This window comes from Cavia porcellus, unplaced genomic scaffold (assembly GCF_034190915.1).
Source record: "Cavia porcellus strain 051 isolate PalLab524CR breed Dunkin Hartley unplaced genomic scaffold, mCavPor4.1 scaffold_23, whole genome shotgun sequence".
NCBI lineage: Eukaryota > Metazoa > Chordata > Mammalia > Rodentia > Caviidae > Cavia > Cavia porcellus.
The window spans coordinates 41,420,009-41,538,542 of record NW_026947506.1 but is presented as its reverse complement, the minus strand read 5'-3'; the positions used below and the strand labels follow the sequence as shown (position 1 = coordinate 41,538,542).

The following is a 118,534-nucleotide window of genomic DNA, read 5'->3' as shown; positions in this document are numbered from 1 at the left end:
GCTGGGTGCTAGTGAACCCGAAGAGGACTGCGAACTGTCCCCAGGGAAAAGGGCACTTCGGCCACATCTCCAACCCACTCTGCACCTCATGTGTCAGCTGACCCTTGAATCCAGGCCAGAGGTGCCCGAGTCTCATTCCGTGATGGGCAGCAGTACCTCCTGTGGTCTGAAGGCCAACCCGGGCTTCTCCACCAGGATGAGGACTTTGATGAGGTGAGGCTCCTGGGTCTTGAAATGGTGCCAACCCTCGGACAGTGCTCAGGGCTGTGGTCTGATTGTTGTGTCTCCCTGAGTTTTGTAGGTTAAAACCTAATCCCTGACTCAAGAGGCTGAGGCAAGAGGATCCCTGCAAGTGTGAGGTCAGCCTGGACCAGCCTGAACTCCATAATGACTCAAAAAAAAAAAAAAAAGAGGGGGGCCGGGGATTTAGCTCAGCAGCATAAGCACCTGCCTTGGAAGCAGGCAGTCGTGAGTTCGATCCCTGGTACCGATAAAAAGGAAAAAGACAAAAAAAAAAAAAAAAAAAAAAGAGTTCTAATCCCCAGATGTGATGCTATTTAAATATCCACCAGAATGCAGCGTTTCTGAATGGGACTAGCACCCTGATAAAGAATGGCGGTGCATGCCTATGATCCAGCACTCTGGAAGGCTGAGGCAGAAGGATCACAAGTTCCAGCCTGGTCTGAGTAATTTAACAACTTAATGAAAGCCTGTCTCAAAATTAAAAAATAAAAGGTTTGGAGATGTAGCTCAGTGCAAAGGCCCAGGCTTCAATCCTCAGTACCGGGGTGAGGAACTCCTGGGCAGCTCCCTGTCCCTTCCTGAGCATGGGGGACACAGTTAGACATCGCCATCTGGAAGCTAGGAAGGGGGCTGCTGCTGCCAGGCACAGAATCTGCCGATGTTCTGGTCTTGGACTTTCAGCATCCAGAGCTACCAGAAACGAACTTCTGGTTTTATAAGCCTCTCTGCCTATGGTCATTTTGTTATAGCCACCCCAGCACCTCAGTGCAGCAGGAACAGTCTCCGCTGGAGTGCAGGCTGAGCCCCGAGGAAGGTAGGTGGTGCATGGCTGATTGGTCACTGGACTGCAGGAAATTATCCTGCGTGGCACAACGAAGCAACGCTGAGAAAGGAGCTACCATGTTGGAGCATCAGGGAAACAGGCTGGGAAGAGTGGAAAAGACTTTACAGAGGAGGTGATGTGTAAACTGGGTTTTGAAGAAGGTGTAGGAGTTTGCTCATTGGGGAGGAAATGATTCCAGGCAGGGGAAGCACATACTTGCAGGTCCAAGAAGGAAGCAGCGAGGAGAGACAGGGGGAGCCATGAATTTGACCTTCAAGTACCTGATGGCCGGAGATTCGCAACCATGAGTTTAGGGTTCTGGCCCATCCTGCTCGTAAAAGAAGTTCTATCTAGAAGTTTTCCTTGTGTTGGGTTGAATCTTGCCAGGGAACTGAGGCATGTTCCCTTCAAGGGGCGCCCCCTTCACACCCAGGAATGGAGGCCACAGATGATGGCTACCTGTTGGATTTCCTAGAAAGATCTCACAAGCTTGATTGGATCTTTTGTTTGTTTGTTCGAGCCTATAGCTCAGGCTGGTCTTGAATTCACTATGTAGTCCAGGCTGGCCTCGAACTCGTGGTGACCCTCTTGCCTCAGCCTTCCAAAGCATAATTTGAGTTTGGGGACAGAGGCTGTGTCCAGGTGTTGAGGTTGTGCCAAGAGTGGCTGGTGCTCCAGGCCCTGTGAGCTGTCCTCCCTGACTCAGGAGGGCCTGCCTGCCCGGCAGGGCTGGCTGGGGGCTGGAGAGATCACAGGTCATCTGGCTGTTGTGCCGTTGGCTTGGACCTCAGCCTGGCTCTGCAGGCTTCCACCCTGCACCGGCCTGAGTCACAGGCTGCTGTCCCCCCAGGCAGGGCAGGTGTGGCCGGGCCCTCACTGGTCGGCCAGGACCCAGGGCCACTTCCTCCTCCCGGCCCCTCCTGGAGTGAGGTGGGGGTGTCTGGGCTTGTCTCCGACAGAACCAACTGTTCTCATCAGACCCCTCCCTGATGAAGCCAAATCCTGGGGCCCCCAAACCTGTCCAACCAGTCGTAAGGAAGAAGGGGGTACTGGGCAGGGCCGGAGGCGGTGCCCCCAGCCGAGCACAGGCTGAGCTGCTGAGGCCACAGACACTGTAGAGACATCTGAGGACAGATGCGGACAGGTACTTGGATGCTCCGCCCGGCCATGGGGCTCAGTGGACGGTCGCTGCTTCTGTCCCCACTGTGGCTGCTGTTGACCTGGGTCCAGCCTGGGGCCAGTGTGGGTGAGTGAAGCTGGGGGTTTGGGAGAGGGTCCCCCCAAAGTTGCAGACATCAGGATAGACACATCCCTACCCCTGTTGCCTCCTGAGCCCCTGTTGGCTGGGGACTGGGTCCTGGGTCCTGTGTAGGTGAGGGGACAGAACTTGCTGACGTCAGTCACAGGTCTGGCCGGCCCCTGTCCCTTCTCTCTCTTTCTGGGGTCCTCCTGCCGGAGGCTGCCCTCCTCCCTCCCCTGGTCCTGAGCAGAGGTTTAAGGAAGTCTGTAAGGACCAGTTCGCTCAGGAGGCCCAAGGAAATCTTGAGGGGAGGCAGCAGCAGCCCCTTCCCTCCTCCAGCTCCCAAAGTAGGTGGGCTGAGGGAGAACAGCACCTCGACCCCTGCTGCTCCCGTCCGCTCCCCTGGTTTAAGCAAACATGAGGTACCTGCAGAATGTAGTATGCCCTGGCTCTGAGATAGGATGAAGAGCTTTGAGGAAGGAAGGATCAGTCCCCGTTTCTCAAAGGTTCTCGAAGGTTCTATCTTGATCTTCAGAGTTAACTCAATGGGAGTGAAGTGTACAGAGCTGAACTGAGTGTGGGGGTTGCTGAACTTCATAAAAGCCCACTTTTCTGCTTCCCCCATGTTTGTGGCTGGAGAGAGGAGGGGACACTATGGGTTTCTGCGTTCAGGAGTGAGGCTGGACATGGGCTGTGTTGCCCATCCTGAGTCCCCTCAGAGGTATGAGACTGAGAGGAATGGGGGTGTCCTGAAGAGAGGTGACTTGGGCCTCATGGGTGGTGACACGAGCTGGCAGAGAACTTCCAGGGAAGAGAAGAATGCCCCAGACTGAGCCAGTCTCTGCCCCACAGCGACTGGTCCTCTCTGATTCATCCATGCTGGGCCTGGAGGAACAGCCAGGGGACCTTTGGGTAACCCCCTTCCAAGCCAGTCAAGTCCTTCATCCAGCAAACCATGGGAGGAGCTCTTAAGGCTCCTGGGCATATGAGAAGCAGAGTCCAGGATGATAGGGTCCCCCAAATCCAAGTCTCACCCCAGCTCAGAAGCATCAAGACTGTAGGTGGGGGAGGAATCTCTGCTACCTTTGTACCTGGGAAACCTCAAGGACCCAGGAGGGACAGGGTAGGGCCTCCCCTCCCCTCCTACTCCTAGGAGACTCCCCAAGGAAAGGTCCAGTAGCTGAAACTTGACCCAGGAGTAGATCTGTGTCTCCCCTCTCTGAGCAGCCTCTTCCCTCCCACCCTCTGCAGAGCGCATCAGCTATGTGCCCCGGCTCTCAGGTGCCAACCTGGCGGGGAAAGTCACCCAGTCCACCTTCACATTGGAGCAGCCGCTGGGCCAGTTCGACCGTACCAGGATCTCTGACTTTGACCCCATCTGGCTGGTGGTGGCCTACAGTAATGGTGGGTGTGACGCATCTGGCCTCAGTTTCCCCTCTGTGACATGGGTGGGCAGGCTTGAGGGGGTTGGGGGCAGGTGCTGGAGGAATGTGGCTGGTGGAGGACAGTCTGGCCTGATGGAGGAGGCCGGAGCCCCACCTGGGCTGCCCCACCATCTGACCCACTGTGCCTCCCTCAGCCACCCAGGACTTCACTGCCCCACAGAAGACAAAGGACATTCCGGTCCCTGCCACCTTTACCCAGAAAGGCTACTACCTTACACTGCCAGCCCAGCGGCTGCATTACCAGAGCAGCCCAGCCAGCAGCCAGCTCCGTGTCCTCCGTGTTGGCAATGACACTCACTGTTCCCCCTTGAAAGAGGGCTGCAACCCTCCCCTGCCAGACTCGGGACCATACAGGTGCGAGGCTGAGATGCCCTGTCTCCCATCTCTCTTGAGTGATGAGCCCCGACCCAAGCCCCAGTTCCCATCCAGACACACAGATGGAGCGTCCTACAGACAGGGCAGCCCATGGCAGGGCTCCGGCCCTGGCCCCTGCCCCTACCAAGCGCTTGATCCACAACATTTCCCAAAGGCAGGCACAGAGGCCCTGAGAGGCCAACGGAGGCACCCCCGTCACACAGCTGAAGGACGCTCCAGCCAGGATCCAAGCCCTTCTTTTGGGCTGTGAGGCTATGCTATTTAGCTCCAACTCTACCCCATCTCAGGCTGCTCTCCTCAAGGCCTGGGAGTTGAGGGGTCAGGACCTTGGGACCCCCACTTCCAATGCTGGGTCTCCCGATAGGGTGAAGTTTCTGGTGATGAATGACCAGGGACCTGTGGCTGAAACCGAGTGGTCCGATGAGACCCGCCTGCAGCAAGGTACGGGGAGCCCAAAGCAGGGATGGGAGCTGAGGGCCTGGAGGGTGGGCAGAGGGGCCCTGGGGGACTAGGGCAGCTCTGGCTGTCAGAAGCACATTGCCACCACGGTCTGCAGGGGCCCCTTCCCTGCCTGCCTCTTGTCCCTGTCCCAGACTTGGGTGCAGGGTGGTTGCTCTGGAGGCTGCCCAAAGATGCTCTTTTGGGTCAGATGAGATTTATTTTTTTTCCTGCTACACTGAGGATTAAACTCAGGACCTGTGCACTGAGTTGCATCCCCAGCCCATTTTTGAGACAGTCTCAGTAAGTCACTAAGTTGCCCAGCCTGGGATCCAACTTTTGATCCTCCTGCCTCAGCCTCCCAGAATGGAATGAAAGGTGTGAACCACCACAATAGAATTTCTTCTTTTTGCCTACCATGACTCCAGCCAAGATATTCGAGGCTGTCCCAGGGTCCCAGAGTGAGGGCACCGTGGTCATCATTGCCATCCTGTCCATCCTGCTGGCCATCTTCCTGGTGGTCCTCCTGGTCTTGCTCGTGTACACCTGGTGAGTGGCGGGGCTGGGACTCTGAGGCCTCCCAGCAGCAGCCCCTGGCCCAGCGCCTCCCTGCTGTACCTGCTGGAGCAGTTTTCCTGGAAGCAAAAGATTCTCCAGGTTCCAGAGCTTTCCAGGTCTCAGCTAGCGACCCTCCAGCCCGCTGTGAAGTCACCAGGAGCTGGTGGGAGCGCAGGCGCAGTGCCTACCCCTCAGTTTGACCCTCTGCCCATCCCCCGCCACTTTCCCAGCGGGCCCCTCCCGCCTCCTGGTGGCAACCTCTGGAATTGCAAGCGAGGTGGACCAGAGCCAACTAGACTCCCCAAAAGTGTGGGGGCCAGAAAACTTGCTGGAGGAAAGGAGATGCCTAGCTACTGCTGGGATTTGAAGCAGAGCGCCAGAGCTCCAAGGGGATGGTAGGGAAGTGGAGAGATGTGGGGGCCAGTGGGACAGGAGAGTGGCTGGCAGCCAGAAAAGTTCAGGGGCCTGCATCTCCCAAACCTGTATGAACCTGTGGTAGGCTTGATCGGGGGAAATGGATTTTTAAAAAATTTTTTCAGTATTGGGATTGAAACCAATGCCTTCGCACTGAGCTCATCCCTGGTCTCCAGTCCCTGTTTATTTTAAAACAGGTCTTTAAATTGCTAAGTTGCAAGGCTGGTCTAGAACTTGAGATCCACCTGCTTCAGCCTCCCAGAGTACTCTGATTATAGACATGCACCACACACCTGGCTAGGAGTTAGAATTTTGAGATTTAGAGAAACAGCCTGGTTCCTTTTTTGTGAATGCTGCCTGTCCAGGGAAGCCTCAGTTTCCAGGGGGCCCTCGGCTCACCGTTCTCTTCTTCTACCCCCACCCCCACTAAGCTTTGACAGCTGCAGGAGCACTCGCATTTCCAGCCCCCACGAGCAGGAGAGCATGAGGAGATACAACACCCACCACATGTGCAGCTCTGCAGCTGAGAGGGGCTCCTGAGTGGCTCTGGGGCCCCCAGCTGCCTACTGGTGACCTCTCTTTCTGGGATGTAAAGTCCCAGCCAAGCTAAGCCCTGCAAGGTCCGGAGCCCTGAGAGAGTTCCACTAGTGACCAGAGAGCGCACCCTTTCCTCCATGTGAGGGCCAGTGCTATGGGAAATAAATGTCCCCTGCTTGTCTGTGACACGGTACAGCTGGTTGGTCTCTCAGAGGGATGCATCCTGAGGGGAAGCTGCGGGGTCCAAGGCCAGCTGAGTCACCCCAACCAACTGCAGTCTCTCTTTGGGCCACAGCATTCCTATCTGTAAAACAGTGGTCCCCAGTGGTCCCCAGGGTGACTGTGAAGTTCAACCAAGGGGAACATGTGACCCAGGAGAGAAGGTCACCCTACCAAAGGCCATGCATTCAAATCCCAGTGCCAGAGAGAGAGAGAGAGAGAGGCCTCAACTCAACCCGGAGCAGAACCCCGTCCCAAACCTAGTCCAGGGCACCCATGGGGCTCAAGTTGGCCCAGGCAGATTCTGTCCTCAGGCTCCCCCTACTGTTGGGGGACGACAGTGACACCAGGTGGCAGAGAGGCTGGGAGGCTTCAGAGGCTTCTTGAGAAGGCAGAGAAGGACTGGAGAGGGTGTCGCCCTCCGGGAGAGAGGCTGGCTGGGTTCCTGGGCACCTGCAGTTTATTAGCTGCATCTGAGCATCCAGCTTGTGCCGCGGAGGAAATAAATGCTCAGCCTGGCTGGGAGAGGGAGGGAGGAGACAGGAACAAAGACTTCCAGCTGCTGTGGGAGTTAAACCTTCCCCTCCCATAGCTCTGTGTGTGTGTGTGTGTGTGTGTGTGTGTGTGTGTGTGTCTTTTTAAGATAGGATTTTACTACGCACTTCAGGCTGGCCTTGAACTCACTTTGCGGCCCAGGCTGGCCTTGAACTTGCAGCCATCGTCCTGCCTCAGCCTCCTGAGTGCTGGGATTACAGGCATGCACCTGTATGGACAACCGGCTTCCATAGCCTTTCTGGGGCAGTGATGCAGCCAGACTCTGGGGCTGGGTGATCCCGAACAGGTCACTCACCTGAAGCTGGGAGTTGAGCCCAGCTCTTATTTGTTTATTTATAATTTTGAGACAGGGTCTCATTAAATTATCAAGGCTGAGCTTGAATTTATGATCTTCCTGCCCCAGCTCCCAGGGAAAAAACTACATCGTTTCCCTTTATGTAAAAAGCGAAGGCTGCTGAGGCAGGAGGATCTGAAAGTGCCAGCCCAGCTGGGCAACTTAGCCAGAGCCTGCCTCCGGACAAAATATAAAAAAGGCTAGGGATGTAGCCCAGTGCATACCCTGTACCACTAAAGAAAAAAAGCCAAAGCTTGAATGCAGTGCCCTGTACCCTACAGAGCTTTCCGCCCATCCTGTACGCCGGGCTCTTACAGGAAACAGATGGCAAGCTGTCCCACAGGGCAACTGGGAGCCTTTACAAAGGTGTGGGCAGCCTGGGGGGGTGCAGCAAGTGCGGCCCAGGACTGACACACACTCCTGCACTGCCCGAGTGCCAATGGGAGGATGGTTCCGGTGTTTCTGGAACCGTGGAACCAGAGCCACGGGCCAAGGTCACCTGCTTCCTGCGGCCCTCACTGCAGTCTTAGAAGGCAGAGCTGGGGTCCTCCCCGCTCCTGCACTTCCTGTTTGGAGTCACCACACCCACAGCTCCTTCCTATATCCAGGCCTTCACTCATTCTCATTGGGCCTCAACTTGCTCTGTGGGGGTCACAGGTCCCCCAGGAACTTCCGCTCCCTGGCCCTTGTCCCTTTAGGGTCTTGGCCAGCTGCCATGGGTGAAAAGACCCTCCTCCCCATGCCCCTCAGTCGTCTCTGCCTGTCCTCAAGCCCCCTCAGCTCAAGTACCAAGCTTGGCCCTGCCCCTCCAGCCCTCAGGCTGGACCCTGAGCAGACCCAGGCCAGCCTCTGTCCCTGGCCACATGTGCCACCTCCTATCACAGTCACAGCCTGGCCCCCATCATGCGGGCCATCTGCTGGGTCCCTGTCTGGGGTCAGCCCAGACCCAGTGAAGCCGATGCAAAGCGGGGGCCCATGGTAGGATTTGCCTGGGGTCTTATGGGTCCAGGGGTCCAGGACTCTCTTGAGGGAAGGGGTCAGCAAAGCCCCTGCCTGTTAATCTGAGCCAGCCCATCCCATGGAGCTGCCAGGGGCACAAGGGGCACAAGGTGTGGCCTTGGAGGACAAGTGACAGGTAGGGACATAAGGGACAGGCCAAGGCAGCCACAGAGCCAGTGGCTCTGCCAGGGCAGCGGAGACAGGGAGACACTGCCTCCCTCCCCCTGGCCACAGGGCGTGGCTGCAGCAGCCCATCCAGCACTCCAGCTCCCATGGGACAAAGTTGGGGACAGAGACTCAGGACAATGGTGCTGAGCTGTGAAATGACCTCCAGGAACCACGAGTCTCTGACATCAGCCTGATAACCAGATGTGAGGGGTCGGGGACCTGGCATCTCTCCTGCTGCTTCTTTCTGTCCCTCTGTGGGTGCGTTTGCTGTGTGTCTACCTCTGTGTTTCTGTGTCTTGTCCCTATTTTTAACCCTGACCAGCCACAGGGGAACTTGCTGCTAGGCGGACCCAGACACAGGCATGACCACTTCCGCACAAACACACGACCACAGCAGTGTTGGCCTCAGTTCCAGGATTGGACCTTGTAGGGATAAAGGGCAAAATGGAGTGAAAAGGCTGGGTGTGATTGTGATTGTGCACCCCTGTAATCCGAGCACACTGGGAGGCTGAGGCAGGAGGATCACAAATTCAAGCTCAGCCTTGATAATTTAATGAGATCTTGTCTCAAAATGATAAATAAACAAATAAGTAAATAGGGGCTGGGGATTTAGCTTAGCGGCATAATGCCTTCCTTACAAGCGCATGGTCATGAATTCGATCCCCAGTACCAAAATAAAAATAAAAATAAATGAGTAAATAAGAGCAGGGAAGTAGCTCAATACAAAGACCCTCAGTAAAACTCCTAGTACAGCGCACACACACACACAGACTGCAGAAAGAAGGCTAGCAAAAGAGGACTCAGGGTGGAAACTTGTTGCAATCCAGTCCCCCACACCATAAGTACAGAGAGGGTCATGCCTGGAGCCCCCTCCCCTGCTGGCTTTGCCCCCACATTGTCCCCACTCTCTTGTCTTCCTGCGGACATCCACTGTCCCCTGAAGCAGGGGCCAGGTCTCTGGTGCACTGTGCTGGGAAGCCCGCCTCTGCCACCCAGGTGTGTGTTTGGTCCCTTCTCTGTGAGGGGGCCCTCCTGGGGATGCCGGCTCACATGGTGGGGTCTGAAGGGATTGGGCCTAAAGTCCCGGGGTCACCAGGACCATGGCCAAGGATTCATAGGACCCCAAATCTGCCCTCTACCTTCCCCGCCAAGTGAGTGTGGCCTTCTCTACTGACCACCTATGCCCCTTCCTCCTGGCCATTTGAGTCTCAAGGGCTATGATTTCAGGTCGATCTCCTGGTAGCATGCTCTCTACCCATCCCTGGGGGCAGGCACTGGGATCAAGCGTGCCAGCCAGTCCTGGTGACTCCAGCCTAAGTAGGAGGTGACTCGGAGAGGCCGACCTTAGCACTGGACCTATGTGCACCTGGAATAGGACCCAGCAACTCACACGCAGGAGCCCTGACCTCTGGGCATGGGGTGGAATGAGAAAAGAGGTGTGGTCGGCACAGTGGATGTGGGGGTGTGGAGAGGGCTCAGACCCTGCAAGTGGAGAGAAGGGGAGGGAGATGAGGAATCTACCTGTGAGACCCAGAAATGTGACTGCTGTTCAGGAGCAAGTGGCTGGGTCCTGAGGCCTCAGTGAGGGGAAGAGAGGTGGCTGGGGCAGTTGGGGTCGTCAGAGCAGGGCAGGACTGCAGTTGGAGCACTTGAGGGACTTAGGGCAGGGCAGCCTAAGAGTCAGCCTGCCTGCCTTCTTTTTTGTTTTTTTTTCTTGTAGTTCAATACTGTGGATTGATGCAGCTGGGGATTTAGCTCAGTGGCATAAGTGCCTGCCTTACAAGCAGGCAGTCGTGAGTTCGATCCCTGGTACTGATAAAAAGTAAAAAGACAAAAAAAAAATACTGCGGATTGAACCCAGGACCTTCATACTGAGTTACATTCCCAGCCCTAACCCCTCCTTTCTTTTTTGAGACAGTCTCACTCAATTGCCCAGGTGAGGCTTCAACTCAAAGATCCTCCTGCCTCAGCCTCCCTAGTGCTGGATCAGAGGTGCGAACCACCACACCCAGCTTTCCCCTGCATTTCCAAAACCAAGTGTAGAACTGCTGCAGGAGGGGCAGAGAGGGGCCGCTGGCTGTGGAGGGCAGGGCTGGGGGTCCTTCCAGGAGGTGCAGATGCTAAACTGTCCGTCCCCTGCTTCTGGATCTGTGGGGTGACCCTGGGAACCAAGCTGCTGGCGACCCTTCCTTCTCATGACTGACCAGCCCCATTTCTGGTGGCCAGCAGCAGCCCTGGGCAGGCTCACTTTCCCCACTCCACCCCCAACTTCCTCCTGGGAGGAGGAGGCAGGGCGTTTCCCTCTTTCCAGGTCAGCTAGAGGTTAATGAGGCCAAGCATGCAGCCCCGTTGGGGATGAGCTTCTGGGAACAGAGGAACCTGTGCCCTGGCGCAGGGCCAAGGGCAAGGTGGGTCACATTCGTTGCCCCGGCCTGGACCCGGCCTGGTGCCTCCAGCCTGGCTCTCAGCTCTCCTATCTTGGGCTCAGGCCCATGGCTGAGGTGGACGGACACAGGTCCTGAACCCTCCCTGGACCTTTCAGGGAGGTCAGGCTGGTGGTGAGGTTGAAAGAGGTTAAAAGGTGACTCTGCTCAGGAACAGAGGACTCTGCATGTGGCTCAGATTCTGAGGCAGGGACTTTTGTCTCTAAGCCCATCTTTCCCACCACTCTCGTGGGCCTGTGGTCCTAGAGGTGGAACCCAGGGCCTTTGCATCAAGCTGCAACCCAAGCAGTTCTTTCTTTTGAAGCAGGGTCTCACCAAGTTGGCCCCGCTTGGCTCAAATTTGTGATTCTCCTGCCTCAGCCTCCTGAGCTGCTAGGAGTGCACCACGCCTAGCTCGGACTACCTTTTACAGCTGAAGGACCCGCAGGGTTGGCAACAAGGAAAATAGGAATCCCAAAATAAAAATGAAAAAGGCTGGGAGGGTAGCTCAGTGGGAGAGTGCTTGTCTAGCAAGTGTGAGGCCCTGGGTTGCAAAAACAAACGAAAAACAAAGGTCTGTCTACAGGCAAATGGGAAGCAAACAGCAGGGTCCACCCAAGCCAGAACACAGCTCAGTGACAGAGAGGAAGGGGCCGTTGGATCATTGATTCATGGGCCCAAGGTACAGCTCCCTGGCCTGCTGTTGGGTAAAAGAAGCCAGGCACAGTGCCACACACCTGCAATCTCAGCACTCTGGGAGGCTGAGGCAGGAGGATCGCAAGTTTGAGCCCAGCCTGGGTAATTCAGCAATTTAATGAGAACCAAAATAAAAATTATAGCTGGACACGATGGCACTCACCTGTAATCCTAGCACTGGGAGGCTGAGGCAGAAAGATGGCCTGAATTCAAGGCCAGCTACACTACATGGTAAGGCCTTGCCTCAAAAAAATAAAAGGAAAAAGAGGAAAAAGAAAAAGAAAAGAAGAGAAAAAGCCAGACACAAAGAAATACAATAGTCCCTCTATTTGCAGGGGTCCACCTCCACATCCCCATCATCCTGGCACCTTGAACAGTACCAGGCCCTGTAGTTGACATGGTGACACCATCGTGCTGCCTGCCCGCACTGTGATCTGGTCACAGAGACGCTGTTAAGTGACTAACAGCTAGACACCGTATCCATATCCAGGGCGGTTACTGTCGCACAAAGGGATGATTCGCACCTCAGGTAGGACGGATGGAGGGGGATGGACCAGAGAGGTTTCCTTGTGTTATCTGAGCAGCAGCATATTTAAAACATGTATTATTTATTTCTGGACTTTTCCATTTAATGTTTTTGGACCATGGTCAAGCTTGGGGAACTGAAACCGGGGAAAGCAAAAGCATGTCTAAGGAGGGTGACTGTAGAGATGTATGACTCTGTTCCTAGGAAGATCAAACGTGAGTGCAGATGCGCACGATGGTGCGTGTCTGTAAGCCCAGTTACTCAGGAGGCTGGAGCAAGAGGGTCTCAAGTTCAACACTGCCCTGGGTAATTTAACAAGGTCCTGTCTCAAAACAAAGTGTAAAAAGGGCGTGGATATAGCTCAGTGGTTATGTGCTCATGTGTCATGCACGGGTCGTGAGGCTCCATTCCTGTTATGGGGAGGGGATCGAGAAGGTGAGAGTCCTCCATGATGGCTACTTTGGGACAGAGGACATCCTTGGTGAGTAGTGATGGAATGGGCCCAAGGAAGTGCTCTGGGCCAGAAATTTCCTGGATCTTGACCTTGGGAAGTAGAGATCAAGGTGTGGTTCAAAACTAATGTCACCCAGCTCCTCACATAGATTCTGTATACTTTTCTGTGTGCAAAGGAGCTTGCATGTATATGTGTTGCATATATGTGTGGGATTTTTTTTATTTTGGTTTTTTTGTTTGTTTGTTTGTTTTTTGAGATAGGGTCTCACTTTAACAGTCCAGGCTGGCTTTAGACTCACTATGTAGCTCAGGGTATCCTCAAACTCCAGGCAATCCTCCGGCCTCACCTCCTAAGTGCTGGATTACAGTGAGCCAGCATGCCTGTTTTAGGAGTGTGTTTCCCCAGCATCTCCTGTGGAAACCCCCAGTGAGCCCTGGGTCAGGAAGACCTGGGGGGAGGGTCCAAGCATTCGTAAGTCTGGGGCAGGGCAGAGAGGGCTTTCAGGGCATGCTAGAGTCCTGCTGGGGGCATGGTGAGGTCCAGTAAGCCCAGGGCTGCTGTAGGGAGCTGGGGAGCAGAGGATGGGGTGGCAGGAGGGAGCCCAGGCCCAGTGTGGCTGTCACATCTGGGGTGTGAAGGGTCCCCAGGCTGGGCCAGGCCAGGATGAAGACAAAGAGCCACCGCCTGTTTCCTGTGCTCCCGGCTTGACTGTGTCCTCCTCCCAGGGCTCCTGGCTCCTGTCAGCCCAGCCAGGGCCTGGTCCCAGGCTGTGGAGAGGCTGTGGCGCCAGCAGCTACGACAGGTTTATGTCTCCGCTGTAGCTGCCCTGGCTGGGTCCCAGGTTCCCTTGTTTGCACGCGTCATTCTCCCAGAAGAGCCAGGAGAAGCCAGGCCAGGACTGCCTTTACCCACCTTCCCCCTCTCCCCATCTGCTGCCCACCCGGATGGCAGAAGGGTCAGGCCCTGCAGCTTAGCCGAGACCCTTTGAAAGGGATTGTGGGGCCTAAGGCTACATGGACCAGCTGTCTTTTTTAAAAAATTTATTTGCAGTACAGGGGATTTAAACCCAGGGCCTCCTCACTGAGCTACATCCCCAGAACTCCCTTCTACCCCGCTTTTTATCTGTTTGAGACAGGTTCTTGCTATGTAGTTCAGGCTGGCCTTGAACTTACTATGTAGCCCAGGCTGGCCTCAAACTTGAATGATCCTCCTGCCTCAGCCTCCCGAGTGAAAGGTTTTTGGCCCAGACAGGACACTGTAGCCAGGAAAGCCACAACCGGAAGCAGGAAGCCCCATCTCCCCTGCCCCTAGGAAGTTACCTGTGACGCCATCTTCCCGCCCCTGGGAATTTACATATGGCGCCAAACCTAGGACTAATGGGCTACCTGTGTATCCCTAATGCCCGCCTTAGGTTCCACCCCAAACCGAGGCTATTTACAGGCCCCCACGCCGCGTGTCCGCCGGAGAGATCGCCAGACGCCAGCGGTGGGGGTGCCGGTCATCTCTCTCCGTGTTCTCAGAATAAAGGCCGCTTTTTATTTTATATTTCTCATCTTTTGTTAATATTTTTCATCTTTTGGAAATAACTCTATCACCGAGTGCTAGGATTATGGTGTGCACCACCATACCCAGCCCCTAGCCCTTTTTCAATTTTTATTTTGAGACGTGGTTTCCCTAAGTTGCTAACTTTCCTGGACTGGACTCCAGCCTCTAGTCCTCCAGTGGCCCCCCTGGGGATCCCCCCTGAGAAATGGGGGCAGATCCCCTTCCTGCTGCTTCAACCTCTCTGCTCCTGTGTTTTCTCTCTGATCTCTTCCCCGCCCTCTCCTTGACTGTCTTTCTCCCTGTTTCTCTCTGTGTCTTTGTCTCCCAGCAGGGCCTTCTCCATCTTCCCCAGGAGGCTGGGGGACCACGTGAAGAGTGGGTGTCTGTCAATGTGTGTGAAGAACACAGAGCACCAGCACTGAGTTCCAGAGTCTGGGTTCAAACCCAAGATATCAAGACAGGGCCTGTGCAGGGGAGGCCTCAGCCACCGTCTCCCTGCCTGCGGAAGTAGGATCATGAAAACGGCCCCTGCTCCTGCAGACTAACCAGAGTTGGCCCTGAATCGCTTGCATTGTCTCACTCTACAGATGAGGTTCAGAGAGATTGAATAAAATGCCCAGAGTCACACAGCAGCCAGGCATGGTGGATCACACCTGTAATCCCAGCACTAGGGAGGCTGAGGCAGGAGGATTGTTGTGAGTTCGAGACCAGCCTGAGTTACAAAGTGAGCTCAAGGGCAGTTTAAACTGCATAGCGAGACCCTGTCTCAGAAAGACAAAAAAAAAAAAAAAAAAAGTCACACAGCAATCATGGTAGTGGTAGAGCCAGGATTTGAACACTGTTTATCTCCAGACTCCGTTACTGTAGCCCTGTTTTTGTTTTGTTGCTGTTGTTTTTCTTGGGCCAGGGATTAAAGGCTCCCAGGGCCTTTGCACTGAGCTATATCATCAGTTGTTTTAGAGTTGAGACAGGATCTCGCTAAATTGCTGAGCTGTCCAAGCCGGGCTTGAATTGTGATCCTGCTGCCTCAGCCTCTCAGGGGGGTTACAAGTGTGTGCCACCACATCCAGCTTGTAGGCCTGGTTTAAAAATGCTACCTGTGCCGGGATTTAGCTCAGTGGCATAAGCGCCTGCCTGACAAGCACAAGGTTGTGAGTTTGATCCCTGATACCACAAAAAAAAAAAAAAAAAAAAAAAAAAAGCTACCTGTGTGTGTGTTTATCGGGGTCAGGATCGGTAGGGCAGCAGAAAGCTGGGGCAGAGTTCTGTCCAGCCTACAGGTGCTCTGTCGCCTGGTCCCCTTGGCTCCTCACAGCTGACCAGGCCTGGCTTCTGGGCACACTGTGGTCACGTGGCCCACAGCTGGCCAGGGCTCCCTGTGTCCCAGGGGCCATCCAGACCCCTGCAGCCAGGCTGCTCCGAGCACCCACTTCCCCCTCCCCACCGTCCTCCTTTGGCAATGCCTTCTCCCCTCCTTCTAGGCTTCCACCCAGCAGCCCCTCTGGGCCACGGCTGGGCACTGCAGGACAGGCAGCGGGAGCGCCTGTCTGAAGAAGTCACTAGGGAGAGCCAAGGAGCCTCCTCTGCACAGTGGTGGGTTCTGTGGGAGTATAAAAATCCTTGCAATCTGAAGAGGAGAAGGGTGTTGGCTTCAAAATATTAAAACTGCAAAACAAAATTGAAAAATGTTTACTTAAATGAGGTCCAAATGTAACATTGTGTCACCTTCATCCGCTGTTAAATGTAGCTCTTCAGAACACATTGCTGCTCACGGAAACACTTGGCAGCTTGCACCACTCTTTGAAAGGACCCCAAGGTCCCCAGGAACAGTTATGCGTGTGGAGAAACGGAGTCCAGCAGCAAATCAAAGGAGTCCCTTGTACCTAAATGGCTTTGAATGCTAAGGTACCAGATTCTTTTGCATAAAGTCAGGGTACAAGTACATTGTTTTGTGGTTAAAAAAAAAATACATGGCTTAAAATTTACTATCTTTTTTCTTTTGTTTTCCGGCCCTGGGCACAGAGCCCAGAGACTCATGCATGCTAGGCAAGCCCTTGCCTGCTGAGCTGCACGGCAGCCTGGGCTTTGGGCTTGAAAAGCATCGGAGCTAAGAGCAGTGCCATCAGGTTCTTGGGGAACTGAGCCGGTGGAAATTCTACCTTTCTAGATGCCTTGTAAAACTGGAATGGCGCAGTGTCTGTCTTTTTTGGTGATTGGTTTAGCTCACCAAGCATCATGCGCTCAAGTTTATCCTTCTGGGTCAGAATTATCTTCCTTTCAAAGCCAGAACAGGATTCCGCTATGTGCATTGCTGAGTTCTGCTTATCCGGAATTCATTTGGCACTGGCGACTTCCCCCTCTTGTCCCCTGACACAAGTTCAAAAGGCCTGGGGCTGGGGATACAACCCCCCCCTGCCTGGCAAGTGCAAGGTTATGAGTTCAATTCCTGGTACAAAAAAAAAAAGCTTGTGGAAACCCTGTTTTCTGCTCTGGGATACAGACCTAGGAGTGGTGTGGCTGAGCTGTATGGCAATTCCATTTTATTATTTATTTATTGCAGGCCTGGGAATTGAAGCTAGGATCTTTGCACTGAGCTACATCCCTAGCAAATGGCTCCTGGTTTTTTGTTTGTTTCTGTTTTTTTTTTAAATCAGTACCAGGGATCACCTGTGATACCCCTGCCTCAGCCTCCCAGAGGGCTGGGATTACAGGGAAGTGCCGGGAGCATTTTAAAATGTTTACTGGAGTGGAGTGTGGAGCCCTGCCCTATGCTGAACCAAAAATAGCGCTGTGTGATGGGCAAGGAGCTCGTATACACGCTCAGCTTTATTTTCCCAAAGTAAGAAGTGTATTTTTGTCTCATTCAGTTTAATTGTGATCAAACCCTCACGTTATTCCCTCCCAGTTCAGCATCCCATCCTCTTTGTGGGGTAACACTGAGAAGCTTGCCCTCTTTGGTCCAAGGCAATTAATTCCCCATCCCTAGCAGGGCTGGGCTGGTGCAGCTGCTCCTGGAGGCATCTGATGAAGAAGTGGGATTCCTGAAGCCAAACCCTTTTTCTCAGTGTAATGATCTTTCATGAACTTCAAAACCATGCAATGAGGCTTTTCAAGACATGTGTCCTAAAAAAAGACGGCCAGGCATGGTGGCACAAGCCTGTAATCCCAGCATTCAGGAGGCTGAGGCAGGAAGATTGTTGAAAGTTCAAGACCTGGTATCCGAAATCAAGTCCCTACAGCGGCGGCGCACACTAACCACACTATCCTAGTGAAGCCTCAGAAGTTTGATTGATCTGGAGGAGAGGCAGCGCAAAGTAATACAGTGCAGGCCACAGCAGCTTGACTAATCCGGAGGGGAGGGGCCAGCATACGCTGTCCTGTCTGCAACTCACTAGCACATGGCAGTGGGAAGCCAGCATGCTTCAGAAGAATTGTAACCAACAAAGAAAGAAACTGGGCCTCCTGGAAGAAGCAAAAAAGATGGAAAGAGGAAGCAACAACAAAAAGTCCCCAGGTCCCAACCCTGAGGACATTGACCCAGGACAGGTAAATACAAAGGAGAATGAGAACAGCAAACATGCAATATCAGACACAGCGCCAGTGGACATAAAGAGATATATTCGGGACCTTATAGACGAGTTCAAAAGTGAAATATTTAGCCAAATAAAGCAAGATATAAGAAGATTAATAAAAGAGATACTAAGCACCCCTCAAGCAGACACAGATGGAAGAAGGGAGGAACTCAAATAAAGGAGAGAACCATTTGATGAAGAATATAAAAAAAATATAGAATACATAAAGCAGATTCAAAAAGATTACCAGAAAATTAAAAACTCTATGGAAAGATGGCAAATCAGCTTGAAAGAAACTAAGGATAGATTATCCAAACTGGAGGACAGTTTTGCAATGTGGGGTTATGAAGGGGAAAACTTTTTAAAAAATAACAAGGAAACAAGCAGTAACAATACAAAGGCAAGAAGATGACAAAAGGATCTATAACTTGAGAATAATGTTAATGAAGCAAGGGTACAAACAAAGGAACTACAAAGGTTATTCACAGAAATAATTAAGGAAAACTTCCCAAACATAGAAAAAGGAAACGATATTCTGATATATGAGGCATACAGAACTCCAGCCACCTACAACCAAAACAGAGCTACACTCAGGCATATAATAATCAAGATCCCAGAAATTCAATATAAGAACAGAATATTAAATCTGTTAGAGACAAGAAACAGACCACCTATAAAGGAAGGCCCATCAGAATAATGGCAGACTTCTTGACACAAACCATCAAGTCAAGAAGAGCCTGGAGTGAAATATTCTAAGCCCTGAAAGAAAATAACCTCCATCCCAGATTGATATACTTGTCTCTAGAAATTAATGGAGAAACGAGATGCTCCCAAGACAAAAAGGAACTTAGGAAATTCGCAACCACCAATCCAACTCTACAGAGAATACTTCAGGGCATTCTAGAGAGAGAGAAAGGTACTAGGATTCCAGGAACAGTGGCAGAGAGGCCTCAATGAATGGAGCAGAAAACAGAATGAAGAAGATAGGCAGACAACTGATGGCAAAAAAAGAGCATAACAGAAATGAGGCAGAGATTTTATTCAAAACTCATATGATTGATAGTATCAAGTCTGAGAATATATGCAATTACACTGAAGATGACAAGACTCTACCATATACATTCCGGTTTGATAACTGCTGGTTTTGGAAGTTCTATACTATATGCAAAGTTGTGTTTTTATTAATACTGTTATGTAGTGATATATTCAATTATACTATGTCTGATGATATAGCCAATTCTATTGGAGATACAAGATACAACACAGGAACCATGGTAGAACTCTTTGTACAACGGTCTTCTATGTTTATTTTGTTTCATGTGTTTATAGGAATATGTTTTGTTTTGTCTTGCTTTGTTTTGTTTCTCCCTCTAATATAGAAAGGATAGAAATACATGTTAAGACTCATGCATGTGTAGAACCTATAAACAGTTTATGAGAACTGGCCTTATGACACATGATGAAATGAACAGATATTTTGAAGAAAAAGAGATACTGAAGTACCCAGTGCTGATCCTGGAGTGTCATAATGTGAAACCCAGCAATGGTATTATTCTTAGTTCAGAGTGATATTAGCCTGCTTGGGTTTATTCAATCTCAACATAATTGAAGATACATGTAACTGCATGTATGTTTAAGTATATGGGATTGATAACCATATTTCTAAGTTTTTGTTAGATAGCTGAACAGAACTGGTTGCAATGTCACTGTTTGAATCCCCACTTTATATGCTCCACTTTACTATCTTGAATTTGTAAGATGACAATCTTTTATCATCAACTAGTGATTTCTGTTTTTCTTTGAAATTGCGTATTATTTCTACCCGTTTTCTGTTTTGTTTAGTCTTTCTTTAAATTAAAACACTATAGTACACAGTGCTGATCATGCAGTGTCATGATGTGAAATCCAGCAATACTATTATTCTTGGTGTTTTTTTTTTTTTTTTTTATCGGTACCGGGGATCAAACTCATGGCTGCCTGCTTGCAAGGCAGGCGCTTATGCCGCTGAGCTAAATCCCCAGCCCCAATACTATTATTCTTTGTTCAGAATTATTTTAACCTGCTTTAGTTTGTTTAATCTAAACACAAATGAAGATATGGATAGTTAACTGCATGTATGTATAAGTGTATAGGATTGACAACCATGTTACTAAGTTTTTGTTGGACAGTTGAACAGAACTGTTTGCAGTCTCACTGTTTGAATTCCCACTTTACATGTTCCATTTTTGTATCTTGAACAACTGTTTGTAAAACGACAATATGTAAACATCAACTAGTGATTTCTTAGTTTATTTTTTTCTCTGAACGTATGTATTATTTTTACCTATTTTGTTTTGTTTAATCTTTCTTTAAATAAAATTTAAAAAAATAAATAAAGAAATAAAGTTAGAAATTAAAAAAAAAAAAGAAAGTTCAGACCTGGGGCTGGGGATCTAGCTCAGCAGATAAACACCTGCCTTGCAGGTGCACAGTCGTGAATTCGATCCCTGGTATAAAAAAAAAAAAAAGAAAGAAAGAAAGAAAGTAAGTTAGTTCAAGACCAGCCTGGGCTACAAAGTGAGGTCGAGGCCAGTCTGAACTATACAGCAAGACCCTGTCTCAAAAAGACCAAAAAAAAAGGAAGTTCTAGGTTCAATTCCCAGTACTGCTGAAAGGGAGAAGGGGTTAACAATTGTTTACAACTGCTTTGAGACAAAGATGAATCCAGGATCGGCCAGGGGTGGTGGTACACACCCGTAACTCCAGCATTTGGGAGGCTGAGGCGGGAGGACTGCCATGAGTTTGAAGCTAGACTGGGCAACATAGTGAGTTCAAGGTCTGCCTGAACTACATGCTGAGACCCTGTCTCAGAAAACTGGAGAAAGGGTTGGGGATTTGGCTCGGTGGTAGATTTTGCATGGATAGGGTTCTGGGTTCCATCTCCAGCACAAAACAAAAAACAAAAAAACTGAAGAAAAAAGTATCACTGTGTATTTGTTACCATTCTATTCTTCTTTTCCTTCTGACTCTAAAAGAAATGGAAACATTTCTGTGGGTCCCTAAAACATATCTGCAGGGACACTATTGAACTGTCTGAGTGGGTGAGGGGTACAGGCGGCAGGAAGGAGAAAGAGGTTCGGGTTTCAAAAGGTGCCACACACTGTGTTTCTAAGACCTGAGACCCCTCCACTGGCTGGTTCCTGTCCACAATCACAGGTGGCATGGGCGTCCTGCGCTTGCCTCTTGGAGTTTTTTAGAATACCCAGTCTTTATCTTGCTTGCATGCCTCCTCCTGCTTCTGCTTCATATTCCATCCTGTCTTAGCCAGTTTGCTGTTGCTGTATCAAACACCAGGGCTTGGACACTTTATAAAAAAAGCAGGCTTGGCTAGCTCACCATTCTGGAAGCCTAAGATTGCGAGGCCACATTTGTGAGCACCTGGAGACTGACCAAACTGAGCTAGAGACCCCTTACTTTACAGCCAAGCTCCTTCCCCAGGGTCCATTTACCATAACCCAGGAGTCCACTCATGTGGACAGAGCCATCCTGACTTGATAGCCCCTCATAGGTCTCACCTCTCGAACGCCATTAGCACCCGACTTTGAGATTCATGGTGGGGTGCAGCGGTGAAACCCTGTAACCCAGCACTCAGGAGGCTGAGGCAGGAGGACCATGAGTTCAAGTTTAGAGTGAGCTACATAGAGAAGCCCTGATATTGAGAAGCCTTGACTCAAAACAAAACAAAAAAATGAAATCACATTCAAACCACAGCATTCCCTATCACTTAGACTTCCTTGTTGATAATTCCAGAGCTGGTCTTTTTGTTTGTTTGGTTGGTTTTTGTTTTTGAGACAGGATCTCAAAACCCGGCTGGGTTCAAATTTGCAGTGATGCTTCTGCCTCAGCCTGCAGAGTGCTGGGATTACAGGTGTGTGCCACCACGCCTGGCTCAGAGCTGGTTTCAGAAGACCCAGGAGCTCCTCCCTCCTCTGTCCTTCATTTCTCTTGCCTCTCCCTCTTCTTTGGGGTTCCGGTAGTTGAACCCAGTATCTTCGCACTGAGTTACATCTCCAGCCCTTTTTAAAAACTGAGGTGCTAAGTTATCCAGGCTGGACTGGAACTTGTGATTCTCCTGCCTCAGCCTCCCAGAGGGAGATAACAGGTCTGTGCCTCCCTGTACCTAATTCTTTTACAACCATTCTTCTGTTCGGTCTCTCGAGCTCAAAGATGCTGGCTTTTCTCTGGCTCCCCAGTTCCCAGGATAGGGTCTGCCATACAACAGGTATTCAACAAATGCTTAATAAATTGCTGGGTGACTTTATGGGTAAAGGAGGGCACGAATGAATGGCAGAGGGGACAGGAAACAAGGGCAGCAGGCTGTGCAAAGTGGTCCCCTCTGTAGCTCACTCCAAGGAGGCTGGGCATTGCTGGAGCCAGGGCTGTGGTCTGGTTCCTGCACAGCCCGCTGACTCAGCCTCCCCAGAGACTCGTTTCTGAGAACCGGTCGCATGCTTGGCTCAGCCCTGGCTGGTTCAGTGTTGACAAAGTTCTTCCCCAGGAGTCCCCAGGTTCATAGTAACACAGACGGAAGGGCATTGTGTTGCTGGGGGCCGGCAGGATGGCAGGCGACACAGGCAGAGTTTGGAAAAGCCTCCCCACTGCCACTGAAGTGGACCCCGCTGCAGGATGCCTGTGTTCATAGACACAGGTTATTATAAGACTCAAAGCAGGGGACTACAAGGGGGCGCCCAGAGTCCAGGTGACATCCAGTGGGTGGGAACAGCTGCCATCTAGATCCCACAGTGACTACTGTCACTCTTCCCAGTGCTCAGTATGGGAGCCCCATCCTCCCCAGCGGCCCCTCTCCACCGCCTAGCAGACCCCTGAGGCTGGCTTTTGGCCCCAAGATGCTGAGGAGTGGGCAGCATGGGTTCCCTGCCTAGTGTCTCTGAGAGACAAGAGGCCTGGTGCCAGGACTTGTTCTCTAGGATGTGATTTGAGGCATGGTTCCCGGCTATCTGCAGCCTTTGGGCCTGGCTCCCTGGGTCTCTCCATGACTCTGAGAGCTAGCCAGCGACTGAACACTTTCTGGGGGAACATGGGTGACACGACTCAGGGACTGTGAGTGACACCACCAAGGACCCGAGGGGAGACGTGGTCTGTGTTTGTCCACTCTGGGCAGCCTCGCCCTGGGAGCCGCACTCCAGAAAGGCTGGTGACACATTGGACGGGAAGAGTGACCAGGTCAGTGTGGGCCTAGGCCTCATTCTGAGGTTGCAGTAGAGGAGTCCACAGGGTCTTGCTTGTTGGTGGCCTGGTCCATGGGAACAACCACTGATGTTGGATGTCTGGCAAATCCTCTAGAAGCCCTGGATGAAAGAATCTTTCAGGTGGGAATGAATGTATCTTCAGTAACATCTGTTCATATGGAATGCCTGGGACCCTCTCACCTCAGCCTCCCAAGCTCTAGGGGAACAGACATGCACCACCACACCGGGCTCAAGCATGGTTTTTTGTACCAGGAATCAAACTCAGGTCCTTGTTCTTGTCTGGCAGGTGCTTGTGCCACTGAGCTATATCCCTGGCCCCCTAAAGCATGTTTTATGTAAGGCTATACAGAGCTCTCTGAGATAAGAATGGAAACCGTTAGTGTAAACAGTAAGCAACTGTTTGTGTACCAAAGAAAAAACATGACTGCCGAGATTGTGTCTGGAAAGACGGACAAAGGACTGGATCCAGTAAACACCTCGGAGAAGGGGATGTGTGTATCTTCCAGAGAAGAGGCATCTACCTATGTCTATGTGTCCTTCTCCCTACACTTCTGTGGTACTGGAGATTGAACCAAGGGCCTCATGCATGCTAGGCAACTGTCCTACCACTGAGCAACATCCTCAGACACCTCCCTCTACCTTAAAAAAAGGTAGCTCAGCATAGCCTCACATTTGTGATCCTCCTGCCTCAGCCTCCCCATTAGCTGGAATCACAGGTGTGCACCACCATGCCAGGCTGAGCCTCATGTTTTTAAATTAATCATCAATATGTCTGGGTCTGGGTGTGTAGGGTGCAAATAACAGGAAAGGAAAACAGACTATGACGGAAACAGAATCCCATCTCCACCCCACCCCTTTTTCAGGTGTTACTGCTCTTGCAGGTCCCAGATGCACCGGAAGTGCCCAGGGCCAGGGAGGCAAGGAAGTGGCTATCCGGTACCCCAGTCTGCCGGACACCGGAGGCCTGGAGCTCCCCAGGCCACTTGCTATTGGGATTTAAAGCTGAGGCCTCCAGACCAGGCAGGCAACCCAGAAGGTAGAGAACCGCAGGCCCCCAGCTCCGATACTGAGTCTGGAGGAAGCTGCTGCCCCAGGAGAAACCCCCACGGTCCCAGTGTCCAAGGCCGAACTGGTCTTGCCTGGGCCAGCTGTGTGACCTCCGGACCCTAGGAGTTCATCTGCTGAGGCCCTCAACCAGGTTCCCACTGCGCAGGATGCAGAAAGTGAAAATGCAGAAAACGTGCAGAAAATGAAAAAGAGAAAACTCTCGCAACAGGTGTTTAAAAAAAATCCAGGTTTTTCAGACTCAGGGTTCCAGACCCTCTGGGCCTGAGCAGGCTCTCGCTGCCTCCTTCCGGATCTAACACAATCTCTAAAAATTGTTTGCTAATTTCACTCATCTCCTATTCGCTCCATTCAAGCCTACTAAGGGCTGCCCATGCAGATTGGGGTGACCTGAGCTGTCTTGGCGCCGCGTGTGCGTGCTTTTTTTCTTTCCGTTACTGGGCACCGAACCCAGAGCCTTCGAATTGAGCCACGTCCTCAGCCTCTTTTCTTGAGACAGGGTCATGCTAAGTCACAAAACTGCGCAGGCTGGGCTCGAATTTGGGAGCTTCTCGCCTCAGGCCACAGAGTGCCTGGATTACAGGTGTGCACCTACCCGCCTCCTTCTGCACGCCCCCTGCCCGTGTGTGCTGGAGCACCCCGTCAGGCCGACCCGAGGCCGCCCGGAACTGCGATCACGCGTGGCGCTCCCAGGCTCCGCGGGTTCCCCGGTCCCACCGCCCCGGCTGGCGCGCCTAGAGCCCTCAGGGGCAGGCGCCTCCGTGCAGCCCCCACCCCGCCTCGGCCAGGCAGCCAATGAGCGCTGCAGTAAGGCCAGCCCCGCCCCACGCGGGGAACCCCTGCCGCTGATTGGCGCTTCCCCACGCAGTGTCCCCCTCTCCCTCGCTTGGGGCGGAGGCGGGGCGGAGGAATGGAGTGGAAGCTGTTCCCCGCCCCCGCGCTCCTCTCCTGTCCGCGCTTCCCGCAGCCCGCAGCCCGCCGCCCTTCCCCGGGACCCCACTGTCCTGTCCCGGTCTCGCGGAGCCGCGATGGCCAAGCGCAGCTCGCTGTCTATCCGCATCGTGGAGGGGAAGAACCTGCCTGCCAAGGATATGTGAGTGCGCTGGGGGTGGGCGCTCCAACTTTCCTGGGAAGGACCCTGCCCCTCTTGACGCCTGACCTTTCCGTGGTTCCCATCGCCCGCCCACAAGGACAGCAGAGGCGAGAGGCAGGGAAAATGGGGACAGTAGGATTTGCTGCAGACTCTGGACAAGTAAGAGGGTTCCGGACCTGCAGGGGACTCAGCCCCTCGCACCTTGCGGGAGGAAGGGGCTTGGCTAGGGCTGGGCCTGGCGCGGGTGACTTCGCGGGGAGCAGGCCCTGGGTGTGGCTGGAAGGGGCGGGGTCCCGCTAGAATCAGCGTCCCCTAAAATCGGGGGTCCCCTCAATGGCTCCAAGCCGAGCTATCCGAAGTGTGCATCAGAAGCTTCTGGGCCCGGGGGGCCGTCCCGGGAATTACTGCGGTGCACCTGGCAGGGCGGAGGTGGCCGGGCGTGGGTGAGGTCGGAGGCCAGGACTAGGCACGTGCAGGGCGCAAGCGCGGGTGGTATAGTGGCTGTCCCCTCACTTTGACTCAGCCGTGCCTTCAATCCCACATCAGTCCAGCGCGCACATCTTACCACTCTTGTGCACGTGCGTGTGTGCATACTGGGCATTGAACCCAGGGCCTTTGCGTCGGGCTCTGTGCCCTGACCCCACCTTCCTTTTAGATTTGAGGCAAGCAAGGCCTCCCTAAATTGCAACATGGAGCCCAACTTGTGATGCTCCTGGCCTAGCCTCCCAGCGTACAGGGATCACAGGTGTGTGCCACTACATCTGTTTCGCCTTCCCATTTTACAGATGAGTAAATTGAGGCTCAGAGGCCTGCAGCACCCTCTTCGAGGGGGCAGAGCAAGGGCTTGAGTCGGGGGCTCCTAACAGGTGCTGACATCTTTAAGGCTTCCCTGGTCCCTGGCAGGGTTGGGGGAGCTTTTAGGGAGGGGTCCTTTGACCCTTCTCAAGAGGTCCCAGGATGATGTGCCCATCCCTTGGCTCTCCGTCGTAGCTGGGCGTCTCCCTTCCTGATGTGCAGCCTTAGGCAGCTCCTTGTTGGTGAAACCTCAGTTTCCCCTTCTGTTAAATGAGGGTAGTGCCTGTCTTCTCCCTGGGGAGGGTGGGAAGCAAACTGCTCTGGAGACACTTGTCGCCAGAGGGAGGCACAAGGTCCAAAGTCTGCCAGGCTGCAGCCTCCCTGGCCATGGTGCACCCAGCGGGTCTCCAGGAGGCAGAGAAGTGGCCTCCAGGAGGAGGGAGCCGGGAAGGGAAGCGGGCACCTCTCGCACGCACACACTGCTCACGCTCAGCGGCTCCCATGAGCTTCCCAGCAGCTCTGCGCCAGGAGTGGTTCCAGTTCAAGGCCCCCTGGGCCGGCTGAGGCCCAGCTCAGCGGTTGCCATGGCAATGGCGCAGGAGGGGCCAGGCGGTATCCAGGTGGGTTTCCAGAGACCTGAGGAGGGGGATGGAGCTGGGAAGGAGCTGGGGTGGGGGCAGAGGAGCTGTGGGGAAGGTCGAAGTCCTCAGGCCCGGGCTATAATCACCCTCCACCCCTCCCCACCCCACTCCATGCGGTGCTCTGTAACTAGGTCATTTTGGCCTCCTCTGGCTGGCGGTGGCTGGGAGGAGCAGCCCCTCCGTCTGTCACCTCCCTCCCGGCCCTGCAGCAGCTGGCCCTGGTGCCTGGCTCCAGGGCACCAAAGCTATTGGGCTGGGTCTACTTGGGATGCCAGGACCCAGCTTTCTGTCCCCTGTGCTGTCCAGGGACTCAGCAAGGGGCCTTCATACCCAGGGGAGGGCCAGCCGGTGTCCTTGGTCCTTCCTCACTTCCCTCTCCTTAGGCCTGCCCTTTGTCCCCTCTCCCCTGCCTTCCTTGTGATGAGGACTGCAGCTCTGGGACTGCAACTCTGTCCCCCATCCCTTAAGCCACTTCCTAAGCTTCATCCCCCACATTTTGCCAGCTCCCTTCACAGCTCAGCCTTTGTTGTAGTCTAGAAAACTCCTGTGCATCCTTCAGGACCCTTCTCTCAAGTCTCTGCTTTTCCTGGTACCCTTGGGCAGGCCCCTGGCCCTCATCCCTGCCCTGCAGCCTAGGTGGTGAGGCAGCAGAGCCCAGGGGGAGGGGGCCTAGGTGTAGCACTGACCCTTTAGGGACTGGGATTCACCCATTAGGGACCCTTTAAGGACCTGGCTGAGTAGGGAAGGACCGGAGTCCTCACTCCTGTTCACGTTTTGGGCTTGAATTAGGTCTCCTGTTTGCAGATGGGTCCCTCTGCTGCCTGCAAACTTGCCTTGGTGCACGGGTTTGGGGAAGTGTTACTGAGGCCCGGGTGGAGCCCGCCTGCATGCTGAGCTGCACCTGCTCCAGTCTCCTGAGCCTCCAGAGCAGAATGGGGCGGGGCTGGAAGCTCAGGGCTTCTCCTAGTGGTCGGTCTTGACTGTGTTCTGAGCCACAAGCCCTCCGTACCCAGTTATCACCTGCCACGTCCATGCCACCGTTTCCCTTCCTCTTTAAGACTCAGAGCACAGCCGTGCCATCAGCAGCAGCAGCCTCTGATGTCCGCTGGACCGGGCCCCTGTCTCCCATCCCTGTACGTGGCTCAGCTGGGCAGGAGCAGAGTCCATGGTGACCAGTGACCCACTGGATCCCACGCCCAGGGCTATTTCAGGGTTTGCCCTCTCCTTCCTCCTGGACACTGCCAAAGCCCTAAATATAGAGGCCAGATGGGGCCAGTGTCGACTGGCTATTTATTTATTTCTTCCAATACCGAGATTGAACCCAGGACCTCCTAACTGAGCTATAGCATCACCAACCCTTTGCACTTTTTGTGTTTTGAGACAAACACTTGTTCAATTGCTGAACTGCCCAGGTAGGGCTGGAACTTTCCACCCTGCTGAGTGGTGGGATTGCAGGTGTGTGCCCCTGTCCTGTGGCACTTACTCAGCTCTCTCTTGACACTGACACTACACTCCCACTCCTGCTGTCCTACACGCCTGGGTTCTGTTCACTCACAGGGCAGGAGCTTAGCCCTGGGTGGCTGGGAGGAACTGGGATTCCCTGTCCCAGAGCCATAGGCCGGGAGGCCTCCAGGGCAGGAGCCCAGAGAGAAGTCCTGTCACTTCAGCTGGCCCTAACCCCTGCCTGCTTCCCCTGAACTCAGCCCCAGCTTGTGGGGCACACAGAGGCCTGAACCCTCCCAGCTTTGGCTTTGGCCTAGGGGGCCCATGCTGGGTGTTCCCAGAAGGCTCCCTGGAGGAGGTGTCCTTGGGGTCATGGCTGTGTAGTTAGGGGGATGTTACAGGCAATGCTCGAATTCCCTAAGCGCCCCTCCCATGACATGTGAGAGACCCAGGGCAGCTGGACTCACAGTTCCCACTTTACAGAAGCCCAACAAGCAGGTGTGGTAGCACACCCTGTAATCCCAGCACTCAGGAGGCTGAGGCAGGAGGAGCACTGAGTTCAAGGAACTACAAAGTGAGTTCAAGACCTGCCTGAACTACATAGTGAAACCCTGTTTCAACAAACAAACAAACAAACAACCCAAAAAACAAAACAGCTTTGGGAGACAGTTCCTGTCCTGGTCAGGAGGCTTTTTGGCAGTGGCACCCTTTGGTGGCTCTTCCATTCCTGGAAGAGCCCTCTAAGGGAAGTAGAGCTGGAATTCCCCAGCTTGTGCATGTAAATGCACTTCCTCTTTATGGAGGGACACTTCCAGAGGCACCCCCCACGCCCAGCCCTGGCTGGAGCCCCTCAGTCCTCCAATCTCACCGCTGGAGACAGTGCAGCAGACGGGCTTTCTTCATCAGGGCTGGACAGTAGATCTCTGGATTCCTTCACTTACTCCTCCATTCCCTGGTTCACTCACTCAGCCAGTAAACACTTAGGGGACCCCTGTCTTGTGTCAAGCCCTGTTGTAGGCCCGAGGGACCCAGAAATGGTCTCCACCCTCCAGTAGGTGGGGGAGGCCACTGCTGACAGACAGCCTCACACTTCAGTCCTGGTCCTAGGATGGGGAGAAGTGGTGGGGAGGGGGAGGGGGAGCCCCACCTCCAGCCTCAAGGGATGGAGTGTTTTCTTGTTTGTTTTGTATTTAACCGCACTAGGTATTGAGTTCACAGCCTTCATGCTGAGCTGTCTTTGTCATCCGTTTTTAATTGTACTTTTGGGTCAGGGTTTTGCTACACTGATGACTCATCTAGGCTGGGCTGGAATTTGTGACCCTCCTGGCTCAGCCTCCCAGGATGAGGATTTGAAACCTGTGTCACCCCTCCCAGTACAGGGGAATTTTTTTTTAATTGGAAAAAGGTAAAACAGAATTTCTTAGCAAAATAGTAGAGTAACAATAGTTCATAAATGCATATTTTCATCTTCAAAGAAGCTACTCAGAGTACAAGATATGGGCATAAAAAATTCTCCAATCAATATTAGCCAAATCTTCATTTTCAATGAACTAAGAGACACATTATATCTACCTTGCATTTTTTCCCCTTTTTCTTCCTTTGTTTCCCCTTTCCTCCCCTCCTAGCTCCTTTTTCCTTTTTTTTGGTCTTTTTTGAGACAGGATCTCGCTATGCAGTTTGGGGAGGCCGTGAGCTCACTGTGTAGCCCAGGCTGGTCTCGAACTTGCAATGATCCTCCTGCCTCAGCCTCCTGAGTGCTGGAATTACAGGCATGAGCCACCACACCCGGCTTGCTCCTTTTTCCTTTTAAGCAGTTACTTCCCATTTCTCAAAATCTGTTGTACATTCTAGACCTTTGTCTTTCAGTTTCTTAACCAGGGAGAAAACACAGTGTTTACACATGGGAATGATTTATTTTACTTACGAATATGGTCTCAAGTTGCATCCATTTGGTGCATCCGTTTACCTACAAAGGTCTCAAGTTTATCCCTCTTTACTGCTAAGTAGTATTCCATTGTATAAAAATACCACATTGTGTTGGCTGTTTTTCTCTTGTTGCTGAGATACAATACCTGACACCCAAAATTAAGGAAGGAAAGGCTTATTTAGCTCAGTCTGTGAAGGTTTCAGCCCATAATTAGCTGACTCCAAGGCAGGCTGGCGTGGCAGAGGAGCAACAGTTCATGGCGGAAGAGGACAAAAGCAGGAAAAGCCAGAAAGGGAGGAGCGTGGGAGCAGCCCCTTTCCCTGCCTGCCCCAGGGCGGGTGCAGCACTCACACCCATGATCCTAGCATTGGAGCATGAGCCAGCAGGGGGACATCCAGACACAAACCATAGCACACATTTTTATATCTGTTCCTTGGTTGCTGGGCATTTGGGTTTTGCTGCCATAAACATGGGTGCACATACTTTGTTGTGGTATGATGTTCTCAATTCTTCTGAGAAAATACCCAGAAGGGGAATGGCTGGGTCAAATGGAGTTTTTTGAGGAATCTCCACACTGATTTCCACAGTGGTTACACCCATCTGCACACCCGCCAATAGTGGAAAAGACCCCCACCCCCAGCCCTGACCTCATTTGTTGTTGGTTGGTGTCTTGATCATAGTCGTTCTTTCTGGAGATGGAACCTCCAGAAAGAGGTTTCATTTGCATCTCTCGAATGACCATTGATGTGGAACATTTTTTCATATATTTATTTGCCGTTTCTGTTACTTCATCTGAGAACTGTGTGTTCATCTCAGATGCCCATTTTTGGACTGGGTCTTTGAATTTGGGGAGGGGGCTGAGTTTTTTCAATGTTTTGCATATTCTAGATATAAGTCTTTTGTCTGAGGTATGATTGGCTAAATTTTTTCCCACTCTGGGGGGTGTCTTTTTACACTGTTGGTGATTCCTTTTGATGTGCAAAAGGTTTTTCATGAGATCCCAGCTGTTGATTCTTTTAAATATTTCTCAGGGGAATGTTCTTAAAGCAATATGCAGGGACAGTAGAGGCAAAGGCTTGGAGGAGAGCAGAAGAGTTCAGACCCTGGGATCAGGATAGGGGTAACCCAGAAATGCCGGGCTGCTGCTGGGGCTCAGTCTGATGGTGCGGTGGGGGGGGGGGTGAGGGTGGGCAGGAAAGAAGAGCAGCGTGCAGTGGCAGTGCCCATACCTGCACCCTTGCCGTGGGTGGGGAGCCCCTCTCTTCCCCTCGCACTCCCAGCCCCACTAGGGGGTCCTGGGCCCCCTCCCCCCACCCCCACAGCCCCGCTCCTTGCCTGTCTTGCAGCACCGGAAGCAGTGACCCCTACTGCATTGTGAAGGTGGACAGTGAGCCCATCATCAGGTAGGAGCCCAGCTGGGGCTGAGGCCTCTCATGTTCACCCAGCCACCTGCTGTTCCCAGAGGAGCTGGCCAGTGACTCAGGGCCCTGTGTACCCCGATGCACCAGCTAGGAGGTGACAGCCCGATCTTGGGTGGAGGTACAGCTGGGTGGCAGAGTCACCCAGTGTGTGCAAGGGCCTGGACTCCGTCCCCTGTCTGGGGAATGAGAGACCGGCCTGTAACATTTGCTAATTGCTGACCCTAACACCAGTCTGGCAATCAACTGCTGCCCGCCGGGCACCTAGCCAAAGGCCTCTCACCTGTCTCCGTTCATCTCTGCAACCTTTACACCCCCGAGAGACAGATGACAGTGATTAGTCACCGCAGCTATCATTTACGGGGCGCTGGCCTCTGCGCTGGTGCTAACCTTTGCTAGCGCATTTCATTCATCACGGGGAGCTGAACACGTTGCCATTAAACTCTGCTGACAGGAAACTGAGGCTCAGACTGAGAAAGTCGTCCAAGGTCACACACTCAAATAGTAGCAGAATCGGAGCTCAAGTCCCTTCTGGCCTGTGTTGTCCTCACTTGGGCTCCTCTTCCTGGGAGAGTCCCACAGTGATTAACCCCTCGGCTGTGGAACCCTTCTCCCCTGGGGCACACAGCAAGTGGGGAGCAGGCATGGTGGCTCTGATCATCTCAATACAAACAGGACAACTGAGGCGCAAAGCCCACACGACCTGCTTAAGAAGTAACAGGGGTGGAAGTGACCCCATAAGCCTTCATCCTGGGCCCTTGATTGCTTCAGCTCTGTCACCCACTTTTCCTGCTGAGTCCCAGGTGTTAAAAGTCTGATCTTGGGGGTTTGGTCAGAGCTGGGGGGCCATGCATGTAGTCTTAGCTCCTCTACTGCCCTGTGCTGTGACCTGAGGCCAGCGCCACAGAGAAGTGGCCTCAGTTTCCCCAAGAATAACACAGCCTGTGCCCCATCTATCCAGGAACTGATGACTAACAGTGGGATCTAGGGTGACCAAAGGCACCCCACAGCCAGTTGTTGCTGGGGGTGTCTGGGGGAAGTGCTGAGGGTCCCCTCCTGCAGGACGGCCACTGTGTGGAAGACGCTGTGTCCCTTCTGGGGTGAGGAGTACCAGGTGCACTTGCCGCCCACCTTCCATGCCGTGGCCTTTTACGTCATGGATGAGGATGCGCTCAGGTGGGTGTGTGGCTGTCCCTGCTCCCCAGCCTGCTCCCAGAGAGACTGTTGGTCACTGAGAGGCTTGGAGTGTGGCAGCAAGTGTGTATGTGTGTGTGTGTGTGTATTTGTGGTACATGTGTCACAGCATGTGTGTGCATTCAAATAGGCACAGGTGTGTGTGGAAGTGTGAGCTGTGAACTGGGCACCGAGGACGTGAGCTTGACCTGTGTGTGGGCACAAGTGCAGGTCCAAATACAGGGCCATCTTTTGGCCATGAGTGTCCTAGTCCAGGACCTACACTAGCCTCATGGGGAGCTGCTCTGCAGCCCAAGAGGGGGCCTGGAGCTTGCGGGAGGGGCTGCAGGGATCCCCTCTGACTCTGTCTCTGCCCCTAGTCGGGATGATGTAATCGGCAAGGTCTGCCTCACAAGGGACACACTGGCCTCACTTCCCAAGGGTAAGATCCTTGCGGGGAACCCACAACCTCCTGCCCTGTCCAGCCTCCTCCCGCTCCCCAGCCCTCCCTCCTCATCTCCAAGCCCAGGAAGAGCCATCTCTGAGCTCCAGGTGGAGCACCTCCTTGGGGAGAAGAGGGCCTGCTAACGGGGATCCAAGGTTCCCACAGATGGAGGAAGGGGCCTTGTGTATGCTCCTGAAGTGGAGGGAGCCCCCCATGACAGCCTGCCTGGGGCCCTGGACGGAGAGCTGGCAGTGCTGGTCAGGCTGGCGAGCCCTGTGGATTCTTCCTGGAGCGTACATCCTGCCTTGCTGTGTTTCCCCAGTAAAAGCAGCCCCTCACTCACAAGTGCTCAGAAAGGTTCCTGAGGTGGTGCAGGCTGAGGGTAGAGGGTACGCAGGGGACCAGCCAGGCCCCCTGAGCCACAGCCACACAGGTTTCACCGGCTGGGCCCACCTGACGGAGGTTGACCCAGATGAAGAGGTGCAAGGGGAGATCCATCTGCGACTGGAGGTGCTGCCAGGACCCCCAGCCTGCCGGCTGCACTGCACTGTCCTGGAGGCCAGGTGAGCTGGAAACCGGACAGCCCCCCACCTCTGCATCCCAGGGCCTTGTCCCAGCAAGAGAAGGTCTGCGTGATGAGTGTGATCACGCACCCCTGTCACCCTAGCTCTCTGGAGGCTGAGGCAGAAGGTTCAAGTCCAACCTGAACAACTTAGTGAGACCCTGTACAAAGATAAACTATGAAAAAGGGTGGGGGAGGGGAGCAGGGTTCTAGCTCAGCAGCCTAAGTGCCTACCTGGAAAGTGCAAGGTCCTGAGTTCAATGCCCGGTACAAAACAGGTAAGTGGCCTGGGAACATAGCTTGTTTTGAAGGCCCTAGATTTACCCTGGTATCACATGCATACGGGCACACACACACACAAGAAGAGCTTGTCCTGATTCAGGCATGTATGAGGACTTCTGCTCAGGGATGGTGTGGCCTTTGGGGAGGGGTTGAGGTTCTGATGGTGGAGCTCCAGGTGCTGCAGAGAGTGGGGAAGAGGGTGCAGGAGACCCTGAACTGTGTGATTACAGCTCCATTGTCTTCTTTTGGGCGTGCGTGTGCGCACGTGTGTGTGTGTGTGTGTGTGTGTGTGTGTGTATTCACAGATCCTCAGTGCTGCAGGGTGAAACTCTCTGGCCTGGGCTTGGGATTCTCCCTAGGAGGGACAGTGGCTTCCACGGCTCTGTGAGCCTGAGTCACCTGTGACAGGGCCAACCCGGGTCCCAGGATATTTTTAACTGCAAGCCCCGATCCTGTCTGGGTCTGGGTGTGAGTCATGCGTTCCCTATGAGAGGCGCCTTCCCTTCTGGCTCCAGGGCCTCTCCCTGCACCCTTTCCCCAGCCAGCACCGCTAGGAATTGGTGCCTTCACCCTGGTCTGGTCACCCGTCTGGGAAGGAGGAAGATGTCTCTCCTGCAAACACAGGGCGTGGGTGCGGTGATGGATGCTTTGGGCATCCTGTGCCCCCCCCCCCCTCCAGGGCTGGTGGGAACCTCTGGGCTCTGGCAGAGCTGCAGTCTGCCTGTGCCTTCCCGGCCAGCTCCGCCCTTGCTTCCCGCTGCTCAGCCTTGCCTGGGAGCAGATTGTCTGGGGCATGAGCGTGCACATGTGCCCACGTACTGCTGGGCCTGGGCCACCAGCTGCTTTCCCCTGGGTGCTCCTGTTCCCCGCCCCAGCGCTTCCCACCCACCAAAGGTCTCTCACCGCCCTCACCTCTCAGAACTGTGGCCTGGGCCTGGTCTCCTCCTAGCACTGGGCTTTTTTTTTTTTAAATCCATACAGGGGATCAAACTCACAGCCACACACTTGCAAGGCAGGGGCTTATGCCACTGAGCTAAATCCCCAGCCCCCAGGCCTCTCTTTATAGCGTGGAGAAGGGGGACTCCGCCCTGATCCCTGCTGGAGCCTTGAGACAGCTAAGGAACTTCATTTGCTGCAGAGGAAGAGGAGCTACTTTGTCCTGACCATTCCTGGCCTAGCTGCTGCAGGCCAAGCCTTGGAGTTCTGATAGCTGTCGGTTTTGTTTCTGTGTGTGTGGATGTGGGATGCAGTGCCAGGGATGGACCTCGGCATCCTGTGAGTTAGGAGAGCAGCTGTACCACTGAACTGCAGCCTGAGCCCTGAGACAGTTTAAGGGGGGCAAAGAAAAGGCCAGTTTGGCGGTGCATACCAATAATCCCAGCACTCATGGAGGCTGAAGCAGGAGGATCACACTTCCCAGCCCAGCCTGAACAGCTTAGTGATTCAGTATAGCCATGTCTCAAAAAAGGGCAGGGACATAGCTCAGTGTGCAAGGCTCTGGGGTTGATTCCCAGTCTGGGGTGAGGAAGAATAGCAGGTGAGCAGCTTAAAATTTGAAATATGGAAAAGGAAGTGGATTGTGTTGTTTTTCTCCAGGGGCCCTGAAGCCAGGGCTGCCAGGAGCAGACTTGGGCTTGGTAAATATTCAGCAGCACAGAGAAGGAGGAAGGTTGACAGGGCTGTGTGTCGCCTGCCCCATGCAGGGGACGTTTCTGGGGCAGCCTTCTGCAAGCCTGCTACCTCACTAGACGTCAGTGGGGGGAGGGATCATATCCAGTGCACTGCTAAGGAAACTGCCAGGGGTCTCAGGTGACAAGTAACCTACTGTCCCCATCTCACCACCAGGGACTTAGCTCCGAAGGACCGGAATGGTGCGTCGGATCCCTTTGTCCGAGTTCGCTACAACGGCAGGGCACAGGAGACCTCGGTGAGAGGCTGGTGGGCTGGGGAGCCCACGAGGCCCTGTCCCTGCCACTCACTTCCTTGCCACCTCCTCCTCCTCTCCTGCAAGGTCAGGGCTTCGGGTGGGTCTTACAGAGGAGCCTGCTGGCTCTGGCCTTCTTTCCTGACCACCTGGAGGTGGGGGGCAGGAAGAGGTGCAGGCAGCTGGAGTCCAGCGACTTCCCGCTCTCTATTCTGTCAGCTCTGTGAACAATCAGGGTGGTAGACACAGTTGTGGGGAGGGATGAGATTTAGGTTCTCAGTGGAGTTGCTGTTTTATTGTGTGGCCTTGGACAGGTTTGTTCCCCACTCTGGGCCTCTTATTTCCCATCTGAAGCTGGGTCAGGTATTGCACAGCTGTAATCCCAGCACACGGGAGGCTGAGGCGGGAGGATCACGATGAGCTCAAGGCCAGTGTGGGTTACAGAGTGAGTTTGAGGCCAGTTTGAACTATGAGACCCTGTTACAAAAAATAAAGATTGTGTGTCTGTGAAAGGGATAAACTCTTGGAAAAGTGAGAGAAGGTCTTTCAGGGGCTCTGCCCTAACCTGGCCCAGGGAGCCTGGTGAAGTGATCCCTACTCCCACCAATCCCTCTCTGGGCAGGTGGTAAAGAAGTCCTGCTACCCACGCTGGAATGAAACCTTTGAATTTGAGCTGGAGGAGGGGGCCACAGACCTGCTATGTGTGGAGGCCTGGGACTGGGACCTGGTCAGCCGTAATGACTTCTTGGGCAAAGTAAGCAACATACCACCCCGACCCGGGCTGTACCTGCCCTAGCTGGTGTCCTGAGGAAGGCTGGCACTCCCCGGAGCAGCAGCTGTCCCCTACTGCCGCCTGTGCTCAGGGGCCATTGGAAGGTGCCCTTCCACCTTAAGCGGTCAGCCCACGCAAGGATGAGACCTGAGCACCCCACCCCACCCCACCCGCCTCACCTTCAGGTGGTGGTCAATGTCCAGAGAGTGCGTGCAGCCCAGCAGGAGGAGGGCTGGTTCCGGCTGCAGCCCGACCAGTCCAAGAGCCAGCGGGCTGAGTGAGTGTGTGGCTTGGCCTTGTGGCTGGGGGTGGACCGGGTGAGAGCTGGCTGCTGGCAGGGTAGGGGCAGGGGGTCAGGCACAGGGCCCCATGTTTCCTGCACCCCTCACCTTTCCCAAAGTCCACTCTGTCAGCCTTGTCCTCTGAACTTCGGGACCATGTTGATTTTCTTCCTGCCTTCAGGCTGTTCTAGAACAAGCCCCAGGCACTTTCCATCCAGGGGTCCCCTGTGGACCTCAGAACTGGCATTTTCAACCCCAGGGTCAGTGTCTCTGAGCACAGGTCTGACGCACCTTTCCCCAAATTCCTCTGAACAGGGTTGCAGGCTGAAGGATGGGGAACCCAGTTAAAACTGAATTTTAAGCCAAGTGTGGTGCTATGGGCCTGTAAGCCCATCTACTGTGGAGGTTGAGGCAGGAGGCTCATAAGTTTAAGTTCAGCCTATACAACTTACTAAGACTCTGTTTCAGAATTTTAAAAAGGAACTGGAGGTGTAGCTTAGTGACAGCTTTTGCCAAGTGTATGTGAGGCCATGTTCAATCCCCAGGGCTATGAAATAAAACAAAAACCCCCTTAGTTTCAGACAAATACTGTCCCAGTGTAAAAATGATCCTGCAATATTTGATACACACTAAAAACATTGGCCTGCTTGTATGTCCCCATGTCCCTTAAATGATTTGGTTTTGGCTCCCTGCAGAAGACCCCAGCCCTGGTCGTACCCTTTAGGACAGGGGTGGGTGGCATGGAGTGTGTCTGGAAGATGGTGGCTGGGAAGAGGCAGGGCCGCCTGGATGGCTTGTGCAGTGCACGGGGTGTGCACTGGGCCTCGCCTCTGCCAAGCTCCAGGACTGTGTGGAGAGCAGAAGGGGAGGTGGGGATCGGTAGCCCTGGGCATCCCCTCCCAGAGAGGTCAGAGAGGAAGCCCGTGGGTTGGAGCCACTCTGTGGGGAAGGTTGCTTAGCCTCCCTAGCTTCAGTCTCCCTGGCAGGTTTTTCTTCCCTTCCTTTCTTTTGTTCTCTTCCCTCCTTTCTTTTCTTTCCTTTCAGTACCCAGTCTCTCCCCCTCTATTTTTTTAAATTTTTATTTTGAGACAGGGTCTCACTGAGTTGCTAGTTGCCCAGGCAAGGCTTGAACTTGAGATCCTCCTGTCTCAGCCTCCTTGGTGCTGGGGTTACAGGTGCATGTCACCATGCCCTGGAAACTGCATCCAGGTGAAAGGGTAAGCAGGAAGATGTTATCTGGGAGCTTAGTTTTTGCAATCTGAGGATGGACCCCAGGGCTGCATCCATCCTAGGCAAACTACCACTGAGCTATACCCACCATTGCCCCATCCGGGTGTTTACAGATCCAAGGTCAGGGAGCCTGGCAGGCCAACTAGAGTCAAACTTGGAGTGCACAGGAGTTTGGAGGCAGCAGGGAGCCAGGCGTTGAAAATAAATGGGGTTTCTGTGAACCCTTAGGCAGGAAGGGCCTTCCAGATAGAGTAGCAGAGCAGAGCAGCTGGAGAACAGGAGCAGAGATGCTCAGACCTTGGCTGGAGGAGCAAAAACGCAGGACAGTGAGAGGGGGCTCGGCCCAGGGTGGCCTAGGTCCTTGGTGGAGAGGTCACAGGCTGCCCATTCCAGGGGCAACCTGGGCTCCTTGCAGCTGGAGGTTCGGCTTCGAGACGAGACGGTGCTGTCCTCTGGCTGCTACCAACCCCTGGTGCAGCTGCTGTGCCAGGAGGTGAAGCTGGGCACGCAGGTGAGGGGGCAGTGGGGGCAGGTGGGAGGGTCCAAGACCAGTGGGCTTGCCCTCCTTGACCTTCTGAACCCATCCTGCAGAATAGCACAGAGTTCTGGGCTTGGTAAGGTGCCGGTGGGACACAGGGCCCGCCCCTTCCTGTGGCGTTCTTTTTTGACTGGGGGCCACTTGTCTCCCTGCTGCGTCCTGCAGGGCCCAGGGCAGCTGATCCCAGTCATCGAGGAGACCACCAGCACCGAATGCCGCCAGGAGGTGGCCACCAACCTGCTCAAGCTCTTCCTGGGGCAGGGGCTGGCCAAGGAATTTCTGGATCTGCTCTTTCAGCTGGAGCTGGGTCGCACCAGTGAGGCGGGGAGCTGTCCCAGGCGGGGATGGGGGGGAACCTCCTTAATGGGCTCATGGTTCCCCTACAAGTGAGCGAGGTGGGCAAAAACAAGGGGCAAGGGGCTGGGGGTTTAGCTCAGCGGCATAAGCGCCTGCCTTGCAAGCAGGCAGTCGTGAGTTCGATCCCCGGTACCGATAAAAATGAGAAAGACAAAAAAAAAAAAAAAAAAAAACAAGGGGCAGAGGGGACAGGATGGGGTACTGAGACGCCTTTTACTTTTTTGAATTTTATGTTTTTGTGGTATTGGGCATTGAACTCAGCGCTGTGTGCACGCTAGGCTAGGCAAGCACTTTACTACTGAGTTACATCCCAAGTCCACAAGCACCCTTTACCAGCAGGGCCCCGCCCCCTCCACTGTCCTCCATCCCCCAGAGCCTTACCCAGCCCACTACTGACTGAGCTCTGCCTCTCTGCTTGCAGGTGAGGCCAACACGTTGTTCCGGAGCAACTCTCTGGCCTCAAAGTCCATGGAGTCTTTTCTGAAGGTCAGGTGCATGGTAGATGCCATCCCTCCCTGAGGGCCCTTCTGTGGCAGTGTCCAGGGCCTTTATTCAGTACGGAGAAACAGTTTGTGGAGGTCCCTAGTTGTATACTTGGCTCTGTTCCGGGTGGACACTGCAGGCAGATGGTGCGTGGGGTGGCCCGGGAGGCCGGGGAGGCCAGCTGCTAGGAGGTGATGCACCGGGAGGTTGGAGACTGACCATTGCGGCTCACGTTGGCCCCCAGGTGGCGGGGATGCGGTATCTGCATGGCGTCCTGGGCCCCATTATTGACAGGGTGTTCGAGGAGAAGAAGTACGTGGAGCTGGACCCCAGCAAAGTGGAAGTTAAGGACGTAGGGTGAGGCCGCGTGGTGGGCATTCAGGTCAACTGCAAGCGTGTGCTTATGGCTTTCTGTCTGGGTTTCCCTGTTGTTGCTTTGCCCACCTGTGCGCTATCTGTGTCTGTGTTTCGGCCGATACCTTTCAGTGTCTGCATCCCGGGATTCCTCATCCGCCGGACATGGGTTTGGGCGCTGACCGCGCTCTTAATGTCCCTCCACCCCGGCTCGCGCAGGTGTTCTGGGCTGCATCGTCAGCAAAGTGAGGCCGAGGTGCTAGAGCAGAGTGCGCAGACGCTGAGGGCTCACTTGGGGGCGCTCCTGAGCGCTCTCTGCCGCTCGGTTCGCGCATGCCCAGCTGTTGTCCGCGCCACCTTTCGCCAGCTGTTTAAGCGCGTGCGCGAGCGCTTCCCTGACACCCAGCACGAGGTTCGCTCCCTGCCAGGGAGGTCGGGAGGAGGGGAGGGCAAGGGGTCCCCAATACGAGTAGGGGCCGGGGTCATTCAGAAGGGGGTGGAAAGGGGTCTGGCAGGAGCCCACGCTTGGAGGATTCCAGCCCGATTCCGCTCCCCGCCAGAATGTGCCGTTCATCGCTGTCACCAGCTTCCTGTGCCTGCGCTTCTTCTCTCCCGCCATCATGTCGCCCAAGCTCTTCCACCTGCGCGAGCGCCACGCAGACGCCCGCACCAGCCGCACTCTGCTCCTGCTGGCCAAGGTGCGGGCCTGCAGACCTGGGTTGGACGGCTGTTTATTGGGGCTTAGGCTGGACTGCTGTGACCCCCAACTGGCTCCGGGAAGGCCTTGCCTGGAACTGCGCTTTACAGTTTACAAGGCTTTCTCATGGTTGCCTCCACTGAACCTGTCTCAGAGATAAGGGAACAGGCTCCCGAGGAGACGCAGGTAACCCTAGGCCTGTCTGGTGAATTGGAGCCCTCCAGCTGGGTGTCTGGTCGCTTCAGGCTGCACCTCTCTGCCCAGCACCTGAATAGGGTCTCCATTGCAGCGTTCTGGTGTTAAATCTGTAGAGGAGCTGGGTGGTGTGCACAGCTGTAATCCCAGACCTCTGGTAGGTTGAGGCAGGAGAATCACAAGCCTGGGCAATTTACTGAGACACTGTCACAAAAATTAAAAATTAAAGGGCTGGAGATGTAGCTCAGTGCAAAGATCCTAAGCTCAATTCTCAGTACCACAAAACAAACCAATAACTTCTAGAGGAAGGCTGATAGATTGTGCCCAAATGGCCTCAGTGATCAGGTCCCATTACTCAGTGCTATGATCCATTCATTCCTGATCCCCCGTGGAACTAGGACTGTGCCCATGGCAGGGGCTCTGCCGCCTCTGCTTCATCTCTACAGCTGTACACCAAAAAGCCTGGTCCTTCTGGCTGTCACCCGCAGGCAGTCCAGAATGTGGGCAACATGGACACTCCGGTTTCCAGGGCCAAAGAGGCCTGGATGGAGCCGCTGCAGCCCACAGTGCGCCAGGGTGTGGCACAGCTGAAGGACTTTATCACCAAGCTTGTGGACATCGGGGAAAAGGAGGGTGAGCACAAGCCTGTGCAGCCCCATCCCATTGCCAGTGTTCGCTGGGTTTGTTTTCGCCCCCAGCCTATGTCTCCACCACAGTCTCCGGTTCCCTCCGACTTGGCCCATGGCTCTGTCCTTTGCTGCCGGTATCACTCATGGCTCCGCCTACCGCTGCCCAACCATTCCAGTCACATTTGCTCCGCCCCTGGGCTCCGCCCTCCACGGTTTTAAGGCGTCTGTGTATATGCATGGCTCCACCCCTGGGTCCTGACCTCGCCCTCCTGGCTGCTCTCATTCTGCCCTCCCTCTGGGCCCGCAGAGCTAGACCTGCAGCGGTCTCTGAGCTTGCAGGCTCCCCTGGTGAAGGAGGGGCCGCTCTTCATCCACAGGACCAAGGGCAAAGGCCCCCTTGCGTCCTCCTCCTTCAAGAAGCTTCACTTCTCCCTCACCACTGAAGCCCTCAGCTTTGCCAAGACGCCAGGCGCCAAGGTGGGTAGGGAGGGAGGCCGGCTGGTGGGGTGTCCGGCTGTGCCTGGGATGTGTGTACGTAGGGAAGATGTCTCACCTGTAAATGTGAGAAGGCCTCCACTTTCCACTGTGACGAGATGGGTCTCAGCCGAGACCTGGCATATAGTCCCAGCTAGACCGATTGATTGCTGGAGCTGCTGTGTCTCTTGGGTTGCTCTCCATTGAGCTCTCTCCCCACAAGAAGGGCTGAGACTCCAGGCATTCAGGCCCTGGGGTGCTGTGCAGGGTGTTCAGCCCTTTTGAGCAGGTGAGTGTGGCATGGGGGTGGTGGTGAAGGAGCTTGTCCTCGAGGAGCCAGCCTAGGGGTCCTCTTAGACAAGGCACGAAGCTTCTTCCCACAGGAGACCCCTAGGCTGCTTTTACATGTCCAGTGCTCCAGGGTGAAAGATTTTTCCACACAGGCATAATTTAATTCTGGTCCCAATTTCCCTCATTAGTCTGTGACAGCCAGTAGGCTTGACCAGCACACTTGGGGCCCTGTTCCCCTAGGTGGGCCCTTGCTGTCACCAGAGGATGTCTACTCCCCTGATGTTACTCCTACTCACGTGACAGTTTCCGGTTCTCCCTACAATGCCATTGCCTGCTGGCTGGGATCCCCAGGACTGCTTAGTGGCTCAGAAGTTTTGGAGTTTTGTGGTGTGCATGGGGCAGGAGTGAACAAGGACCCAGACAGTGGCTGGGCTGGAGAGGACAGCCAGAGTGAGGAGGAAACCTGGGGCAACCAGGGAATGCTTCCTGGAAGAGGCAGGAGTGTAGAAGCACCAAATCATAACGTTAGAAGGGATTGCAAAGATCATCTTGTCTGGGTCACAGGTTGCCTCACCAAGATTTTCCCAGAAGTCTGTACACCTCTAATGACAGGGCACTCACTACCACAAATACAGCTTATCTGTCTGTAGCTCTGTTAGAAAATCCCTTATGCTTAGCATGATAGTGCCTGGCTGTAATCCCAACACTTGGGAGGCTGAAGCAGGAGGATTGTGAGTTTGAGGCCAACCTGAACTACAAACCAAGACCCTGTCTTTAAAAAAAAAAAAAAACGGCAAGGTAAGGGACTTGGGTTGCAACTCAGTGGGAGAACTCTTACCTAGTGTGTTGGAGGCCCTAGGTTCAACCACCAGGGCTACAAAAAAATGGAATGGGTACAAGAGGGACATTGATTGGACTTTGGCAAGTTGGGGGCCCCTCAGGAAGGTGGTGTTTAGATCCACAGCACCTCTCTGTTTCAGTCATGTTTCATTCCATTAAACAATGCCTGTAGGAAGTCCTGGGAATACAGAGGCCAGCTGGAAAATTAATCAGTGCACAGGGAGAGGTCAGGTCCTGGCAGGAGGGCTTGAGTCCATGGGGAGAAAAACCATTGTCCTTTGCTGTTCCAAAGCTCAGGCCTCCTGGGCCTGCTCTAACCCTCCCGGGGCCTGGGTGCTTGGTCACCATCTGTCAGGACTGTGTGCTGGTTGAGGTCACTCACGGAGCACTGTGGGTTCCCAGCCAAGCCTGGTACTGCCATGGAGGGGAAGGCCCAGAGGCAGGAAGTGAAGCTGCCCTGAGCCACCCTTTCTCTGCTTCCCCCAGAAAAGCATCCTCATCAAGCTGGCCAACATCCGTGCAGCTGAAAAGGTGGAGGAGAAGAGCTTCGGCAGCTCACATGTCATGCAGGTCATCTACACGGATGACGTGGGCCTGCTGCAGACAGCCTACCTGCAGTGCAAGGTGGGGCAGGGTGAGGCACCTGGGAAGGACTGGCCTCCCATCTCTGTGTTCTTTGTGTGTGTGTGGGGGGGAGTCTTTGGCCTAGTGCATAAGTGTGCATGTCCCTCTGATACAGAGCTCGCATGTTGCACATTTGTGGAAACTGTATTTCTGAATACCTGAGCCAATATCTGTTTCTGTGTGAGCACCAACATATAATAATCACACATGTATGTTCATGTGGGGCTCTGAGGCATGTTTCCAGATACCCTGCTCATCTGTTCATTACCATTCTTACTCATTCAAGAGTACCCACTGAGGATTCAGGCAGGGTCTTGCAAGCCTGTAATCCCAGCATTCTGGGAAGCAGAAGCAGGAGGATCATAGGTTTGAACTCACCTGGGCAACTTGGTGGTTTAAAAAGAGCCTGTCTCAAAATAAAAACAAATGAGAAAGGGCTGGGGGTGTAGCTTCAGTAAGAGGCCCTGGGTTCCATCCTTAGTACTGAAAAAAAAAGTGAGGTACTGAACTATAGGGATATAGTTCAGTAGCAGAGAATATGTCTAACATGTTATATCCCATCACCCAAACAAACATGCACACAAACACAGACTGTTCCTTGTTGAATGACTGTTCAGACTTCCAACTGAGGCAGGCTGTTTGGATTTATGATCTTTTTTCCCCTATACACATCTTTATAGATGATGGCCTTTTTTGGACCATGTTTCTTTTTTTTTTTTTTTATCGGTACCAGGGATCAGACTCACGACCGCCTGCTTGCAAGGCAGGTGCTTATACCACTGAGCTAAATCCCCAGCCCCTGTGTTTCTATAGTACTGTGTTTTTGCTGACTGCTCTATACAATACACTACTGTAGTTTATGTTGTTATAGGTTACAGTACTGCATGTAAAAGATGGGCACATAAAAGCAAAGTTGTCGAGTCAGTTTCCTTTGACCATTTCCTCGTTCTGAATATCATAATGTATACACTATAGACAGTTCCTCACTTAGGTCTGCATTTATCAGTCCTTGTTCAGTGATCTCATTGTAAGAAAAGAACTCAGTTTTTAAACAGGGAACATATGTGCATACAGAGTCCATCAAGAAAAGAAAAACTTGTATGAATATTTTAAAACTAAATTTATTGGACATCATGGGACGAATATATGTTACATTTGGTCTTTACAAATTAGAAGAAGAGTTCAGAGTGGTGGCTGTTAGCTCCCAGACATTTATTAGTATGGTGAACTGCTGAAGTAGCTACGTATTTTTTGGTGGATTCTGCACACATACCAAGAGTACCTTAATTTACAAACACTTGTTTGCAAACAGTCTGGCTTGCAAACAGAAGTGTCTGGCAAAATTTTGGCTTTGTTTGCAAACTGCGTTGGGTGATGGACATGGCTGCAGCTGTCTTTCCTGCACAAACACAAACATGGCCCTCTTTTCCTGAATCATAGAACTAACTAAGATCATGAACTGAGGCACCATTGTATATGGATACACATATGTAATATAAAGAAGCTACTAGGTTCTGGGCACAATTCTAGGTGAGGGATGCAGTGACTGAATCCCAGCCCTCATGAAGCTAAAGTCTGTGGGGAAAAGAATATTGAGTGAATGTTTTGGATAATGAATATTTTCGTGTTCTGTTTTTTGATTTTTTTTTTTTTTTTTTTAGTTTTTTGAGCTAGGATCTCATTATGTAGTTTAGGCTGACCTTGAACTCACCATGTGGCCCAGGCTGGCCTTGAACTTGGGGCAATCCTCCTGCCTCAGCCCCCTGAGAACTTTAGAAGAGACCAAAGGCGACTTGACGGGGTTGAGGAGGGAGGACCAGCACTTCAGGGTATGCAGGGAGCCTCTGACAGGTGGCATTAGACAGTGACATGGAGAGGGATGAGGCAGGTATGTGTATGGGACAGGGATAGGGACAAGCAGGCAGGAAGGCTGAGGTTGAGGGGCTTGGCTTCTCCCCAGGGTGAGTCCCAGGCTTGGGGAGAGGAGGTCACTAGCTTCCCTTTCAAGATAGAGCCCAGAGCCACAGACAACAGGTGACAGCAAGACTACCACATGCAGCAGGCAGGTGCTGGGGTGTCAGGGTGCTCTGCCCACCAGGCTGTGCCCATGGATTCAGAGCCACAGAGGGGCAGGGTGAGCTGCAGGCTGGCAGGGTGGCTTCCAGAGGTGGTGACTGTGCTGTCCCCACAGTGTGTGAACGAGTTGAACCAGTGGCTGTCTGCACTGCGGAAAGTGATCATCAACAATGCTGGCCTGCTGGCTTCCTACCACCCTGGTGTCTTTCGTGGGGACAAATGGAGCTGCTGCCACCAGAAGGACAGAACAGGTGGGAGTTCTGTGTCTATATGAACAGGCCAGGTGGTGGAGCCTTTGGGCGGTGCTTGGGAGCCACCTGGAACCCAACCCGAGGAGAGCCTGCCCTCCAGGCGCTCTGGGCACACAGGGCTCCAAGCCAGGCAGAAATGATGCAGGCAGTGCGCATGAGTGAATTTGCCGAGGCGCTGAGGAGGCCCGAAGACCCATTGTACCTTCTCACCAGCACTTCCCAGACACATCTGCCAGGGCTCCTGGGGAACCCTGATGTTTTTTTTTTTTTTTCAAGCACAGACAGAATTGTTTTTTATTCATTTGCACTTAAGCCCAACAGTCACACCTGATTCCTTGGGATGTATCCATGGTGTATGTAAGATAACTTTCTACAAATGTTAGTCAACACAGCATCATGGTAAACCCAGAGCCCAGGGGGATGGGCTGCAGGGAATCAGGGCAGCACGCTGTAACTTAACCCTTCACCTGAACAACTGACTTCTAAAACTATAGGGGTTGATTTCTTTCTGGATGTGGTGGCACACAAGAAGAACCCTAGCACTTTGGGAGGCTGAGGCAGGAGAATCCCCAATTCAAGTCCATCTCTGAGAAATCAAGGGCCTCAGCAAGACCTTGTTTCAGTTGGGTGGGGCAGGGTGAGAATGTATCTCAACGTGAAGGCCTTGGGTTCAATCCCAGTTCCACACAAAAAAAGTGGGATTTATCAGGTCTTCTTGTGGGGGAACCCTGATCTTGCAGTGTAGCTTCTTGTGTGACTGGTGTTCTGAGGAGGCCAGGCTAGTGGGGCCGTAGGCACTGGAGGTTGGCAGGAAGGGACTCCTGGAACTCTTAGTGGCAGTGGAAGTGGTGGATGTTCACGCGGTCTGGTACTCACTTGCATGCCTGGCTCTTGAGCATGGCAGTGTGGCTCATGTATCCAAGGGTTTGGGATCTAAATTTTCTAAATTTTAATTGAATTTTAATTAAATGACCTCTAGAATCTAGAGGCTACTCTATTGGACAATGCAGTTTTGGAACTTTTGAGAACTATCCCACCTCTGGGAGGCAGAGGCAGGAGGATTGCAAGCTCAAGGCTAAACTGAACACCTTAGTGATTTAGTGGACCCTGACTCAAAATAAAAAATGGAGCTGGGCATGGTGGCTTACGCTTGTAATCCCAGCACTCGGGAGGCTGAAGCAGGAGGATCATTGCAAGTTTGAGACCAGCCTGGGCTACAAAGTGAGCTCAAAGCCAGCCTGAACTTCATAGAGAGACCCTGTCTCAAAATTAAATTAAATTAAATTAAAAATAAAAAATGGAGTGGGCTGGGGATTTAGCTCAGCGGCATAAGCACCTGTCTTGCAAGCAGGCGGTTATGAGTTCGATCCCTGGTACTGATAAAAAAGAAAAAGACAAAAAAAAAAAAAAAAAATGGAGAAAAGCCTGGGATGTAGCTCAGTGAAAAGACCCTGGGTTCACTTCCTAATACTGAAAAAAAGCTCCCCCACACTTTCCCCCTACCTGCTTTATAGGGTGGTCTGAGCTTGGAGCCGAGGCCAGACCTTGGTCCCCAGGGCCCAGTGTGAAAGACGCCACAAGGCCTGACCCACCCTTACCAGCCCTGCTTGGCAGAGGTGGGGACCGTGCCTCTCCACAAGGATATTGCTGGCTGCTTGATCCGACCTGCAGCCTAGCTGTGACATCATAGCAACACTCTTGTTCCTAGTAAAGTGGAGCTCACTGTGGCCCAAAAAGCAGGACCCAAGGTCCCATTTTCTATGGAAGAAACTGAATAACTCAATCAATATCACAGAGCCAGCATAGCAGGGTCATCTCATTTCAAGGTGCACATTCCTGGTGGCCCAACTTTCTGTGACCTGATTTTAGTTTGTTTGGGTTTTTAAAAAATTTTTTTGAGACAAGTCCACATGAGGCAGGCTTTGAATTCACTATGTAGCCCAGGCTGGCCTCAGACTGGCGATGCCCCTCCTGCCTCAGCCTCCCAGAGTGCTGGGATTACAGGTGTGCACCACCATACCCAGCTGTTTTTGTTTTCACAGTATGGAGATGGAGCACAGGGCCTCCTGCATGCTAGCCAAGTGCTGTACACTGAGCTGCACCCCAGCTCTCTCCTCAGCCTCATGCTTTACCATGGATGCCCACCATCATGCCCCTACAACATCCATGCTAAGTAGTCAGGGGTCCCAAGGCTTAGGAGCAAAGTCAAGCTGATCTGCTGTAGCCAGAAGGGTGGGGAGGGAGCCAAGGCAGAGCCTGGGGGAAACCTGAGTCTATCCCTGTCCCCCCCAGGCCTCAGTTTTCCCATCTGTACCACCAGACAGTTGGGTATGGTGGTCCCATTGTAATTCTACCCTCTCTCTGCCATCAGATCAGGGCTGCGATAAGACCCGGTCACGTGTGACCCTGCAGGAGTGGAATGACCCTCTCGACCATGACCTTGAGGCCCAGCTCATTTACCGGCATCTGCAGAGTGTGGAAGCCACGCTGCGGTGAGGAGGCCACACCAGGTCCCTCGTGGGACACCAGGCAACCAGGCTGGGCCAGGCTGGGATTCAAGCCGGGACTGCTGGGTGGTGGCTGTCACTTCCCTTTGGTGAGGCCCAGCACCTCGCCATCCTCAGAGCCACTTCTGGAGAGGGTCTTCCGGCAGAGGGAGCCCAAAAGTCAGGCTGGCTACTTGCTGTTTGCCCTCCAAGTGGCCCTGTCCCCAAGGTGGCTTCAGAAGGGGCTATGGCAGCACTGCTTTCTCCCCACCCATCGCCCTGGGTGGAGGTGGCTGAGGTCCTCCTTGCTCCTCACTGATTCTCCTGGGCCTCTCTTTTCCCGAAAAGCCCTTCTAAGCTTGTGTGGTCCAAGTAGAGGCATTTGCTGCCCCCTGGGCTGCACTTGAAGCTGCCTGCTATCCTAGAGTGGGGTCCTGCCCCAGTCAAGGCTGACACACTCACTGCAGCCCAACCCTGGATTGGTGGCTGACTGGTAGGTGCGGATGGGTGGCTCCTTACCAAGGCGTTGCTGGCTGAGCCGTCTGGAGGCTGCTGGGGTTTGCCCCAGGGTCTTCTCACTGAGCTGTACTCTTAGCTCTTGTTATTTATTTTAAAACAGAATCTTGCTAAGTCTCTAGGTGGCCCAGGTTGAATCCAGCCTTTCTCCTCAGCCTCCCAGAGTGCTGGGGAGGACAGGTGTCACCACCATGCCTGCCCCCATTATTCTTGATGCTCATGGGCTTCATCACTCCCCGAAGCAATGCCACATCCCCTCGGTGTATTCTGTCATTTTGTTCCTGGGCTGTCCACCTCACTGTGAGCTTGAAGGCAGGGCCCTCTGAGCCCCAAGTGAGTCTGTGGGTCCAGCACATTCCAGGCCTTTGGAGAGCAGAGGAGATGGCATTAGAGCTGGGCTGTGAGGTCTGACGGGGTCTCACAGTGGAAGCAGAGACCAGCCAGGGTGCCAGCCAGGGGCACTTTGTCAAAATATGAAGATGTTGTCCCTGCAGAGCAGGGAAGGGGACCAGGCTGACCTGGCAGGGCCTGGAAGAGGAGTCTGCAAGGCCTTAGCAGAGGGACACATTTGCCCTAAAACAGCAGGCTGTGGTAAGAGGGCGGAGCCCCCAGACTGCTGGGATAAGTGTTGCACACCTGAGATCCACACCCTGCTTACGCTCCTGGAAACACAGAGCGACACCTGGCAGGGTCCAGGATCTTTGCAAACTCTGTTAGAAACTGTGTAAGCCCGGGATATTGCTGAGTGGCACAGCGCCTGCCTGTGGCAAATGTGAGGTCATGAGTTTGATTCCTGATACTAAAAAAAGAAAGAAGCGCTTACACTGGGTGTAGTGGTACATCCCTGTAATCCCACCAGTCTGGGAGGATGAGGCAAGAAAACTTCAAGTTTGACTCCAGCTTGGGAAGTTTAGCAACTTACCAATACTCTGTCAAAAAAATAAAAAGGTGGGCTTGTAGCTCAGGGCAAAGGCCCTGGGTTTAATTCCTAGTACCAAAACCAAACAAAACCTGTCTTCTACCCCATAGAAGGAAATTTAGACTAGGAGACATGATGGGGCATGGCTGTATCCTAGCACTCAGGAGGCTGAGGCAGGAGGAAGGATCACTGCATGTTATAGTTTGAGGCCAGCCTGGCCTACATAGCAAGTTTCTGTCTCAAAAAACAAAAAATATAAGAAGGTACTTTAGGGCTGGGAGGTGTGGCTGTGTGTTAGATGATAACTTAGCATGTGTGGGGCCCTGGGGTTTATCTCTAGCACTCAAAAAATCCATAGACAGTTCATTCCTTGGAGAGTTGAGACTGCTGACTTTGAGGCTCTGCTGGCCCTGCAATCTCCCAGAACCATGGTTTGAGCTTGGGCTGCTGACTGACCACACTTATGGGGACAGAGTTGGTGGCTGGAAGAGAGGAAGTATAGGTGACTCAGGGCTGAGCCGTGGGTACCATTTCTTCTTTATAGACTATGAGAGTTGGCATGGGCCCTGAAAGCCACTTGGGCCCAGGAGACCCGCACGGGATCACCCCACCTCCCAGCAAGCCTGGCTGTGGCCATGACCATCATCCTGTCCTTCCCACAGGGAGAAGCACCGGGAGCTGAGTGGGGGCACAGAGGTGGGTACAGTGCCCACGAACCCTGGTGAAGGTAGGTCCCTCCCGGCTAGGACTCCCTTGGGGGTGGCATGGATGGGGCCTGTGGGACCCTTACCAGCTGCCCTCATGGCCTCTGCCTCCAGCCCCCAAGGACCCCCTGGCGGCACTGCTTGGGGTGCTGCAGGACCTCCGGTTGTTGCACAGCTCAAGTCTACCCAGCTCTCCCTCTTCAGAGCCCCACTGTGCCCTGGATCTGCAGACGTGAGCAGGCACCAAGCCTAACTTGCCAGTCACCTGAGCTACAGGGTGGGCCTGGGCGTCTCCTGGGTAGGGCTGTCATGGCCACCTGAAGTCTGGGGATTTAGGGGCTTCCTGCTCCTCTGGAAGGCCTGACTGCTCCCTGCACTGCTGCAGCCCTCACTGTTCCTGACCCACTGTCTTCAGGAAATGTGCCCTCCTGCCTAGGCAGGCCCAGCCCACAGCACCCCTAGGACAGTCCTAGCCCAGGAGAGTGGGCTTGCACCTGTGTCCCCTCAATCCTTCCCACCACTACCTGGTTCCCAGGGTGCGGTGTCACGGTGCTCCATTACCCACAATAAACCTGCTAAACTACCAAGGCTTAGTTCTTGAATGGGGGCCCAGAGGGACCTGGAGGCTGCCGGGGCTGCAGCCATGGACTGGGGCCACTAGCAGAGCCTCTGAATCCTTTTCCCCTACTTTTGTTTCTGCTTTCCTGGAGCAAGGCCCCTTTCTCCTCCTGGCTGCTGTCACTACCTTCCTGCACCATTGGTGCAGGCTGTAGGGCCCACAGGTCTTCGTAGAACCACCTCTCTCCTTGGAGCAGCTGTCGCAGGAGCCCCCCTGCCCCCATCTAGGGTGTCCCTGAAGATGGCACAGCAGGGCTGCGGTAGAACATCCCAGCAGAGTTGGCAGTGCTGAGTGCTGAGCTATGTCCCAATGACGAGGCTCAAGGTGCCCTGTGGGGCCGTCTCCTCTGTCATTCTTGGACCCCTGGTCCCACAGCCCATCCTAGGCTGCCCTGGCCCATGGGATGTGTCTGATGCCTTCTGTTCTAGAAGCTCCAGGCTGATTCTACAAAGCTTGTACTGGGTCCAGTCCCTTCAGCAGGAGGCTGGAACCCTTGGGGCTGTGTCCTGGGAGCTGGTTTGCTTGTCCTTAATGTGCCTGGCAATGAGGACCAGTGGCCAAGGGCACAGCTGAGTTTGGCCTGGGTGGCTGAGCAGCAGGTGATAGGGACAGGGGCTCCTGTCACCTCTGTATCCTGCCCCTTGTGGCTCTCTGGCTGCTGGGCCACAGGATGTTGGTACTGGGGACAGCTGGGGCCAGGGTGGATGAAGGCCTTTGCACTTTTAGGGGAGGCCTCCAAACTATTCAGCCTTCTGTCCCAGGGTCCCTTAGCCAAAGCCAGGCTCCTAACAGCAGCAGCTGACAGGCAAGAGCCCCTGCAGTGGGCACTGTTCTAATGTCTTCCCCACTTCATTGCTTTCTCACCTGTCAGCCTATTAACAGCATTTTTAAAAAAAGCTATTAGGCAAGATCAGTAATTTGCCCGAGGTCAGGAAAGTAAGGGACATGGAGAGTAATTGGCCTTTCAGCTGAGTTCAACCAGGATATTTAAAACAACAGTCAAGCCAGGCATTACACCTAAAATCCCAGCACTGAGGAGCCTGAGGCAAAAGAATCACAAGCACAAGTCTTGCACAACTCAGTGAGATCCTGTCTCAATAAAAAATAACTGCGCCTGGGGTTCAATCGCTAGTACCAAAAAAAAAAAAAAAAAATGTTGAAGAAAGCTGACTCGTAGAGCACTTTGAGAATCAGGGAATTTGTAAGCGTTTTGAGACAAATGCTAGATAAGACTGTGCTGTTTGACACAAAAGTGGTTAATACAGTTTAATGTCAGTATCTGGCCTCAGCTGAACAGCAAAGCTAGACACAGGCACAGTTCCCAAGATTAGGATCAGCAAATTGCAAAGGGCCAGGCAGGCAGGTCTCAGTTACAGCTATTCTATCACAACACAAAGGCAGCTGCAGACAGTGCAGAAAGAAATGCAGGTGAACTCTGTAAGAACAGGTAGGAGGGAGGATCTGGTCCTGTGCAGGCCCTGAATATGCCCATTTCTGCCCCAGGCAGGTCTGTCCAGCAGTGTCTCTGGTGTGACACTGACAGCACAGGCTGCACACACACCCTTTGGCTTATTTCCAAGGTGACACAATTTTTCTAAATGTTCTATGCCCCTGTGCCTGTCTCTCCAAGCCCTGGCCTCCTGGAAACCAGATCTCACTGATCTGGGAATTAAAAGGCAGGTGTTATCAGAACTCTCCAAGACAGATCAAACTTCCACAGTGCCAGGGACGGAGAGGCCCCTGGTGGAGTAAATTATACCCTTACCCACTGAGGGGTGGTCAGGGTTGTCACCTCACATTTCTTCCAAGACGACCCGCAAGGGTGGGGTGACATTTTGGTGTCCTCACCTTCGTTGCTTTCTATTTCTCTTCTCACACAGAGCCCCTCTGTCACTTGGCTGGAGGGTCAGGGTCCTGGGTCCTGTGTGAGGTTTCTGAGGGCCACTTCCTTGACCGGATTTCCGTGGGGCTACCCAGCGTGGAGCAACAGTCACCAAGATGTTGGAGCTCTGTAGCTCATCTGAGACCTTTATACTAAACCGGAGCCTATAAAATGACAGTTGGACAGGGCGGGGAGTAGATTTAGTCTCCAAGCACCTCTCTCACATCTATGTGCTTGTGTCCTCCCTTAGTCTTCACCCAGTTCTCTAGCTAGCGCGAGGCTGGTAACACCCAGCCAGAGGTTTTCAAGAAGATGGTGCAGGTATCCATACCCACATGCTCCTGGCCAGGAGAGTGCTTCAGCCGTCTGGACCTGCTGTGAGCCACAGCTGCCCACTTATTCCGTGGCTCCATTCTCTAATGAGTTGACACTCCGAGGCATATTTTCTTTTCTTTTCTTTTCTTTCTTTTTTTTTTTTTTTTTTTTTTTTTGTCTTTTTCATTTTTATTGGTACAGGGGAATCAACTCACGACCGCCTGCTTGCAAGGCAAATGCTTATGCTGCTGAGCTAAATCCCCAGCCCCTTAGAGGCATATTTTCAAAGAGAGATAAGGGTAAGGGAAGCCGAGAGGTACACAACTCTGAATTCCACTTAGCTTGATCTGCCGTCTCTGCAGAAGCAACGCAGCCCTTTACAGCACTTGGAGCAAGCACCAGAGGCACCCACGGGGCGGGGCGGGGTGGGGGGGGTGTGCTTCTGGGATGACGCATGCGCAGAGCCCGCGGAGCCCTCGGACCTCCGGCGCCTGCGTAAAGTCCTCCAGGCCAACAGGAGGCGATGAGGCGGTGCTTAAAACTGGCGGCGCTGGTTTAAGCCGGAGGAAGTCGCGTTTAGCGCTGTGACGTCGGCGGCCGCTTGGAGTGCGGACGGGGCTGTAGCTCCAGGATGAACGCCCCTCCTGCCTTCGAGTCGTTCTTGCTCTTCGAGGGCGAGAAGAAGTAAGTGGGACCGGCCACGGCGCCAGAGGCGCCCGAGGCTCTCGGGTCTTCTTGGCCGTCGGCGGTTTCTGGGGTTTTTCCTGTCCTGGGGACGAAGCCGTTTGTTTTAGCTACTGGGCATTCACTGCGCCCTACGTTCCCAGCTGTTTAATATTTTTGTTCCATTTTGCCACAGGGTGTCACTAAATAAGTTGCCCAGGCTGGGTTCGAACTTTCAGTCTTCCTGCCTCAGCCTTCCCGTGTGCTGGGATTACAGGCATGTGCAGCCGGTTGTGCTGGACATGTATCTGCCAGATGTACGGCAGCCTAGGAAGGCATTGGCCACTATACCCGTTTTCCAGATGAGGAAACTGAGGCTCAGGCAGGTTAACTTTCGCTAAGCTCCCAGAAAGTGGCAGAGCCTATTTTGGAATCCAGAATTTGGGTCCAAAGTTCGTTTCCTCTGGAACCCGGTAGCCTCCTCGCTTGTCTCCCAAGTACTCTGTCCTTGAAGCAGCAACCACTTAAGGCTCTGGAGCAGATGTCCATTTCATTGCCGGTGTAGAACTTGTACTCACTGTGTTGCCTGCAAGTTGAAGCCCAACCGTCAGACCTCTTGGGATTGGCTCTTGGGGGCCCTGTTTATGGGCTGACTCTTGTTTGGTTGAGATTTAGTTTCCTTATTTGGAAAACGGACTTATTACTGGTTGGTTTTGCTGTTGTCTGTTTTTTTCTGCCTCAGTCTGTGGTGTGTTGAGATTACAAGAATGTGCCACCATTGCCAGCTCTTTGTTTACTATATTTACTAATAGATTTTTCTCCTAGAGGAGGTAGTTTGAATCTAGGACAAAGCACATTGGAAACCTCTGAAATACTGGATTCTCAGTCTTAAGCTGTTCTGCCCCTTGCCAGGGCTGCTCCTGAGGAGTTGTTTGGCAATGCCTGGAAACATCTGTGGTTGTCAAATGTGGCAGCTTTGTTATTGGCATCCAGTGGGTAGGGACCAGAGCTGCTGTTAAAAGTCCTACATTGAACCGGGCACGGCTCAAATGGGAGGTTTAAAGCCACATTTGAGCAGTGCAATCCAGGACTCAGAGAGACTGAGGCAGGAAGCCTACCAGTTCAAGCCTTGTCTGGGCAGTTCTGCGACTTGGCAAAACTTAAAAAGGCTGGGAAAGTTTCGGGGTGGGGGATCCTATGTTGTGCAAGCAGGCTCCCTACAGGGAAGAAACATCTGGCTAAAATGACTGTGCTGCGGAGGTTGAGAGGTTCTGCTTTAGGCCTTGTTCGGCTCTGAGCCACACCGCAGCCCTCAGAGATAGACAGATGGAGCAAGGCTTCTGGCAGGAGGCAGCCTTTAGATCTGGGGGAACAGCAGGGCAGTGTGTCCTGAACCGTTTGTTGCCTCTGCCGCGTCCTAGGATCACCATTAACAAGGACACCAAGGTACCTAATGCCTGTTTGTTCACCATCAACAAGGAAGACCACACCCTAGGGAACATCATTAAATCGTAAGTTCCAAGCCTATGAGGTTCTCTTCTCTTTCTCTGTAAGAATTTTTTTTTTTTTTAGTCGGTACTGGGGATCGAACTCATGACCACCTGCTTGCAAGGCAGGTGCTTACGCCGCTGAGCTAAATCCCCAGTCCCTCTTCTCTTTCTCTGAATGAGAAGCAATGCTTCTTAATGCCCACTCCAGTATTCTGCAGTTCCAGAGCCTTTTTTCCAAGAATGCCGGTTCCCCGGTTCTCCTCACATAGGGCTCAGCGCTTCGTTGGCTCACATGGGTGACTAACACGAGTGAACGTGCAGCGAGTTGCAGGAAAGGCCTGCTTGAGTGTTAGTGTTCGTGGGCATCACGGGTGGTCAGACTTAGCTCCCCTGCGCTTCATTGTGACAGTGATCTCAGTGACAGCTGGCACTCTTGAGGTGCTTGTAGCAGTCACTGACCTCTGCAGAGCAAGGGAAGGCAGGCGCAGGCCATTCTGAGGGTGTCCAGTGCCCTGCCGCGGGTACTCCATGTGGGCTGCTGGGTGCTCGGTGAACTCCCTGCTTAGGTGGGGTCAGGGACAGGTGTGTGCTGCCGGCCCTGGGCCTTGCCATTTCCTTAGGGAGACTGGTGCAGAGCATGTGGAGGGAGAGGAGAGGCAGGCAGGCCTTACCGGGTGGCTGTATTGAAGGCCATGTTGGCAGCAGGGCCTAGGGTCCAGGCACGGGGATGCCCGTGTTTTGGATGTCTCCTGCCCTAAGCCAAGCCTGTGGGGTACCCAGCTTCTCCAGGGCCTGCTGTGAGCCCAGTGTGCCCTTCTGTGCAGACACCCGCTCTCTTTTCCTGGTGGGACTAGGATTGAATCCAGGGCCTTTGCACTGCACTGCATCCCCTACCGCCCCTTTGAGACCAGGTTTCACCAAGTTCCCCAAGTTGGGCGTGAATTTGTGGTCCTCCTGCCTCAGCCTCGCAGAGTACTGGGATTATAGGCCTATTCACTACTCCTGGCCAGAGGTCTCCCTTGTGTGCTTCCCCTGAGCCCCAAGCTGCCCTGGGCTCCCCACCATGGCCAGGGCACAGACTAGGGGACAGGCTTCAGCTTCTCCCCCTTCCTGCCGCTCCGTGGAGCAGGGCCTGCCCAGTATATGGACAGCACTGCCAGCGCAAGACCCTGGCACCCCATTTCCATCTCAGGGGCTGCTTGGAGCTACCGCCATTCAGGTTTGCTGTGCCGATGCCTTACAGCCTGGAGGATGGGCTGTGTTCTCTGCTGAACTCTGCTAGATGGGTGTGGGGATGAAGACGGATCTGCAGTGGCCTCAGGGTCGCCAGAAGCCATTTCCTAGCCACAGTCCTCATGCCTCATAGATGTAGGGTGTGTTGGGGAGGGGGTCCCCAAATGTTATGACTTGGGTGTCTTTTACTTGAGACGTTTAGGGAAGGTCCTGACCAATGAGCCAGGTGAGTCAGCAGCTGGGGGCAGAGCCCAAGGCTCCCCTCATGCCACCTGTCCCTGCCTCACAGGCAGCTGCTGAAGGACCCACAGGTGCTGTTTGCTGGCTACAAAGTCCCCCACCCCTTGGAACACAAGATCATCATACGAGTGCAGACCACCCCGGACTACAGTCCCCAGGAGGCCTTCACCAATGCCATCACCGACCTCATCAGCGAGCTCTCCCTGCTGGAGGAGAGGTTCCGGGTGAGGCATGGGGCCCAGTGTGGGCCAGGTGGGCAGGACGCTGGCCACAGGGTAGAGCTGATTAGAGTGGGAAGGAGCCGCAGCTTGGAGACTTCCACCTAGTGTCTGTGACTTGTGCCCCCCAGCAGGCACCCTGCCCTGGCTGACTCAGGCAGTGCAGGAGGCGCTGGAGGAAAGGTGCGGTCAGGGTCAGCCAAGGGTCCCTCCTGCTGCTGGCTCAGGTCAGGTCTTTCTTGGGGTGCTGGGTTATGCCACCCATTTCCTGGTGGGCCCTGGGCGGGGGATACTAGAGCTGTTTATAGGACCTTCGTCCTGACCATTCTGGCTAACTCTTGCCCTTCTTCCTGCCCCCAGGTGGCCATCAAAGACAAACAAGAAGGGATTGAGTAGGCAGCCGGAGGTTTCATGTGGCCTGGGAGCCCAGTCCCTGCCCCCCCACTACTTTGCTCCTGGCACCGTGCAGAGGATAACAGCCAGGCCCAGCTGCAACCTCTGGGGCTCCTGTGTTCACCCAGCCCTAACACTTAGGTGTCTGGCATAGCTTCATCCTTCTAAGCAAGCGTGGCCAGAAGTAGCGGTGACTTCACGGCACGTGTACTGTCGGGTTCCATGAGTCAGACACACCGATTCTGGAATCTGGGTGCTGCCAGCGAGGCGGTCTGGAGTAGAAGGGATCCAGTGCCTGTCCACGCTGTGTTCTGGAAGTAGCAGCCAGGCCCACCTGTCTACAGCTGGAGCTAGGATGGGCCCACAGGACAGCACACAGCTTTCCACAGGCTGCTTGGCCATAGCAGGAAGTTTAATAAAAATACTCGCTGATAAAAAACTCCATCATAAGCCGTACACTAAATAAGTTAAAGTGTCCCTGGTTGTGTGCCGCAGAGGCAGGCATCCTGCCCTGCTAGCATCGCCTCCAGATGGCCACAATGTTGGAGTCTGTCAGAGCCGTGAGGTATGTGAAGGCAGCGTTGGCCACCACCATGTTCACCATGGTCCTGATCACTGGCTGGCCGCCGGCCCCTGGCTGGGGCCACTTAAGGATCTGCGGGGGAGGGGAGAAAGGGCTGGGCTCCTGTCTCAGACACCAGCCCCAGCTGGGGGAAAGCGCCTGAGTGGGGACACTACCTGTGTGGGGGCCTGCGGGGCTGCTGGTGGTGGAGACAGCTGCTTCAGGAGATGCCCAACATCGTAGATCCACACGCTGCCCTCCTCATCCCCGCAGAGCACAATGCCTTGGTCTGCGGTGCACAGCAGAGAGCTTAGGGTGGGATAGTGGCGGAGCCTGGGAGGTACTAACCGGGCAGGCACACTCACCAGGGCAGGTGCTGAGGGAGAAGTAGGCCAGCTCCGTGTGTGACCACTGCAGCTGAGCCAGGACCACCACGGTCACCGAGGACTTGCTGCCCCGGTGCAGCCACGTCTGGCTCCAGCTCCACAGGCAGATGGTGCCCAGGCCGCTCCCCTTGGAGGCTGTGGGGGGAAGAGACTCACGCCTGTGCTGGGCCCTCACTGCTCTTCCTGTTGCAACCCTTGTGGGTCTCAAGCCAGGCTGTCCCAGGCGGGACACACTCACCCACGACATCCTCGTTCACAAATGCCAGCCCATCCACTCTCCGCGTTGATGTCTTGGAGCCCTCGGAGAAGACAAACTCCACCTCACACCCCCTGCAGGCGGCAGAAGGTGACACTGGCTGCTCTGTGCCCAACAAGGAGCTGCTCGGCTGCTTCCAGGTCTGCCTAGCACCTGCTGTGGACCCAGCAGGTGACAGGTGGAAGATGCCCCCAAAGCTGCATTCCTAGAGAAGGCCAGCCTCAACCTGAAGGGGAATCAGCAGCTGGCCACACGAGGACAGGCAGAGTGGGTGGCTGTTGTGCAGCTGTTATGCGTGGTCACACCTGGGCTTGCCCGGGGCCTCACAGAGGTACCTGGTGCTGGAAAGGCAGCCTGGCACCCAATAGGGATGGCCCGCACCAGAGTGGGTAAGAAGAGATGTCCTGAGACTTGGGGATGGGTGGGCATGGCATAGACGGGCCCAGGTGTAGCAAGGACAGCTGGTTGAGAGCAGTGAAGCCCATGGGTGCTACTAGCACCCAGCTGCTACTTGTGCTTAGGATAATGCAGAATCACACTGGCCAGCAAGCCCCAGCCCAGGCAACCATGCCCTCACGGTTCCCAGCTGTGCTCGCATCCCCTGGCCCTTGGCACATGCTGCTCCCATTGGAAAAGCAACCCCCGCCATGGCCTGGCTGACTGGTTCACAGGCTCCCTGGGAGCAGTCTGAAAATCTACATCCACCCTATGTCCCCTTAGCAGTGCCTTGGTCCCCCACCTTAAAGGGGGCTCCTTTTACTTTCCCCTCTGATGCCACCCTCTGGAGTTTTAGTTGTCCCTGTTTGATGGCCGGTCTCTCCCACCATCCTGTGTTTCATGAGGACAGAGACCCACATGCCAGGAGCACAGGGACAGGGTTGAACACTAGCCTAGGGGCCTCCAGAGGGCATTTCTACAGCCCCCTCCCTGCTTAGGCACCATCTCCTTGCCCTCCACTAATGCTGGGGTGCAAGGCATCATCCCTTCTTTACAGGTGGAGGAGGACATTACGCTAGGACACAGGACGGTCCCTGCTAACTAGCAGGAGTAGCACTGGGTTTAGTCAGCTGGTCATGGCATGTTCAAGGTGAGGAGTGGCCCAAACAACCTCTGAGGCTGCCTGCCCAGCTCCAGGCCCCCATTAGCCTCACCTCCTCTTTTGGGGCTGATCCAGCCGCACGTCCCAGCAGCAGCAGCCACCCTCACAGCCAGCCAGCAGGTGGGCATCAGGGCAGGAAGGGACAGGGCAGAGGCGCAGGGGAATGGAGGTGGAGTCCAGTGTGAAGAGTTGACTGCCAGGAAGTAAGGAGCTACCCTAAGTCCTGGAGCCCAGGCAACTTCCTGCTCAGCAGCTGGTCCAGCCCCAGGCCTGCCCACAGCCTCACCTGGCTCGGAACTCGTAGTCGTGGTTGGGCACACCGATGTCCCAGAGGATGATCCGCTTATCATAGGAGGCCGCTGCAGGGAAGGGGGGGAAGTAGCCCTGAAGAGGCCCTGATCCCCCCTGCAGGCTGCATCCCAGATAGAGAGGGCAAGGCTAGAAGATGGGGTGACTCAGGCCTGCAGTCCCCACCGTCCTGCTTGAGCTAATGTGCCCAGCATGGCAGCTGCCTTTTGCAGCTCATTCAGTACCCTTGTTGGCTAGGGGTGTCTCTTGCAGGTTGCTAATAGCAACAGAGTGGTCCTGGTTGCCAGGAAACTGCAAGGCCACAGTAGGCTGGTGATAAAGCTGGAATCCACAGGCCAGTCACTCCCTGTGAAGCCACACAGTGGGCTAGCCTGGGCCAGTGGCCATCTAAGCTCCCTACCACCCTAGGGAAGGGACACTGACCCCCATCAGGCAGCAGGCCTGGGGTTGTGGGGAAGCCCCAAGGCAGGGAGTGTCTTACTGAAGAGGTGGGTCTCATGGGTGGGACTGAAGCAGAGGGTGGCAATGGCCTTCTTGTGGGCTCGGATGACACCACAGCAGAAGCCAGCACGTACGTGCAGCAGGCGGACCTGTCCTCGCAGGCCTGCTGCAGCCAGCACACTCCAGCGCTTCTTGTGGCCAGCCTGTGTGACCACCATCAGGGCTGTCCAGGCCACTGAGAAGAACTCCTGGGGGGCAGCAGGAAGGGCGGTCACCAGAGCAGAGCGACAAGTGTAAATACACCTGTGTGACAAGGCCTTGGGAAGGGAGGGCCCAGCACAAGCCGACAGCCATGGAAGGCTAGGTGTGGCTCAGCAGAGAAGCACTGGCCTGTATGTGAGGACAGGACCTCAATTCCCAGCATGACAAAGGTCACGACAAACAGGTGGCTAAGCCTGGACCAACCCTGGGGCTCCCATCTGCAGGAACAGGGTCCTGGGACTCACCTCCCCAGGCGCCTTGTACTTGTGGAGGACGATACCTGTCTGGCAGTCAATCACACACACAGCTTCCCCACCACACGTGGCCACTGTCTGGGATGTGGCCCCCGAATCCCCTGTTTTGAGGGATCAGCAATGTGAAAACATTTGCCATGAGATCCCCCGTAGCTGCCTCCTCCTGGCTCACAGACACCTCTGTGGTGCTGGGCACTGGGCCTGGGCCCTTCACGCTGAGCTATAGCTTCAGCCCGTTTTATTTATGTGTAAGCCAGGGTCTCACTCAGCTGCTTAGGCCACCTCACACTCGGGATCAGAGTGCTGGGGTACAGGAAGTGCTGTAATCCCGGTTCTCTATGACACTTTTTAGGTCATCTCTCCTTGAAGCAGGACTGAAAAAGTCAAGTTTCCCCAAGTTCCCTCTCCCTGTAGCTGCTGTCTTTTTGTTCTAATACAGATACAACCGTAAATAAGTTTTATAACCTCCTGTTCTAACATCCTGTTTTGTCCAAGCTAGGCACCAAGATACGTTGCAAAACGACTTAACAAACTGCCTTTGTTCTACTTCTGTAAACTTACTCATCCACAAGTTTTAAGCCTTAGAACAACTTGTGTAGAACAGGAGCCCTTCCTTTGTTCAGGGTTTAGCCCTTTGGACATGAGTCTGCTGAGGCTGTACACCTAAAATAAAATCTTCCTGTTTCTCCTGTGAGCTCTCTGGTTTTTTTTTTTGTTTTGTTTTGTTTTGTTTTGTTTTGTTTTTACCAGGAATTGAATCCAGGACCTCAAGCTTGCCAGGCAGGTGCTGTACCACTGAGCTATATCTCCACTCTCTCTGGTCTTTTAAATTCTGCAACATGCTGATTCCCTTTCCATCCAAGCTGGCATCCCCTGAGAACTGGCTCCACTGAGAACAGTTATGTGGCTTGGTTTTCCCAGGACCTTGTCCTCCTACTGGTCACCTGACCCAGGACGCACCTTCCTCCCAGGCTGGCTCGAAGGCGCAGGCCCAGAGCTGGGTCTTCAGGTCCTGAGGGCTGTTGTTCCTGCTGTGGCACTGCAGGAAGTGCAGGGGCTCCATCCTCAGGCCAGGCTGTGGGTGCACAGAGGAGTCAGGCCTGTCCTAGCCCCTGGTCCAGGGCCTATTCCCTGCCACCTTACCAGTTTACCTGGCTGCCTTCCACCTGGGCTGGCAGGGAGGCACATACCCGCTTGATGGGAGAGAGGTTGAGGGGCGAGCTGTCGAGTCGCTTTATGGCTGCTAGCCTGGCCTGTGGAGGGAGCCTCGTGACCATGGGACCCCTGCCTGGGGCTTCCTTCTTCCTGATCCCAGTGCACCGTGCCCTCCCACAGGCAGACAGGAAGAGTTGGTTCAGGGTCAGGGAGGGAGTCTGCTCAGTGTTGAGGTTTGGATCTTTAATGTCTCCCAAGGCCTGTATGCTAAAGGCGTGGCTGCTGGCCTGTGGAAGGCAGGACCTAGAGGAAAAAGTTGGGTCACAGAGCCAGGCATGATGGCACACTCCTATCATCCCAGCACTCAGGAGGCTGAGGCTGAGACTGAGGCTGGAGGATCATTGCAAGTTCAAGACCAGCCTGGGCTACAAAGTGAACCCAAGGCCAGGCTGAACTGCATAGCAAGACCCTATCTCAAAAAGACAAAAAAAAAAAAGAACCTAGGTCACAGAATGTGTCCTTGAAGTAGTAGCCCCTGTCCCTTGATCTCCCTCTATTTTTTCTCTCACTCTCTCATCTTGGCCACTTCTGCCACAAGCAAATGCCAGGACATACTGTGCCACCACACATCCAAGTGACCAGAGACTGAAACTGTGAGCCAAAACAAATCTTTCCTTCTCAGAAGCTGGTTACCTCACGTATTTTGTTACATCAACAGAAAACTGACTAACACCTGGGCAAGGGCAACTAGCTCCTGGGCTCACCCTGAGGATTTCCTGCTTTCCAGCAGCTGCCATGGGTAAGCAGGGCTAAGACAGAACCCAAAGAGCCACACACAGCCAACTCACCCTGGGCCTGGAGGCAGTTATCACTCCTGGGGGCTTCTCTGGGAGGTCAGCGTCACTCACCCTTGTCCCACCGGAAGCCGCCAGTTCCTCAGAAATCATCTGCACCTGGGTGAGCCAGGCCTTCAGGAAGCTGGGCACAGTTCTGGGAGCCCCCAGTCCCTCCCCAGACACCTGGTCACAGGGAGTGTGTGCCTCTCAAGTTAGGAGAGGCCCTCTCCAGCCACAGCACTAGCTTCCCTTAACCATCACACTCTCCACTGCCCCCCAGCCTAGTGTGGCCAGAGACCTCCAGGGCAGCTCAGAACCACAGAAGCCAGCAAACAGCAGGGAGCGTGGCTCCAGCACAGTGGGGTGAGGACATACCCGCCACTGGGTGAACTCGCTGAGGGACTCAGGTCCATACCGCACATGCCTAACAGCAGACTTCACAAAATCTGCCTGGACTTTCTCAGGCTTCTCCTCTGGGTCCCTGGCGGCCACGAACTTCTCCCAGTGAGCAGTGACCTGGTGTGAGAGGGACCAGACAGATCGTGGCCACTCAGCATTCCTGGCCCATCAGCTCCTTAGTGCTCTCTCCACAGCCACAGGTATCTGAGCACTACCACCCAGCAGAAGCATCTCAGCAACACAGCCTCTGCTACAGCTGGGTGAAGGGAAGTATGACATGCATCTGAACCGTCCCAACCTCAGTGTCTCAGCTGTCCCTGCCATACCACCTGCACATTTAGAGGCTTGTTAGGGCCTAGAGCCCCCTGTTCTTACCCTGTTGGTCAGCTCCCGGTTCAGGCTCTCCACCTGGCAGCAAGTTGAGGAAGCATCCTTGCCATTGATCTTCCGAAGACTGGGCAGCAGAAAGGCGACTTTCAGATTGTCATTGACCTGGGAGATGAAGGGAGAGTGGAGCCTGAATCCCTCATCATAGGGTGCCGGGAAATGGGCCTGCTGAGGGAACCTCACTTACCGTCAGAAAGGGGTTGCCTTCCAGGCTCAGCTCCTCCAGCTTTGGGAACTGGCACAAGGTGGTGACGTCCTCTAGCTGGTTGTTGGCACAGTGGAGGATGCGCAGGTGGGACAGACCCAGGCTGGCTGGCAATGTCTCCAGCTGGTTGTTGGAGAGGTCAAGCTCCTGCAACTGGGTCAGGCGGCACAGCAGTTTCGGGTCCAGGTGCTCCGCGAGCAGCTCCATCCCTGACAAGCTGGGGTGGGGACGCAGCAGGAGGGTTCAGGGGGCTGCTGGGCCTTAGGTCGCCCTGCCAGTCCTCCCAGGCTACAGCGATGCGTTTCCACTTGCTACTTCTGCATGCACAGCCTCCTCTTGTAACTACTTAGGACTCCAATCGTTGGCGCCTTCCAGAAGACTCCTGCTGGTTCTCTGGGAGGCTCCTTTGTGCTGCCCAGGCCCTCCGAATACTCTGACCCCGGCAGGGGCAAGACCATGCGGGTCCCACCCTGGGCACTGTGGGGCGGCAAAGGTCCCACGCATCTCTTAATGAGATGTCTGGCGCCAGAGATTAGCGACTCCACGGAGCGAGGGGGGGGGGTAATGGGGACCATCGGGGTGGGTGGGGGTGAGCCTTTCTTCCCGCCCAGCGGAAGACCCGGGCCGGGCGGGGGTCTGCAGAGCCCCGCGGACACATCCCCGTCCCCGCCAGACCCTTACTCCAGGCATCTGATCTTCCCCAGACGGTCGGTCCTGGGTTGCCCGCGCTCCATAAGCAGCCGCGCCGTGAGGGGACTCATGGCGAAGAGGCGCGTCTCGTGCTGGCCCGCTGGCGTTCCAGCGGCCAGTAGAACCCGTAACACCTGCGGTCAGGCACCAACGATCCCAAATGAGGTGCTCAAAAGGCTGCACCGCTCCGTACAGCGGCTGCTGCGACCGGAAGGAAGCAGTGCGGAAATCGCAGGACCTACGTGGACTACAACTCCCGGCAGGCCTCGCGCATACGCATGCGTCTTGCCCTCCCAGAAGGTGCGATGACGGCTGCGGCGGCAACAGCAGAGGCCTCCGAGGTTTTTCAGAAGTGTGGCTGCAAAGGTATCCGGACCTGTCTGATTTGTGAGAGGCAGCTCCAGGTTGACCCGCCCTGGCAGTTGTCCCCGCAGGTAAGAACTGTTCTTCCTGTGGAGAAACTGAAGCCCAGCTTGGCCCTATACTTGGCCGGGATCTAAGCCCGTCGGGGACCTTAGCGGCGGGCACGCTGTGGGGTGAAGGGTGTAAGCAGGGATCTCAGCAGTAGAGAGGTAGCTAGGACGTGGGCGGGTCGGACCAAAGGGACCTTGGGGGAATCTGTCAGCAAACCGCGGCTTAGCCCCTCGGGTCTGATTTTGGGAGCTTCGCTTCCACAAGAGTCACTCTACGGAAAGGGCAGAGGGCGCTGAGCACTAAGGTTGCCTGAAGGCCTTGCATGGAAGTAATTATGAATGAAATGTATGAAAAACCCTTGGAAGCCGGCAGGGTAGCGCGCGTCTGTAGATCCCAAAAATCAAATATGGGTTTTAGAAGGTTCCAAGGGACGCGAGCGCAGATATGAAGATGTGGAGGCGGGGAAGCCCGTGGGGAAACTCCGTCTGTGGTACAAGTGCCCAAGGGCCTGTGGGAAAGTGTGCATGCCTCATAAATTAAAAATTGGGACCAGGGATTGTGCGCATTAGCGCAGTGCCTGCTTTGCAAGCATGGGTCCTGAGTTCATTTCTGGTTCCCGTCCCCGCCCCCCCAAATTTAAACAGATTTTATATATGCTCTGCCAATCCCTTTCCTGGTCTGTATCCAAAAGAAATGACAGGAAGATATTACGATAGTGTTCATGCCAGATGCATGCCTATAATCCAGGCACCTGGGAGACTGAGACAGGATTGCTGAACGTCAAGGCCAGCCTAGGCTCCATACTGCTTTTAGGACCTAACTGATAGGGAGACCCTGTCTCATAAAACCAAAACAAACCAGGTGTGGTGGTGCACACCTGTAATCCCAGCACTAGGGATGTTGAGGCAGGAGGATTCATTGGGAATTCAAGACTAGCCTAGGCTACAAAGTGAGGTCAAAGCCAGCCTGGAATGCATAATGAGACCCTGACTCAAAAAGACAAAAAGCAAAACAAAACATACTGTTCACTATGTTTGCTAAAAATGGTTTAGCCATACAGTGGACTATTTATTATTCAGCCTTAGAAAAGAAAGAAATTCTGACATATGCTAAACATGCATGAACCTTGTGGGTCCCCAGTGAAATAAGTGGATCACAAAAGGACAGATACTGAACAATACCTTTATATAAAGTTTTTGGTATAGTCAAGATCATAGTGATAAAAAGTAGAATGGATGCCGGATTCTCGGGGAAAGGAGAATGCTTAATAGGAACAGGGCATTTTGCTTTGTTGAGGTAGTCTTGCTATGTAGTCTGGGCTGGCCTGAGATCTGAGATTTTACATTTGGGCACTATTCTTGGCTAGTGGACAGGGTTTTATTTATTTTTGCGTGTGTGTGTGCGCGCCAGGAATTGAACTCAGGACTTCACGCTTGGCAGGTACGGTGCCACTGAGCTTACTATTTTTCTTTTTCGAGACGAGGTTTCCTACCATATGCAGTTCAGGTTGACCTTGAATTCAGTATGTAGCCCAAACTGGCCTTAAATTTACAGTGATCCTCCTGCCTTAGCATCCTTAGTGCTGGGATTACATGTGTGCACCACCGTGCCTGGCAAGGGCCACGATTTTTGTTTTGCAAAATGAAAGTTCTAGAGATGGAGAGTGGTAATGGTTGCACAGTGATAGAATATACTAAATGCCACTGAGTTGGACACTTTAAAATGGCTAATAGAGCCAGGCATGGTGGTCATGGTGGTGCACACCTATAACCTCAGCACTCAGGTGGCTGAGGCAGGAAGTTTGCCGAGAGTACTTTTGGGCCTCAGGGGTGGTAGCAGAGCACAGATACATGGATGGGATGAGGGGAGTCCAGGTGTAGGCAGGGAGAGCTGACCGCTGGGCTGAGACGCAGAGGAGGGATTCCACTGGGACAGGAGTCAGGATGGGCCGGGTGTTAGGAGCTGAGGTGAGAGCCCAGGTCAGAGCAGGGGACAAGGGACAAAGCCTCTTGTATGAGACTTCAGACTTCCAGATGGGGGACTTTTGTGGCCTGGGCAGCCAAAGCCCCCTTTTCAGGGTTTGGTGGAGATAGTGGTGGCAGGATCCTTATCTGAACCCCACAATCTGGGAGAGGGCCCAGAGTAGTGTGCTATGGCTTGGGGAAGCCAGGACATCTCGAAACGGCCCTCCTGGCCCTCTCAGAGGTGACAGGCTCAGGCCTGGACTGCATGTAGTCAGCAAGGCTATCAAGAGATTGGGGGTACAAGACATGGGGAGGGCAGGGAAGTGGAACAGCCTGGGTCCTCCTGGAAGGAGATGTTTGGACAGAGTTAGGAGTACAGGAGATGGGTGGCATGGAGGTAGCAGTGATGGGAACAAAACAAAAAGGTGGTGGCGGGATCAGTTAAGATCTCACCGCCATGGCCCATCCAACCCAGCCCTCAGGGCACAGGGTCCCTTAGAGGAGCCTGGGCTGGGGCAGAGTGGCCAGGCCTGTCCTGGCCCTGTAGAGCTGGCAAGGCTCCCCTCTGGGAGGGGAATTTCTAATGTGTGTCCCTGGGCTCCAGAGGACAGGCGAGTGGCTGGAAAGGACTTGTCCCCTGTGGCTCCTGCCAAGCGCTGCCTTCCCCCATGGCCCAGCCCAGGCCTGTAGCATTAGCTTATCATACTTCTCAGGCCCCAGGCTGGGATGCACTCAGCAGATCCTGTCCTCTGATCTTCCCGAGGCTGGGGGACAGACATGCCTGTGGTGACATGAGCTAGTTCATCGGCTCTGCTGAGCCTCTGCTGTGAAGGGGAGAGGGACGACAGGGTTGAGGGGTGAAGAGCAAGGAGTGAGAATTCACAGTGGCCTTAGAGGGCAGGGCCCTCTCCTGAGCAGCCCCCACTTCTCCTAGACAACAGCTATGTTCCCAAGGGGCTGCTGGGGATGGAGGAGCCAGTGAAACCTCCTCCAAGGTGGGGGACACTGTGCCAGGACCTGTCTCTCTTTTGCAGAAAACACACCGCTTCCTTTACAATGTGGACACAGGTTGGGCCGTGGGGGCTGAGGATTCCAACTGTGAAGGCTGGGGCTTCCCCTTCCCGGGGGTGACACTGATAGAGGATTTTGTGACCCGGGAGGAAGAGGCCGAGATGGTGCGATTGATGGACCTCGACCCTTGGAAGCTCTCTCAGTCTGGCCGGAAGAAGCAGGTATGCTGACCCAAGGGACCATGGTGCTGCAAGGCCTTGGCTACTTCCTCTAAGGGCCCCAATGGGACTTGGGCGGCCAGGTTCACTGACGGCTGTGTCCAGTGTGTACAGGGCACAGCCCCTGGGCTCTCCATGCCCCTTTCCATAGCCGACTCAGTGGTGGGCGGTTTCTAGACAGAGATCCCCATCCTCCAAGGCTGCTGGAGGCTGCCACACACCACCCTTCTCCATTCTCTCCCATCATGTCCCTCACCCTCTTGTATGTTCCCACTCTCGCCTGGAACTGGTGTCCTTCCTCATCCTTCTCAAGGTCCACTGCTGACTGCTCACTCCTTTCCTCATCCCCGGCCCCCACAGGACCCGTCCACCTTCTCACCTTCCGCCCATCCCACACCGGCATGGGATGGCTAGTCCCTGCCATCCCTGACCCTCTGTCCCTCAAGTCTTCATGGTTTTATGTCACAGCCCCAGTGATATCCAGCCAGCTGGAAGTTCCCTCCTACTCCGCCTCACGAGGCCCTCCCAGCCACCAGCTCTGCTGCTCCTCTTGTACTGGTGTGGTGCTGTGGGATCACTGTGCCCTCACCCCCTCTCCCTCACATCCACCTTCTGAGCAGACGCCGACTGGTGCCACCGTCCCGAGGGATGAGTCTCACTCCCCCAGCCATCTCCCCCCTCCCTCTCCATTAACCTGTCCGAAACCCGCAGCCATCCCCACCCCGCCAGCCCAGCCTGGCACCAGGCCACGGGGGCATTTTCTCTCTTCCTGGGCCCGAAAGGAGGTCTTCCCGGCCTTGTCCCTGTGGCTCATGCACCTCCGAGCTGCCATTGCTATTTCCTGCCAGCTCTTCCTGCAGAACGTGTCCTGACTGCGCATGTTATCTTCACAGCTGCCACCACCAGGACCTCCGCCACCAGGCTTGCTGGGGACCCTGCCAGGGCTTCTGTAGCAGCCCTGGCTCCTCTTGAATCCTGGGTAACCTCTGTCAGGTCATGTGTTTTTTCTTTGCAATACTGGGGACTGAACCCAGAGCCTTCACACTGAGCTATGTCTCTGACCTTTTTTTTTTTTTTTTTGGTACTGGGGATAGAACTCACAACCTGGTGCTTGCAGGCAGGCGCTTACACCGCTGAGCTACACCCCCAACCCCCTTTTGTATTTTTTATTTTCATACAAGTTCTCATTAACTCTCTAACTTGCCCACGCTGGGCTTGAAATTTTGATCCTTCTGCCTCAGCCTCTCAAAGTTTTGGGATTACAAATGATACGTGTTACCACACCTGGCTTGGTTCCACTTTGTGGCTATTGTGAATAATGCAGCTGGGAACATCTGTGTACAAGGTTTTCTGCATACATAGAGCGCATGTGCAGGTGAGGAACTGCAGGTCACGTGCCCCCTTCCTGTGGTTCTGAGCCTCCGCTGACCTGGCGTTGACCCGCTTGATGCTGCTGCCTGGTGTAGCCTTACTCCAGCCACTCGCTCTCCCTGGGTCCTGCGCCTTGGGACTGTCACATACCAGGGCACACTCCACATGTCGGCCCTCAGTTCCAGCTCTGCTGTGGGGTAAGGTCTAGGACACCCAACCTCCACCATAGTCTCCTTCCCTACTTCATCTTTTCCTCCGAGTTTTCTACCAGTGCACTTTGCCATTGATTTCCACCCACCAGCACCTGCTTCTTTCCAGAATGTGCCATCTGTGAGGTCAGGGTCTCACACATGCCTTGATCCTTCTAACTGAATTTCACTGGCTAAACTCAGACACCTCGCCACAGGACTATGGCCCCAGAGTCAACTTCCGGAAGCAGAAGCTGAAGGTGGCGGACTTCCAGGGCCTGCCCAGCTTCAGCCGGGAGGTGGTGCGGAGGATGGGCCTCTACCCCGGCCTAGAGGACTTCCAGCCTGTCGAGCAGTGCAACCTGGACTACAGCCCCGAGCGCGGCTCTGCCATCGACCCCCACCTGGATGACACCTGGCTGTGGGGTGAGAGGCTGGTGAGCCTCAACCTCCTGTCCCCCACCGTGATGTCCATGTCCCGGGAGGCACCCGACACCCTGTTACTCAGCTCGGCTCCTACCACTGGTCCCAAGGACAGCGTGGACAACCTGATTACCCCCAGCTGGTCTGTCTTGTGCCAGGATGTGGAGGTGGCCATCCCCATCCCCCGCTGCTCTCTGCTGGTGCTGACCGGTGCAGCACGGCACCAGTGGACACATGCCATCCACCGCAGGCACATCACAGCCCGGCGCGTCTGTGCCACCTTCCGGGAGCTGTCAGCCGAGTTCCAGCCCGGGGGGAGGCAACAGGATCTTGGACGTGAGCTCCTGCAGATCTCATGCTCTTTCCAAGGGAGACCTGTGTGAACTGCCCCCCTGGGGACAGGCCTGTGCCAGCTGGCCAGAGGTGCCAGGGCCCGCTGTCTTCCCCTCATTATGTTTTGGTAGAAGCCATCTGACCCTGATGCCATGGGTAGGCGTGAGCCCTGACCAGAGCTGATTCTGATGGGGCCACGCACAGGGTCCCACCCCTTGGATCTACACTGTGGCCACTGTTTGGATTAATCTGTTTGGAGAGAGTGGGAACTTTCTTTCTTTCTTTTTTTTGCCTTTTTTCCTTTTTTATCGGTACCGGGGATCAAACTCACGACTGCCTGCTTGCAAGGCAGTCACTTATGCCGCTGAGCTAAATCCCCAGCCCCAGGAACTGAACTTTCAAAATGCTAGTATTTGCTTGAAATGACCCTTGCCTTTACCCATCTCAAGGTCTCCAGACACCAACCAGTCAGGACCAGGAGCTGGAGACCCTGTGGCATGGGAGGGTGCAGGGCCAGAGAGTGGGACTAGTGGCAGACTTGAAGTTCAGGCTTCAGGTGGTGGCAGCTTCTGAGTTGGCTCAGTCTGGGTCATGCTTGACCTTAGGGTAGGGGGTGTGACAGGTGGAGACACTGGAGAGCCTGGTTCCTGTCACCTCCCCAGAAAGCTGTTCAAAGTAGGAAACAAAGCTCTTCCCCTCCTAAGACACCTTGAGGTTGTTTCTTTTGTGATACTTGTGGTGCAGGGGGCGGGGGTGCTTACATGGAAAAGGTGGCTGCCCTGGCCACCTCCATCTGACGGGGAGGGCAGGGTACCTGGACCTCTTTCCTGCAGCTCATGAGATAAAATACCCTCAGCTGAGTGCCACCTGCTAAGGCCTCTGGGAGGAATAGAGCTGCATTGCCTCCAGGAAGGGGTCCTGATCAACGTGCTCTTTAAGTCACTCTTGAAAACTGCTAAAAGCTGTCAGGCTCCATCTGCAAGGTGGCTTCCTGGCCACTGGCCAAGCTCAATCCTGTAAAGACACTGTGAGAGCTGGCTGGGTATGATAGCATATGCCTGAAATCTCAGCACTCAGGAAGCTGAGGCAGGACTCCGCTATGGATCAAGACTCTGCCTTCAAAAAAAAAAAAGACAAAAAGTCCCTGTGAGAAGTAGCTGGCGGAGCAGAGCATGGTGCGCACTCCTGTAATCCTAGCACTAAGGAGGCTGAGGCAGGAGAATCATTGCAAGTTCAAGACCAGCCTGGGCTACAAAGCCCAAGGCCAGCCTGAACTGCATAGTGAGACCCTGTCTCAAAAAAGACAAAAAAAAAAGTAGCTGGCAGATGGGCATAAGCTTCTAGGCCACCCCGACCAGTGCCTCTGTGTCCCTCTCCTGGAGCAAGAGGGTGGAGGGCGGTTTATCATCACCCTGTTCAAGTCTCACTGGGCACTGAGACACCAGCACCTAAGCTCCGGCTGCATCTAAGCAGCCCAGGGCCTAGGGGAGCCTCTGCCTGAGCAGAGCCTACAATATGCACCAAGAGGGGTAGGGGCAGGGGACTCAGCCAGGCAGCAGAGAAACCTGTGCTTGCCCAGAATTGCACACTGGCCTGGCCTGCAGTTCCACAGAACACATTAGGAACTGTACCTTTGACTGTCAAATTGGTGGCTTCCACAGCTGAGAGTCCACAGAGCTGCTAAGACCTGCTGGGTCCCACAGCCACATCTTAAGGTAGGCACAGCAGTGCATGTCTGTGCTCCCAGCACCGAGGGACACTGAAGGGAGGCTGCAAGCTGAAGTCCTGCTTGGGCAACTTTGTGAGAACCTGTAACAATCAAACAAAGCGGGAGCTGCATGCAAAGGCCACAAGTCCCACCGAGAGCACAGAGAGCTTGAAGAGCTTTACTGCTTTATTCAGTTCAGTCCTGGGCAGCTGTTAGAAACCCACACACAGGACAGGAGTTATGTTTGCCACCTGTGCCATGTCCTGCACGTAAGCTCAATGGCACAGGCAGGTGCCCTCCTCAGGTGAGTCCTGAGCCAAAGCTGATAAAGACTCTGGGCTGCAGAGATGAAATGAGGACGCTGTGCCTCCCACTGCAAAATCAGGTCACACCTCCAGAAGCTGCGTCTCCAGCCTGCATGTGGCCTTCCCATCCCCCAGGCTGTCCCAGTGAATTGTCTGCCCCTCCCAAGGGCAGTTTGCCTTCCAGCTAGTGTGGCCCAAGGTTCCCTATGAGCACTGTGCTTCTGTTCCTGTAGACTAACTGTCCCATGCTCAGAACATGCAAGGCCAGAGCTGGGAGCATGAGATCATCGGGACTCTGTCTGCTACTGCGGCACTGTCACCAGGCACCCGCTACCTGGGGCTGATCCTGTGTGTAATCCCTAGCTCTGTGCTGGCACAGTCTGTGGAAGTGGGCACTGTGGGCAGGAGCACCAGATGGCCTTGGGAAGTGGGTGGCAGGAGTGTGTCCAGTGTGGCTCTCCTCCAAAGGCTCTGCCTGGAGGAAGGGCCCTCTGTTCCCTCCCAGCCACGAGCTGCTCATTTAGAAGGGCCTATCTCGCTCTTGCCAGGACATGAGCAGCTGTCCTGAGTGATAGTGACATTCTTTACCAAAGCATACCTTAAAGGAGACAAGCCTTCGACAAAGCTCCAGGAAAGCAGACACGAGTCAGAAGGCAATGGTCCTACACAAATGTCCTCTAGGGAGGTGCAGGACCTGCCCCAGAACATACAGGGCTCTGGCCCCAGGGCACCGGATGGCAGGGCTCCTGCCAGATGGCACAACTCACAGGGGAGGTTGGCGCTACATCTCCCCATGTGCTAAGGTTTACATCGTCATGGCATGTCCCACTTCCAGAGACCTCAACAAGGCCACCCAAGGTCCCCTGGCACTCAGTCCAGACATCACAGAGACAGTAAGCTGTTAGGTTAAGTGGAGCGCAAAGAACTGACACAACTGTTTGCAGGTGACCTCTGAAAACCCAGGTAAACACGATCTTGGAGTAGCTCGTGGTGTAGCACGTTCCCACACAGCCTCAGGTCTGCCAGATGCCAGGTGCTCAGGGACAGTGCCACAGCCCTGCCGCACAGCTGTGTAAACGGTGTGGGACCCTGCAGTGCTCGAGGTCATGATGAACGTTGGGCCTGGCCAGCAGCAATGCTGAGGGGAAGCTGTCTGCTCTTGGCACTATGGCCCTCAGGCAGCAGGGAGCCGGGCAGGTGTTCTGCCCTGCTGTTCACGCAGCCCAGTGGGGTGGAGGCTTAGGCTCAGAGGAGGTCACCCTGGACTGTGGTCACTTCCCCACCTGGTGGCTTGGTGAGTCAGAGGCTCCACTGGCTGCAGAGGGAGATCTGAGCCTGGTGAGCTTTGGGGCATCCCTCAACTAAGCCTCTTCAGCCTCAGCCAGGCTTCCCTTCCAGGGAACCTCCCACAGGGGTTGACAATTCTGATGCACCCACCTGGCACCCACCACACTCTGAAGCTGACTGTGCCCCGGGTTCCTGCCTTCATCCTGTAGGCCAGGTGACCCAGCTCCCTCTACGGCTGGGAAGAGAGCACCAAACCACACCAGCAGCCTTGCTAATCCCATGGGCTTGCACCTCAGTAGGCAGCCACAAAGCCCAGTTCTGCATGCTGGGTACAAAACCTTGAACTCACAGCCCCAGGTCCACACCACAGAGGCCTGCACTCTCGGATCCCCTTGAACACTGGTGCTGCCTGCAGCCCTTACTGGGACAGTGCCTCTTGGGCTTGCCCCCAACCCAGGAAGTGCCAAGGGCCAAGGAGGTGGCTCTTAGCCACAGAACCCCTGCATCACTGGAGCTCCATGGTCCCAGGGACCAGCGTCCAGCTTATTATGGCACTATGACAGGAGGACACTTTGGCCTTGGAACGTCTGGCAGTGTCTAAGCAGCCTGCTGCACCGTCTGCCTTCCTGGGCCCCCGGTCCCTCACACCACCTGCAGGCTGCGCTCCTGCCCATCCAGCTGCACCTTGAGCTTGTGTAGCTCCTCGATCTCGCGGTTGTGGCGCTCGGTCTTGTGGCGCACCAGCGAGCGGTAGAAGTGGATGGTGAAGACCACGAAGATGAGGCCCACAGGCACCATGATGATGGTGGACACCAGGGCAGCCTGCCACCCCGTGTGGGTGCTGGACTCATGGCCAGGTTGGTGCCTGGCATCTACAGGGAGGAACTTGATCCAGCAGAGCAGTACCACCTCAGCCAGGAAAAGCAGGATGCCGAGCACGGTGGAGAAGCCCCAGGCCAACTCAATGTAGGGATGCATCCGCTCGTGCGGAGACTCGCTGATGGAGTTGAGGTTGTGGATGTTGCTCACGGCCTCCACATTGGGCAGGATGCAGGTGCTGATGAGGAGGGCGAACAGATGCACAGCCACCAGCACTGTGGTGCAGGCGCTAAAGGCGATGAGCAGGGGCCTTGGGTACTGGTACTGCGTCTCCAGCTGCACCTCCACCATGGCCACCTGTGGGGACAGAGGGCAGTGTGAGGCCAGGTGGGCAGAGCTGCACTTCACCAGGGCCATGCGCACCCCAGGGGGAGCGGGAGGGTTGCAGATGCAGGCTGGCCCATGCTTCCAGCTCTCAAGGTCCAGACACAGGCTCCCCAGGTACCCCAGACTCAGGGCTGCACACCTGGAGTGGATACCTCTTCTGGGCCACAAGTGTGTTCCCCAGCTGAGACCCAAAGAGGGGGTGGTGACCAGCTTCGAGTCCAGGGGAGGAGGCCATGGAAAGGAGGCCAGGCTCGGGACAATTTGGGCAGTTGGTCACAAGGGCTGCTGAGTTTGTATAAGCCTTTCAACAGTTCTTTGCTGTTTTGATTTTTTTTCCAGATATGGTCTTGGTTTGTAGCCCAAGCTGGCCTTGAACTTGGCAGCAATCTTCCTGCCTCAGCCTTGAGTAGTGGGGATACAGGGTTTTGCCACCATGCCCAGGTTCAGCAGTTCTTAAAGGTTTTTTCCCCCCTTCTCTCTACACATCCCTATTTCTCTCTCCCTCTCTCACACTCATTACATTTGCCTCCAAAAGCTGACCATTTCCAAAAAATCTACAAGAGGGGCCAGGGATATACCTCAGTGGCATAGCACCTGCCTTGTAAGTGCGAGGCCTTGAGTTTGAGTTCCACAAAAAAACAAAAACAAAAAAAGAAATCTGGGGATGGCGGTACATCCCTACAATCCCAGCAACTGGGAGGCTAAGGCGGGCCAACTGAAAGTTGCAGCCTGCCTGGAGTTACATGGTGAGTTCTGGGCCAGCCTGGACTACTGAAGAAACCCTGTCTCAAAAAATACAAAGTCAGTCCCCGGTACCGCAAAAAAAAAAAAACACAAAAAAACCACACAAAGTAAGAGTTGACAACTTTGTTAGCAGCCACCACAACCTGAGTGAGCCCTCATCCTTCACTTTGCCTTCCCTGGTGATGGAACATTCTGGTAGGGAACATACACCAGTCCTAGTGGGCCAGAGCTGAACAGCAACAGCAGCAATGATGGCCGGGCTTTGGCCGGGCCCCCGAAAGTGGCGACATGACATGGGCTGAAAGATGGCCTTTCCTTAGCACCCCAGTGGCTTGGATAGGCTCTTGTTACCCACAAAGGATATGGCCCAACCAAGATACCACAAACTCAAGGCCTCCAAAATAAGAAACAGCGGTTAGAAGGCAGAGGAGAGAGGGCTCACGAAAACCAGTGCTGTTTCGTCTCCAGAGGAGAAAGGCCAGAAGGACATTTCTCATTGTGTTTATGCAGGGATTTTATGAGGTAACTGGTCTCTGTCTTACGATAAACATGAAGAAATGTGCTTAAGGTCAGGCACCAGCACCCATAGTTGGACAAAGAAGCAGATTCCCAATTCTTTTTTTTTTTTTTTTTTTTCGTCTTTTTGAGACAGGCTCTCCCCATGCAGTCCAGGCTGGCCTTGAGCTCATTTTGTAACCCAGGGTGGTCTTCAACTCCCAATGATGCTCCTGCCTCAGCCTCCCAAGTGCTGGGATTACAGGCGTGTGCCACCACACCTGGCTCAGATTTCCGATTTTAATCAAGGAATACTAACAGAAACCGAAGGCTCCATCTGGGAAACTGCCTATAATCCTTGCTGAGTCAGTGACAGCCTTAGTTACCTGCTTCCCAGCCCCTCGTTGCCTGGATAAGGACCAAGTTTACTGGCAGCGTGTAAACTAATCTAACAGTGCAGGCACATTGATCTGCTCCCCCACCCCCAGGCTCCCCACCGCCCCTGCTGAGTCTGTAGGACACATTTGTCTGTGGCTGCCTCCCCGATAGGGGACTTCTGAAATGCACTCCCTGAAAGTTTAAGGGTACCCTTGCTGCTACCAGAGACAGGGCACAAATGGGGCAGAACTAAATTACTGCTAGAAAACATGACTGCCACAGTCACTAAGGACAGACAGCACTCCTGGGATGCGGGGGCGGGGGAGTGGGGTGGGACAGAACAGGACTGAACGGGACACAGACCAGGGTTTCTATCCCTGCCTCTCAATGTCTGCCGCCCTGAAGGCTGCCGTAAAGTCTCAGGAGGCCTCCTCTTCTCCAGAATTCTCACTGCCCGCTGGATAACTCTATTCCTAAGCCTTGTCTGCAAGTCTCCAGTAAGAGTCCTGAAGCCTTCACCTAAGCTGAGCATTTTGTTGGGATGAAACACAAGGTCTCAGGGGCAGGAGGATTGCCAAGTTCAAGGCTGGCCTAGGCAATTTGATGAGACCCTGTCTCAAAATATAAAATACAATGGGCCAGGGATGTGGCTCAGCGATAAGAGTGCCCCTGACTCAATCCCCAGAAAACAAAACAAGAAACCCAAAAAACAAAAACACAAAGACAATGAAATGTCCCAGTTTGGAAAGCCAAATGTTTGGAAGGCCTGGGTCCAAGAACACAACCACAGACCAGAAATAAATCCCAGAAGGGCCTTACATAGAAAGGAAACCATCTTACCATATTAAGTCCTATAATACTTCTGTTTTTTAAAAGTTAAAAAAAAGTACAAGCCAAAAAAATCTAATGCAATCCCACAATTCTGTGGTATGGAAAACAAGTGCTCGTGTGTGTGTGTGTGTGTGTGTGTGTGTGTGTGTGTGTGTGTGTGTCTGGTACTGGGGACTGAACTCAAGGCTCTTTATAAATATGCTTTTATTTTAAGACAATTCTACTAAATTCCCAAGACTGAGTTCGAATTTGCAGTTCTTTTATCTCCCAACTAGCAGGAATTACAATCATGTACCACTGCGCCCAGCTGACCTCCAATTTTTAATAGTGACATCTAAACTTCTCATACATATTTATTTTCTTTTTTTTCTTTCTCTCTTTTTTTTTTTTTTTTGAGACAGGGTCTCGATACATAGTCCAGGCTGTCCTTAAACTCACTGTGTAGCCCAGGCTGGCCTCAAACTCTCAGTTATCCTCCTGCTTCAGCCTCTCAAGTGGAATTACAGGCACGAGTCACCACACCTGACACACATGTCTTTAAATTAAACTTGAAAGTTTTTTTTTTTTTTTTTCTTGTGATACTGAAGAAAGAACCCAGGTTGGGCTTGAATTTGTCTTACTTTTGCCTCAGCCTCCCAAGGTGCTAGGATTAGAGGCAGGCACTACCATACTCAGCACGAAAGCATTATTTTTTAAATTTTTTGTCAGATCAAACTCATGACCGTGCGCATGCAAGGCAGGCGCTTATGCCGCTGAGCTAAATCCCCAGCCCCGAAAGCATTATTTTTAACACAATAAAAACTATGGGAAGACAATCGCTAGGAGCCAGAGCTGTGTACCACCTGATTATGTACTGTTGTTATTGTACTTATTTGGAACTTGGAATCAAACTCAGGACCCTGTACTTGCCAGAAAAGCACTTACGCCACTGAGCTACATCCTTGGACCTACTTTTTTTTATTTGCAGTACCGGAGATCAAAGCAGGCAGGTGCTTATGCCACTGAGCTAAATCCTTGGGTCCCCCTGGACCTACTTTTACAATAATTATATTTTAAAAATTAAGGGCAAAGACTTCAGTGTAGTAGCCACATCTATAATCCCAGCAATGTGGAAGGCTCAAGCAGGAAGATTATGAGTTTAATCCTGGCCTGAGAAGTTTAGGAAAACCCTGTTTCAAAGTAAAAAAATAAGAAAAGGACAGGAGACAAGCTCAGTGAGAAAGCACTTGCCTAGCAGATGTGCTGGGTTCCATCTCTAGCACTACAAAGAAAAAAAAAAGACGTAACGAAGCCTTTTGTTCACACTACACAACTAAACCCAGATATACCACCCTCTAGGCCGGTGAGCTCTACCCTCCCTGTGCAAAGTCTGGCCTCTCCCGCTCTCTGACCAGGAAGCACGGCTCCAGCCAGCCTGATGACTGCACAAGGCCCAGCGGCCACAGCGGCTCACTCTGCCAGCTTTTTATTTTACTTTGCACTGCCAATTTAACAATGGAGGCTGTGGACTACCAAAGTATGATCGTTTTTATATAAAGAACTACATCTGGAGCTGGCTGTGACGGCGCATTCCTGTAATCCCAGCATTTGGGAGGCTGAGGCAGGAGAATCATTTGCTACAAAGTGAGAGCTCAAGGCCAGCCTGAATTGCATAAGAAGACCCTGTCTCAAAAGGACAGGAAAAAAAAAAAAAAAAAAAAAAAAAAGAACTACATCTGGATGTGCACGCCAATAACCCTAACACTTTGGGAGGCTGAAGCAGGGGGACTGTGAGTTAAGAGCAGTCCGGGTGACTTAGTGAGATCCTGTCTCAAAATTCGTAAAATATAATAAAAGGGCTGGGGATGTCCAGTAAAGAAGGGGGAGAGGGGAGGCCAAGGGGCAGGGAAAGGAAAACATCACTTCCAGAACAGCACCGGGCAGCAAGGGGCTAAGCCCCGACATGCTTCCTCTGGGGGTGTGGGGCCCTGGTCTCTGAGGCTGCCCCCAAAGGACTGGAGCAGGGACTTTGGACTTAACAACAGATGTGGCTTTACCCACACTGGCTCCTGTGCTAGGATGACTCGGAAGGAAAGTGGCAGCCGGGAGCCAGGCCAGAAGCTCTGCAGTGTCACCCCAGACGAGGCCACATTTGGCAACTGTCTGTGTCCCCAACTGGGTTAACCCAATCCATCCCTGAGACCCTGCTGAAGTCTCCAGACTGCTGGGTAGTACCCGGATGGGGCAGATGTGGGTACTTGCCCCAGGAAACCCTGTCCACAGAAGCTCGATCATTTCCCCCAAGCCTCCCTGACTGGCAAATGCCCTATGTCAACACAAGGGCAGGCTACTGAGGACTCTGGGGCTTGGTGCTCCCCGGGGTCCTCCCATTATAGTGAAGCACTCTGGAAGGACAATGCCAGGGGGTGGAGGAAGCATCACTGGGCTGTACTCACCATGGCGAAACCGGAAAGGAGGGCCGACGTCCGGCTGGAGGCCTTCAGTTTGGCCCTGCTCAGGTACAGCTTCCTCCAGGACAGGGCCTGCACTGAGTGGTGGTTGGAGGTGACCAGCTCCAGGTAGCTACGGCGGACCCAGTCCCGGTAATCCATGCCCTTGTGGCCAGGCTCTGGGCGAGCAGTGGAGGGGTCTGCAGGCACGCTGAGCTCGGCGCTCATGGTGGGAGCTGGGCTGGGGTGGGAGAGACAGCTCAGGCACCTTAGGCAGTATGTGGCCCTGCGGAGCCAGATTCCAGCCCGCTTCTCCTTCCCTGGGCCCACAGAACACTGATGCCCAAAGGCGGCGTGGGTGTGGGGCCCTGGTCTCTGAGGCTGCCCCCAAACCATAAAGTGGGAACCACCTGCAGACAGGTGTATGTGTGTGGGGGGGGTCAGGCGTGCATTCCCAGACAGCACTGCAGCCAAACTGTTGTGCTGCAAAGCTGGAATCCACTCCCAGCCCATGCTCAAGGAGCCCAGCTTTGAAGCCTGGCCACAAGGCTGTGAATTCAAACTCTGGCCAAAAGCACACAGCATGTAATCTTTGGACTTGAACTGTCTTCTGGGAACCCAAAGCTGTAACATTCAGAAAAAGCCTGGATGCTGGGCTGTGGTAGCTTTGCAGTAGAGCACAGCCCTAGCATACAGGAGGCCCTGAGTTGCATCCCCAGTGGGCAGAAGGAGGGGAACCTAAACTTACCACACCTAGATTTGACTCTGCCATCTGTCTGTCTGATCTCATGCCCTCACTTTCAGAATGGGAATTTCCCACCTACAGGACACAAAATAATGCAGCCAAAGACTCAAAACTCAAAACGTCCAGGTGCCAATTACAGAACGAACGCTGCTTCCAAGTAACAGCTAGCTTCTGAAATCCAACGTAGTTTTAATTAATTAAAAAATGTTTTGTTTTTTTTTTCTAGAAGTCACCAACAGGGAAAAAAAAGTTTTTGTACTGTGAATTGAGTCCACAGCCTTCACACTGAGGTACATTCTCCAATCTCCAGTTTTTTTTCTTTTTCTCTCTTTTTTTGGTCTTTTTTGAGACAGGATCTTGCTAATGCAGTTCAGGCTGGCCTTGAACTCACTTCGTAGCCTTAAACTTGCAACAATCCTCCTGCCTCAGTCTCCCAAGTATCCAGGCTTTTTTAAATTTGAGAAAAGATCTAAGCTGTTAAATTGCCCCAGCTGGGTTTGAACTTGCAATCCTTCTGCCTCAGCCTCTCAGAATGCTGAAATTACAGAGAGGTGACACCAGGGCCACTCTAATCAATATAGTTCTCTCCTAAAATCAAATATTTGTTTTATGTAATTCAAAGTCAGTTCTACACTGTAACAGGAAAACCTTTAGCAAAATGAAAAACTAAATGCATCAACTGACATGAGTATATTTTAAGGAGCAAAGACCTTTGGAGTCCCTCGTGCTAATCATCCGGCTTGACAACATCAAGGATTAAAGGGCTGATCTCCTGAAATCTGTGAAGTGAACCCCAGATCAGCCCCCTTCAGCCGCACGCCACGAGGGATCAGCTCTAATTAATCTCCAGGATGTGCTTCAAGGGCACAGGCACCTTGCGGCCGCCCTGGCATCACACAGTCACTTCTCTGTTCAGGCCCACCAGGCCCCATGGTAAGTCTGCCAAAGCTATTTGGACCATATGGGGTGTGCAGATCCCATGGAGCGTGGCTGGGGCGGACAGGGGTGTTTACCAAGGTCAGCATCCAAGAAAGTGCCTTCCACTTGATCCATCCATGGCAATGCCGAGCATGGTCCCAAGGGGAAGGCCCTGGAGGCGGGCAAGGGCCTCTTTCCGCCTCAACTTCCTCTGTCTTCCTCCATGAGGTATAGTCACAGCTCTTACTGGGCGGCTGGCAGGATCCCTGGGGAACTGCCCGTGTGCTGTCTACCAGAGGATGCCCATTAGCAGGTCATTTACAGGAATGCCAACTTGGGCGCCCTGTCACATCTCCTCTCTTACATCTGCAGCCAGCAGCACTGCATCCAAGTGCTCCATAGCTAGTATGTCCCTTCCCTTGGGGAAGGAATTCAGAGAAATGTGCTTGCTAACCAATCTGTTGGTTCGCCTCAAATAACTACAAAATGTCATAATCTGGAACTGTACTTTCTCTTTTCCTTTCTCCCATACAAAACAGAACCGAGCCTGTGGATTGTGAAGAGGGGATCTGACCTGCGCTCTCTGAGTCCCACCCCATAGAACCTTACCACATTTGGTTCTGAGCCATGAAAGGTCAAAGAGGCAGATTCTCTGCCTGCAAGGAACTCACTGACAGCAGAAAAGCAAGGGAGTGACCCTCACCTGGCGGGCTACCATACAGGAGAAGACAGGGGGGCAGAGAAGGGCCACTTCCCCCAGCTGGGCACTGCAAAGCGCGCTGCAGGCAGTACCCAGGAGCCAGGTCAGGGGTCTCAGTCATGGGGAGTGAAGACAGGCTGACAAAGAATGCTCCCTCAAAGGCAAGATGCGTCCCAAATGTAGGGTCCCTGATGACCAGCTCCAGGAGCACTGAGGAGGTGACTCCCACCCCAGGGAGTCAGGAAGATGAGAGTACAAGACACTTCCCCGGCTGTCCCTGGCCAAGGGGCATGGAAGCAGCTAGTGGCAGGAACAGTCCAGCACTGCTGGGTCCATCTGGGCTGGGACCACCATGCACCTCAGTGAGAGGCCTGGGAGGACCTGGGGGACTGAAGGGAAAAGGCAAGTGTGGGAGGAAAGCCGGGGTGCCACCAGTGTGGGTAAGCTGGGCTCCAATCTGACAGTAAATACAGATAGGGTGCTTCAGGGTAGGCCTCCAGGAAATAGCTGGGCCACAGATGTCCCTGAGTGGGTGGGGACAGCAGGAAGGGCTGTCTGGCTGGTGCTGGGTCTTAGAACAAGCCTGCCAGGCGTGGTGGTGGTGGTGGAGGCAGCCCTAGGCTGAGTATGTCGGCTCACACTTGTAATGCCAGCACTGGGAAAGCTGAGGCAGGAGGATCACCACAGTTCAAGGCCATACTGGGCTACATAGTGAGTTCAAAGCCAGCTGAGACGATAGCACGACCGTGTCTCAAAACAAAACACAAGGCTGCTGGTCCTGAAGAGACCTCCTCCCAAGGGACCAGCTGGGACAGGACTCAAATCCACCCTCCACCCTCTAGCTAAGGCCCACCGTGTCCGGGCTAGCCTGTGCCTCAGGGATGTTACAGAGAGCCAGCCTGTGCCTCAGGGATATTGCAGAGTCCTGTCCCTGCTCAGGCTGGTGAGTTCCTGTTCAGGCTCAGCAAGGGGTGGGCTGGGGCAAGATGGAGGCCACATCTGTCAGACAGCCCTGGTTCCTGGGGATGCCCTCTCAGCCGTACCTTCTAGGGATTTTTGCTTTTATCTTTGTAAGGAGCAGAGAAAAGAGTCTTGTAGAAAAATGGTGCCCTCTCTCTCAGGATTAGGGAATCTTCCCTGACAGGCTGGTCTGAAACAGATCCAGGAGACAGGCTCTGGAGTGCGCCTGTGGTGACTTCCTCTAAATATCTGGGGCACGGGAAATGTCCGTCACAGACTGGCGTGAGGAGGGGACCTGCAACTGCCACGGGGCCTCCTAGACACGTCCACCTGCATCGCTGCGCCTTCCCGTCAAAAGACCCAGCAAGAGCAGAGCTCCGATCTGGTGGGCACCGCATCGCGCCCAGGAACCCAGGGGCTGGGAGACGCCAGGTGCCGTCCTCTCCTCCATCCACTCTATCGAAACCCGCCCAGGAGGAAGCCCTATCCCCTTCCAGTCAAGTATCCCCGATCCACCCCACCCCAATCAGTGCGGGGATCCCCCCTCCAGCTCTTCCCTACCGGCTTCTCTGCGGCTGAGGGAGGGGTGGACGCATCCGCTTGGAGCACTCACCCGAGCATTCGTTGCCGCGCAGGCTTTGGCTTGGGGCGCGGAGCAGGCGATGGTGCGGCCCTGTGGCCCAGTGGCCCGGCCGGGGCGCAGACCGCGGCCCCCTCCCTCCTTCCGCCCGGTGCGCGGGTCCCCACCTCCGGGCTCGCCTCAGCCCTGCCCCCAGCCGCTGCCAAGGCAACCCGCGCGCCGCCGTCACGTGACAGCTCCTGGGGGTGCTGCGAGCCACGTGACCCGTTGGGCCACGAAGAGCTGGGCTCCTCCCCCCCCTCAGCTCCCCAGATCCCGTTGCTTGTCGGGACCACCCAGGGCGATGCGCCTAAGATATTTGTCTGGCACGCTCTTCTTCCCGGAGCCGGAGCGCGGAAGCAGCGAGGCTGGGATGCAACGGTCCGGGTCGCTGAACCGCGAGCTGGGCTTTCTAACTCTAGGTCAGAGCAGCAAAGACCGGCATGGCCACCCCTGCTGGGCCCCCGGTGGGTGAGTGGGTTGAGTACAGAAGGAGAGCGCCGGGTGCCCGCATCCGTCCTCCGCCTGTGGAGGGTGGGCTGGGAGAGGGGTGGAGGGCAAGGCTCGGCCTGGCCACACCTATTCCCAGGCTCTGGGATCCCGGGACCTAATCCTGCACTTGGAGACGCGTACCTCAGCCGCAACTGCAGACAGCCTCTCACCCTCGCTGGTGAACTCTGCGGCTTACAACTGAGATATTCAAGCAGGAACTTTCTTTCCAGGAAGTGTACATGAATAATTCACCAAGTGACGAATGGGCTCATAGGAACCCATCGCTGCCAGACGGCCCCTCCGAGTCCTCGCTGCGTGCCCTACATAGGATTTTTCCATCTGCCAAAACGGCATTGGACCGTGACACATTTACCAAATAAGTTTATTGACAATGGGAAGGGTATAGATGTTGCAGATGCCAGGTTAACTCTGGGCTTCCAGCTGCTTTACAGAGCCCACTGCTGAGCTGAATGATGTCTTTTAATCCAAGAGGACACTTAAAACCAGACGGAACCATTTGCCCCTCCTGGAGGCAGGTTAGGCCCTAAGTAAGGACAGGCTGAGAGACCCAGGGCGACTACAGCCTCCCACTCCCAAAGATGCCTGGAGAAAAGCAAATTTCAGAAACCAAAATCCGTCGGCCCTGGTTTTCTGGCTTTGAAACCTCAAATTTGTGACAAGTAAACTTGAAAACAGGAAGAAAAGACTTTGTAAACGACAGCCGTTGCATCACAGACGGAAATCTTTCAGCGCTAGAGCTCGGTGCAGTCTCGGGAAGCCTGTCTTTGCTGACCTGCAGCAGGCTTCCAGCACCTTCCAGCACAGTGAGGTCTCCCCCAGCAGTTATCCTCATGGCCAGGTGGAAGCAAGTGCCAGCTGTAATTACCAGTGCATTCGGAACCACTTTCTGAACCAGACGGGATGGCAGGGTGTTTATACCTTATACAGACACACACATGGACATGGACACACGGAGGGAGCCGAGCCCAGTGTGCTGGTGCAGCGCGTAATCCCAGCAACTGGGGAGGCTGATTACAAATTTGAGCACAGCCTCGGGGATTTAGCAGGACTGTCTCAGATAAAAAATTAACAAATAAAAAGGGCTGGGGTACAGTGACCCTGGGTTCTACCCTAGTACTAGGGGAAAAAAAGGTTGAGGGAGGCAAAAACACCATGTTGCAAGATTTAGTAGTCACAGACTGATGTGTGGAGGTCCAGTTCAGGTGCACAGGGAGCTGAGTGGTAATTATACAGTTACCAACCCCTTTGTTTTCTGGCTGGGGTAAGTGGTGTTGACACCTTGCGCCCCTCCTCACCTCGGACCAAGACAGTGGGCTGAACTGCAACCCTGGGGTGACAAGTCAGTTCCTCTCCTAAGGTCTCAGCTATCCTGGCTTTGAAATGACCGGTTCTTTGAGGAGGTTTACACCCAGGGCCAAGCACCTGCTAGATCTGTGCATCCTATTCCCCCGTTCAGTGTGAGCTGTGGTCTCTTTCCCTCCTGTCTTCCACTTAGCACTGAGGATGACTACGGTGTCCCCTCTGTCTAGCCCTTTTTTTTTTTTTTTTTTGTCTTTTTTTGAGACGGAGTCTCACTATACAGTTTAGGCTGGCCTTGTGCTCACTTTGTAGCCCAGGTCTCGAACTCGCAACGATCGTCCCACCTCAGCCTCTCGAGTGCTGGGATTACAGGCATGAGCCACCACCCTCACCCAGCTTGTCTACCCCTTTTCATCACTCACAGCCCTTCTGAAGTCCTAAAGCAACTATGTTACTGAATTAGCTTTCCACTGACATAACAAAGTACTACAAGCTACTTGATAAAGACAAGGTTTATCTGGTTCCAGAGGAAGCAGTCTCAACAGCATGGCCCAGGCTTTGGAGAGGACCCCTGGGCTCACTGGGTCATGGTGGGAGCAGGTGACACCCTTGTGTGGTCTTTCCCTCTCCTTATGAAGCTACTAGGTTTTAATCATGGAGGAGCCACCCTAGTGACCTTAGCTAGCTGCTCCCCAGAGGCCCCACCTCTAATACTGTTAACCCGAGACTTCAGAGATTAAGCTCCAGCATGGAAGGGGGGACCCTAATGTCTATCTTCTGAGCTTCCCACCCACTCCAGCCTTCCTCTTGACCTTGCTGAGACCCATCCTTCTCCCTTCCGGCCACTCTTGTGTCTTCTCTTTAACCTGTCATCACCGGTCCCCACATCACGACAAATTTCTCAACAGAGTTGTCATTGCTTCACCTCCTCAGTCCCCTGCACTGCACGGACATTTGTGTCACTAAAAGCAGAGGCTCTTTCGGCTGTCATCCCTGTCTCTTCCTCTCAGGAAATGCCTTGATGGGGCTGGGGATTTAGCTCAGCGGCATAAGCACCTGCCTTGCAAGCAGGCAGTCGTGAGTTCGATCCCCGGTACCGATGATAAAAAAAAAAAAAAAAAAAAAAAGGAAATGCCTTGGTGACCTGCTTGTTTTCTTGCTGCCGGGGTCTGTCACCTAGATGTTCCTCAGCTCCTGCCGGGTCCTTCCTTCACTACACTCCTCCCTGGCTGGTCTCTTCTGCCCCATGGCTTCGAGAACCACATGCAGCCTGAGGACTCCCAAGTATCACCTTTAGCCTGGATCTCACCTCCTGACCTGGGTGACATTTCTGCAGCAGTTCCAAGGGCCCTTGACTTCACCATGCCCCAGCTGAACTTGTCATTTTACCCTGACACACCTGCTCCACCTTCAGGCCACCTGTCTCAGGGAATGTCACTTCATCCACCCAGGTGGGGTGACTTGATCTGGTATCGTCCTGGACTCCTTCTCTCCCACTGCAGTCCTGGGAATTCTGCCACATTTCTCAACTTTTCCCCATGTGCCTCGATTCAGGCCACTGTCACTACTGCCTGCCCTTCCCGCTTGTCCCCTTCCAGTGTGTTCTCTGTACAAATCCCTGCGCTGCTCTGTTCAGAGCACAGCTCCTGGGAGGTGGGCTTCCTGGGTCCTGCTCAGGACACTTCCTGTGAGCATCAGACACGGGCCCTGGGATCCCTGGGGCGGAGCCCTGCCAGGTGTTCCAGGAGTATCTGCTGCAGACCTTGGAAAGGGCAAAGCCACCCACGGCCCCCCTGCGCTCCCTCCAGGGTAATCTCCAAGAGTGCACTCCTGATGGAAATACTGCTGATGTGTGGTAATTGTAGCTCTCACTTTCATCAAGCAAGCCAAAGAGTAAACATAAATTAACTTCTGAAGGGGAGAAGGGGAAACACATCTGCGAAGGAAAATTTCCACAGTTCTCCTCCCATGCAGCCGTAGGGACTGGATCAAGCCATATTCCTAGGTCCAAGTCAATGCACATCACTTCTCTAACTCAATTTAACAATTTCTTTCCAAGACGTATGTTAATGGTGTGCTCCCATAATCTCAGCACTCTAGGAGGCTGACGCAGGAGTGCAAATTTAAGCACTGCCTGGGCAATTTGGCCTTTTTTTTTTTTTTTTTTTTGGTCTTTTTTGAGATGGTCTTACTATGCAATTCAGGCTGGCCTTGAGCTCATTTTGTAGCCCAGGCTGGTCTCGAACTTGGGAATGATCCTCTTGCCTCAAACTCCCAAGTGATTGCATTACAGGCATGCACCACCACACCTGGCTCCTGTTTGGGCAATTTGGCAGCTCAAAATAAAACAGGGTTGAGGATGTAACTCAGTGCAGAGGCCCTGGGTTCAATCCCCAAAGACTGAAGATGTTCAAAACAGGAAGTAAACTTAAAATAGTAACAGTACTTCATGTGCTCCAAGCCATTTTGCAAGGCGGTGGTGGAGGAGTCTCCCAGGATATCTGCCTAAAATGTGTATTCTGAGCCTAAACTATCAGATCTCTAGGGGCGTCACCCAGGAATCTGGATTTTTAAAGAGGTTCCTTCACAGGTGTATGCCTGGGATGAATCACTTTGGTGACCTCCTGCAAACTAGCTACACGCAGCTATCTGTTCTTCCTGTATAAGCAGTCTGTCAGGTTTAAAGAGTGTCCTTGTTTGGGATTTAGTTCAGTGGAATAAAGGCCTGCTGGATAAGCACAAGGTCATGAGTTCAATCCCTGGCACCAGAAAAAAAAAAAAAAAAAAAAAGTAAAAAAAAGTGCATCCTTGCCTGCTTTCTGTCCTTAGGGTTTGCTCAATTGTGAAATGGATATTTAAATGAGCACCTACTATGTCCCAAACACTGTGTGGCACTAGAATTGCAGCAAAGAACAGGACACAAGGTCCTGGGTTCTCAGGAAGCTGCTGGGACAGTGGGAGGCAGATAGTAAATGAATGATACGTGGTATGGAAGAGAAGGAAAAAGAATGACGGGTGAAGAGGTGCCTCCAAAGAGCTGGTATCTCAGCTGAGGCCAAGTAAGATGCAAAAGCAGGGTTTCTGAGGTAGGTGCGGGGATGCAGATACTCCATCAGGAGTGGGGGTGAGGGTGGCATGGGAGGTGGGAGGGGAAGTGCTAGACATTAGGGCTTTGCAGCTTGTATTTTACCCCAAGTCAGGGAAGCTGCTGGCGACCCCATACTAGCAGTGACAAGATCTGGTTTCTGTGGGAGACAATTTGAGTGACTCCTCATGAATGCAGAACAACTGCTGTGACTTTGATTAATCGAGACTTATTTCCTTATACTGCTATGTAGACCTGACCATGGTATTACTTTCTCTCTTCAACTGGCTTGAAGCATTGCAAATAAGGCTAGCCAGGTACTGGTACTTAATCTCTAAAGCCATCAGACAGTCCGCTGTTTCTTCGCACAGTACACTCTAAAATAATGAGCACAGCAGGATGGTAGCGGGATGACAGAGCCAGTCAGCTCCAGGAACATCAACTGAGTGTGAGCCTGGAGATAGAGGCTACAACTCCCCAGGGCACAAAAATTTACATACCAGAAACTGAAGCAACAGCCTCCAAAAACAATTCAGTTGTTACTTCAATTGAATTATGCAAATTGATCCTTCTCCATATGCTTATCTCTGCATTTTGCAGAGATGCTTTTCTCACTACCTGGCTGACTGGCTCAAGTCACTCACATAGTTCTCGCCATCCTGTCACTCATCCTGAAGCCACCCCCCTTTTCATAAGATAATACATTCTTGGAGAGCCCTAGAATCAGGGCTTTTGTCCTCACATCCTCACGGGAACTGGATTTAGGACCCCTCAGCTGCCCTTAACTTGGAATATGTCTCAGTGTTCTTACTCTTGCCGTGGGTTACACTGAGGTGGTAGATTGGAATTAATTTGCAGGATTCCAATATTGTCTCGATGGGGTTATAAGTATAACTTTTTGGATTCTGAGGAAGACTGGAAAAAGGATTACACCACTTGGATGGCTGTTCTCAATATCTGGGATTACAACAGCTTCCATCTGTGAAGTATCTCCTGACTGCTACATGGAGAACAGGGGTTAACAGAAGAAGAGGTGTCATCCACCAGGCTACGGAAGCTGGTGGTGTAGACTGTGGGGACAGGATGGGCATCTCGAGTGCAAGGTCCAGGCCTTGGTTAAATGGAGGTCTATGGGGAGACTAAGAAAAACAGAAATTGAAGGCGATATAGTCACTAAGGTGGGAAGATCAAGGGGAGGTGCTGGGGTTCAAGTTCCCTTTTCTTATACTATGTTCAAGGTGTCTGTCAGACACCCAGGGGTGGCAGTCAAGCAGCTGATAGGACCTCGGTGTGCGGAGCTCCAGGGTAGACAAACCTCAGACAAACGCAGAAGGTACCAGTGAGGACAGCACTCAAGCTCATCACCCCCACACTTAAGGGCTGAATGGGCCAGGAGGGATACTGGGAATGCTACCCGGGAAAGGCTGCTATGTCACCCAGGGGCTGGCTTGGCAAGGAAGAGCCCAGTGGTGATAGGTGGGGAGAGGATGCTGGAATGGCCTGGGGGCAGGAGGACAAGGAGCTAGGTCTATGGTAACGGGAAATCCCAGGGCTTGTCTATGGGCCATGGGAGAACCATGGAACCGGACCTTGGGGGAACCAGTGAGACCATCCACACTGTACCAGGCTGGAGATGAGGCACCCAGCTGGCTCAGGCCCAAGGCTCTGCTTTCTCCAGCCTGAGACAGTGAGGCCCATGGAAGGGAGAGGTCTGAGGGGAAGAGGACGTACTTCCTTCTGGGAAGCAGCAGGCTGGGGGGGGGCAGGCAGGGGGTACAGTGTGACATCTGTGGGCCCCATCCCACATGGGATGAGCAGCACAGTGGCCAGTTCTCCAGGTGAGACAGTGTAAGCTTCACGGCAAGGGGCTGGGCTCAGTTCCCTGCTTTGGGAAATGCTTCTCTGTGCTTCAGGCTGCTCATGCACGCTCACCCCATCCGCACAAAGCCACACCTCATTATCCACAGAAGCTGTGCTCTGTGAAGCCACCAGACACTACATCAACTCAGCCTGAACCTTGCTCCTCAGGGAAACAGGACTGAGTTCCCGCCTGCCTCTGACCACATTTCTAACAGCTGAGGCTGCACGGCCTTGTCTCGTATTTCTGTTTGAGGGCAACTTACTCACTTCTTACTGCTGATTCATCAACGGCGGACTCACAGCCAAAAGGACTGCAACAGACATCCTCCGCGGCGTGGGCACACGCCGGGCCTTCCTAAGGAATTGTAGAGGCGCTTCAGCACTGTGCTTGGGGGATACACTGACAGTCACCAAAGCGAGGAACGCAGAGAATCTGCCGCCTTGAGGACACTGTGCACTATGAGCTGATACAGGCAAGCCTTGCCTTATTCGACCTCAGGTGAGGCCATGTATCGCTAGGCAACGCAAACCTTCCACACAGCTGTCTGGAAACAGCTGTGAAAGCAAGGGGAGTACGGACTCTGGGGCCACAAATGAATCTAAGTGAACAAATTCACAAATATGGGATCCAGGAATAAAGAAAAATTTGTTTTTCTTAGGACAAGGAGCTTTACAGTGCACTGCACTATATTATTGTACACACGCAGCCACGCTCCAGATGGCCCACACGTTCCTGTCTACTTGAGCCACCAGGGGTATGAGCAGTTTGTACCACTGCTGGTAAAAATAGATCTAATCAGGGGCTGGGGATTTAGCTCAGCGGCATAAGCACCTGCCTCGCAAGCAGGCAGTCGTGAGTTTGATCCCTGGTACCGATAAAAAGGAAAAAGACACACAAAAAAAGATCTAATCATGTTTATCAGTGTTTTTACTAATAATAGTACAAACTGCTTGGAGGGGCAGCCATGCACACACCATCATGAACCTGTGAAAGGAGGGTCTTGAAGCCCACAGCCCTGGTAGAAACCCCAGGGGGCTCCTTCCGGCCAAGCCTCTCCCCAGGACAGCCTATCTGTACGACGGTCTCTAGAGTCATTCTGGCTAGGTTCAGATACCAGCTCTATCACTTACTTGCTGGGAGATGAATGCACAAAAAATGTTCTATCATAGACGGCTCAGCCTGAGATGGGGCGTTACATAGTGCTCAGTACAGGAGTTAGCAATGAGTGGATGGAGGCCTACCTTGTTGGTAAAGCAGAATCCTTACAGGCGCCTTCTCCCCTCCAGGCACTGACTAGGCTGACCTGCTTAGCTTCTGAGCTCAGGTAAGACGGTCTGGCTGCAGAGTTGTGAGGTTTTATGAAGGGAGAACATGTCACTGCACTCCTGTATTCCCTTCCAGGCTGGTCTCCACCCACAAGCCATCAACCAGGGCATCACTTCATGAGTCTCCCCTAATTGTAGCTTTGTGTGTGTGGGTGCACCATAATCTTACCTACTCCCTTCTCAATGATGACATCTGCCTGCTTTTCCCCAGTGCTAGCTACCCTGGAGACTGGGAATTATTATAGCATTAGAAGAATTAATGAGCCCCAGCAATGGCCAGAAACTGCTGCTGCGCGGTTCCCGCCCCACCTCAACAGCTACTTGCCTAGCGCCCGCCATATGTCTGCTTAGTGTCTCTCTCTCCGTGTGGCCAGGGGCAGGGAGGGACTCGCTCCAGTTCTCACTTACCAAGGCAAAGTCAGACCTCAAATCCAGGTCTTTGGGCTCTGAGCTGGGCACCCTCAGTGGCTTCCAAGAAAGAGGAGGCTGACCAGGTCCCAACTGACACACATTTGGGGGCGAGGGAACAGAAGTAAGAAAACAAAAGAGTCCAGAGACAGGAGAACTAGAACAAGTCACAAATAACCAGCCAGTCCCCGACACAAGAAAAATACAAATTTCAAAATGTACAACCAGGGCGTGTGTTAATTTATTAGGGCTGCCGCTTCATTTTGGCTTCCTGAGAAAGAAAAGCTCCTGTGACTCAACCTACCAAAGGGACAGATGTTAGCACAGATATCATGGGGCTCAGAGCGGGCCAGGGAAATCTATGCTACAGAAGTAAAAGAAAACGTTCCTGTGTTTCCCATCATTCAAAACAACTACTTCCTCAATGCCATCCCAGCCCATAAAAGGCTCACACAATACACTTAGGAGCTGGAGATAATCCAAAAACAGAGCAAAGGCTTTAATGTGAAACCAACTCTGTCAACCCTGTTCACCTGAAGGCAGTGAGGACAAAGCTGTCCTGTCACCTGGCAAGCGCTTTGGCTCCCTGCAGTGTCCGGCACTCTGGAGGTGCCTTTCTGTGCTAGCCAGGATACACATGTGGGTCTGGACATGGCTGGCTGCTTCTCTGCCCCCAGCACCCAGAGAGAAGTCCCCAGGAGTTTCCCCAACTGCCAAGTGTCGTCATGGGGCTGGGGATTTAGCTCAGTGGCATAAGCACCTGCCTTGTAAGCAGGTAGTCGTGAGTTTGATCCCCGGTACCAATTAAAAGAAAAAAAGCCAAGTGTGGTCACTTCAGGCCCCCATCTGTTTAGATCCCCTTTGGCTTCTGGATGAAAACGCAGCTTTTGAGATACCCCTCCCCCTCCGGTACGGCTAGGACCCCTGTGGGCTTCCATTGGTTCAACCGGGTCTGGATTCTTTCCCTGCTTATTTCTCTGGCCATCCAGCTTCCCTAGAAGCTCTTTCCATACAGCAGGCCCCTGGCTCAGCCCTCTGCTGCAGCAGGGGCTGTGCTCCCCACGGGAAGCCAGTGATGCCCACACCTGAGTCAGCCTGGCGCCCAGGCTGCATCGCTGCCTGAGTCTGGAAGCAGGTCCACGTCACAGGACCTGTTCAGTCTTGAGGCCTCTCTACAGCTTTGGTGATTAAGGTTTCACATGTCTGAACAAAGCCTAGAGGTTTTTTGTTCTTTACTGTAGAAATGTTCTCTCCCAAAAGCCTGCCCCAAACTCCTCACGGTTTGAATATGAGAACAGGCGCCAGCCACTGGTGAGGCCCTTTCCCCTTCTAGCAGGAACATGGCGGGATGCCGTGAGGCAGTGTCCAGAGCAGCCCCCTGACCACAGGGTCCCAGTCCCCCCAATAGGCAGGCAATGAGCACTGCGGCTTCCATGTGCTCCCTAAGCATCAAGTCCATGCAGACCGAGGTAGGTGCTGCCCCTGCTGGGTGCACTGAGGGTCTCCTAAGGCTCGTGACAGGCGCCGTGCAACCTCATCGCCCCATGATGAAGCTGGGGTTGTCTTCCTCCTCCTCTTCTGTTCCAGACGTCTCCTCAGAGCTACTGGCTGGCTGCTCCTGGGACTGACTGGCTCCTGTAACCACACAATGCTGGATTACAGACCTAGAAAGTCTGCCCGGGGAGTGAAGGGGCACCTCTCCCAGATAGCACAGCCTGGGGCTCTGAGGTGATCCTCCTGGTCCTCCAGGGTGCTCAGCACGACCTTGAGCTTGCCAGGTAATTACTTATGCCACTGAGCTACATCACTGGCCTGGGACCTTACAGTGTTAGGGATAAAACAGTACAACTATAATTATGGTATTAACATAAATAAAGATTACACATGAAAAAGCGAAGTTACAGAAATGATGTTAAAATGTTACACTTATTTTACCTAATGAATACAGGCAGCAATTTTGACTTTATTTTCTGCATATTCAAAAATTTTTTTAAATTTTAAACTATCTTTTCTCTCAAAAGACAAAAAGGAGGGCTGGGGGCACAGCTGTAGACCGTGAGTGTTTAACATGCACAGCCCTGAATCCCATCCCCAGCACCATGAGAAAAAAAAAAGAGGGGGAGACAGGCAAAGAAAATAATAAGATGAACACCCCAATAAGCTGCTTTGTGTCAAGTCCTGACTGGAAAGAGTTAAATCCCTGCTGGAGGAAGCAATTCTGCGAAGCCAGAGCTGAGAGCCAGAAGAGCAGCTCCAGGCACCTGGCTATGAGTTGCCAGCCCCTCTGCGCAGTTCAGCAAAGGAAAGAGGAGGGGCGGGGCTACACAACAGAAAACTCTCTCACTCTATAAAGTCTACACCCACATCCGGACAGGCATACACACATGTGATTTTCTACACTTGACAGAGTCTGACAGGACAATAAAAACCAAATAAAACCTATTTAAGAGTTTGCATGTAGACAGTGATGGCCAAATTAAAGGCCCTGGGGCCTACAACAGCCAATCAGGTTGTGACAAGTTGTGGGGTTGGGGCTGGGGTATGTGCCTGCCACAGTAATAGAGCTGAAAGCAAAGGCCCTTGGAATTTTGGGCTCTGGACCCTCTCTCTACTCCTCTCTCCTAGGGTGGCTTTCTTTCCTCTCCTCTCCTGCAAATATTTTTGTTTTCCCTCTTTTAAAAAAAAAATTAATCTCTAATTTTTTATTGATATGAAGTTTATGACCTTGCTGAGATGCGTAGACAGACCAGCACCCTCCGACTGTAACAGCAGCTTTCAAATTTAGCTTTGTACCTAACAGTGCAACTTAAAACCCGAGGAGAGTGCTTCTAAATCCTTATTTCTCAGGTGGTGGGAATTCTGTCCTGTCTGTCCCAGTAATCTTGAAGGCATCTTTGACAGCAATGCCTGGGGGAAAGATGGGTGCTGCATCTAGTGGGCAGAGGCCAGGGTGCTGTTAAAAACAGGGCGCAGCCCCTCCCAACAAACATTCCAGCAAAATGGACAAGGCTGAAAAACAGTACAGGAGCACCTAGCAACAAATCACCTCAGGGCCACCCTGGCTTTCTGTGGCGGGCAGGTCTGCTAGCATAACTAAGACTCATGTAAAATATATCACTTTGTAAGTTCCAGGTTTCAGAATAATCCAAATTGGCTTCATGCCATCATCTAGATGTGAGTTCCACAGTCACTGGATCAGCACAGAGACCAAGCAGTGACACTGCCTCTCCAATGACACAGCAGAACAGAACACAACTGCTGGCCGGCGGCCCCTCACTGCTTTTTAGAACAGGAAAGAGAGTGATTGGAGCTCCCCCTACTCCCCCAGTGGTGCACCAGGGCTACTCTGTGGTGCAACTAAGACATTAATTCCTATTCATTCAGTGGGAGAACCAGAAGTCATGTTACTCTCTCACAAGAAGAAAAATAAGGAAAAAAATGAAAGCGAAAAATAAGGAAAAAAATACACGCCAGTTTTATGACAGTTACTGCTGTAACACTCCTATTTACCTGGTACAAACTGCTGCCTTTGCAGCTGAGTAGGGCTCACAAACCAGACCAAAGATCTGCACACTGGTCTGACTGTAGCCCAGAGTCCACGCAGAAACCGAGAGAAAATTTCAGAAAACGGTATTTATTCAATGTGATGCACTGTGATATTTTTCAGCCTACTTTATCCCTATTTTTACAAAGATAGCTACAAACTGAATTCCTGCCTTAGTGATGAGAAAGGCTCATAATCCCCATTTTGAAAGCCACAGCGCTCCATGGTACAGTACCACAGTGGGATGTCCATAGACATCTTTCTTTCTGCCCAAATTGTGAAGCACAAGGCAGGGGAGAGGCAAGGCTGTTTTAAACAAGGTGGAGGCCTTGAAGGAGGTGTACTCAAAAGTACTAGTATGATCCTGAACATTCTTTATAGCTCTGGACAAATTAAGGAAGGGTAACGAGAAGCTGGGCCCGATTTCATATGCTTGCAATTCAGCACTTTGGGAGGTGAGCAGGAAGATCACAAATTCAACTTAATGACTTAGTGAGATCTTGTTGCAAAAACAACTAGGGCTGCAGCTTAGTGTGAAGGCATTGTTTCAATTCCCAGCACTACAAAATGGGGGGTGGGGGCTGGCTACTAAAAGCTGCAGGATAATCAAAGGGTTAGGAAAGGAGCTTTAAGGAACTTTAGCACACTGGGCACAGTGGTACACATCTATAATCCCAGCATATCGGACGCTGAGGCAGGAGGATCACTGTGAGTTGGAGGCCAGCCTGGGATACAAAGTCAGCTCAAGACCAGCTCAAAATGCAAAGTGAAACTCTGTCTCAAAGAGACAAAAAAAAAAGTTACTAATTGTGAAATTCTTCAACCATGACATATCTTTTTTTTGTCGGTATTGAACTCACGACCGCTGACCGCCTGCTTGCAAGGCAGGTGCTTATGCTGCTGAGCTAAATCCCCAGCCCCAACTATGACATATCTTAACGATAAAATGGAAGCCCAGAAAACCAGAAAATGTGAGATCATAGAACAGGAGAAGATGGGAAGAGACATCAGGCTGTCTTCTGGGCTCCTGCTGAGTCCCATAAGCTGGGACGCGGCAACCCTTATCTCAGCTGCATAAGCACCAAGCCAAAAAACACTCAGAAGGAAACGGAAAGAACTATGTTCAGATTGGCCACTGAGTGGCACACATGGGACACAAGTGTGTGGATGGAAGCCCAACCCACAAAAGGAGGTTAGAACTCATGTTTGGACATAATCAAACTGACTGTCACTAGGTGAATATCAATAAGGCCTAGAGAACTGTGGTGCTACCAACAGTCAGAGTCTACGTTACAGGAAAAAAATACCCAGCTCATAAAAAAAAATCAGGAAAATCTGGGGACTGGGGGTTTAGCTCAGCAGCATAAGCACTTACCTTGCAAGTGTGCAGTCGTGAGTTCCATCCCTGGTACCGATAAAAATGAAACAGATTAAAAAAAAACCAGGAAAATCAACTTACATGGGAAAAGCAAATCAACAAAGGCCAATGCTGAGATTGCCCAGAAGCTGGAATGAGCAAACACTTTACAAGCATCTATTTTAAAAAATGTGCAGGAGGGTAGACACTGTTGAGTGAAATGGAAGGCAGAAGACAGAAACTGTAGCAAAGACGGCATATGAGGAGGTGGAGGTCGGGGCAGGCAATTTAGAGACCCTGTCTCAAAGGTCCAAAGGCTGGGGATGCAGCTCAGTGTGAAGGGTCTGGGTTCATCGTCCACTACTACGAGGGGGGTGGGTGGGGAAAGGGGAAAGAATTGAAAGGAAATTTTAGGACTTTTCAAAAGAACACGAAAATTGAAATAAATCAGAAAAAATTATCAAATTTGATAACAGACATGCCTCCAAATTCATGCATAAACATCACACTCAAACTTCTAAAATCTAAATATAGCTCCCCCATCTACAGTCTGTGGCTGCTTGAAAGCTGGCACAGTATCAAGGCTTACACATGCAGACTGTGTGCTATTATACACACACCTACCATACCAGAAATTAGGCACGTGACGAGATTAATAGCAACTAATAATAAAGTATAACAATTATATTATAATCAAAGTTATGTAAAACTTATGATATTGCTGGAGTTTTCCATTTAATACTTTCAGACAGTGAGTAAATAAAAGCACAAAAAGCAAAGTTTTCAAGTTCCAGGTAAGGGGAACTTCATTACTGCACTAAAAAAATCTCCAGCAAAACAAAGCAATGACACAACAATTCAAATGACCACCTATTTACTATCCGACACCACGGGCGCAGAAGACCGTATCCACAGTGCTGATGGACACACCAGCCAGAATCCCAGGTCCTGTGACAAAGGTCAACAGACAGGAAGGGAAGAGGATGCTGACCTGTTCTGAGTGAACAGAGAAGGATGTTCAGAAATGAGTGAACGTCAGGAAGGAGGGGAGAGGAACAGGAACAGTATGAGTCTGGTTAATGTTTGAAACTGTCCTCTGGAGGTCTTTACAAACATGTGACATTTGACGATAAGCAGAGTCAGGGTGGTGGCCTGCACCTGTAACCCTAGTATTCAGGAGGCTGAGGCAGGAGGCTCAGGAGTTCAAGGCCAGACTAAACTACATAGCAAGACTCTGTCAAAAACAAGCAAAACAGTTCCCCTCTTCCCTCCAAAAGAAAAGAATCACAAAAGGAAAATAAGCTGAACCCCTAATGAAGTTTTCAAGGTCCGAAGGTATTCATTTGTAAGACAAGTAAAAGGTCCTGTGTGGGGGAAGTCTCAACTTCCATTTTGGTTGATGCAGACCAGAAGCAGACTGCAAAGGCAGTAAACAGACAGCAATCCCAGAGCAACTGCTTAAGTGCTACAAAAGGGGATTAAAGAATTAAAGACACAACTGACAAATCTAAACAGGATAAAAAAATGTTCAAATGAAAGCCAGGTATGGTGTTTGCCCACCTGTAATCCCAGCACTTGGGAGGCTGAGATAGGAGGATTAGCACGAGTTTGAGGCCAGCCTGGGGTACACAGTGAGTCCAAAGCTAGCCTCAATTATACAGCAAGACCCTGTCTCAAAACAAAACAGTTCAAATTATTCAAAAAAAGACATAAAGGGAGAAACAAAAAACAGAGACAACAATAAGCAAAATGGTGAACCTAAATCCAAGCATACTAATAAAAAGTTTGACAGACCAGATTAAAAAAAAAATCAGTACAGGTTGTGCTCATGGTAGGGGCTTGCTGAGCAGAGGCAAGCCCCTGGCTACCATTCTGGCAGGGCAGAAACCAAAGCCCCCAGTATTTACAGGTCATGTCCTTCAAACACAACTAAAGTCAAGAGAGATGGAAACACTTCCAGAACTGCAGTCGTACCTCTATATCCCAGAGAAGAACTCTAGAAAAGTAACAAGAACGCTAGCAAAGACTACAAAAATCACACTTCTTCAGAACAGTGAACAGCTCCCTGGGCTGTCTGAGAAAAACACCTGGATCCCTAAAGTAAGAATTCTGAGGTGCTCCAATGCGCCTTATTCCTCTTCCCCTCTCAACCCAGCAGCTGTGAAAATCAGCAGCCAAGAGGGGCAAGCAGCCTGGGAGTCGCATCCCTATAGGGTCTGTCTGGCTCCTTGGAAAGTTCTCGCAGCTGATCTGATTGGGAGCACAAGGAGTGAACAGCAGCTTCCCCCAGGGTACTTGTCAACTGCAATCCACGGCAACAGATTACTATGGCAGGCCTAGAGGCCTCCGGAGCCCACGCGACCTAATGAACTGAGGAGGAAAAGCTGGGACCTCGTGTAATGCTATGCACATGCCCAGGAAGCCCTGCAAAGGCCCCAGTCTCTCACCTCTGCTGCCCTAAGCTCCGTGCAAGCAGGAAGTGAAGGTTGAGCAAACTGCATTTGGCTTGCCAGGGTAGGTGCCTGGCAGCATCAACAGTAAATGCCAAATGGGGAGGGTCACGTGACCCAAAGCTCAGAGACCTATTTTTATAATACGGGCGTCCAAACTATAGTATCCCATAGGCCGGGAGTGATGGCGCATGCCTGTAATTTCAGCTGAGGAGGCTGAGGAAGGAGGATTGCTGTGAGTTTGAGGTCAGCCTGGGCTACAGTGAGTCTAGGGCTACCCTGAACTACACAGCAAGACCCTGTCTCAAAAAAACAAAAACAGAAACAAATTAAAGAATCCCCTCAACAGAACCTCTCTCTTACTTTTATGCCAATTCCACATGCGGATCAAAGATGACCAAGTGGTCTACTTGAGGGATGAGGTCCTAACAGATACATTTTAGCAGTTTCAAATAATTTACTCTAGGAGAGAGTGAGGGATGCCCTAAAACCATCCAGTGTGTCACCTAGTGATGCACAACTCTTGAGGGAGTTGGTTCTAGGAGAGGCCAGAATTTCAATAACCTGTGAAAGTCTGGTTTTATCCTGAGCTCAAAACCACAATCTCATACCTAGGAGCCAGCTGGGTCAACCAGGACAGCCACCAACTCAGTCCTGAGGCAGACAGCTGCCTTTTTTTTTTTTTTTTGGTACCGGGGACTGAACTCATGACTTTTGTGCTTGCCAGGTTTGCCTTATGCTGCTGAGCTAAATCCCCAACCCCAGCTGGCATGTTTTGGTCTCAGAATGCTTGGCACTTTCTGGCTTTTTCTTGGCCATTGGGGACCCTGGATGGCAACCCAGCCTCATGACAAGTTTGGAGGTACAGGATTAGGAACACCATGCAATGCTGAGCCAATCTCCAACCCTCATTCCTCCTCATCAAGAGACACTCTTCTGGTCAGGGGCAGCAATCTACCAGCTCCCAGCGAGGGACTACACTGTTTCAGGTAATCATGACAATTCTATTTTCTGTTCTTCTAACCTGATTGCAGGTGGGCATGGCCAAGTGACCTAGTATGTAAGGTTACATCTACTGCACACTTCTGGGGAAACTTTTGCTCTCCAGTTTAAAAAAAAAAAAAAAAAAAATACAAGAGAGGAGGCAGGTACCTATAATCTCAGCACTCTTGGAGGCTGAGACAGGAAGATAGCAAGTTCCAGCCCATCTTGGGCAACTTAGTGAGACCCTGTTTCAAAATAAAGTTAAAAATACCACCTCTTGCCCCTTCCTCCTGCTTTGAACATGGGAATGATGGCAGGAGCTGTGGCAGCCATCACACACTCTGAAAGTAACAGCCAAGAAAACTGCAGAGACAGAGGGCTCAGTGCTGCTGAGATGCTACACCCAGTGGGCTTCCACCTACTACCAGGCTTCTCGTCATGTAAAAGAAGCAAACTCTTTTAAGCACTGTGAGCTGACTTTCTTGGCAGATATATTCTTAACTGACTTGGCAAGTAACTCAATCAAAACCAGGAGACACAGTGAGACTTCTACTAGGACTGCTGAGATAGGTCCTGAACCTTTCCCCTGCTGAAGAGTGAAGCAGGGTGCAGTGTGGGGAGCAGCTGCAGGCGCCTCCCAACCTAAGGCCCATGAGAGGCCAGGAAGTGGGGGATGCATAAACACTGCAGCAGTGACAGCCCTGCCAGGAAGCAGCCAGAAAGAGCCAGCCTGGACTCAACGAACACCAGCAGCTTTTTTTTTCCTGCTGAAGCCAGCTTGGCTTTCTGACGCTCGCAACTAAACCAGAACCGGTACAAAAGCTGTCTTTTCCTCAATGGCAGTCACCCGCCCCACACTACGGCCACAGGATGCTGGACAGTATGAGAAAGGCCACTTGCCTTCCTTCTGTTTCTTCTGTTCAAGTTTCATCTTCTTTGCCAGCAGTTTCTTCTCTTTTAACTTCTGGCTACAAAGGTAAAAACATATATACTGATTGGTTCCTGAAATATCTTGTTGCATGATTTAGAAAAGAAACACCTACTATTTAAATACTTTACACTAAGCTGGAGCAGGTGGGGCATGCCTGTTAATTCAGCTGAGAGGCCAAAGCAGGAAAAGGACAAAACGAGGGCAGCCTGGGCAGCTTAGCAAGGCTTCACCTCAGAATGCAAATAAAAAAGGGCAGAGCAGGGCATGGTCATGTACACCTGTAACTTCAGCACTCAGGAAGCTGAGACAGGCAGATCGCCATGAATTGGAGGCAAGCCTGGTTTATATAGGGAGTGCAAGGCCAGCCTCAACCACATAGCAAGTATTTGACTCCAAAGATAAAATAAAATAAAAAGGCTGGGAACCAGATGACAGTGCAGGCCTCCAGTACCAGCAATCTGGAAGGCTAAAGCAGGAGAGTGTAAACTCAAGCCCAGCCTGTACAATTTAGCGAGCCCTATCTCAAAAAAGGTGTGAGGTTGTGGCTCAGTGCAAAGCCCCAGGGTTCACTGCCCAGTACCACTAAAAAACAAACACTAGAACATTGGAGATGTAATTTAGGGCTCTGGGCTCTATCCCTAATACCATAAAAGCAAACAAAAAAATCTTTATACTATCACAAATACTAAAATTAAAGAAATACTTTCTCAAAATTCTGCTATTCCAACATTACCAAGCTGTTTTCACTATGACTCAAAATCAAATTCTGGGGAGTCCTGAGATAATTAAAGCAACTCCCAAAATATTACAGATATATTCACTCATATTCATTCTCTTTCTCTCTCTTTTTCCTTTGTGGTATTTGGGATTCAATCCAAAGCCTTCACCCTGAACTACATCCCAGGCCTTTTATCTTGAGGCTGGGTTTCACTGAGTCATTAAGTTGCCCAGGTTGGGTTTGAAGTTGTGATCCTCCTGCCTCAGCCTCCCAGAGTACTGAGAGGTGTACTCCCCCTCCACTTTTTCATCCCACAATATGTAGAGACTGTTTTTGGAATCCTGCTCAGCTCTCTGTAAGTTGAGCAACTATTTGTTTAAAACACACACACACACACACACACACACACAAATACATACATGTATGTGTGTGTACATATGCAGAGCCTGTGTAGGCATGTAGCAATTTGGGGAGGTGACAGATTCTTATTTAAGAGATCCATTAAATGGGATGTTCAGCTACAGCACTTACTGCAGAAAGGCAGATGTGAAGGACACAAATCCTCACTGCTGGGCTCTGAGGAGTCTATATAGCAAGCTGTGGGAGAAAAGACTCGCTTCCCCCTGGTACAGAAAGCAAAGTCACCCTCCGGCTGAGGATATTTTCACATCCGTGACCTCTGCAGGTCACTGCGGACTTCTGACTGCAATGACTCTCCTCACTCATTAATGCTCACTTTCAGGCTGGGGCTGCAGCTCAGTGGTAGAAGGCCTGCCTCGCATGGAGGTTCAGTGCCCAGCACCCCTGGAACAAAACCAACAAAAAGCCCCAACAACCACCCCAGTGACACTTCCTGCCAGTTCGCTTCTGCTAAGTAAGAGCTGCCACAGTGCTCCTACCGCTTTTTCCGACGCTTTGCAGTCTGCTCCTCTGCAGCAAGTTTATTTTTTTCCAGTCTCTTCTGAAACTCTGCATCCAATTTTTGCTGCAAAAATTGTACGTGTAAATACAAATGTTATATATATACACATATACATATGCATAACAACTACACACAGAAAAACAAAACATATCCCTTAGACCTATACTCCACACTAGCACTCTGCTGGCTGTTCCGCCTGGGCAGGGTGGGAGAGTTCTATAGGCCTCACCACTTGGGGGACGTCAGGCACCAGGCAGGTCCCCAGGGCCGCTTTATTTTAAAAGCTTCTCCCCTAGGCAGGACAGGTAATCAATACATCGCTCTCTGATGGTGACATAACTCAGACCACTGCCATACACACAACAAAATCTGCAGGAGGAAACAAACCCAGAGGGAGCACATGGAGGCCTCCTGCAGGGCAGAGGCAGTACTGGCTGACCTGCGTTCACACAGGATGCCAGAGGACCATAGTGGGGAATGTTCAAGTCCTCACCCTTGCTGTAGCCACCAAGGGCATGGTTTTAAAGCAGCCTAACCCATGCACCTGCTGCTAAACACCAACACTTGTGCACCTGTGTGTACTGTATTATTTCCTGGCAGTTGATTCTAAGCCTCAGCTGCTCATCTCTAAGTATACAAGTCTAATGTATAAGCCAAAAGTTTTACTCACTCTAGAAAATTCCCTCATACCTTTACCCAATCAGCCCCTGATCCTGCTCTGAGATACAGTTTTAATTTCTTCTCGCAGAGAAAGGCTGTTCCTGTTCTAGAATTTCACATAAATTGCATCATATAGTATGGTCTCTTTTGGGTCAGGCTTCTTTCACTCAGCATGGATTTTTTTTTTCCTGGTACTGGGATCAAACTCATGACCTTGCACTTGCCAGGCAGGTGCTTACGCCACTGAGCTAAATCCCCAGCCCAGATTTTTTTTTTGGAGACACAGTCTTACTAAGTTTCCATCTTGGGCTCAAACTTGCAATCCTTGTACTTGGCCTTCTATAGTGCTGGGTTTACAGGCGTGCACCACACATCCGGCTCACTCAGCAGGTTTAAAAAAAAAACATGTGGCTGGACACAGAGGCACATGCCTGTAATCCCAGCACTATGGGAGACTGAGTGCAACTGAATGCAACTCTGAGTCCTACCTGGACAACTCAGCAAGACCCTGTCTCAAATTTTTAAAAAATGAATCATTCAAGTTGTTGCATTTATCTGCAGTTTGTCCCTTCTTATTGCAACACAGTCGCTCTGAAATGTGCCCCAAAGGCCCATGTGCTAAAGGCTGTGACGTCACTAGGAGGCGGTAAAACCTGTAGCTGACAAGAGTCCAGTGGAAGAAAGGTGAATCACTTGTGACACTGAGCTATGGGCCTTTCTTTCTCTCTCTCTCTCTCTGCTTCACAGCCACCGTGAAGTGAGCAGCATCCTCGCCTCATGTCCTGCCATGGTAAAGATGCCATGACAGGCCCAAACTGTCAGGGACAGACACACTGAAACTGTGAGCCAAAATCAAACTTTCCTTCTTATAAGCTAAGTGTCTGAGGTATTTTGCACAGCAATGGGAACCTGACACAGTGGTAATTTATTTTATATTTATTAATTTATTTTATTAATTAATGCTGTTTGATTTTTAAAGTATTTTATTGGTTACATAAAAATTCTCTAGAAGAAAGCCAGATGTGCTGGTGCACTCCTTAATCCCAGCACTTGGGAGGCTGAGGCAAGAGGATCACTGCAAGTTCCAGATCAGCCTAGGCTATAAAGTGAGCCAAAGGCCAGCCTGAACTGCATAGTGAGACCCTGTCTCAAAAGACAAAAAAAAAAGTCTCTAGAGTCTGATTTTAAGACAACGTAACTTTTTCCCCTACTGGTAGCAGAGATCACACTCATGACCCCACGCTTAACGGGCAAGGGCTTGAGCCACTGAGCAAAATCTCCAGCCCTAGAGTTTGATTTTAATAACTTATTGGAAAGTCAAATGCTATTGGGTAAAGTGGCTTTCCTTCTCATAAATAGCAGACAAATACAAATTTGAAAGTATCTGTGCCGAAAGAAAGAAAGAAAAAAAGAATGTCTCTCTGAGTCTCCTTAAGATGCACAAATGTATTCCATGAAATTACTAGGTATAATGCCTATGCTGTGGAAAAGAATTGTTTTTTTTTAGTATATGTGCTGCGAGCACAAATTTTTTTAAAAAGGCCAGCCTGAACTACACAGTGAGACCCTGTCTCAAAACAAAACAGCCAAGAATTCTTCAAAAACTAGAAAAAAAACAAAACAAAAAAACTCCTAAAATGCCCAAAGGACCTAGTTCTGTAGAAGACATTAAAGCATGAACACAAGCAAGTACAGAAAAAGACCAACAGCAAGGGCTTGTGGCACAGGTCTGTAATCCCAGCACTGGGGAAGCTGAGGCTGAGAGTAAATGAAGGACAAATACAGTCCACACTGAGTATCATCAACAATCGACACCGAAGTCTGGTCGGCTCAATCTCATTTCCTGATGTGCCACTCACAGCCCGCTTTCAGGCTGGAAGCAGTCTCTCTGACTGCTGGGATTGAGTGAATCTTACATGTTGTTGTTACTTGTGCATATGCTTGTCTCTTGACAATGTTTTAATTACTCAATATCTCTTTAACTGCTCAATAAATACTTGAATGAATGAAAAGAATACATAGGAACACTATACAAATGTCAATATATTTTTTGATTCCCATTCATAGTCAATTAAAATATACAGAATCAGCCAGCACCACCGAAATCACAGAATCAGCCAGCACCACCGAAATAAAAAACCGCTTTTACATATGTGGTGAAAGACATGCAAAATTTCTACAAATCATCAAGATATAAAAAAAGACCTAACCAAGTGGAAACAAACAAACAAACCAAAAAACCCCACAAAATTTCTTAATGAGCTGATTAAACACAACATTCATTCTCATCCAAGTTACAGATTCAATGCAATTTTAGTCCTCTTCAAGAAACAAGATCTTAGCAGGGAGCAAATAACTCAAACTTCAGTTATAAAAGAAGTCAAATGCCCCAAGGGGCTGCTCGTTGTGGCGCCTCCTCTCTGCTCTTACCAGGTGCATATGATGGAATCTACCGCTTTGTTTTAATTCAGAGCCTGGCTTCCTCCACTAGAGTAGAGTAAAGGTGTGAGTGGGCACCTCGCACCTCAATCTCACACTCTCAGCTCACACAATGCTTTCAATGCCTTTTAAAACACACGTGGACAAGCCAGGCATGGCGGCATAATCCTGTCACCCCATCACTCTGGCAGGCCGAGGCACAAGGATTCAAGTTTGAACCCAACCCAGCCTCGGTAACAGTGATAAGTGTGAGCCTGTCTCAAAATAAAAATAAAAACAGGCTGGGGCCAGAGATTTAGCTCAGCAGCATAAGCACTTGCCTAGCAAGCGCGAGGTCATGAGTTTAATGCTTGGCGCCAATAAATAAATAAATAAATATAAAAGGGCTGGTGTAGGTCAGTGCAAAGGCTCTGGGTTAATCCCTAATTTCACCAAGAGGGATAACAAACAAAACCACACCTGTATCTTTAGAATCACTTCAGGTAACTTTTTTTTTGGGTACTGCAGATCCAACTCACAAACTCGAACTTGCCAGGCAGGCATTTACACTGCTGAGCTAAATCCCTGGCCCAGTAATTTATTTTTTTAGCACATCATGGCACCAAAACTCAATGTAGAGAGCTTGCCCTCTGCCTTTCGGATTCTGCCACAGACATGGAAAGGAAGCTGGTTTCCCTGATGACCATACCTAACTTTAAGGCATTCAATGTAAGTAATTGTGAATCAACTAGACAAAATGGCATCATCTATTCAAAACAAGACTGAGGCTTTAGAAATGAATCACAAATGATACTCCAATGTTGAATGTTGCCTTATGGCAAACTCCAATCCTCCTGGGGCACGCTGAGCGCTGTATTTTGGGTTATACTGACAAGATTAGACATTCTGCCAGCTTTCTCTTGGATCACGTGGCTACCAACTGTGATTTTAAAGAAATCAAAGAAAAAAGATTTATCTATGTTTACTTATTCTTAGTGCCTCAAAAAATGGCCCAGTGCAGAGCAGAGCCAACTGCAGGTATTTTGGAAAATGTGCCCTCTAGTGGAAGCTGTATCAAACTGCAAGCATATTTTCATCAAATGGCTCTGCTGTACAAACTGCTACCTACAGGGAGATCTAAACCACCACTTCTCCATGTAACACCTGACTGGCAGTGGTTATGTGAAGAACTGTTGCCCAATTGGTCCTATGTGCTACCATGACTTTTAGTTCTTTTTTTTTTTTTTCAGTATTGGAGCCTGAACCCAGGGCCTGCACATTCAGCTACATCCCAGACCTTTTTCTTCTTTCAGGCAGGGTACTGCTAAGCCATTAAGTTGCCCAGCCACCAAGTTCCCTCACCTCAGCAGGCTGGTGGGCATCTGGCACCATATCTAGCTATGATCCTAGTGCTGCATAGACATCAGGGTCTCTCAATTTCTGTGGGGCTTTTTAACTGCTCTTAATTTTATTTTTTAATTTAAATTTATTCTTAGCTGTTCATAAAACACAAAAATGAGGTACAGATAACAGGTCAGGGGTAGAGTATTTGCCTGGCATGTGGTTTGATCCCTAGTACTGCACAATATAAAATAAAAATAAACTGAAGTTCAAACTATGTTTACGAGGTGCTATGTGATGCTTTAATACATGTAATCCTGCGTAATGTTTAAATTAGGTGAAATGTGTCTCCTCAAATTTTTATTATATAGCTGTGTGAAAACATTCAAAAACCACTGTCCTGCTTTTATGAAATATGCAGCACAATCTCCTCACTAGTCGTCCCACTGTGCAACAGCACACCAGAGCTTCTGCCCTGCTCTATACAAACTCAGGGCCCATTGACCCACCTCCCACATCCTTCTCTTGTACATCCAAGGAGTACATTTCAGGCACATCAAGGGAAGACATTTCAGATCTTTAGGGGGAGAGGGGCACATGCCTGTAACCCCAGCTACTCTGAAGGCTGAGGATGATTGCAAATTTGAGGCAGGTCTCAGCAACTCTGCGAGAACCTCTCTATAATAAAACATTTAACAGGACTGGGGATGTAGCTCAGAGATAAAGGACTTGCTTAGCATGCATGTGGCCTTGGGCTCAATTCCTAGCACCAAAAAACAGAATGAACCAAAAAAACAAAAAAACAAGAAAACCAAAAAAAACCCCAAACACCAGAAAGTTAATATTTTTTTCCTCTTTGAGACAAAGTCTTACTACATTGCCTAGACTGTTCTCAAACTCCTGGGCTCAAGCAATTCTCTCAGCTCCCAGAGTAGGTGGGACCATAAATGTATATCATAACATCCAGCTTTTAATGGTTCTTTTTTATAGTGCAATAAAACTCTCTTATTTTATTAGTACATGTCTGCAATATGTGCAGTTCTCAAACATCTTGGGGAGTAGGTACATGTATACATAATACAGCCCTCGCATCTCCCTTAATGATTCCTAAAGTACAAATTCATTCATTTATTCTTTCTTTTTGAGATCGGGTCTTGCTATATAGTCCAGCCTAACCTTGGACTGAAGCAACCTTCCTGCCTCAGTGTTCTGAATCCTGGGATTACAGGTGTGTGCCATCGCACCTGGCTAAAGTATACTTTCTTAAACAATTCTCAAGCTGGGATCAACTGCTTGACACTTGTCATGAAAAAATGCCACTCAAAACAGAAAACTCAAATCCTTAAAGAAGCAGACACACTGAAAGCATGCCACTACTTGTATCAAACACACAGAGATAACTACATTTAAACACTCTACCAGAGAGAGAAGAAGGGGGAAGAAACACCCTCCATTGGTGTGGGAGCTCCTCCTTGGCCTTTTACTACATGCTAGATCCAGATGCCAAAGGGCACAGGGACTGTGTACTGCCCTTGACACACACAGGAGACTCCTGCCCCTCATTACTCTCCTAGTGTAAGCACCCTGGCACGCTGAGCCTGACTTGTGTGGATGGAGGACGCAGACCTGCAAACAACTGTATTCCCCTTCAAACACTTTCTTTAAAACAATATATGTGTGTGTGTGTGTGTGTGTGTGTGTGTATTTTTTTTTAAGGTGGTAATGCACACTGCCCTGATGCAGAGCTCGCCAGTCTTCCTGCACACTGACCTTCTCCGCCATGGCATCCATGTAGTCCTGCCGCTGGTACTCCCTCCTGCGCAGGTGTCTGTACACATGGAACTCCCCACTGCCAGCCCCAGCACTTGAACCTACAGGCAGAACAGTCCAGAATTCTAGATGAAATCCAGTTACCAACACAAAACTGGACACAACAAACACACAAACCAGAAATCATGGACGGGATCATACCCGCTTCTACCCAAGAGCAAGCACAGTGCTCAGCACATCATAGGAAACATTCAATACCCTGCCGCATGAGACTTACGATGGATTCACTAAAAATTCTATTTTAACAGTATTAAAAGGAGGAACAGATTGTGATTCAAAGACCAGAGATTTATAAGAAAGCTATGGCCTCCCTCTCCACTTTATTTTTTTTTTTTTTTGTCTTTTTCCTTTTTATCGGTACCAGGGATCGAACTCACAACTGCCTGATTGCAAGGCAGGCGCTTATACCCCTGAGCTAAATCCCCAGCCCCTCCACTTTATATTTGACTTTTTTTTTTTTTGAGACAAGGTCTCAGTAGACTTTGAGCTCACTTTGTAGTGCAGGCTGGTCTCGAACTTGTAGATTCCCTTGCCTCAGCCTCCCAAGTGCTGGGATTACAGGTGTGCATCACCACACTTGACAACATTTGACATGTTAGACATTTTGTAAGTTAAAATATGTCTATGATGCATTAAGTAAAAAGAAGTGAGCTACAAAAATAGTACTATGTGTAAAAGAACTCTTTTTTTTTTTTGTCTTTTTCCTTTTTATCGGTACCAGGGATCGAACTCACAACTGCCTGCTTGCAAGGCAGGCGCTTATGCTGCTAAGCTAAATCCCCTGCCCCTAGAACTGATTTTTATAAAAACTTTTTTGGGGATGTACTGGGGGTCAAACTCACAACCTCACACTTGCCAGGAAGGCACTTAGGTCACTGAGTTAAATCCCTAGCCCCTAGAAACATTTTTTTTTTTTTTTTTGGTCTTTTTCGTTTTTATTGGTACCAGGGATCGAACTCACAACTGCCTGCTTGCAAGGCAGGCGCTTATGCCACTGAGCTAAATCCCCAGCCCCTAGAAACATTTTTTGATACGGGGTCTCCCTATGCAGTTTAGGCTGGCCTTGAACTTGCAGCAAAATCCTCCTGCCTTAGCTTCCCAGGTATTGTAATTATAGGTGTGTACCATCAGATCTACCTTAAAAAACATTTTTCATAATTGAGTAGTTTTTGTTCTTTGTTTCTTTTGAGACAGGATCTCATCATATAGTTCAGGCTGGTCCTGAACTCAAAGCAATCCTTCTGCCTTGGTCTCCTGAGTGCTGGAATACAGGCATGTGCCACCACACCTGGCTCCTTGTCCTTTTTTTGAGACAGGGACTCAGTAAGTTGCTAAACTGTACAGTTTGGGCTTGAACTTAGTTCTATCCTCCTGTTCAATCTCCCAGAGTGCTGGGATTATAGGTGTGCTTCCAAATAGTACATTACTAAGATTAATGTAGAAGAACACATGCCTTTAAACCTAGCACTCTGAAAGCTGAAGCAGGAGGGTCATGAATTTGAGACCAACTTGGACTACAGAGTGAGTCTGAACTACACAGTATGATACTATCTAAAAAAAAAATTAACGCAGAATAGTTTTCTAATGGTAAAACAAGCAACTATGCTCCTTCATTGTAACAACAAAGTATTGGAATATTGAATATCTTCCCTACCAAATAACCGACCATTTCTATGTCGTGAACAATTATATTTACAAACACACAGATAAAATACATTACCCATAACATCTCGGACAAATTCTGGGGGAGGTCGAGGTGCCCATTCACTCATTTTTTCTGGAATTGGTACAGCTTTGTCCTGCAGTATTTAAACAGGAAAGCATTTGTAAGTTAAAAACAAATCTGCTGACAAAGTTGCATCTTTTACAATTAAACACTATCAAAGGGATTTAGAAGTTTCATCAGAACCATTGCTGAATACGCTTATGTAAAGTCCACCAAACTCATGCTCAACGGAACAAAGCCAAAAAAAGGAAGAAAAAAGAGAAAAATAGAAAAGGATGAAGAAACCTAAATTGACATTGTTGGAATATGGTGGACAGTAGCCAAATTTGGTGACATTTCAGAAACTATTGCCACTGAAATGGACAAAGGACCTACATCCATGCTCTTGAAAATGGTTTTTTTTACACTGAGAGAACCACATTAAAAAGTTGATGAAGGTCCTAATCCTCCAGAGCAGTTTGCTGCTATTGAACTGTCTGATTCCAGAATTGCCCTGAAATCTGGCTATGGACAATATCTTGTATCAATTCAGATGGATTTCTTGTTGGACGTTCAGATACAATTGGACCAAGAGAACAATGGGAAAAGTATTTTAAAATTGGAAAATGGCCTTATTGGCCACAGATAGTTGCTTTATTAGATGTGATGATGCTGGTAATACAGAAACAAAATGTAAAAGAGCAGAAGAAATGATAAAGATGAGATCCTGTGGTGAAAGAGAAACCAAGAAAAAAGATGGCATCCTAGAAGACAAAGGTAATGTAAAACAATGTGAAATCAACTAGGTAAAAGAATTTCAGGGTTTCCAAGACTTTAAACTTAAAATCCGCAAAGAAGACTTAAAGTCAATAAAGATAGTTAAGTTCTTAAAAAGGCGCAAAAAGACGGATTTTTATAAGAGACACTTCTGGACAGGAGAGCCAAATTGAAAGCTGATAGATCCTGCAAATGACCAGGATTTTTGTTGCTGCCTACTTTTGTCTTTTTCTGAATAAAATATTCAGTGGTAGTGCTTCATACAAAAATGTCCATCGAAGAGGGATGCTTTGCTCCTGAAACCGAGGTCATTTTATGTTCTACCCTATCTTAAGTTTCTTTAGTTCACCCTTTATGCTTGGGTGTAAAACAGCCCCAGACTTCTGAGGGCTGCACTTCCCAGAACAGAACTCAGAAATCTAAACCACCAATCACGGCTAGAAACGTCCAATTTTAACACTACGACAGTTGACTTTTGCTAATCAAAGATATAAAAACACCGTTTCATCCAGTAGTTTTTATGACCTAAACGATTGAGGCCTGGACTGGGAGAAAGCGAGGCGAGAACTGACTTGTCCCCATGTCTCCGCCATGCTTCTTTAACAGTTGGAGCTGTCTGGAAGAAATAAGCCCTTTTTGCTAAGCTACAGATTCTCTATTTTCAGCCTAACGTTTTATTCTGGAAATTAACCTACAGAAAGCCTCAGAGCGCTCCACAGCAGGCTAGCCTTTAACAGAAGGACAGCGGAAAGCTCACTATCTCCAGGGCAGCCTGAGCCTCCAAAAGGACTGTCCTGTGGGAAGGGTACGGAGTTCCAGAGTCTGGCGGCGCGCAGGGCTGGTCGCGGGCCCTCAGAGGCGCGCAAGCAGAAGGAAGTAGTTTCAGCCGGGCAGCAGAGCCCCGTCTTACCGGGTTCTTCATGAGCCGCTCCAGCTTGAGCTTCTGCTCTTCCGCCGCATTTTTGGGGATCACGAGAGTCTGTGGCTCTTTCTTTGGTCTTGGTGGTCGAGCTGCAGAAGGGGCCGAACTTGCCATGGTAGTTTTGCTGTTTCCCCAGGCAAGCGCCTAGGGCGGCGCACGCGTATGGCGTCAGAGATGCGCCTGGCACGCATGCGCACCGAGTCCACGGAAGGGCTGGGGCGGAGTCGCAAACCGGAAAGAGGTCGCTGAATATTCCTGAGCTCGAAGTTCTCCGCGTTTACTTAGCTCAAACTACTTGATTCCATTTTCTGTTTCTCATCAGTGCGCCTGGCGCTCACAACGCTGGCGGAGAGGTGGTCCTTAATGTCCCTAGTGGCCTGTCTTCAGCTGACTTCTCCGGTTTCCGTATTGGTCAACATCTCTTCTTGCTCTGCTTCCCGCGCCTCTGGTACCCGCTTCCCCCATTTGAATACCACAGCGCAAATGAGTAGTCAAACTCTCCGAAAACTGGGGCCAGATATTCTTGGTCAACTTGAAATTAGCTGGCTCCCTCCAGCTATGTATTTGCGAACCTAATGAGCCTTCCTTTTTTTGGTGGGGGGCGGCAGGTACCTTCCACGTCGAGTTACATCCCCGCACTTTTCTTATTTTTTGAGACAGGGTCGCATTAAGTGGTTCTATTACCCAGGCTGGCCTCAAATTTGCTATCCTGCCTCAACCTTGCAGAGTACTGGATTTACAGGAGTACACCATCGAGCCTGGCTGATATCATTTAAATTGGTAGACTTAGTAGATTTTTTCCTGTAAGGTGGTGAATCTCACCTAATTAGCTGAAGTCCTAAGTAAAGCTGAAAACTCAACCTCCCTCCAAGTAAGACGGAATTCTTGCCTGGTGGCTTCTGCACCAGGAGATGCAGCATTAGCTTTTTGTCCGGCCTTCAGACTGGGGCTGAAAGGTGGCTGTCGTGAGTCACAGGCTTGAAACTAGGTTCCTTCAGACAAGAACTACACTGTTGCCTCTTGTGAGTCCCCAGCTTCCTGCAGTGCTTACGACTTGCTGATCTCTGTAATTCTTTGTAATAAAAATTTTCATAATAAAATACATTGTGTTGGTTTTCTCTGGAGATGCTAATATCAATATTTATTAAGCTATCTAATCAGACTCATTTTCACTTCCTGACAGCATCTAATTCACAACAAAAGCATGTTTATGTGACTCCTCCCCAAACCACCTTACACAAAACCCAAATCCTGTAATAAACCCACTCGCACTGAAATAAGAGCAGTCTTCCTTCCTGTAACAAGCCATAAACACAATTTGTTCAATTACAAGTTGTTCTTGAGGATCTTCACAACTGGTTTTTACTTCCCGGGGACTGAGCCCAGGTCCTTTATACTGAGCTAGGTCCCAAGCCCTTTTTAATTTTTTTAAGACAGGATATTGGTAAATTGCCCAGGCTGTACTCAAACTTGTGATCATCTTGCATCAGTCTCCTAGTGCACCGGGATTATAGGCACAGCAGGCTAGCTGTTCATTTTCTTGTTTTGTCATTTGTCCTTTCCTTTCCTTGAGAGTAGATGGTTGGTGTTGCTCACTGCTGTACCCCATTCTCTGGGGCAAGGCCTGACCCTTCGAGAAGTACTCAACAAACATTTGCTGATGAACATGGTACATTGGGGCAGGCACATTGGTGCCACTGCCCCCTGTCCAGCTCAAGACAGCTCTCCACTGAGTCCTCAGGCATATGGACAGATGGGCAAAGGGAGGGTGCCTAGACAGTGTTATGTTAGTCTTCTAACAGCCATTTGTGACTGCCTGGTAGTGAGTGGTTTTCCAAGAGTGAAGGAAATTTGGAAAAGCTCTTGACTGGTCCAGGTCTGTCATTGGAACCTGGGAAAGACTTGACCTGAGTAGGGTCCTACACATAAACTCACTGTCCATCACACACCTACTGACTTGGCACCTCACTTTTCTCCAAACACTGAAAAAAACAAGAATTTGTCTTTGTTCCTTAGAGAACTCCCACAAATCTCTCTCTCTCTCTCTCTTTTTATTTGGGGGGGTGGTGGTAGTGGTACTGGGAATTACATCCAGGGCCTCATGCATGCTAGGCAAGCACTCTGTCACTGAGCTGCATCCCTAGTCCTTATTTGTATTTTGAGACAAGATCTCACTAAATTGCCCAGGCTGTTAGGAATTTGTGACCCTGTTGCCTATGCCTCCTAAGCAGCTGGGATTATAACTTTGTGCCACTGTGTTTGACCCTTATACCACCTTCTTAATTTGTTTTAAATGCTATTTCCTCACTGGGTGTGGCAGCATATGCCGTCATCTCACTACTCTGGGAGGCCGAGGCAGATTCCAAGTTTGAGCCCAGCCCGTGCAACTTAGTGACTTAGCAAGACTTTCAAAATAAGAAAGTAATAAAGGGCTGGGGATGTAGCTCAGCAGAAAGTCCCTGGGTTCAATCCTACCCACCAAATGCAAAAAATAAATAAAAAAACAATTTTTTAAAATGCTACCTCATCCATGAAGCTTTTCTAGAATGCCCTCCACCCCACCCTCACACGGTGAGTTACTCCTTTCTCGTGCTCTCTTATCCACAGCTTGACGGCTGGTGTGGTGGTTACCACAGTGTGCTAACCAGACCTAAGCAGAATCCCAGCGTCTAACCCTGGCCTGGTACGTGGGAAGCACTTCCAGAATGCTTGGGGGAACAGAGGAATGGAAAAGTCAATGAGTCAGTGAATGTGTCCCTGAGATGAGCAACTGATTGGTGAAAAATGAATGAATGAATGAGGAAGTTGAATGTGAAAAAAGATGAATGAACGTTCATTATATAAATGGACACTAGGGCGGGGATTTAGCTCAGCGGCATAAGCGCATGCCTGGCAAGGATGAGATTCGATCCTCGGAACAAAAAAAAAAGACACTCAGTGCACAAATGCAAACTTGAGATATTGGAGTAGCAGAGAGCCACAGAGCCAGCAGGGAAGAGGCGACGTCTGTCCACGGCGAATGTCCCCCAGGCCAGGCGCCCCCAGCAGGCACATGGCAGAGGTGCTGCGTGGTAGCTAAGTCAATGAGTGCAGCGAAGCAGTGCACGGAGGCAACGGGGAATGAAGATGATAACAACCTCCACGTCGAAGTCTGGTCTATGTTGACGTTTTCATCATCCCCGTTATGGAGAGAAGGAACTGAGGCCCACAGAAGAGGACATCACACAGACTCAAAGCTAGGGGCTGGCGCTGGGTGTCTGAGGACCTGAGTAATTATGTGAGTCACAGATGAATGGGACAAGACCCTACTTGGGCTGTCTACGTGGTGCCCTTCTTGGGCTGAAGCCAAATTTGAAGTTCTGCGACTTAAGATGAGAGCATCTGTCCCTCCATGCTGCAGGACCCTCAGGACTCAGATCCAGAGTACTGTCCAGCAACTGCCACCAGGGGGCAGCAAAACCCCACCCAGGTCTACTGGCCCTCAAGTCCAGCCACGGGGCCAGTGCATTCTCCACCTGTTCCAGACCCAGTCCTGGGCACTTAGGCTTAGGGATCCGAAAGACCTGGTGCCAAAGTTTGGTTCTGCCTACCCCGAGACTAGGCAACAACTTACCCTCTCTAGGGCTGTCTCCCATACATAAGTTAGACACAAGCACTTTCTCTTGACAATTTGCCCATGCATGAGGGGGTGCATGGATGGACAGGGCCCAGCACGGTACCTGACACTTTAGCAGGTGACCCAGTTTGGTCCCAGAACTTAGGGTTTACAGGACACAAGACTTTCAGTGTTTAAACCAAGACAATCTCAGGCAGACTGGGCAGTTTGTCACTCTAGAGGAATGGGCATTCCTGACTCAATCCTTTAATTGCTAGATGATATTAAAAATGCTAAAACAAGAAAAGTTTTTACAAACATTCAATAACTTGAGCTTCTCACTGAATTGGTAAATTAGGGTCTTTCTATGTGGTCAGTGACCACAAATAGAGATAAAATCCAAGATGAGGGGGGAGGTAGCTCAGTGGTAGAATTCTTGCTTAGCATGCATGAGGCCCCAGATTTAATTTGCAGCACCAGGAGAAGAAGAAGAAAAAAAGAGAAAACAATTTTAAAGTAGAGAATATTCACTTCAGAAAAATCTGTCATTTCCTTTCTTTTTTCTCTCCTCCTCCTCCTCCTCTTCCTCCTCCTGCTCCTCCTCCTCCTCCTCTTCCTCCTCCTGCTCCTCCTCCTCCTCCTCCTCCTCCTCCTCCTCCTCCTCCTCTTCTTTTCCTTTTCCTCCTCCTTCTTCTTCTTTTGACAGTACTAGGGATCTACATTCCCTCCTCCTTTTTCTGGTCTCTTGAGACAGGGTCTCATTATGTAGTTTGAACTTACCTTGAACTCAGTATGTAACCTAGATTGGCCTCGGGCTCACAGAAATCCTTCTGAGTGCTGGGATTCCAGGCATATGCCACCATGGCCGGCCTTTCCCAGCCCTTTTTATTCACTGATTATTGATTTATTTTGGAGACAAGCTTTATGGGATCTAGGAGACCTGCTGCCCAGGTTTGGGTCCATTTACTCAGGGCCTGGGCAGCAACTTCTCAGGTGGGACTTGGACTTTCAATCCTCTTGCTTCAGCTTCCTTTAGGGCTTGGGGTTAAAGGCATGCATCACCAAGCCTAGCTCGCTTGTCACTTTATTTTAAATGTACACTTAAAGACGCATCAGTTTTGTTCCTAGGTATTTACACTAGAGAAGTGAAAATGTGTGTTCACCAAATGACTTGCATGTGAACACGGATAGCAGTGATTTCTCACTGCCTCCAACTAGGATGAACCACATGTCTGTCAAATTGTGATTTATCCATGAAGTGCAGTACGACTCAGCACTAAAGAAACTGTTGATACTTGGAACAATGTAGATGATTCTCCAAAGCGTTACGCTTAGTCTGAAAGATGTCATTGGTCTGATACTCTGAAAGAGCCAAATTTGTAAGGACAGATGACAGATCAGAGGCTGTCCGGGGCCAAGCACAACAGGAGGGGGTCAGGGGCAGTGAGGCTGAGGGAACTTTTTGGGGTGATAGAAATGTTCTATTTCTGGGTTATGGAGGTGGCTATGTGGCCATACGCATCTGTCAGACGCACCCAACCATGTGCTCAGAAAAGGTGAACTGACTTGTATGAAAGCTGTGGTTCAATAAACTTGAGTCGACTGGTCAGGTTGCAGGGGGCCAACCCTTCCTCATCTGAGTGCTTTGGGGCAGCCAAGGCAAACTGTAGCTAAACTGCGCCCACCCCAGGCAGCTCAGACCCCGAAAACCTGGCCTGCCTAGCTAGCGGCCAAGGCTTCGGTGACAAACTTTCCAAGCTCACAGGCCAGAGTGGATGAAGCCCCAGACTCTGTCACTGGGCCACAGCTAGCATGATCTCCAGGGGCCCAGTGTGAGTCACCAAATGTCTTCCTACCCCTGACCTTGGACCCCCGGCTGGAGGACACTATGGTTGACTCCTGGCTGAAGGGCCCAACAGGAGAGGTGCTTATCGATTGGGGTTCTGTTGTTAATATCCAAATGCCACAGACTGGGTAAGTTTTAAAGGAAAAAAGTGTTTATTTTGGCTCATGGGTTTGGAAGTCTTAGGTCAAAGGGTTGCATCTGGTGG

At 51.8% G+C, this 118,534-nt stretch overlaps 7 protein-coding genes, 1 long non-coding RNA gene and 1 pseudogene across 17 annotated transcripts; 6 read left to right on the top strand and 3 right to left on the bottom strand.

The window, feature by feature from the left end:
* The first annotated feature begins 2,028 nt into the window (after positions 1-2,028).
* LOC100730459 (uroplakin-3b-like protein 1) lies at positions 2,029-6,259 on the top strand. The gene is made up of 6 exons (XM_003470128.5): positions 2,029-2,312; positions 3,558-3,710; positions 3,886-4,105; positions 4,491-4,567; positions 4,993-5,113; positions 5,968-6,259. Exons 1-6 carry the CDS (start codon positions 2,201-2,203, stop codon positions 6,074-6,076), a joined length of 792 nt encoding a protein of 263 aa, XP_003470176.3. The 5' UTR covers positions 2,029-2,200; the 3' UTR covers positions 6,077-6,259.
* Positions 6,260-24,762: 18,503 nt separating this feature from the next.
* Positions 24,763-50,885, top strand: Rasa4b (RAS p21 protein activator 4B). 6 transcript variants are annotated; one of them, XM_063234273.1, is made up of 22 exons: positions 24,824-24,971; positions 25,627-25,716; positions 31,124-31,180; positions 32,258-32,371; positions 32,749-32,810; positions 33,136-33,376; positions 35,503-35,584; positions 36,204-36,335; positions 36,539-36,630; positions 38,258-38,375; positions 38,568-38,718; positions 39,181-39,245; positions 39,487-39,599; positions 39,816-40,008; positions 40,157-40,294; positions 40,977-41,121; positions 41,425-41,594; positions 43,209-43,346; positions 45,538-45,673; positions 48,045-48,165; positions 50,257-50,321; positions 50,413-50,885. In XM_063234273.1, the coding sequence occupies exons 4-22, from the start codon at positions 32,352-32,354 to the stop codon at positions 50,532-50,534; spliced, it is 2,304 nt and encodes a 767-aa protein (XP_063090343.1). In that variant the 5' UTR covers positions 24,824-24,971; positions 25,627-25,716; positions 31,124-31,180; positions 32,258-32,351; the 3' UTR covers positions 50,535-50,885. The 6 variants fall into 6 exon arrangements, 5 of the variants coding, with proteins under 5 accessions (XP_013008151.1, XP_013008152.1, XP_013008149.1 ...); XM_013152697.3 differs by lacking the exon at positions 25,627-25,716 and having other exon boundaries at positions 24,764-24,971; positions 33,247-33,376; XM_013152698.3 differs by lacking the exon at positions 25,627-25,716 and having other exon boundaries at positions 24,764-24,971; positions 41,018-41,121; positions 41,495-41,594.
* Positions 50,886-53,590: 2,705 nt separating this feature from the next.
* Positions 53,591-57,795, top strand: Polr2j (RNA polymerase II subunit J). Its single transcript, XM_003470141.5, has 4 exons — positions 53,591-53,798; positions 55,199-55,288; positions 56,790-56,964; positions 57,319-57,795. The coding sequence occupies exons 1-4, from the start codon at positions 53,746-53,748 to the stop codon at positions 57,352-57,354; spliced, it is 354 nt and encodes a 117-aa protein (XP_003470189.1). The 5' UTR covers positions 53,591-53,745; the 3' UTR covers positions 57,355-57,795.
* Positions 57,743-64,820, bottom strand: Lrwd1 (leucine rich repeats and WD repeat domain containing 1). Of its 2 annotated transcripts, none has more exons than XM_013152721.3 (15): positions 64,583-64,820; positions 63,884-64,118; positions 63,685-63,801; positions 63,286-63,426; positions 62,923-63,027; positions 62,110-62,172; positions 61,880-61,994; positions 60,911-61,020; positions 60,445-60,652; positions 59,941-60,013; positions 59,707-59,847; positions 58,538-58,629; positions 58,279-58,434; positions 58,090-58,202; positions 57,743-58,006 (listed from the first exon to the last, which is right to left on the bottom strand). In XM_013152721.3, exons 1-15 carry the CDS (start codon positions 64,660-64,662, stop codon positions 57,866-57,868), a joined length of 1,890 nt encoding a protein of 629 aa, XP_013008175.1. In that variant the 5' UTR covers positions 64,663-64,820; the 3' UTR covers positions 57,743-57,865. The 2 variants fall into 2 exon arrangements, with proteins under 2 accessions (XP_013008175.1, XP_013008174.1); XM_013152720.3 differs by having other exon boundaries at positions 62,071-62,172; positions 64,583-64,819.
* Positions 64,821-64,856: 36 nt separating this feature from the next.
* Positions 64,857-71,216, top strand: Alkbh4 (alkB homolog 4, lysine demethylase). The gene is made up of 3 exons (XM_003470129.5): positions 64,857-65,025; positions 68,004-68,201; positions 69,976-71,216. The coding sequence occupies exons 1-3, from the start codon at positions 64,870-64,872 to the stop codon at positions 70,561-70,563; spliced, it is 942 nt and encodes a 313-aa protein (XP_003470177.2). The 5' UTR covers positions 64,857-64,869; the 3' UTR covers positions 70,564-71,216.
* A 1,173-nt stretch (positions 71,217-72,389) lies between these two features.
* Orai2 (ORAI calcium release-activated calcium modulator 2) lies at positions 72,390-92,358 on the bottom strand. Of its 2 annotated transcripts, none has more exons than XM_013152655.3 (3): positions 83,781-92,358; positions 79,903-80,137; positions 72,390-74,989 (listed from the first exon to the last, which is right to left on the bottom strand). In XM_013152655.3, exons 1-3 carry the CDS (start codon positions 83,813-83,815, stop codon positions 74,456-74,458), a joined length of 804 nt encoding a protein of 267 aa, XP_013008109.3. In that variant the 5' UTR covers positions 83,816-92,358; the 3' UTR covers positions 72,390-74,455. The 2 variants fall into 2 exon arrangements, with proteins under 2 accessions (XP_013008109.3, XP_003470200.2); XM_003470152.5 differs by having other exon boundaries at positions 83,833-84,542.
* LOC106027761 (uncharacterized) lies at positions 80,137-85,447 on the top strand. Its single transcript, XR_010042361.1, has 2 exons — positions 80,137-81,574; positions 82,099-85,447. It is a non-coding gene; the product is annotated as an uncharacterized LOC106027761 (long non-coding RNA).
* A 180-nt stretch (positions 92,359-92,538) lies between the features above and the next one.
* On the bottom strand, positions 92,539-113,068 carry Prkrip1 (PRKR interacting protein 1). 3 transcript variants are annotated; one of them, XM_063234275.1, is made up of 7 exons: positions 112,877-113,068; positions 111,205-111,283; positions 109,425-109,525; positions 103,213-103,298; positions 101,565-101,632; positions 97,249-97,278; positions 92,539-93,964 (listed from the first exon to the last, which is right to left on the bottom strand). In XM_063234275.1, exons 1-7 carry the CDS (start codon positions 113,000-113,002, stop codon positions 93,864-93,866), a joined length of 591 nt encoding a protein of 196 aa, XP_063090345.1. In that variant the 5' UTR covers positions 113,003-113,068; the 3' UTR covers positions 92,539-93,863. The 3 variants fall into 3 exon arrangements, with proteins under 3 accessions (XP_063090345.1, XP_003470178.1, XP_063090346.1); XM_063234276.1 differs by lacking the exon at positions 92,539-93,964 and adding an exon at positions 94,158-96,647; XM_003470130.5 differs by lacking the exon at positions 97,249-97,278.
* Positions 111,389-112,162, top strand: LOC106027722 (protein FRG1-like; annotated as a pseudogene).
* Positions 113,069-118,534: the final 5,466 nt, after the last annotated feature.

Coding starts and splice junctions, on each gene's coding strand:
- Polr2j (XM_003470141.5), top strand. CDS start 53,746: ATGAACGCCCCTCCTGCCTTCGAGTCGTTCTTGCTCTTCGAGGGCGAG. Junction 53,799..55,198: donor CTCTTCGAGGGCGAGAAGAA/GTAAGTGGGACC, acceptor GCCGCGTCCTAG/GATCACCATTAACAAGGACA. Junction 55,289..56,789: donor CTAGGGAACATCATTAAATC/GTAAGTTCCAAG, acceptor CCTGCCTCACAG/GCAGCTGCTGAAGGACCCAC.
- Alkbh4 (XM_003470129.5), top strand. CDS start 64,870: ATGCGTCTTGCCCTCCCAGAAGGTGCGATGACGGCTGCGGCGGCAACA. Junction 65,026..68,003: donor CCTGGCAGTTGTCCCCGCAG/GTAAGAACTGTT, acceptor TCTCTTTTGCAG/AAAACACACCGCTTCCTTTA. Junction 68,202..69,975: donor AGTCTGGCCGGAAGAAGCAG/GTATGCTGACCC, acceptor ACCTCGCCACAG/GACTATGGCCCCAGAGTCAA.
- Lrwd1 (XM_013152720.3), bottom strand. CDS start 64,662: ATGAGTCCCCTCACGGCGCGGCTGCTTATGGAGCGCGGGCAACCCAGG. Junction 60,653..60,910: donor AGTACAAGGCGCCTGGGGAG/GTGAGTCCCAGG, acceptor GCTGCCCCCCAG/GAGTTCTTCTCAGTGGCCTG. Junction 58,630..59,706: donor GATCAGCCCCAAAAGAGGAG/GTGAGGCTAATG, acceptor TGCCGCCTGCAG/GGGGTGTGAGGTGGAGTTTG.
- Prkrip1 (XM_063234275.1), bottom strand. CDS start 113,002: ATGGCAAGTTCGGCCCCTTCTGCAGCTCGACCACCAAGACCAAAGAAA. Junction 103,299..109,424: donor TGGATGCCATGGCGGAGAAG/GTCAGTGTGCAG, acceptor CAATTTTTGCAG/CAAAAATTGGATGCAGAGTT. Junction 93,965..97,248: donor CACGACTGCACACTTGCAAG/GTAAGTGCTTAT, acceptor GTGTGGTTACAG/GAGCCAGTCAGTCCCAGGAG.
- Orai2 (XM_013152655.3), bottom strand. CDS start 83,815: ATGCGTCCACCCCTCCCTCAGCCGCAGAGAAGCCG. Junction 80,138..83,780: donor CCTCAGCCGCAGAGAAGCCG/GTAGGGAAGAGC, acceptor CTCCCACCCCAG/CCCAGCTCCCACCATGAGCG. Junction 74,990..79,902: donor TCCTTTCCGGTTTCGCCATG/GTGAGTACAGCC, acceptor CTGTCCCCACAG/GTGGCCATGGTGGAGGTGCA.
- LOC100730459 (XM_003470128.5), top strand. CDS start 2,201: ATGCGGACAGGTACTTGGATGCTCCGCCCGGCCATGGGGCTCAGTGGA. Junction 3,711..3,885: donor GGTGGTGGCCTACAGTAATG/GTGGGTGTGACG, acceptor TGCCTCCCTCAG/CCACCCAGGACTTCACTGCC. Junction 4,568..4,992: donor TGAGACCCGCCTGCAGCAAG/GTACGGGGAGCC, acceptor CCATGACTCCAG/CCAAGATATTCGAGGCTGTC.
- Rasa4b (XM_013152695.3), top strand. CDS start 24,907: ATGGCCAAGCGCAGCTCGCTGTCTATCCGCATCGTGGAGGGGAAGAAC. Junction 31,181..32,257: donor GACAGTGAGCCCATCATCAG/GTAGGAGCCCAG, acceptor CCCCTCCTGCAG/GACGGCCACTGTGTGGAAGA. Junction 38,376..38,567: donor AGGTGAAGCTGGGCACGCAG/GTGAGGGGGCAG, acceptor TGCGTCCTGCAG/GGCCCAGGGCAGCTGATCCC.